The 142,863-nt window shown below is 40.5% G+C and overlaps 8 protein-coding genes across 16 annotated transcripts in view; 3 read left to right on the plus strand and 5 right to left on the minus strand.

Annotated features, from left to right (window-relative positions):
* LOC139219929 (testican-2-like) overlaps positions 1-11,689 on the plus strand; it is a 19,464-nt gene extending 7,775 nt beyond the window's left edge. The window contains exons 3-9 of the mRNA XM_070851941.1: positions 4,714-4,822; positions 5,326-5,444; positions 6,150-6,265; positions 6,389-6,607; positions 9,210-9,272; positions 10,210-10,347; positions 11,067-11,689. Coding sequence (XP_070708042.1) covers positions 4,714-4,822; positions 5,326-5,444; positions 6,150-6,265; positions 6,389-6,607; positions 9,210-9,272; positions 10,210-10,347; positions 11,067-11,212 — 910 coding nt within the window. The 3' untranslated portion in view covers positions 11,213-11,689. The remainder of the gene's footprint in view (positions 1-4,713; positions 4,823-5,325; positions 5,445-6,149; positions 6,266-6,388; positions 6,608-9,209; positions 9,273-10,209; positions 10,348-11,066) is intronic.
* Positions 11,690-14,856: 3,167 nt separating this feature from the next.
* Positions 14,857-20,616, minus strand: sar1aa (secretion associated, Ras related GTPase 1Aa). Its single transcript, XM_070851761.1, has 7 exons — positions 20,580-20,616; positions 19,596-19,668; positions 19,183-19,302; positions 18,335-18,400; positions 17,090-17,193; positions 16,858-16,989; positions 14,857-16,738 (listed from the first exon to the last, which is right to left on the minus strand). The coding sequence occupies exons 2-7, from the start codon at positions 19,651-19,653 to the stop codon at positions 16,622-16,624; spliced, it is 597 nt and encodes a 198-aa protein (XP_070707862.1). The 5' UTR covers positions 19,654-19,668; positions 20,580-20,616; the 3' UTR covers positions 14,857-16,621.
* A 1,622-nt stretch (positions 20,617-22,238) lies between these two features.
* On the minus strand, positions 22,239-25,710 carry ppa1a (inorganic pyrophosphatase 1a). The gene is made up of 11 exons (XM_070851923.1): positions 25,638-25,710; positions 25,373-25,437; positions 24,578-24,631; positions 24,208-24,327; positions 24,036-24,122; positions 23,820-23,946; positions 23,591-23,718; positions 23,251-23,336; positions 22,923-22,992; positions 22,511-22,550; positions 22,239-22,421 (listed from the first exon to the last, which is right to left on the minus strand). Exons 1-11 carry the CDS (start codon positions 25,696-25,698, stop codon positions 22,393-22,395), a joined length of 867 nt encoding a protein of 288 aa, XP_070708024.1. The 5' UTR covers positions 25,699-25,710; the 3' UTR covers positions 22,239-22,392.
* A 2,005-nt stretch (positions 25,711-27,715) lies between these two features.
* Positions 27,716-30,336, minus strand: lrrc20 (leucine rich repeat containing 20). Of its 5 annotated transcripts, none has more exons than XM_070852018.1 (5): positions 30,206-30,336; positions 29,053-29,141; positions 28,637-28,786; positions 28,284-28,451; positions 27,716-28,169 (listed from the first exon to the last, which is right to left on the minus strand). In XM_070852018.1, the coding sequence occupies exons 1-5, from the start codon at positions 30,241-30,243 to the stop codon at positions 28,033-28,035; spliced, it is 582 nt and encodes a 193-aa protein (XP_070708119.1). In that variant the 5' UTR covers positions 30,244-30,336; the 3' UTR covers positions 27,716-28,032. The 5 variants fall into 5 exon arrangements, with proteins under 5 accessions (XP_070708119.1, XP_070708124.1, XP_070708123.1 ...); XM_070852023.1 differs by having other exon boundaries at positions 29,053-29,135; positions 30,078-30,323; XM_070852022.1 differs by having other exon boundaries at positions 30,078-30,323.
* Positions 30,337-31,864: 1,528 nt separating this feature from the next.
* On the minus strand, positions 31,865-35,579 carry ndr2 (nodal-related 2). Its single transcript, XM_070852377.1, has 3 exons — positions 35,315-35,579; positions 32,861-33,645; positions 31,865-32,017 (listed from the first exon to the last, which is right to left on the minus strand). The coding sequence occupies exons 1-3, from the start codon at positions 35,577-35,579 to the stop codon at positions 31,865-31,867; spliced, it is 1,203 nt and encodes a 400-aa protein (XP_070708478.1).
* A 1,057-nt stretch (positions 35,580-36,636) lies between these two features.
* Positions 36,637-86,869, plus strand: pald1a (phosphatase domain containing paladin 1a). Of its 5 annotated transcripts, none has more exons than XM_070852149.1 (21): positions 36,637-36,702; positions 40,216-40,261; positions 46,396-46,593; positions 46,795-46,897; positions 48,561-48,740; positions 49,211-49,375; positions 49,482-49,642; positions 50,260-50,335; positions 51,320-51,474; positions 51,625-51,721; positions 52,088-52,192; positions 52,459-52,554; positions 52,638-52,772; positions 52,871-52,987; positions 53,441-53,620; positions 53,727-53,924; positions 54,356-54,496; positions 54,626-54,697; positions 57,591-57,731; positions 74,709-74,864; positions 84,685-86,869. In XM_070852149.1, the coding sequence occupies exons 3-21, from the start codon at positions 46,409-46,411 to the stop codon at positions 84,832-84,834; spliced, it is 2,613 nt and encodes an 870-aa protein (XP_070708250.1). In that variant the 5' UTR covers positions 36,637-36,702; positions 40,216-40,261; positions 46,396-46,408; the 3' UTR covers positions 84,835-86,869. The 5 variants fall into 5 exon arrangements, with proteins under 5 accessions (XP_070708250.1, XP_070708249.1, XP_070708247.1 ...); XM_070852148.1 differs by lacking the exon at positions 36,637-36,702 and adding an exon at positions 39,839-40,072; XM_070852146.1 differs by lacking the exon at positions 36,637-36,702 and having other exon boundaries at positions 40,152-40,261.
* A 6,426-nt stretch (positions 86,870-93,295) lies between these two features.
* Positions 93,296-134,560, plus strand: LOC139219574 (A disintegrin and metalloproteinase with thrombospondin motifs 14). Its single transcript, XM_070851486.1, has 23 exons — positions 93,296-93,374; positions 93,781-93,906; positions 93,937-94,217; positions 105,344-105,500; positions 109,172-109,368; positions 115,557-115,640; positions 117,956-118,112; positions 120,404-120,509; positions 123,931-124,074; positions 124,240-124,372; positions 124,710-124,823; positions 124,979-125,127; positions 126,555-126,727; positions 126,945-127,078; positions 128,345-128,468; positions 128,745-128,825; positions 130,757-130,920; positions 131,011-131,176; positions 131,611-131,743; positions 131,960-132,167; positions 132,802-132,931; positions 133,806-133,913; positions 133,998-134,560. The coding sequence occupies exons 1-23, from the start codon at positions 93,296-93,298 to the stop codon at positions 134,558-134,560; spliced, it is 3,711 nt and encodes a 1,236-aa protein (XP_070707587.1).
* A 2,380-nt stretch (positions 134,561-136,940) lies between these two features.
* star2 (steroidogenic acute regulatory protein 2) lies at positions 136,941-140,731 on the minus strand. Its single transcript, XM_070851487.1, has 7 exons — positions 140,668-140,731; positions 140,425-140,532; positions 140,211-140,347; positions 139,932-140,090; positions 139,177-139,361; positions 138,250-138,343; positions 136,941-137,045 (listed from the first exon to the last, which is right to left on the minus strand). The coding sequence occupies exons 1-7, from the start codon at positions 140,729-140,731 to the stop codon at positions 136,941-136,943; spliced, it is 852 nt and encodes a 283-aa protein (XP_070707588.1).
* Between the last annotated feature and the right edge of the window lie 2,132 nt (positions 140,732-142,863).

Raw genomic sequence — 142,863 nt, forward strand, 5'->3', positions numbered from 1 at the left:
CAGCTCAAGCACTCATGCTGAGCAATAGCTAATTAACTGTGTGGCTGCGAGGTGTTGAAATTCAACACAGACAGTTATGGAGGCAAATGATGACCATGAAGATTAGAATTTTATAAACTATTCAATAACCTAATTTTAATCCTAACTTTAATCGCTACTCAATACTTAATGATCAAATTTAGATTCCACAGAATTTATAGCAATGAAATATTTAGCTCAGTTTATATCTTGAGTTTTAGCCAATTTTAACCCATTTGAGTACCAGGATTGTTACTTGATTTGAATTTTTAGATCTGACTGGAGCTGACAGAATTTGAACAAATTAAATATTGAGTACCTGAAATAAGTTTTTTAAATTGCTTGATACTTATAAATCTCACAGCCACACTGATTCAGATAGATGGTTTTCAAAGTAAAATATTTTAGTGCTATAAATTCAGAGGCATTTAAATTTCAACATTAATTGATGAAACTTCAAAATTAGGTGTCTTAGTTGCTTATCAGATTACAGTGATTATGGCCATTATTTGCTCCCATAAACTGTCTGTACTTGGCTACATTTGAAATCATATCTGCTATCAGCTCCTTTGAGATACAGAAGGAAGAAATGCTTGTTTAATGGATAGCACTTAATGTCAAGGCTACATACCTTATAATTGATAAATGCTTAAGTAATACATGACTCATCATGATCTAATCCAATGAAGGATGTATCATGAACTGCCAAGGCTCAGTTTTAATTAATAATGAAGCCGCTATTACTTTGTATAATAACTTAAAACTACATGGACCATCAGTTTATATAGTTAAGTCAGACTAAAATGAGCATGTCATCAGATCAAATGTACTCCTATAAAGGTGGACAGTGTCCTCTCAGATCAGTGGATTTGATTATTGGTATGAAATGATTATTTGACCATCGGAAAGACATTTGTGCACAACATGCAGTAAGAAATTGGCTTAAGAGACTTTGATCAGCTTCTTCAGCTGAATTGTGATTGCTGTGTGCCCCAAACTCTGTGTTTTGGTCTGTATATGCATTCACATTGTGTGTTTGCAGTCTGACCTGAAACCTGAAATTAGTATTTGATCAAATCACAGTTTGTGTTCCCGTCATGTCGTATAGACTGTAAATATAAGCAGCTGAGAGGGAAACCTACTCATATCAGCCTTCTGTTTGAAATATGGGGAATTTTGAAGAGCTGTGATCTGTTCCACCCGACAAACAGAGCTGCAAAGGTGTCAACAAACTGGTGCCAAACTGGCTGCAAATCACCATCTTAGTTTAAGTAAATAAAATCTGTCATTAACACAAATGTAACTGATGCAGCTTATTAAAAAGAAGCATAATAACCTGTACAATTGGTTTGTAACTTGTAACTGCTACTGTAACACAACATATATTTAAAGATGCTATAATAAATGTTTTTATATTCACCAGTGGCTTAAATGACAATTGTGTGAAAGGGGCAATCAACTGACTCTGCCAACACCGTCGAGCTGAGGGGGACTGCAATGTTTTCTAATGTCTTAGTTCATTCTCACTGTTCTCATAGTGTTTTTTCCAGATGGGGGCAAACCCTTTCAGCAAAAAAGCTCAGATAAATCCGCTGCATACTATCTGCTCAGCACCAAACAGTTAGCAACTAGCTGGTGAACATAGTGGAGCATTTAGAAGCTAAAGAGCCAGATATCTCTCACAGGAGTTGGAGGAGACCAAAGATGGAGCTAAAAAGAGAGTGAATATTGCCAACAAGTTTGCCATATTAGCTTAAAAGGTGATTGTGTGTGCACTGTTGTGTTTACAGCTTGTTTTCACTGTCCTGAAGTGGCCAAAAGTTAAGTGATTGCAGGTTTAACTAGCTGAGATTTCTACATTTCCATTTATTTGCTGTGACTACAGAGCTAGCAGTGGGAGAACCATCTTGGAATAATGTCATAATAGCAAGATGTTCTTCCCATTCTGCCATCATGAGGTGGATGCAGGAATAGCTGGCTGTATTCTAAATGATGTCCCCTAATTATTACGTGTTACATAGTGTGTACTTCAGAATGCCTCCTTGCTGTTACAGTGCTGCCACGCAACTGTAACAGCTATGAAGTCTAAAGTCATTACTCAGGAGGCAGAACACATGAGGTAAAACTGTCTTCATTTGGTTTAAAGTCAGGATGTGAAGGCTGCAGATGAGGCGACTAAATCCAAGTGGTCAGAAAACAGCCAATGGGTTTCTGGGACAGGCACAGATGAGTGACAGCTACTGTAGCTGCAAGTGACAATAAGGGGATAACGCTAAATGGAGAAGCTGTAGTGTAACAGCAGGTCAAGGAAAATATCAAGTCCTCAAAATGACTCAATAATGTCATGCAGCAATAACTCTCTTTAGCTTTATTAGCTACCATAAGCTACTGGTCATACCAGTCTGAGTAAGGCTGAAGCAGCAAAACCTCCCTGTGTATTAGTGAGGAAGGGTGTGTTTTAAAGTGTATAAATTCAAGTTAATTATCAAGAATTTCATTTAATCCATTTAATACCCTTTTTGGCCAAATATTCACTAATTTAAAGGAGGAAACAAAACAATGTACATTTTCTTGTCTGCCACTTAGCAACACTGTTGTTACAGATCTCTTGAACATGCATACTGTGTACTCGACTCCCCATGTGGAAAATAACCTACTGAACAGAAAACATATTACTGAGTAATCAGTGGCAGCGGAAGCAGAGGTGGGAGAACAGGAGGTTGAAACCATGACAACTAAAGCATATAGGAAATACTTATTTTTCTGCACTAGCCATTGAATGCAGTGGGTACTAGTACTTAAAATACCCCTTCTTTTACAAAGACCGTTTTGGTTTCTGTGATATACCACTGAAAAGTATTTATCTACTCCCTCACCCATTCATTCCACTTTGACTGAAAAACAAATGAGCAGTGTTGCAGTCTGAAAGGAATTAATGGAGTGAATTATTACTACCTGCAAAGTCTATCTGCTCCGACAGGCATTTATCTTTTTCAATAAAGTGCTTCATTTACAGAGTCACTCCCGAGATGAGAGCGACTACGTCGAATAATGAGTAATAAGCACAAACGCAAGCATACTAAACCACCCTTGTGTCATTAAGTGGCAGCCTCAGAAGTCGTACTGCAGAGCATTATGCTTGTGCTCACTGAACATGCAGTCAGTCAGTGAGAGGAAAGCAAGCAAGGGGAGTTTTATGAAGCAGTGCATCCAAGTATTAAAAGGCAATCCAGACAAACTTTGGTTTTATTTACCCAAGACCTTAGATCTATCTCCTCTGAGGTTTTTGTTGCCTCCCCACCACATTGAGAGAGAACGGTGCTCACAGCATTCAAAAAGTACATTTAAAAGATTCATCAGTAGCGTGTCGTCTCCATCCTGTAGCATTCCATTTATTTATTTCTTTTGTCCAAAGCAACTTGCAATAAGTGCATTCAAACTTGACAAGAATGAGAAAGATGCCATCAAAAATTGGAAGTGCATGACTCTCAGACAAGCATCTAAAAGCATGTTCAGTGCTACAGTGAAACCGCTGTTTTTTTTTTTTGTTTGCTTTTAAAGAAATTAGATGTAAGTAAGTGTATTGTCAAGATGCAGCCTGAAAAGCTGAGTTTTCAGCCTGCAGCAGAAGAAGGGCAGTGACTCTGCTGTCTTGTTGTCTGTGGACAGTTCATTCGACCTCTGTTGAAGACAGGCAAGCATTATCTTTCACTGTGGAAAATCCACAGACCTCTGATTTCTCAGCTGTTTTCTCTGGAAACACCTTCCACAAAAGAAATAGTCGATGGAAACTGTTGACAGAGGGCAGCAAAGTCACTGACACTGAAAAGAGATGTTACTTTTTAGCCACACTAATGAACCAAGGGCAGACACTGTTGGCCAGTCGCTCCTCCACTAAGACTTAAAGTAATAAAAACTTTCATCTACATAGATATCTTTAAGTCACTATCACTGAATCGCTGAATGAAGAAACAATGTGGTGATTTTGCCTATGACCCACTGATGAAAGCATTTTCTTTTGCAGTATTACAAACTGGGTGTATTACAACACTATTTGGATTTACTTGTGATTTACTTGTGAAAGTGAGGTCCAAAAACACGCCTTCAATGACCGATTATCGACATAGGTGCTACCACAGAGAGCTAAATAGACATCTTTGCGGTTGTTACTCTAAATATCTTAACATCTATCGAATAGATAGCCATGAAATTTAGTACCGACATTCGTGGTCCCCAGAGGTTAAAGCCTCCTAATTTTGACTTTTTCCCTAGTGCCATAAGCAGGTTGCCATTTTTGTTTATTAGTGAAATGCCCTCTATTGGATGGATTGTCATGACAGTCATTAAAGTCTTTAATTGTATTAAGTTTGATGATCCCTGACTTTTCCTCTGGCGTCATCATCAGGTCAAAATTTCACCAACGTTTTGGTTGATACCTGCAAAACTAATCAGCCTGAACTTTATTATGTGTTGTTAATGCGCACATGTTAATGTGCTGTCATGCCAACTTGAATCGACTTGTAAACGTTAGACCTGCTGAACTCTTCGGCGGATATCGTAGACAAATATTCTAAAAACCTGAGAAAATGAATGTATCTGCATGGTTAGACTCCACTGAGGTAGGTGAGAAGTGTCTTTTATGTAATTCGGATGGACCGAGATTCTGACATTTCCTTTTTTTCCTTCCATGCTCAGAGTCAAACAGCCAGGGCAGCTGGAGGCTCATGAAAGCAGCTGCAAGCCTTGTCCAGTGGCTGCCTCCTCACCTGTATGTGGCTCTGATGGGCACAACTACGCCTCTGAGGTAAAAGAAAATATTCCGTACCAGCATATCTCTTTGAAAGCACTCACTTAGATAATTTTTCTTTCGCTTTATTACTGCATTCTGCCACCATAAAAACCCTGAAAAGAAATGGAAAGTGCTCGTGTCATCGTTTTAAATAATGAGAGGAGTCCAGTCAAGTGCTGTTTCCTGCTGCACTGACATATACGTGGGCGCAGCAGGGCAGCACAGTTCATCACTGCTCTTGGGAGGACAAGTGCACCGGCTCAACGTGGCCGTATGATTAATGACTGACGCTGTTTTGAGTGGCATCAGCGAACACCGGCCGCTGCCAGGACGCTTTATTGATTTATGTATAGTTTTTAATTTTGACCTTGCATGAGAAGGCAGCGGGAAATGACAGCTCATTCTTGCTGCCTTTCTCTAAGTGCAGTGTCTCATCTGAATGAGCAATCTCTTTTTCCTGCGGTCACCCCCATAAATATTTTAACTGCATCTCTCTCTCTCTCTCTCTCTCCTTACAGTGTAAGCTGGAGCAGCAGGCATGCCTCACAGGCAAAGACCTCAACGTCATGTGCTCTGGCTTTTGCCCCTGTGCCACAGCCTCCGTCACCATCACAAACACTGACACGAAACATGGCAAGTGCCTTTCCTTCATCTTCTATTTATTCATTTTAATTTCACTTTTCACACCTCCCTGTCTGCATCATTGCTTACATGAGTAAATATTTTAAAAACAAAGTCAGTGTTGGCTACACAGAGCATGATGTCAGTAGGATAAGACTCACAGAACCAATCAACCCAACGCTCGACATCTGGGATCAATATTCACCAATTTTAGTGATTACTGTTAGCCAAATATCCCCGTGTGGTTAAACTGCTCTTTGAATCATGCAGTAATTAATTATTTAGAGTGTACACTATCTATCATTGCAGCCAAACAGTATTGATTGTCCAGGCTCTCGGGCACGTGAAAATGCCAATTGATCAAAAGGATGAAATGTTACTCCTGTTTGTCATCTGTAGCCTGGAGTAAGTGCTTAGCCTGAAATGAAAAGTGTATTTCTACTGGATAACAGCAATTTGCAGCATCAGAGTTAATTGCGAAATAATGTTTTCTTTGATTAGCAGATCATACACTTACAAATGATAGCACGAAAGTCCGGCAGTACACCTCAACAGCTTTACAGCGAGAGAAGTCCGCACCTTTCATTCTGTTCACTGTATGTCAGTGAGAGCAATACGAAGCACCACTGAGTCCAAGGCTGTCTTTTGGAAAGTCAGATTGCTGTTAAGTGTCTGCCAGAGTTGTGAATCCTCAGATTCCCTTCTTTGCTCCCTCAGAGAGCTGCACTGGCCAGGACCTGGCAGACCTGGGTGACCGCCTGAGAGATTGGTTCCAACTCCTTCATGGAAATGCGAAGCAGAATAACTCTGGCAAGCTCAGCTCTGGCACCGCTTCAGGTTAGAAACTCACAAAGCGGCTTTATTGTCTGCTGCTTCCAAACTTACAACTCAATTGTCTGTGCAAAGAAATGTGGTGTAAACAGAGAGAAATTAAAGTACTGTGAAAATTATTTCTGGCAGCGCTGGACAAGAGCCTCGTGGCCAGCTGCAAGGACTCCATCGGCTGGATGTTCTCAAAGCTGGACACCAACAGTGACCTGTATCTGGACCAGGCTGAGCTGGCCGCTATTAACCTGGACAAGTACGAGGTCTGCATCCGACCCTTCTTCAACTCCTGCGACAGCTACAAGGACGGGAAGGTCTCTACAGCCGAGTGGTGCCTCTGCTTCTGGAGAGAAAGTGAGTGAAGGGACCTCCGCTGAACAAGCATCAAGAGCTGCTTGCTCTATTTTGGGTTTTTCTAAATGGACGATATAGCAAGGTTCATGGAAATAGAGGGGACGCAATGACTTCACTTTATTCCTCGCCGTCACTGAGCAGCAAAGCAAGTAACCGGACATTTGTCCTCACTCACATACTGTATTCATGAATTTGTACCTCGACACCAGGGAAGTAACGTTTGTAACGTAGTCTGATATTTTGGGGGAAGATGATTATTCACGTTCTCACTGAGAGTTGGAAGAGAAGATTGATACCACTGCAATTAGCTCAGCATAAAGGCCGGAGGCAGGGTGGGACAGCTTGCTTGGCTTTGTCTGAAGTTCAAAAATACACCTACCAGCACCTCTAAAGCTAAGAAACAGTTACAGCACTCCTCCTAAAACACAAATTGTCATCTTCACATTTGTGACTTAAACAAAGAAGATACATCATGTTCATTGGTGAAATTCAGAGATGCTGTTTTGGACTGAGCCAGGCTAGCTTCAGGCTAATTTCCCACTGCTTCTAGTCTTTACTCAAAGCTAATGGCCTCCGAGCCGTAGTTCCATATTTACTTACAGTTATTTTATAACAGGATTTGTCAGCCTAATCATCGTCTTCAAAGAAAATTCTGGTTGTCTTTTGCTTCTCTTCTCTTTAACCTTCGTACGAACTTTGAATTCTCCATCCATTCATCTATGTTTCCGCCGCCTATCCAGGCCCGACAGTATTCCCGGACATGATCAGCAGTTCTCCTCCCCTGCTGAGAACAGTCTGGGCAAGACCTCTTTTATCTGCCTAATCTGACAGTTTGCCAGATGCACTTTCTGGCAAATTGAAAATACGTCTTTATGGCCTCGCTGAACTCTGCCCACAGCTGAGTTTTTTTCTCTCCACCATGTTGCAGAAAATGCAGTCTTTACCTGAACTAGGCAAACAAAGCATGAAAAGACGGTTTGCCTCCCCACTGGTTTTCATCATTGGTGTCATTGGTTGCCGCCGCAGCAGGCACCAGTGACCTACTGGTGAGGACACTGAGGAGCGTTTTAAAATTCGATTCTGTGTCCTTTCTGTAGATGCAAGAAGAGTTTGGACACAGTCAGGCATCACCCTCACTGCAGGCTTGTTCAATCCACCACCTGATACCAAGTACACTTCTGAACTATGCCTGAGCACGGTGCTCCCTATGGATAGTCCACAGTTAGCACAGATGTCCAATAACAAAGCATCATTGTGCACTCTGTCATTGATCACATGGGTGCTGAGGCTCCACAGAAAACCATTGTTTTTCCTTTGTGCAACTTGCAGTCACATAGATCTCACTCTTTGGTAATTTAGTAAATGCTGATGAGCAATCACCTGCACAAATAGATTCAGAGCCTCTGTTCCAGTTTAATTGTGTCTTTACACATGAATACACAGTGGCATATGGTGTAAGGTAATATCAGGTGATTACCTTCTACACTTGTACTTTGTGAGCTCTCATGAGGTCATACAATATTCCCTCGTTTGAGTGATGCAGGTATTCTAAATGCAATCGAACAGTGAAACATGGTTCAAGGTTTGATTCAATGTTAACATCTTCACTTCACTTTACAGCAGAGTTCTCATTTTCAAGGAAAGCTTGTTTCATTTGTTAGATGCAGAGAGGTTGAAAGCAGATTACCAGAGTTAAACGGGGGGCCGCCATGAGTCGGGTTATAAGAGAGAAGTCAGGCACAACAGAATGAATCTAAAAGAAAAAACCCTGGTGTGCTTGAATATTCATTTAGAAAAAGAAGCTTATTTTTTAGGTTTGTTCCTGACATTTTATGTGACATTATCATGTTGTAAAATGTAAAATGCTCAGGCGTCTTTATGGATGTTAGCTCACCTGAATGCACAGTGTTATTACAGCTGAGCACATTCGCAACCTCTGCACCATTTGACCTTTACCAAACAAATACAGGATATTCCTGGCAGTAACCTCATTTGCATGCCGATTATCCCATTGATCAGGCATTTAACCTGCATGCAATAGATTACACTGACTCCTTAATCAATTTTTCATTACTTGCTGGTGATATTTATAAACTACTCCACAGCAAGCCATTAAGTAATAATGCATTTTATGATAATGATTTGGAACAAGAGGTCATGCTACATGTATAGAAATGATTACAAACTGTTTATTAACAAGCATTTCTCTTGTGACTTTATAATGAAGTATCTGAACTGGTAATAGTCTGAACACAGAAAAGCTTTGAAGACTTTAAAGAGAAATATTACTGTGAAAATCTACAAACACAAGGGAAGGTTTGTCGCCTTGGGGGTCAATACAAAGTGTCTTTCTCTTCTTTGTTTCTATTTCTATCTATTGCAGAGGCTCATTTCATTTCCTTGTCATTCTCAGGCTACATCCATATGTTCTTTCACCTAAGCTCTCGACAATCGATCAGGCTCTGAGGGAATGAAATATAAAGCTTCTTAAACAAATCAATGTGGCCAAAAGTGTAATTATGAAGAGCATTGATTGAGATAAAGTTTGGGGAGAGCAGTTTTCGGTATCGTTTGTCATCACTTTCTCGTTTGATTCTCACAGAGCCACCATGCCTCGCCGAGCTGGAGAGGATCCAAGTGCAGGAGGCGGCCAAGAAGAAGCCTGGTAAATACATTTTGCTATTTGATTGATTCAAGTTTTTTTTTTTTTTGGAATGCTAACCTTGCATAGAAACACCTTTAATACACCAAATCACCGCTGACTCACTTCAGATCCTTTCAGACCACCCCATATAGTTAGCCGGTAACTGCGCCGTCATCCTCACATGTGCCCCCGCACTCGCTCCGGGATTCTGGGTGCGCTTACGTAACAAGGTGCCTGGAACAGCAGGCGAGAAGCTGGAGGAGGCTCATTTAAGAGATCACAAGCGTACAGCCAGGATTAGGCCCTAATCAGGCTGGGGGGTGGGGGTGGGGGATTAGGGGGCAGTGCTGGCTTTAGGAAAGAGCAAGTCTAATGCACCTGTTTGGCTCCCAGAGAAACCTCATGCTCAACATGCTACACAGCTGCTTTTCAGTCTTCAGCTCCAAACCCAGGGATATGTTGCTCCATCCCTGAAGCCCACTTGTCTCATTGCTGGTGTTTTCTCTAGTTTTCACGGTAGGGGGGAGGACGGGGGGGGGAGGGGTTTCGGTGCTTGTTAGAGAACTCCACTTTGGGTTTGACAAGAGTGTCCTGAGGGAGGCTGAAACAGTGGAGCTCTGTCATGGTGGCTGTCACCACATTTTTACATGCCACTCTCACAGCATAAGGAAACACACTACGCCAACATACTGTATGAAATCACACCCGGCAGCATATGCATGCTTGTGTAAAACAAACAGGGAAGCTTCTTCTGTCTCCGAGTTATTCTCTGCCAAAAATCTGCCTCTCTATCCTGACTGATGGTCTTATCACAGGTTTACTAAGGCGTGCTGGCACTCTCATTTATGCTGCACTCATCTCAGGCATCAGCACGAGGAAGCTATGTGAGCCGTGGGTATAAATATTTAACAACTAGGTATATGTGTGTGTGTGTGTGTGTGTGTACGGGCTTTTGCAGGGCTGTACATTCCCAGCTGTGATGAGGATGGATACTACAGGAAAGTGCAGTGTGACCAGAGCCGAGGAGAGTGCTGGTGCGCCGACCAGCATGGTGGAGAGATGATGGGCACCAGAATCCATGGCAACCCTGACTGCGGTAAGAGGGGCAGCATCTGGCAAACAGATATTTCTCACACTGTACAACAGCAGGAACATCTCCTTCTCATGAAGCAACTGTTTGTAACTGAGATTTTCAAGTCGTATTTTCTCAAAACTCCAAACAGTTGAGAGCGCAAGATTTCATCTGGTTTCCAGTGCAGTTAAACCTGAATCAGATTTTTTTTTTTAAAAACAAGGTAGATTTTTCTTGATTTTAGTGCACTGCCTCAGTCTTCCACATTTGTTCCACACAGACTTACTTTGGGAAAATTCTAGAAACAAGATGATTTCTATAGGCAACTGGCACCCATTCAAAATCCCATGTTCAATCTCAGAGGTAGAAAATAAAGAAAAAAAATAGAGAATATATATATATACATATATATATAGGATTATAGAGAATAATAGAGCTGAAAGTAATGAAAGTCATTTTTGTTGCTCTCTCAATTATTCTCTTGATTAATGAATTAATCATTTTGTCTATAAAATGTCACAAAATGTTGTAAATACTCATCAAAAGTTCTCAGAGCCCAATGTGATGTGACAATATTCCATTTACAACAATGTACGCCATTAAAAACATTAAATCTTCACATTTTATTGGCTAAAACAAGCTAATGTTCGGCATTTTTTCTTAATAATTATGTCAGCCAACCAATTAACTAACTGTTTCAGCATCAATATCAAATCTTTCCTCATGTCTTTATCCTCTCCCAGATGAGGTGGCGGGATATTCTGGAGATTTTGGGAGTGGAGTGGGATGGGAGGATGAAGAGGAGAAGGAGGCAGAGGACAACGGAGAGGAGGTGGAAGAGGAGGAAGAAGAGGAGGGCGAGGCAGACGATGGAGGATACATCTGGTAGAACTGTCTGACCCCACAAGGAGAGCCGAGTCACAGCTGCTGGCCTGAGAATCTACAGGGACGGCTCTCTCCTCACAGCAAAAGATTTTGGGATCGGACCGGGGAGGCGTGGAGTGATGTGTCATCCTGGTGGGATATGTGGTGCTGGTCCGGGGATGAGACGATGACCAGTTTTTGTCTTAGATATGTGTAATTGCTTCATTCTCCTCTCTGTTTTTTGAGCAAGAGAGCTTTTTGTTTTGCCGTCCTGACAAGCAGGACCCACTGACTACTGCGCCATAGGTAGCTAAAGTCCATCAGAATTCCTATCTCGTCCGACCGCCATCTATGCATATAGAGATTACCAGTAATTTTGTATTGTGTGAAAAACTGCTTGAGTATTAGAGTTGCCGTCCCACTGGAATGACTAGAGATCTGAATTTAAAGGAATAGTTCGACATTTTGGGAAATATGCTCATTTTTGAGTTTTATGAGAAACTCAAAAACTGCTCGTGGTTTAAATATGGAGCTAGGATTAGAAATTGTTATCTTACCATTAGCATAAAGGAGGAAACGGTTGCTTGGCTCTGTCTAAAGGTTAAAAAAATCCACCCGCAAGTGTCCGAAGAAATCAGTTATTGCAGCTTTGAACTAAGCAAACCGTCTCCTCGCTGTAACTTCATATTTACAGAAAGAGAGTGGTATTGATCTTCTCATCTATCTTGGATCGATAGCAAATACGCTCATTTCCCACAATGTCAAACTATTCCTTAAAACAGTTCAGTGCATTGTGGTTACGTATTTCCAAACTGATTCTGTATATAAATCCAGTGTAAATGATCTGTGAAGCAAGCTTAGAGGATTTCAGGTTACTATGGTTTCAAGCTACCTTTATGATGAAGGTTCACCACAGCTCGTAGCAATTTTTAAATCTTACATGCTTTACGAATTAAGCGGATACACACAACTGTACAGGACCTACATTTCCAGGTGGATTACTTTTATTGAAAACCTGTAGAATGTACTTTAATGACCCAAGCTGCACATACAGTAGAAACCACCAGTCGCTCTCCTCTGCTAACTCTGAAATCATGTCAAAGAATGTGCCACAACTATGTTTTACTCTGAGTTTGCAACTTGAAAAACTGTATTTTGTGTTTATGAAAAAAAAATGTGTGCATTACTTGAAGTTCTGTGTGTATACTTGAATTCACATTGTAATTTTTTTTTTCTATGAGAATATTGTTGCCATGTCTTCATTCATGCTATTGGTAGGCCAGACATTTTGTTGTTTTTAGTATTGCATGTTAGTAAATAAGAATGTACTTCTAGGCTGAGCACTTTACTAATAAAGGCACGGGAGCCAAACTGTATGTTGAATTTAATCTCTTTCTAACTATTTCAGGGATGAAAATTATCATCCAGGGAGAAAGTAGGTTGAGTTTGTGGCCACCGAGTCGCTCTCCGTCCTCCTCTATATTTGATGATGGCCATTTTTTTTTCAATTGTCCTGCCAGATAAACAAGGGAATACTGAGCTTAAGTGCCTGCGGGGAAATTAAACGAGTCCGCAATTTAAAGGCAGGTTGATTGTCCTCACAGCAGATCCATATTTACGTATGTAGCTTCTGCGCGAAAACTGAGCACAAATGAATTGACTCTATTTTCAGTAACACCCCAGCCCATGTTACATGAAGAAGTTCCCATATAAAACATAAGCTGGATGCATAAGTATGAATATTTTAAAGTACAGAGCTACTTTCTGACGACCTTTTGGTCCCATGTCTGGTGTGTGAAACACTGATTACTGGCACTCATTACAGCTTATAGCAACAGCAATTACATCTAATTACTTTAAACAAGGCATTAACAAAATACAGTTTCATTATCATCTACTAGTGTAGAGCATGCTGTGGGATAAAAACGAGGAAGTTGAAAGCTGCAGAGACTCCTTTCAGTTGAGTCTCTGATAAGCAGGTGGGGGTATTTATTGGGGAGATTTTGGCGCTCAGCTGCCACCTCATGCTAGAAGAACAAATTACAGCCAAATAGCATTCCTACTAAATGACCACTATGTGAAAAACATTATCAAAGGGATTATGAATGATCAAATCTGCAATGAATGGATCTGTACCATTTTACTGTACTTATGTGCTATTGGCAATCCCATAGTCACAAGTAAAAGTCCAGGATTAGAATTCTTAAATGAAAATTAATGTAAAGCTCTGCCATGTACTTGCATTCTCTCCAAATATCTAAAGAAAGATTAGGCCCTTACAATAATAATTTTTCTATCTAAAATGCATTGTGCCGCTGAACAGAAACAAGCATGCTCCCTGTTTTGAGGTATAACATTTTCACCAATTAGCATAAATAGTAGCGATCCTTTATTAGTAGTGGACCAAAAAAGTACATTATTTCCTTCTGAGATGTAATGTAGGAAAACTAGCATATTTCCCAAAACAGACCTCAACATTATTTTAAATACATCAGCTGACAATACTACAATACTAAATTTCATGTATACACCAATTCGGGAACAATGCTCTTGATTTTGGTTTAACAAGGCAAGACAAGAGTCTTCAGCCATGCCGGTAGCTGTGAGGGTACACAGGTCTTTGAGCTAAATGCTAATATGTTGATGCTAAGCTGGTATATTTACCATGCTCAACATTTTAGTTTAGCTTGTTAGACAGATTTGACCTTATCATGGTGTTAGATGTAACGTCAGAGCATCACCAAAGTGATTGCAATCCATCCTGACAGGAACACGAATGTGTGTGCGAAATTGCATGGCAGTCCATCCAGTAGTTGTTGCCCTAGAGGAAAAGTTAGCTTCTTTAGCTGGGCACCACGATGGTCTGTGTTCAAATGGATGTTCAGATAATTTAAGCAGTAAGATGATTTTTAATGCTGCCAAACAGACGGTGAAGGGCAGCAAGGATTAGGGGAAACATGGTCTCTTCTCTTGGAGTGTGTTAAAAGCTTAGAAGCAGCACTCTTCAGTAACTGCAGTTGGTTGATATGACAATAAGAACAATCAAAATAAATAAACCCGGAAATAAAAGCATCAGAGACTGTGAACAGACGGAGAACAAAAAGAAAACCTGAGTGATGTGCCAAAATGATTGCACCAATTGAACTACTTGAACATGTAATGATGGATCTGAACTAAAATTGACATATGATGACATAAATGATGAAAGATTACAGCCCGCTGGCTTCACATTGGTCGATAGATTAAAGAGCACGCACACAAAGTAAGCACACAAATCTAAAATTTGATTGCAATACAAGTTCTGACCCCCTAAGTTCAAAAAGCGTATTTGACAAATGTTATCTTTGAGTCTTCCAATTGCTCATCGCCTTATTCCTAATTCTCCTCATTGAATGAATCATGAGTTAACTTGTGAAAGAACTGGAACATGAAAAAGTGCAATGAGGGTGAATTATCTTTAAAGCTTGTTTGATTAATAGTGTCAGTGTTGAAGAGAGACTAATAAGTGACCCAAGCTAGAGCCCTGGGGAACGCCACAACAAAATGGGGCACTAGAGGACGAGGAGTGCGTGAAGAAGGCTTTTATTGAAGTTAAAAATAAAAATGACACACGGCCAGTTGAGTCCAAAAAAAGCTGTTGTTTTTATTCCAACTTTTGAACCACTCATGACATCGATCAATTTTAATGTGAATGCTGTCATTAAAACTATTTGCACAGATTATTTCAAGCTATAGTCAGTTATAAATAACTCCACTACTTTTTAGTGCCAGCTAGAGGGAGGTTACTGTACAAACATTTACATTTGTATTATACATAATTTACAGGAGTTCAGCAACTGGTACAGAACACTGTTCAAAGGAAAAGCAGTTTGTTTACATGCATACTTTATCTAAGTAAACACTCTAGACTCCCTGTATAAAAATCTGTTTTGTACTTTTTCAAATCAGTCACAAATATCCCTGCATATATTATTAAACAGAAGATTCTAAATGATACCCTGTAAACATGGGACACAGGAAACACTTACAATGGTTACAATGATCGCGTGTCTCTGTTCCCCTGATCTATTTCCGGCTTCTCATAATGAGGATACGAATGCGAACAGGTCATTGTAAAAACCTATCCAGGTTTACATGCATGGACTCAAAGAACAAAAGTACTTCAGTATCCAGAATAACATTAGAATAATAATTTAGATTAGCATGTTGATGTTTGTAAGTGCACTCTCATATCTTTTCAGATAGTCAAAAAGTACATTACCACTTCATCCCTGTTACATGCTGATTACATACCTATATATTGCTCAGGCTCTAGAATAAATTAATAAATAATTAAGAATAAGTTCATTTTAATAAACAGGCTCAGAACCACATATTCTTTCCTACTCTCAAATACAGTGGAGTAAGATTGTCTCTGCTACAGCACAGTTGGTCATTCTACTTTATTGCTTCATGACATTTTATGGGCGATGCATTATTACAGCCTTCATGATACAATAAAGCAAGGGCTGCCACTGAAAGTCATAAAGTTCTGTACTGAACACTCCAAAGCCAACGATAATGAAGACTTTATTTCAGTCCAACTAACATACTTCAGATTAGCTGCCTTCATCATGACGTGTAACATCACTTTGGGTCAACACATTTAGGAAAAGATGTTAGAGGAAAAATAAACAAGAAAGTGAGAAGCACATTATTCACAGCACGTTCATCAGCGTTCATGAGCGCTTCAATTTGACTCAGTTCACTCAATCATCTTTGCCTTTATTCAAGGGACGTGCTGTCTTTTCTCCTTTTTGGGTTTCTAAAGGGGATTTGACGTTATTTTGGCTCAGAGCTCAGAGTGAACGATGTCTTTTGTTAAGTCCAAATCTCTCTCACTGCTAGTTCCAAAGTCATTAGCATTCGTCTTTGGCTATATGCTTTGAAGGCAGTGGCTTGCGTAGTATCAGATTAAATGAGCTAAAATTGATCTGTGTTCGGTTATTTGTCTAATTCTAAAATCTAAACTGCCATTTTAATCTGATGTCAGACAAGCATTAAACTACCAACCACAATCATCATAATTTCCATCCTTCCCTATTAAATTCCAACTAGAGCAGTTAGTCTATTTCATAATAAATAATGCAACGCTGATGTGTACATATCTACATTCTTGCATAATGTATGACTGCTCATGTTACAACTTGGTTAACGCTCACATTAATAACGCAGGAAGGACAGTTCACCATGAACCACTTTTAAAAGTTTGCATAGAAACCTTTAAATCCTGAATAAATGCTTTAAGTACTAAAAAGAATATGCTCTCAATATATGCTTTTAATAACACCGTTTGAAATTTGGGCTGATTGACGCTGGCAAACAGAGAGAATTTGTCACGCTTCATAAAAATGTGTCAAGAAAGTCCCTCCTGGTTAAGCTTCAGTCCTGCATGTCAGTCAATGTACTGCGATAACCATCTGAAACCTTCCCCATAGCCTTGTTTTTTCAACACGCTGCACATGAAAATCTCCAGCGGTCGGACGTTCAGCTCCTTCAAAGAGACATTACCCTGTCGATAACAATATGGAAAAATGAGGACAGCGGTCATCGGCACAAGGACATGTGCCCACACACACAGTGATCATATTATTTCTGTGTATTAAAAGACAGGGTCTCTGACACTCCTACCTTTCCGGTAACTTGACCATCAAGAGCAAAAGCTCCTCTCAATCCTCCTTCACTGATGGCCTCAGGACGGTCAATTTTATTACCCAACACCAGCACCGGCACATTGACTATGGTCTCGTCTCCTAGGAGAGCCTAGAAACACAAGAGCAGCCCAATCATCATCCATCCATCTACCGTTAACAGACAGTCGTGTCTGCTGGGAACAGCTTGTAAGAGTGATGTTTTATCTTACGTCGAGTTCAGTCTTGGATTCTGTGAGTCTGTCATGATCTGCACAGTCTACAAGAAAGACGACTCCGTTCACAGCAGGCAGGTAGTTCTTCCACACTCTTCGAGCTATCGACACAGAAAACAACAGCTTGTGAATCAGCTGTCCTTGCAGCTATTCAATAAGATAGTAAATGCCGTCCACAGCTTGTAATGCAGCTGTTTTAACTGGTGAAATCAAATTGTAACTTTTGTTGTCTCTCTCTTGTGTACAATAACAAAGTGACACCATCTTCAGATAGTGTTTCATAGATCCTAATGCACACCTGCACAGGTTTTCAATTCCTTTGGCTAATTAGAGAGATTCACCTAAGTAGGAACTAATAACAACGATGACGTGCAAATTGTTCTGCCTTGTCAAAGCTAACAGGAGAGTGACCGTCAATCAAACGTGTGCACGAACACACAAGCTCTCATCAAGCAACATAAGTGAAAAGACCTGTGTAGGAGCCATAACTTTTTTTTTTATTTTTTTAAGTAAAGCATTTCACTCTAAAAAGGCAAATTAACAATTTCACCAGGAGATTGATTTAATATTGTGAAGATTAGTACAAAATGAAGTTATCCATCTATATCATAATCCAGTACGGAACGGCTGTCTTCCTTCATGTATATTTCCTGCAGCACAGGCACAATATTTAAATGTCGTTCAGTAACCACTCACTATTTTAGGCTCAGTGGTTCCATCAAAGCTGATCTGAATTACACATCTGCGCTGCGGGAGCTACAGAGACACCATGTGGCAGTCTTCAGAACTGTGATTGATCAACTTGCTTCTTTTTTTCACGGGCATGTTTCTGACAGCAGTAGAGACTACTGATAGTGAAGGCAGCATAGAGCAAGTTGACAGAAAAGCTCAGTAATCTTAAGCTTTTCAACAGACAATTGAGAACAGTTGTAACAATTTTATATTTTGCTATCAAGTAAATCTATTTTCAGTGCTCACCTGCTCCTCCCTGTATTTCTTTAAAGACAAAATGTATAAAATAATTTGAACTATTTATACTGTTTTACTGTAGGTGAATTAAACAGCCTGATAATGTGCAACACATCCATTTTGATGTCGAACTATGTCAACGTATTGTTGATCCTGTGCTGAAGCCTAAGTTAATTCCATTAATAATATCGATGTGATATTTCACCTAAATATGTTGTGGCAGCACAAGCAGTACATTGTGTAATTGGTGGAAAAACTGGATGGCGATTTCACCTTGTACGTGTCCTCCCAGATCAAACGTGGTAAATGTCATCCCACCGATTGTCAGCTCTTCAGAAGCTTTGAGAAAAAAACAGAAATTTTAACAAGGCTGCAAATTACAGCACATCTGAGATATCTAGAAGACCAAACATGCTGCAACATCTATTTTTTTCTTACTGCCTGATAACAGCAAAGAAATTAATTCTCATGGTATGGAAGACCACACCTGCCACTACGAAGATGTGGCTACCAGATGAGACTAATACCATCCATCTGGAGAGAAGATATGTTCTGGAAAACAAACTTCTACAATTCAATAAGATGTGGAAACCACTCATATCATATTATATCTTTTTTCCAATTTGCAAAGTGAAGTCTCTGAGCGAGGGAGGGGGAGGGGAGGCGTCTCCCTTTTCCTTTATTTATTATTTATCTTCATTTATTTTTTCTATTATGGTCCAACTTTTCAGTTGTTTTTTGTTTATTTGGTTGTTCTGTTCTTGTATTTGGATGTTTTCTGCTTTGTTTGTTCATTGTCTATTTATTGTCTTATCTTGGTATCAACCTTGTGCCTGTCACTTTACATGACTTTCTTTTGATTTCATTACAGTATGCACAATTGTATCATCCCAAAAATTGAGCTTTGAATATTTTAGAGGAACATATGTGGAATATATTTGCTCACTAAAGGATAATTGACACAAAAAAAAAGGCTTCAAATTACAGAGTAACTCACGATACTATCACAATACTTTGCCCAGATTAAAGTAATTCCGCAATATGGCTCATGTTGCAAGACAGTCATCTACAATAAATGAGTATCTCTGTGCAGCTGAGCTACTATTTGAGTCCCTCCTTACTTGGATGCAGCGTTGGCACGTGTTGGCCAAGTCGGTCATCTTTCAGCATGTGTAGGAGTGTTGTTTTACCAGCGTTGTCCAGGCCCAGGAAGACCAGCTTCCCAGTCTTTTTGTACAGACCTGGAGGAAATGTTTCACAAATGCATCACAAATGACCCACATATCTCATGGATGAAAGCCAAATCCTGCTTCATGCCAGAGATGGAACATGACCGATAACATTCACTTGAGTACTGCTCATGAGTTCACCTGTGAGGAACTTAACAGTTGTATGACCTTGGCTACATTTCAGAAGGAATGCTTCATGGTTATACATTACTTTACACTCTGTTTCACATACACAGCTTACTCTTTTTTACTTAATAGTTCTCTGTTGCTTTTAAAACCACTGCAGAACTGCACCCAATACTTACCCAAGAACTGTAAAACACTACTAAACCCATTGTAGATCCAGTCGAATATAAATGACATCTTGACGGTCTTTGACTGAAACAAGAAAGAGGTCAGATATTACGATTACATAATACATACACTTTGACCAGAAAAATAGTCTTCCCTGCCTTGATACTGTATCACTGAAGTGGTCATCACAAACTATTTCCTCAACAATTACTAAAATGAATGGTGGAATTGGATCTCATCATATTGTGATTAGCTTCTAATATTTTTGCTCCTCCTTGAATGTAACTAAGGTGGACCAAATATGAGAAACACACATCAACATAACGCAGAGGGAGAATGCCATAGCATTGGGTCAACTAACATCCAGTACTACATTAGTAGTTTGTACGAAAACGGAACATTTTTTAAATAGCGTAGCATTTATTTGCAGTACATAAGACCTTTTCTGTCATGGCTAACTGGGGCACTTGATTGACCTGAGCAATCGTCAACTAAATTTGTTTCACCTGTGCTTTTCCTACTTTAACAAGTCACACGTTTGAAGAAGAAGGTCTATTATTGTATTACATTACATCACTCAGGTGTTTAAATATCCTTGACGTGACACTACAGCTGCACCAACACGTGTAGCAGATGGCTAGTTAGCGGTAACGTTACCTTTGGATGAGCAAAATTTGATGATCACAGAACTCAGCTACTGCGACCAAAACACCTGTTTTCACCATCACCGCTTCCGGCTGTGATAACGAATCCACGATGGGCTGACATAACGGTAGCATTAAGCAGGTAACTAGCTAGATAATGCCTCCTAGCTAGTTAGCATTAGCATGTTAGCTGCCGCAAAACCTCTAGTACTTTCTAGATTCTGATCTCAGGTGCGTCAAAGCGACGTTTAACGGACTACCAACACATTACTGAATGAGTCAACGCCACAACATGCTTTATTTTGTCTTTATATAGCATTATTTTTCTGATTTAAGCATTAGCTGACTTACCTCTCCTCGGTACTGACCAGCAGCCCAGCGCTCAGTAGTATCGGTGGTCTCCTTGGAAACAGTCAATCAGAGCGCCGCTTCTTCTTCTTCGTGTTTTTAAAATTCGGCGTTTGGCATCCAGTGTGTTGCATTAGCGCCCCCATCTTGGCGACCAGCAGGTGCAACGGGCTATAAAGTAGTCCCCCAATTACTCATTGCACTCAGTTGCCTGTTTATTAGGTACATTTAGCGAAAACTAATAAACGAATGCAGTCTAATTCCGCCCTACAATAACTCCTCCATGTGTGAAGCCTAAAATGATTAGCTTTTTGTTTAAACTGGTTCAGAGAGGTGAAGTTTTATCTGAATGGTAATTTGGGAGGATGTAGTTTATGGGGTCGTTGAGTTGTACTGGCAAGTGTAGGCTACAAAAGAGAGGTACCTCTCTTTATAATGCAATACAGTTCAAAACCACTTCAAACTAAATCCTTCAAAATAACCATGCTGTTGAATCCACACCAATCTAAAACAGTTTCAAAAAAACATGAGCATTGTAACCTTCATAAAAGTAGGATTTGTTGCAGGGCTGTTGTACTAGACTACATTAGTTTTACATTAGTCAACATCTTATTCTAATTCTACAGCTGCAAGAAAAAGCCAATCTAAGATTTTTTCTTGATGATGTGGAAACTTACCTTCCCCCTGCAAAAACAACAACATAAATGAAATATAATCTCAAAGCAAAAAGCCCTGAAATAATGTGATATTTATCAGAATGTAGGATTTTACACTGGGACCATTAACATTCTTCTAGATAGTATTTGAAATATATATTCTATAATATATATGAGATAATTTTTTAAACATATGTCTGCAATATTGCACGTAGGTTAACATTGCATTGTGTTTGCATGTTTTCAGTTTATTCCATTATAGAGAAAAAGATGACGTGTGTAACTCTGTTTATAGGGAATATCTAACAAAAATGTTACAAAATACATGTAAATGTGCTTGAAATAACTTAGTTTTGTTGTAGCATACATTTGTTATCAGGCAGCAAGTTAAATAGGCTGTCGTGTAATCACAGCAGATACAGTATGATATCATCAGGAAAACAGATAATGTTTTTATCTGAATAACTGCACACCTTTTAGCTGTTGTTACCATGGTTTCTAACCACACTGTAATGGCCCCTAGTGCTTTTTGAAGCTTATTGTTCCTTTGCAGCCAACAGAAGCATCCATCGGGATTAACCATTTACAGCCTCACTTTAATAGTCATTTGTACTGTTAAGTAGCTTTTACATTTTAGGAAAGCTAAATACATAATTTATTAGAATTGCCCACAGGCAGTAAAGCAATTAGTAACATTTCCATATGAATTATTGGATGGAGAACTGTACAGAAATGTACAAAAATGGGTGTACGCGTTTTACTTCAAATATCACAGGCAGAGCATCTTTATCCACTTAAGATCCATATTCTGTAGATTCTGTAGAATAAGAACATGTGATGATGATAGCAATACATGATAGTGGCAATAAAATCAATACAACACACAATACCCAAGGATTTAGAGTGGTTTATTGTAATGTTTTGCAGAGCCTGAAATTAAAGGCTACTTCCCATTAACAAGTGTCACAGTCAAACAGTGGGGCAGGTTTGACAGCAAAAGCATCAGACATCCAAGTGTGAACAAAGAAGCAGGTAAATGTGACATGAAATCTAATCTAGTTCATGTGCTGCTCTGATGCATTGAAGTCACATGAAGGAAGAAAGAAGAGAAGGAAGGTTTGAAGGTTTGAAGGTTTTCGCCCATGATTTTCCTTCCTTCCTTACTTCTCATAGTAGAACCATTTGTCGACTGAAAGACACACATCAAGCATTTGTGATTTTCATGTGACAACGACATAGAATCGCTGGAATAAAACAAATAAATGTGCAAACACCCACCTGAACTTGGAACGGGCTCTTCAGCTCCAAAAGCACATGCCTGTAAGATCATCAAATGCTGTTATTTTTGCTCAACAAATGCCCTACATATGTAGCTCATTAAATGCCACAAAGAATCATCTTTCATGTCAGAGGTCTGGTTGTTATTTTGTGAAAGCCATGAAACGCTGGTTTCTGTTTGAACTGAAAACCAACAGCCTCATATTGCCAAACGAGCCAGTTGAAGTGAAGTGAAAGATATCGCCTTTAGCCTTCCTCTGTCCTCCGCCTCTTCACTAATGATCCTCTCCTTTTGTCTGAGGGCTTGTGTGTTACCAGGTTATACCCCACGCTGTTATGTTTATCATCTCTAGTCTCATTAGGGAAGGGATGCACGTGGACTGACATGAATTTGGAAATAAAAGGGACTCACAGACTTAACCACGGCCTCTGCATCCCCAGCGGAGCAGCAGAACGGACTGTCGGAGACGCTGGTGTTCATGCTGGTTCAAGAAAGCCAAAAAAACAAACAAACAAAGGAAACAATTTCATCTTTAAAACAGCAAGAAGCAGCTACAGAATATGTTCTATTATCCAACAGGATTATAATTTAGTTGATTCACATCCCTGTCAGTGTCCTGTCTATTATTTCAGGATGAAACTGCGCTATTATCACTAACAGCATTTGTCACATATACCATCATACAGCCTGGTTTGCATGATGAAGCTTAAGTTGAATTGTGATTATAAATTGAACTCACCAATTTAACTCGCCAGCATTGGTCTTCGTAGAAATCAATGCCTTCCAAAACTCATGGGTGCTCTTGACTGTTTTAATAGCAAAATCCTGGAAGACACCATTTTTTATTCGCAATAACCAAAAACAGAAAGCAAGAAAGCATCAATATAAAAAAAACCCAATAAAAAGTGAATATTCTTAATGGAAGAGATTAAGCAGTTTAACATTTTATATCCCATCTTTCCTCCCTGAAAAGGATACTGATAGAAAAACTGTTAAGTAAGCATGAAACTACTATGTTCCAATGGACATCTAACATTTTCTACACATTAATACTTTTAATACAAGTTTAAAACATGTACCCTGTCCTTGAACTCTCCGTTGAAAGCAAACTGGTTTTCAGGTTTCCCATCTGGGACTTTATATCTTCTGAACCAATCAACAGTTGCCTCCAGGTATCCTGGCTTAAGTCGTCTAACATCATCAATATCTGCAACAAGTCAACAACAGCTTTAGAATGCATAAGACCATATTTAACTGATGACTTATCTTCCAGCTGGGCCGGCAGCTTCTATTGCAGGTCATTCATACCGTTAAAGTCGGCGGCTTCAGGGTCCTCTGTATTGATCACAATGACCTTCCAGTCTGTTTCTCCCTCATCGATCAGAGCCAGAGTTCCCAGCACCTTCACTTTGATTATTTCTCCTCGAGAGCACACCTGAGAATCGAAGACACATTTTTTTTTTTTTGAAAAAGCTTATTTTAAATGAGCCTCTTCAAAGCCCAGAGTCAGTATTGTTCCAGTACCTTATTCCCTATGTCACATATATCAATAGGATCGTTGTCTCCACAGCATCCTGTGTCGCCGTCCTTGTGGTTGGGGTCTTCCCATGTCTGGGACGGGAGAAAGCACATGTTTGATGGAGCAAATACATGGTCTGGTTTCCTGTTGGGCCAATATCCTCTGAGCAGGACTTGCCTGTGGAATCGCTCCATAATTCCAGATATAGCCTTTGTGAGGAAACACATTCGCCACATAGCGAAGGTTCCCCTTCTTCACATCTTGTATCAGTGGATTCAGAGGATCTTTGGTGGCAATCTGATAAGCATGTGGAAAAAACACAGTTCCATCAACTTGATAAAACAGAAGGAAGCACTAACCCCCACAGTGCTCAACTGTGTTAATAAAAAAAAACATTATTCATTGAAAGAAAAAAACATATGAGCTGAAGTGCAATCGGCTGGCTATTTTATGTGTCTATATAGAGTATTTGGGTGGAATAAGCGCTAACATTATCAATGAAGACACTGATCATTTGCAAAAACAAAACATGTACATATACACATACCTCCATCTTTGCATTTGTCCATCTTGGAACCTCCACAACAGCATGAAAAATATTCTGCAAGATGATCAGAAATACAGTTTTGCATGGGTTCTCTTTCCTGTTCTTCATTCACTTCTATGAAAAAGACAACACAATGATAACAGACAGCTTTGCAGCACTAACTTGCAGGATGCTGAAAGGAATGGCTGATGTATAAAAAAAAAAATAGACACTAATATATTGGCAATAACTGCAAAAGTTAGCGTGCCACAGATAAATGATTCATATAACACTAAAAATGGAGAGAACAGTAGCACATTTTTCACATGTGACCTGTAACAGACACAGAAAGGACTCTTGAACCTGCGATGTGAACCTTTTTTCCCCTATAAATTCTCAGTGTATTAGTTAGCACCAAGTTCTGCCTGAACTAAAGGCACAGCTAGTGAAGTCAGTTAAGGTAGCACACGGACTACGGCCCCCGGGTGGTACAGGGAAACACATTTGTCTACCACAGCAGACAAATTGGCAATTGGCAACAATCATTCACGTTGTCCTGAAGCCAAAACAGCAACAAGGGCTGGGGAATACAAAAAGCAAATGGGAAAAAAAGTAGCACAGATTTCCTCAATATTGCCTGATGTGACTCATTTTGGTTAACTGGAGAACATAATTGTGTTTTTGAAAATGCAAATGATAGGTGTGGAACAACTGACTCGAAAGAACGACCTGTTGTGGTTCAAAAGGTGCAAATATAGGTCTACTTTTTAAAAGTCGCAAAAACCTGCAACATCAGGAGTGGCACATGATGCTCACCTCTGCTTCGTTCGCGTAGATGGGGATGTCGTGGAATGGAGAGATGTATTTGCCCTCAGAGTTTTCTATGGAAAGGAGTAATGAATTTTTAGCTAAAAAAGTGTCCAATCCCTTCATAAAGCTCTACCATTACTTACAATACAGCTATGACAGTAGTTACTGCTTGTCACACGTTAATCAAACAACTTTTACACCATGTACAATCCAGGAAGGGTAAAAATCCCCTCTAACACATAAACTAGTTTATTCAAAGAGCTGTGCTTACTGAAAAATACCCTGTACTCCTGGGTGTTTGGCCTGCCCCTCTCCTCGATGGTAACGCTCATGTCTGTTGTTGGTCTCTAACTGTCCCTCTGTGGTCTGTGCACTAATTCAGGAGGGCTAAGAAGCTCCTGACTGACAGGCTGTCATTGAGACAGAGGGAGCAGGCATGCGCACTGTTTAAGCCAAGGTTTAGAGACCTGACAGCTACAAGCATGTGACAACATGGCTGCTTTATGATGAGTGTAAAAGCCAGATGGCAGAGCCACGCCGGCTTCTGTACGGCTCCTGTGTGGTTACAGTGATGACATCTGTATCCAACAAGCACGGGCAGACCTGTGAGAGATGAACGGATATGAAGTTTCTACCTTCTTTGCATGTGAAGTGTTTTTTTTTTTTTTTTTATTTCCCTCTTGTAAGCTGTGGCTCTAGAGAGCAAAAACAGATGGAGCTGACAGGCGTTAGCTGTAAACCAATTAACCAGACAGGATTAAGTGGCATGTCCGTGTTGTGACTTCTTGCCTCTCCAGTTTCACCGTAACTATTTGATAACATACTTATGCGCCTATTTTTAGAAACATTGTGTGTAAAAATATTGGCTTTTCTCTAAAATCCATCACTTGTATTTTATGGTCATAAATACACATAATGTTCTTGCCATGGTACAAATGATGAATGATACTGCAACAAAGTACCATTTACAAATCTATGCCTGCTAGCTTTAAATTTGAACTTTGGCACTAATGGTTTGTGTTTGTTTTATGTCAAAATAAGTTGTATAATTGCATTTATTGTAAAAGAGAGTAAGTTATCAATTCAATTAATTATCGTAATATAAAAAAATAATAAAATAATCGTTTTATTGTCACAGATGAAAACAAGTTTCAAGATAAAAACAAGTTTTCAGTTTTTATGCTATTGTGCATTCATGTCAATCAACAATTCAGTTAAAGCCAGTGAAACAGAGTGCAATTAACTTTAATATGTTTAACAAATGTTTATTATGTGGTTTACACACAACACCTACGATGAATATAACCTGTACATTTAGTGTTTATTACATTAACAAGGAGGTGACTGTTTGGAGAAATTGTTCCCTATTTGTGTGACTAAAACACACACAGTCTAATTCACAGAAATGCCAATAGAGAGCCAAATATCTAGAACTGGCACTGAGATGGAAATAAAATGAAAATGAATGTATTTCCTCTGGTATGTGTTATCAAAGCACAGCGAGCCAGAGAGGAGCATGATGCACAATACAAGGTCACAGACTGGGCAGGAGAGGCCTGCCGCCTTTCTAAACATTTCTCTTGGCCAGAAGACATTCCTCTTTGTCTGACTTGTAGGTTGTAAGAGTCTGTCTACTCTCGTATAAAATAGGCATTATAAAAGGTAAGAGATATGAAATTAATCAGGTCATTAGTGAATACCTCAGATATCACAATGCTACTTTACTCCTCTGTGTCAACATGCCACAAAGGCTCAAGTCAGAGAGCCCAAACACCAGCTTAGGTGATCCAGACTCGTTGCTATTTAAAGAATTCTTGAAAAGCGCGAGCAGAATACTTTGAATACCTCTACTGTGGAGCAGCCTCGATTACAGAAGGAGGGTTAAAGAGCTTTATCAGTGTTTATGCTGCTATCCGTCTATCTATCGACTCATTGGTGCCTGCAACTTACAGCTGATGATCAGATCGTTTTCTAGAGCGTTGTACTCGTCTCTCCAGGGGATTTGGTTGCCTGTTATAAGCGTGAGCCAAGCGTAAACCTGTAGGAGAGTGAGTTCCTAATGTTTCAAGTCTCTTAAACCATTATTTTAGGCCTTGTAGGTTTTATATTATTTTATATTATTGTAAACATTACAATAGACATAGTATAGTATAAAGACATTTTTATACTATAAGTAATCATTTATCATCAAGAAAGTAATTGTCAGGCTGATAAAAAATGAAAAAAATTGAAAAACACATGCCTGAACCTTACTGCAAATAAAATGAATAATGAAATAATAAATAATAAAGTAGTCTCAGCAGTGAACTTGTCACTCTGTGAAAAATAATGACACAAGGCTGCATAATGTCAAGTGCATGATCTTTTAATTGAAAAACTTCTTTATACTATCAAAAGTAATAAATAAGTTCCTACAAATATCTCAGCTGAGACAAAAACATGTCAAAACGGTGTATGAAGATGGCTTGATTACATCTCCGATGAAGGAGGACGCCATCCTTACACAGCTCTGCTTTCTTGTCTCTTGTAAACCCACTGCGGTGTCTTCAGTTCGATGTCTTCAAGTATTCGTTGTCTCATTTCACAGGCACACGAAAGCATCCAACTGAAGCAGTTAAAGGCACACAGCATGCAGTCAATAGGTTGGTAAACACGACTCCTCTATTTTAGGAGTCTGTTGTTGACAAAATGTCAAAACTGTGGGAAGATTGGAGAGCAGACTGAGTGTTTGAGTCCAAAGGGTTTGACTTCACGTTTATCCACTTCAGCGCTGGCATGTCAGACAACTTCTCCACTGGTATTTCTGTGGGGCAAATTAAACAATAAACATTAAGTTAACTTAAACACAAACCAAGCCATGTAAGAATGTACAACCCATCTCCTTACTTAATATATCTGTATATCTATATCTTATTACCTGTGATGCTATTTCCCTCCAGGTTAATCCTCTCCAGCGTGGCTATTTCAGTGAGTTTATCAGGGAAGCTGGAGAAGCTGTTATTAGCCAGATTGATGCAGGTCAAATGCTTCATTTCCCCAATGGCGTCGGGTAGTTTGGTGAGAACATTGCCTTGCAGGTCCAGTTCTGCAAGGTATTTCAAGACACAAGTAAATCGAGGGGTCGCTTATCTGTTCTTCCCTCACAGCATGAAGACTTCCTGTCTGCATTTGTGAGGCAAACAGCTTTTAAGATCAACAGCAGCCAACAACACAATCTTTTCTTGAATGTTGAGTCAGTGAATCAAATAGCTGTGGCGTATTATCCACTACCTTCCAGCTGAGTGAACGTTGTAAACAACTTGCTGGAAATGGCCTTCATCTCATTGTCTGCCAATGTGATAACGCGGATGTTTTCCGTGACACTCCTCAGGACCTTGAACACACCGTCTGGGAAGGAAATGAGCTTGCAGTTCGACAGGTCTGCAGAGAAGAAGACCACGATTATGAGATTATCAAGCACTGACACATTAGCAGGGGAATGTTGCATATCTATAATTAACAAACTCCTTTGGATTTAAGGTTACGGATATTTGAGCAAACAAATGTAAGCTTCTGTCACCACCTGCTGGCGAAACCCGAAATAGCATCGACCAGAATATTCAATCAGGACCATTCATTCATTTTCTGGGAAGCTGCAGAAAGAGCGAGTGGGGGACAGGGAGAAAGATGTGTGAAGGGAGTCTTACCCAAATTATCTTTCCCCTCCTCTACAGTTGCATTAATCCTCCTGGCCACATTTGCGACTGCCTCAGCCATTTTTCTGCTGTAACTGTTCCTACGGGAGATCATGCAACATTACACTTTCACATACTTTTATTTTCTCTACGTCAGATGTAGAACAGCCAAATAATAATGCCAGCAACTAATAATGACAGTATATTGTTACAAATGTATATTCATGCAGTTAAGACACTTGCTAAATCGAATCGATATTGAGTTAGTTTTATACATATTCTTAAGCTTTGGTTACATTATACACATCATATGTGACATAATCAAATATGTATTGTATGTCAGTTTATCACTGCTTCTGTCCAGCTAGTAGCCTCAGGAATAATAGGATCCTACTGACAACAAGAAGGAATAAATCAAGTTAAATATTTCCTGTAAAGTGACATAAATATTTCCTCTGGAAGAGTTACTGGCATCATTCATGTGTATAATTAGCATTACAACAATGCAAAAAAAATAGTGATCCATTACAAGCCTTCATGCTACTTTTAAGGTCAAGTAAAAGTAATAAAAGTAAACAAACGTATGCAGGACTCACGTATCAAAAGTGAAAGTACTAAAAGTCTTCATCTTAAAGAATTACATCTGGAGATAATGAAATAATGAAGTGAAAAATGATTTTTAAGTTTTTATATTAGTTGAAGAATCACATAGCAGCCCTCTAATACTTCAACACAAGCTAATTCCCTGAATTTGACTGAAAAATCACACTCTGCCAGTCAGTGCACTATACAAGGTATAAAGTCGTGCCACAAACATGAACATGCTCCTGTGTCCCTACCTAAAAGCTGCACTCATGTCAGTCACTTCTGGAGACTGATCAGTGAACCAGCATAGCAATTGAAGAGGAAATACTGCGAGGTAGCTACAAGCCCATTTAAAATAAGCTACCACAGCCCTACCCTACATGTGTAGCTATGTATATACCTTGCTATTATTTCATTACGGTTTGATTTAACCACGCCGTGAAGCCACTTACCCAAACTAGAAGCTACTGTGTCAGAGCCTAGCAGCTGCCACAGTTAGCAGGCTAACGTTAGCTACAGCAGCGCAGACACAGTCAAATTTGGTGAGTGTGTATTTTTAGCCCCGGAGAGGGCAGTTCACCTGAATGTTCCTCTATTCATCAGAAAAGAAAGGCTCATCAGCAACACATCGCATAGTAACCTTACGCAAACTATATTAAAGTCGCTGCTTTTTAGCGACAGTTAGTAAACTAAGGCACATGCTAGGCTACTAGCTAACAGCCGGCTGAATAGGAAATAACCAATTCACGGATGTCAGTGCTGCGCTTTAAAGTTGCAGGCGATTTATTGACAAAGTAAGCACAATAAGTAGTAAGAATAGCAATAACTTCTTTAATTAATCGGTGATACGTGTTAATACTAAAGTAGTACGTTTCATTCTGCTAATATTGGGGGACAACATAGTAATTAAGTCACCACATTGAGACGTTTCATGTCTGAATCCTGCTCTTTAAAACTGGAATATTTTGCATTGAGTCTGGGCCAACTGAACAATATGAAGGATACTTACAGATATACTTATTTCAAGCAACTTCTCTCTACTTTAAATATCTAAATTTTAGACTTTTTCCATAGGAATATTTATCTTGGAGCGACAATAGGAAGTTAAATGTTGTCTTACCTGTGAGTCCTGGTCAACTATTCCCAGCTTGACCACTGTCATGGTCGTGACTCTGGTGAATTCCTGGTTAGTCAGTGTATTTTCAAAGGATTTGAATACAATGAGCTCTATGGCTTCAGAAGAATAGAGTTTACCATTGTTTCAACTAACTGCAACTTTACAGTATTTGCTGGATATCTCTTTACTGTACAATGCTGTGTTTTTATTGTGAGTGGATTTTGGCCATCACTCGCAGTGGAAACGCTCTAAAACTAGAAAAATCCACCTGTTTTGGTGTGTCGGTACTTCTGTTATCACGCAGAGTAGTTCCAGGCAAATGTGCCTCTGATCTGAGTGACGACATGCATTGTGTTTTGTGAATATGTTTGCAAGTATGTTGTGTTTATATTGTTTTATGACAGCAAACCAAATCAGACCAACAAGAGCTGCAGATTAAAATACCCTAAAATTTGATTTAAATCAGGAAATATTTTTGCTGGATTTCAGTACTGACTGTTTTCAATACTGGCTGCTGCAGACATATTTTGATTGGTACCAAAAAAGTAGGTTACGGTTTGATGCCCAGCTCCAGTGCTTAAAATAACCTTGTCTAGTACTGGTGTAATTAAACAGGGGAAGTTGCCTCAAGTACAGGCCAGCTATTATATACATTTCCTATGCTCGCAGTAATAAAACAAAATACATAATCCATGTGCAAAATGTACATAAATACAATTATTTTAATATTTACAATAAATATACATTAATTTACAGCTCCACAAATGGTAGTTTACAATAAAAACAGTGCTGGAATAGTAAACAACATTGCCATTTCATGTTTACATTGATGAAATTGATAAAGGCAATAAAGTTGTACATTACATTGTGACACACAGCTGGAAGGCTGGATGCTGTTGTTGAGTTTGTATTTCAGCACATCCTAAAATAACAATGTTCTCCTTACAAACCAGAGGTCGCATCACAAATTAAAATCCCATCTCTGCACATAGATCAGCTCCAATCTTACAGTGCACAGTGGCAATCATCAAAGAGCTTTTTCCCCCTTCTAGCTAAGTGTTTTCTTTTGTTTTTCAGAAACTGGTTGCTTCTGCACAGCATGGTTGGAGGTGATTGTAGCTGTCACTGGCAGCCACACTCATCCACAATCATGTCTTCGTGATGTCGCAGGAGCATTTCTCCGTTCTCGTAGTACAGCATGCTTAATGGGCTCATTTTGGTTGGGGCACAGCAGGGTGATGCCACTCTGTCCGGGTGGTAATGTTTCAGTAAACTCTGGAAAAGAAAGAAAGAAACAAAACAGAGGATTCAGATAGATAATTCCAGTTTTAAAATACTCAATTTCTGTTAACAAAGACACTAAAACAGGCAAATGCTTATTCTTCAGTTCAATTATTCAGGTTTATGCCAGTGAAGGTTTTGTGAAAGCAGCTTTCATTGTTTAAATCTCTTTTATATGGCTGCAACTAACCATTATTCCCATTGTTGATGTTGTTCCCATTCCCAATCTGCTGATTATTTTCTCGATTCATCGTTTTGCATATAAAATATATATAGAAAAATGTGCTTTAATGTTCCACAGCCTAAGGTGATGATCATAAGTAACACCTGAAGATATTCAGTTCATTATTTTTGTCAGATATAAAAAAGAAAAGTATTAAATCCTTACATGTGAGAGGTTGCAGCCAGTGGATGTTGGCATTTTTGCTTGAAATATGACTAAAATGATTGATTATCAAAATCCTTGCTGATTAATTTCTCTTTCAATATTGTGGGTTTTACAGCTGCATCTTTTATTTGAAAGTTTTGCCTCTTCCTGTGGTCTCATGCATTGTGCTGCATTCATGTCATGTCAGATTTACTGTGAATTGGACCTTCCGAACGGCAAAACCAGTCCACCTTAGTGATGATTACAGATACTGTTGGTCATGTAGAGACATGTTTCGTGTACTCAAGTGTCTCGCATTTCATGTCCCAAAAGGAGGAAAAGTCGTCAACACAGGCAGATATGACTCTACTAAGTAGATAGATAGATAGATAGATAGATAGATAGATAGATAGATAGATAGATAGATAGATAGATAGATAGATAGATAGATAGATAGATAAACCACTGACCTGCATGTAAGCGTGATTAGTTGGATTTAGGTCTTCCCCCAGAGGACCAGGGCAGGAACCCTCACAGCGGTAGGCGTTGTATCGTTTTGGAAAGATGATCCAGGACCCCCAGCCAATTTTATTAAAGTCCACATGCAGGTCGACTCTGCGACAGAGAGATTTTTCACCCCCTCTTTTGGACGCCTGCGGGCTTCTCGCTGTTTGTTCTCTCTGGCCCCGTTTGCTCCTGCGCCTCTTGGGCCAGCGGCCCTTTTTGATTTCAGCAGGGGACAAGAACTTGGATTGTTCAGCTGTATGGAGTAAGCTCGCCTTGGCCTTTGAGTTTTCATCAGAGCCAGTGTGTGAGAAGACGACCAACAAGGCCCGATCACTCACGTCCTGCTCTCTTCTCGGGCTCGCCACATAGACAGACTGATCAGGAAGCGACAGGCCTCTCTTTGTCTTTATTGCTTTCCTTCTTCTTGACACTCTTCTGTGTCGAATTCTCATAGTCGAAGCATGTCGGAGCCAGTTCAACAGAGGACTTGTCATGTTGAACACTTTCCAGCTCTGTGATGAAGTGACCAGTGATGATTCAGTGAGCAGACCCACCAGCTGCTGCTCCTGGCAGCTCTTGTGCATATGGCACCCCTGGCCTTGCTGGTGATAGACCTCCACAGTGATGTTGGAAGCACTCTGTGTCCGAGGAAGCCTGATTCTCAACTCCGCTGCCTGGATCTGTTTGTCAGCCAGCAGGGCGTGGAGGTCAAAGGTCACAATCCAGCTCCTCTGGCTGTACATCAAACCTAATGTAGTGAAAAGAGACAGATTAGCATCGTTGGGGAGCGACCTGTGTCAGACAGTGAACATTATGTTAAAATCAGGATAAAGATCAAACTCATGACTGGCAGATAGGACAGCACACAATTTAATGTACCAGCAAGCTTTCCAGGGAAAGCAACATCCACCTGCTGTAAATTGAGGTACTTTGTCCTCTGTCAGTGACTTAAGACTTCCCCTTGGAAACAGTATTAATCAGGAGAGGTGTCTTTACATTTCTCTATTTATACCAAGCATTAACCATGTAAACTACACTTGTGGAAAGTAGACACAGATTGGGTGAATATAAAAGGGACTTATCAAAGATTTTCTGCTAATCTCTTTTTAATTGTGGGCAGTGAGCAGGACTGCTGTGGCAATTTTGACTTCCAGGATTTTTTCATTAGTGTGAGAAACTATTTCACTACATTTGGCAAAAACAGAAATGCACATCTGTTTTTTTTTTTTTCTTTCTTCCCATAATCAGTTTCTAGATTAAAGCAAAATGTGGCCCACTGAACCACAACAAATATGAATATTATCATATAAAATTATACCTTCTATACCGTGAGTCCACCAATACATGGTGGTTTTACAGTGAAACGAAGATATTCATGTATTGTAATAATTTAAATTGGTCCATCTAAATCTCAGCCAACAGGTATCAGCAAATTACCCATTATTGTGCATCCTACTCCAGAACTATGTGGTTATTATTCGGGTTATTTCTACATCCAGCCATCACATTTTTATGCATGTAAGCAGCATGACTCCATGATCAATGCATGTGCTGATGGCAAATCAAAGCAGGCATGTTAGTCTCCTAAGAAAAAAAAAAAAAAAAAAAGATGATTCATTGTTCAACAACATGTGCTGCGCCCACATCTGTAATGGGCGTCATTGTGATTCAATGAACAGGTGTGGTTCAAATTCATCTAAAGGATTAAAGCGTCTTTAAACGTCGTCCAGTGCATTGGCCCATCGAGCTGGACTGTTGATCAAAAGTGCAAAAGCATCCTCGCTATTAATCCACTCAAACCCAAACCCCGAGCCGAAACCAATCGTTTAACACGTCCCTGCCTCTCCTGGCTTCTGCATATCCTCAGTCAAACAACAAGGTAATAACTCTAACACCTAGCAGCGATGTGAAATTGGATTCAGCAGCAGGAAGGGCTGTCCTCTGTTGGCTGCTTGTGCCATTAAATCCCGAGCTCTAATCTAATCAAGCCAAGTGTGAAGAAAGAACTGAGGGAAGTTGTTGATTTGACTTAACAAGAGATTTGTATAGGGGGGGGTGTCTGGCGAGATGTCTAATCAACATCACCTATTTAAGAAAAAAGAGGTTTGCTTTGAGAATTAGACAGAAAACCGGCCTTTTCACACGCTGATCCCTGCGTGGTTATCCACCCACTGAGCGGGATGTGGATTGAAACCCTCTGAGGTCGTCTGGGCCGCAGCTTTGACAGGACAACACTTGAGCCAGGAAAAAAAAAAAACAACTAACATTTCAGAGGGTCTTAATGTGGCAGAGGAGAGATCTGCTGTAGCCTGAAGTAATAAAGGCGTTTTCTCCCCGTGGTTCATCCACTATCCACGATCTCGCCCTCTGATTATTTAGTGCATGCACTTTAGAGAAACAATGGACAGAACTCTTACTTTTAGCCATCACACTCTTCACGGTGTCCGCTTGCTTTGCTGCCTCTTGCTCCATAGTATCCAAGGGCCTGGAGAAGTTTGACCTGAAATTCCTGTAGAGGTGCATCATGTAGGTCGGCAGGTGGTAGCCGGTCGATCGGTCCATTGCAGAAAAACGCTGCAGCGACCTCATGTAAACTCCATCTCTGGTCTTTTGAAGCCCCTGAGCCAGCAGCACCAGCAGAGATGCGTGCAGCGCGACGGCCAGAGGTCCCAATGAGCGCATGTTTTGGGCCGGTTAATGACAAATTCCTCTACTGGGAGATTAGGGGTGTCTTATATACCCTCACCCACCCCCTTTCATGTTTAACAAGTAGCTGAGAACATTAAAGGAAATTGACATGCGTCCTCAAGACGTGTTACCTGACAGCTCATCACCCATTCCCTTGGTAATGAGGCGCCTGCGTGCGTGTTTACAAGGAGCGCAACTCTTTGTTTGCGCCATGTTCTTTGGGCTTCTGCGGCCTCATTCCCCATCCTCGGATTAATTGTTCCAGCTATTTGGCTAACACTAATTGTTAGGCTTTCCCATGGTGTAATGCAGTCTACTAAATACCGTCTGGAAGGAATAGACAACGACTGGGCTGCTGGGCTCACAAGGCACTAATGAAACATTACAAACATTAACATAAAACAGACACTGGTGTGAAAGCATCACTTCATTTTTAATATTAGCAGGGTTATAAATAACATTTATAGCACAGCACGGCCTCCTGGGCCATGTATCTTTTATTCTAAACATGGTGTGTAATTATAGGCTCATAGAACTAAACAGGAAACAGCCACCTTATCTCTCTTTATCTTATTTTAACTTCCTTAGGTTCACTTATAATAGTCCTACATGTTCAGATGGGGCTTTAGATCTTATATATGGTCAAAACTAAACATTTAAAGTGACACTACCATACTTTTTATTTTCACATTATTATTCCTGTAGTGCCAATATTCCTATAATATAAGTTGAGAGTGGTTTCCTATTGATGTTTGCACAATAACATAAAATACACGAGAAGATGTATTTTCCAAAGAGGATTCACTCTCAGCTCACGCCACAGTGTCACAAAGCTCAACAATCAATGTTTCAGTCAAACTTTGCAAATAATTATGGTCAGCGCGTCCAAGGACTGCGCATGCGCCGTCCGTCTTTATTCACATAGCCAAATCCTTTTCCTCGTAAATTTCCAGAGAAAGGACCCCAAAAAAAAACTATCAATGGATGTATTTTGTCCAGCGACGTAAACGGAAAGCGGCGCACCTCGGCTCCATCCTCCCCACCGGACAAACCGAGCTCTGAAAACATGTCTCCCTAAAAAGCCAGTCGCTTTTTTCGCCCACCGTGTGCCGAAATGGTGAGTAGCCTTTAAAGTTTACGGCTCTTGTTGGACGACCCGCGGCAGCCTTTAACTCAACATTCACACCGTTCTGGATGCTCAAGACGCTCGAACAGCTTCTGGAAATCTGAATCATTTGTGCATCGTGATTGTTTGCAGCGGGGCACTTTGACAAGGCGGTGAAGAGTGAGGGTTATTTTCATGAAGTGTTTGTGTGGCTGATGGGGCATACATGTGCTTGGCACCCCCCACTCTCCATGCCTGCACTGTATTGTGCACTGCATCCAGCCACTGATGATTGATTAAGAAGTTGAGGAAACTATGAGCTTCAGTTGTTGCTCATTATTAAGAAAATACATACAGAGAAGCACATTTTTTTGACTAATGTCAAGTTATGATTAAAGCATTTTTCATGAAAAGATACATTAAACAATAAAATGTTTAATCTAAATCATCAAAGTCATCAAAGCACATGTTCAACATCATTTCTGCCAACTTCCCTAAAGAAATGTATTGGCTTTAATGCATTTTCTGTGTAATCATGTTAAACACAATATGCTCTAAGTTCAAAGGTCCACTCACTTGTCTTTTCACTTAGGAAGACTGAGAGATGCAACTGAAAGCTCTGTAAAGTTAGTAAGTGGATCTTTGAACTTTCTTTGTCACACAACAGAGGTAAAAAATGATCTTTAATATTCAAATATACTATGTTATAGCTAACATAAGCAAAAAAGCACTTTTAGTCTTTTAGGGATATTTTTAGATATGTTTTGTGCATTTTTTAATCATGAAAGCACACTGAATGTGTTCTATTTGTGCAAAACGCCCACAGATGTGATCAACATCCATGAAATGTACAAAGACATGTTCATTCCTCCCATTAGGTGTAATGTAAAGTATGAAGAGCGTATAGCGCCGGGTCAGCCAAAGCACATGATCCCCTTTGATGTACTGCAGTCCCGGCCTTTGTTTGATTCAGCCGTGCAGCTGGGACCAGTCTCCCCCTGTTCATATCACTTTACCTCACATCCTGGGGGAAGACAGAAACCGGCTCCTGACAACCGAGAGCGGAGATCAAACCGCGAACATCACAATTAATCAAGAATGAGAGCTTGAAACTCAGCGATGAATTGACACCTGGATCATAAATGATTGAGCTGTTTATTCTTGGTTTATCTTGATAAGAGGAATAAGAACGGAACTTAACTCCTCCCAGGCTTAACTTGAAAAGTGGCTGATTTTTCTGTTGTCATAGCTTTTGTTTGATTATAACCCACATCTGGATAACAGGGATGTTGTGTGGAACCAAATTTAAAACAAGGATTCAGTTAGGCTTGGTTGGTTAGGTTACTTTAGGCAAGTTTACCCCCCTACAAACCCAGCGTTGCTTCATAAAACATAAAAAGTAGTTGATTTGTCACTATTATTTTGAGTCTGGTTGTTCTGATCCAAAGTTTCTGTTGAAATGTGCCAATTCACTGCATAAACACCTCTTAAATATAGTTGTTGTAGGATAATGAACATCTGTGTCCCAGTGACTAGAAATCTTGTGCGTGCACTACAGTGCAGTAGATATCTTTTACCACAAGGTGTCATATTTGATCACTGGAATAAAGTGAATATTTGACATCACTCTAGACTTTTCCCTTTGGGTGACTTTGTTTTCATGTCATCTTCCCAGGAGAATTTTATTTATGGCTTGATGGCATTTTTAAGCAGAAGGAAAAAAATAGTTATATCAGTGATGTCCCCGTATTACGAGACAATATGAAGACATTTTTAAAAGAAAGTTAATATTGTATCCAAATATCATTTTACTCTCATCATACATCAGATGAAATGTTTTCCTTTATTATTTCCTCCCTTCCTGTTGCTGTTACAAGGCTTTTAGCAAACTGGCCTTCTGGAGGTGAGACAGAGACCAGACCTGAGAGAGGATTTGGCCGAGACAGGTGATGTTATCCGTGTGCTGCTTTTTCCATTGGGGACATTTTGCAGAGAGGAAGTTTTACTTAATCTGTCACAGAACATCCTCTTACTCCAAACTGTGCTGTTGTATCACCATTTATAGGAAACGTGGAAGGAAATGAAGGGTTTGAACCTGTCAGAGTGACTATATGTGTCATTTTGCAGCTTTTTGTTGGTGCTTCGCGTCATTTAATTTCTGTATCTGCCAGTGGCGTCTAGATGACGACTTCTTGGTTCTTGATATTCGGTTTTGATCTTTCAAAATCACCCCCAGGAAATGAAATCATGTTTGCGATTGCTCACTCACTGGATTGATTCATTCATGTTCTGAGGCTTTTTGGGCAAGGGGAGGGTTTTGTTTCACATTCAATGTGTCGCAAGAACATCAGAGTCTTTGCCTCCACTGCTGCAGGAAGGAAGGAACAGGTGTGGCAACACTACATTTTGCATCCATATCTCAAAAAAAAAAAAAATGCTCACTACTTTTGTAAATAAGCTTAATTTGGACATAATCTTGTAACTGATCACATAAAAATATTCTCACAGGCAGCCACTCAGAAGATAAGATAGGTTTTGAGTCATAGCTGTCGTCAGGTATGTGTACCTTTAGTAGAAGTACTGATTTTTTTGTTTTGTGCCTGCACAAGTATAATATCAGTGGACATGGTTGGCTTTGTTCTTGCGTTACACAGCCCGTAGGATGAAATAGGACACTGAGTGTGTGATGAGTTGGTCTGACCTCGGGGTTACGACTACAAGAGGTAGAGCACACAGCCCTTTGCAGCTGAACCTCAAGCTTAAATCTAAGTATTTACCCAGCTGTAAGCCTGTTTACCCTCAACATAGCACGTGTTAACCGCTAATGAATGGAGTAATTAGAGCATCATAGTGAATTAGGCTTACGTGATGTCATCTGTGTGCAATTGTTACTGATTGTCAACCTCCCGGCAGGTTGACATTATATCATGTCGGCGTGGACTGATTTTAATAAGTTTAATAAGTTTGATTTATGTGTTTGAGATGGCTGTTAAAAGGTCTGCCATGTGTGGGAGGCATTCTGCAGCCACAAGGCTCTGGTAGTGATTGGACAGTGAACTGGGTGATGAGTAAGCCTCTCTGGGGCCGCCTCCGCATCCTCTTTACACATCTCCGCACACAACACACACACACACACACAAAGCCCGGCATGCACAAGCAGCCCTGTTTTCATGCACAGGGTATGCATACAAAAAAAGTAACGAAAAACTAACAAGGGAGCCCGCGTCACCCGACTAAACCTCAGACGGAGAGCTGTTACCCCCCCAGCCCTCTCCTGCTGAGTACCCATCTAGGATCTGTCCTCACTGAAGGACGCATTCATTGACTCGCTTTATAAGGACGCCTAAATGATGCGAGACCGCCGCCTGCAGTACTGTGATCAGTGGGTAGAGACAGATTGCCTCACAGATCAGAGAGAGAGAGAGATGGCAGCGAGGATGTCTGACTGAGACCGCTGCCTGCCGGAGAGCTGTCATTTTGTTATTTTTAACACACTATTTTCTGCTCTTTCATTGTGTTCCTCAGAAACCCGTGCACCTCTTGGATGGCGGAGTGACGAGCTGAATGTCAGGTATAGTTGTGATACTTTACATTCTCTGTGTCCTCTGCAGTCCTGCTGCAGGTTTGTAGTAGCCAGACATGTCATCAGTATGTTTGTGAGGGATATAAAAGAAAACATAGTGTTGTCTTGATATCACTTTAGATGCCTGGTGGTGATTTTTGTATCAGATTTTAGACTAAACTATGAAATAATGTCAAATTAAATAAAAAATGAGCTGTCATGGAATGTAAAAGCTACTTTCCCTTTTACAGACACAGATTCATAGGTTTAGCACATTCCTTTCTAATACCACTCTTGTTTGATATTCACATGGCTACATGGATTACATTCCTCTTGGCATGTGATGCCTAGTCTCTCCTGTGAAGTGTTTATCAGCTCTCATTCCTTCACCAGAGGACCAGCGCCTGTTTGACAGGATTCTGGCTTCCCACGCCAACTTAGAAAATGCAGCTGCTAAGTCAGGATGTGTTTGCGCATACACAAATTTACCGCTTCAGCCTGAGTGGCAAGCGAAATGAAACATGTTAACAAAATGGTGTAAGATCTGCCCGCGCCCGTGATCTGCAAGGCTTTGACATGTAAAAATGCTGTCAGTTGGCGTAGTGGCGCTGACAGAATATTGTGGTCAGACGAAAAAATGAAAGCCACATTACTGCAGCCTCGAAATCATAGGGGGATAAAATTGCCATCTTGAAATGAAATAAATTACAGGCAGGGTTTTAAAAATAGATTTGCACACCCTTTTTAGCAGCTCAGTGTCAAGCTGTGATGAAAGCAAGAATGTAGAAGGTTAAAGGTTGTTCGTGTGATTTATGTCATATTCACTGCAGTAGCATAATTTGTTTTTGTCTCACTCATGGAGTCCCAGTAGATTCTCTGCTTTAACTGGGAAAAAAGTGCTTTTCAGTCACTCGGGTCTGTTAATCTAGACTGTGTTGCAGCGAGAAAGCTATTTGGGGTTTTATCAGGTTTTTAAATTGCGTCCCTGAACAATGCTTTGATTTATTTTGCACAAACATCAGAGCTGTAAGCTGACACAATCTCACAATGAGGGCTTTGGAACAGTTGAGTTGAAAACAAAAACGAGTTTCTGCCGAGGAAGTGCTGACCTCATTTCCGTGCTGCACTGATATTTAGCGCAGGAACTAGCAATGTCCTGTGGAATCACGCCTGTATGTAACCCTTAACCTCATTGGTGAAATATGTGTACAGCTGCAGGGAGGAAGTTTCAGAGAGTACAACTAAGCATTTCCTGTCAAGGTGTGCTTACACTTCCTCTAGCTGGTGGTTGTGACTGGGTCATATTGAATGGTTTGAGGGTCTAGTATCCTGTGATGAGTGAGAGACTGCGGGACATTGTTACCAATAAGACAAGGATTGGATAACACCAAACCATACATTACACCATACATTAAATTAGGTGTTCGAGCTAATCTTTTGCACATTCTTGCTATGATATGTAGGCTTCAGATTTCCTCTAAAACAGGCAAAATATATCAGTAAATGTGGCCTTGCCTTAGAAATGAAAACCTCACTGCGTCATACATCAGCTTATGTTGCCTTCGTATAATTTCGTTTTTTATGTGGTTTTGTGCAGCCTGCAGGCTTTCCGACTTCACATTGCCAGACTGAATGAGTGGCCTCCTTGGAGACTGAAAATACCCAGGATCGTTGAATAAGATTGAGCAACGTTGCCAGCAAGTTGCATCTTTTTTTTTTTGTAGGTCTCGCAGCCACACTTGCGGCTCTTCTCCATCTTGATATGGGAAGTTGCGTTGAAAGATCTCCTAAGCGCTACGAAGTGATACCCATCTCTCTTGAACCCCTGCCTCTCTTGTGAATGAGGAGTGCTCTGCATCCTTCCTCGGGGCCAGCAACAGATGCATCCTGCAGCTGCACGCTCCTTCCTGTCTGCTCTCAGACCCTTTTGTCTGAAGACGTTGCTACAGCAAAGTTGGGACACCGGCTGAATTTAAATGGGGCAGCCCTGAATGGAGCAATGCTGGTAGGCTGGCAGGAGGCTCCGGTTTCCATGGCCTTATTCTTACGGTGCAATCAGTCAATTTAAATATTGGTGACTAACTTGCTCCAGCTGCTCACGGCCTGGCTGGCAGCACTGTAGAGGAACACCTAAAGGGGACATAAAGATCATAATGTTTTTGTTTGTTTCATTTACTTTTTATATTGTTCTAAGTTGTCAGAGGAAATCCGAGTTTGTCTTGTCGCTTTATTGGCCTCACGAGCAGTGCGACACTACTGTGGTTGACATGTGGGATAAACAGCCTCTCTGATGAGTTGCCTTGATTGGATCTCCAGGAGGATGTTTATGACTGAGGGCTATTTCTACTCAGGCCTCCGCCCCAACTACCCGCCCGCTAGACCAGGCCTGCCGGTGCTGAAATCAGTGCGGCTTACGAGCTGATTTTGTGTGTGTGTGTGTGTAGCAGGAAGTTTTGTATCTAAGCGTGTGTGCACCATGGTCTCGCAGCAGAGGTGATAGCCTGTAAGGTAAGACAGAGGACGGTTTTCGAAGAACCAGTTTCGGTGAGCGAGCTACTGTATGTGTTTTCTTTAGAGGCCTCTTAAACTGAAGCCTCTGTCAGGAAGTCTCAGTTAGTCTCACTTAACGCTCAGACATTTTACAAATAACAACAACACACACACGGGATACGATAGAGGAAGTTCACGTGTGGATGAGGATAATAGGAGAATCTGTTGTTAAGAGTGTTTTATAGCCTGCAACTGAGCCACATGGGAACATGCATATTATCATGCATGACTGTGGTGGTGGTTGAAGGAAACCTACTGATTAAATGTCCTTAAAGTGACAGAGATTGGAAAGGGTTCGCTATGTAAATGCTCTTTACAGTGAGGAATGCATTGTAAGGAATGACTTTAAGCTCTGTTTTCAGGCCAAGTAGGAGGTCAAAGGAGACATAGAAGACATCTTATGTCTATCATTTTTCATTTTATACCTTGGCTCTTTTTACTATAAAAAGTTCATATAGCCCAAAATCACACTTTACAAATTTGCTTCATAGGGTTTTATAATCTGCACAGCATACGACACCCTATTTGCATCAGACTCTCCCAAAATACACATTTAATTGGGGAAAAAAATGGAAGAAACCTCAGGTAGAGCAATAGTTCTTCCAGAACAGACATACGTCATTCATTAGATGTTGTGTCTAGAGTTTAAAAAAAAAAAAAGAATTTGAAATGCTGGACATTTAAAAAAATCCAACTCAAATTATTACAAAAAAAGATGGCTGTTGATCTCTATTGATAAATGCAGCTAAAGGGAGAGGTTTGAGGTTTGATTGGAGCTCATTTTAATGACGTCACCTCGTTGTGCAGTCTTCTTTTGCAATGGTTTAAAGGCTATCGATTGGAGAGTCGGCGCCACCAATCTGTTATCTTGATGCAGCCAACTCCTAATATTAGCGTATCGGTAGTGGGTGGAAATGCACATTCAATCACATTTTCTTATGTCAATTTTGCGGATTTGGTTAAAATTTGGGCTTAATGTGGATGGAAACCTCACTCTTAATTACAATGATAAAATTACAATATGGAGAAACAGAATGATAACCTTTTGTTCAGTCTATTAAATGTTTAAAAAAATAGTCAAAAACGATCATCATACGTTCCCAGAACTCAAGCTGATGTCTTCAAATTGTGTTGTTTTTTTTTTTGACAGACAGCCCAAAACCCAAATATTAAACTTTATAGTTTTATAAAACACAGAAAGGTAGTACATCCAGTACATCCTCACATTTGAGAAGCTGTAACCAGTGAATGTTTGTCATTTTTACCTAATAGATTACTTGGATACATTTTCTGTTGATCGATTAATGGAGTAATCATTCCAACGTGTTCCTTTGTACTGCTCGCTGTACAGTACAAGAGTCAACTGTGTCGTCTTTGTGCACAGCCTGTCCCTGTGAAAGGGAGCTGAACTTTAGCCATCTGGCTGCCAGATGTACCACTACTTCCCCCGGTCCCCTCCGTAGAGACTTGAGTCTCTTGCATGAATCTACTCCCCTACATCAGTCAGGAGATAGGACTAGGTCGAGTAGGACGCTGTCTGAAAGCTCCTGAAGTTTTCGCCCTGTGCCAAGTAGCCGGGCACTTTGAGCTCCCTTGAGGGGTGTTTCCCACCGACTGGGGTGGGCGAGATCTGAAAGAGGAAGATTTCTTTTTGGATGTGATGCCAAGTTCTCACACTCCTTTGGACCATGGCAGAAAACAAGCAGCAAAGAAAAGGATCTCGAAGTACAGATCGCCCCTCATCTCACACGTAAGATGTCAAATTTTGGTGGATTGTTGCAGCGTGAAGGGTTGTCATTGTTTTTCTTGTGGTAGTCACAAAGTTATGGCAACAGCAATGCTTTTGGTATGTGGTGAGGACTCAAATAGATTTGGGCAGCCGGAGCACAGTTTTCTTAAAACTTAGCTTCCTTTTATGGACCTTGGATAGAGATTCTGCATCTTTTTACTCTTAGGTACACGTATTTCATGGTAGTACATACTAGAACCATACAATTGGTCGAGTTAAGCTGTAAAAACATTTTAGACTCGGTTCCTGTATTTTTGACAATGCCTGCAGTCAAAGTAACAAGCAAATCAATATGTTGCTGTCTTTCCCATTGTGCCTGTGAGAAGAGAATCTCCCTAGCAAATCAATAGGTCTCGGAGTACAAGGTTGACCTGCCCACTCAGCTCCAGACGCAACAAAGAGGAGAGTAGCGGTGACTCACCTGGCACTTCTCTCTCCACTGAGCCTCTGTGCACAATGAGAGTCCACTCTTTTCAGAGCTGGAGATCACAGAGGTGCTTTGAGCTCAGGCGGCAACAGGCAACCCTGCCATACCGCTCAGCCGTGTCACATCAAGTGAATTTTGATGTCGGATTAATTGCGTGCTTTGGGTCTACACTTTGCATCTCAGGTGTTACAGTATGTGTATCTGTGAGTTTGTGTTGGGTGACAGTCTGTGCTTTTCCGTGCATTGTTTAAGGCTTTATGCGGGATCTGTGTATTTACATGCCTGTCTGTGTTTGTGTGCTCTGGGTGCCGAAGGTTCCTGACCAGCTACGTGTTAAAAATGATGCTGAGGAGCAGTGTTGTTACTGACTGCTAGCTTGTCGGAGGAGTCGTTTGTTTATCTGCAGAGCTCCCTGCAAAGCTCACTGTTTATTCAGAGGGGAGGAGGTTTGCTTGAAACCTGTGGCTGGCTCGCGTGGGGGTCTGAGTGCTCTGTATCAAGTTGTATGACTAAAATATAAATACTTTCACACTCATCTCTAATACCATGCCACCATAATTAAATTGTAGAGATATGTAATTAATGATGATCATGCTTTTAATGCTGACTGCACCTTAAAGGGGGCTTTTATGAGCCATTGGTTAAACCTCTGCTTGTTCCAGCTCTCTCAAAAAACTCACAAAACTGCTCCCATTACATGACTAACATTTGACATGATTTATCACATAGCCTAAACTGGCTCCATGTCAGATACAGAGACATCAAACAGGTTCAATCTTTTCTGGTTTGGCTCATGAAACCAATAAATTTAGAACAATAGTGGGAGCACTTCAACAGTATCTCAGTTGTAGAGAATAATCACTCATATTTACAGTTTTTGGATTCAGCAGCTGGATGAAATAAACACATGCACGAAGCCCTGCATGAATGTGGAAATGCACATTGTGAATGCAAAAATTCATGATCCCAAGACTTGAGTGGGAAGACTGAGCGGATACAGGGATAGCATCAACGTTATCACAGTCCATCCTCTGGAGACTATAAATGTCTTTATGGCAGTCCCTCTAATAGTTGCTGAGGTCAGGCTTGACCAAAATAATGGCCAATCCCAAGAGCTATGTCTCGAAATGTCTTAAAAATGTGACAAACCGTTCTGTATGTTACCTCAAAAATGAATTCACATGCTATGCAGATGATAAGGTTTTTTTTCAATCACTTCAGTGTGAAGGTGTGAGACACTTACCGAATATTTTCACACTTGAAATATGTCTGTTAAGCGTTGTCACCCTCCAATTATACTGTAGTTGTTGCCACTGTGTGTATGTGTGTGAGGTCGCTTGCTTCCTGTTTCTGAGTCCACTGCGATTTCATTCACAGCTGCTTGTGGAGCATGGGTACGACTGCCAGTGCCGCGCCACAGCCTGTTTCCGTAGCGTCTCCGCTTGAGTGTGTCCATGGCAACGGGATGGCCGACAGCAGGCAGTCTCTTAGCATGAGCCCCTTTCAGACAGTCAACATCCACAACAACAAGGCCAAGTCCATTATCACCAACAAAGTCGCACCTGTCGTCATCACGTAAGTCCCTCCCCGAATCCGCGTTCTCACAATTGGGTGTTAATCCTCTTTGATCACTGTGGTGACATCCCCCGCCCTCTAGCCGAAGTGTTTGCCCCTGTTATCATCTCATTTGTCAATCCTGGCCTGGCAAATAGTAGCTGATAATTGAATTGACCTCTGTTTACCATCCAGACCTACTGTTGTGCTCTGTTTTTACAGGTATAATTGCAGACAGGAATTTCAGATTCACGATGACATCCTCAAGACCAACTACAAGGTCGGTCGGATATCAGATGCTATGCCCGAGCACTACCTGGTGCAGGTGAGGTCAACATGCAGGACAAACCTCTGTCGCACTCTCATGGAAAGACATGGAATCATCTCACCTACCTTTATGCCTGCTCTTTTCACATTCGTATGTCCAAATTGCAGAGAGACATAGGAACATTGTCATGCGCTGTTTTATGATCTGGGACAACCATTGAAACAGGAATGTTGTCACCTTTCTATCGGGGCTTTGATCTGCTCCGGCACCTCTGCTGTGTCTGTTCAAGCATGCAGTGTTTTGTCAGTGTTTACCCGCAGCCACTTTATTTTGTAGTTTTGCCTACAGTAAGATCAGGGCAGATACATTTGAAACCACATCTTTGCCTTCCATCCACACTAAGTGGGCGGCTTTCACAACCAAAAACGGTGCTTTGTTTCTCACTCTGCACAGAGGAGAAATCTGAGAATGCCAGCTTCACGTTGGAGTGCAGAAAGAAAAGATGCTGAAATATGACAATATATGATGATATATATCACTATGCTCACACTAGTTTGTAACATTTCTGATACACAAGTATTTTGTGTTTTTGATACAATCGCACAACACAGGTTTTTAAACAAAAAATCTGAATCCACTAATTGCTTTCGTACCATTTCTGATCCCTTATTAAATCTTTGTTTGTTTGGTGGGGAATTAAGACATTTTGTAAGTCCTGTTTTTATTTCGGTATCATAACTAAACCAGTAAAGTTTTAGAAATTCACAGATTCTTTTCTGCTGACAGGGTGTTGGGCTTTCACCACATACTTTGTCACTGCTCTGTGATGTTCATTAACCCTCTCCTGACTCCTGCCACCTTTTTGCTGAGAGGAAAAACTTGCTACAGCTGCAGAATGAATGGCAATACAGTAGAAACTTAATAATTAATCTAATATTTTTCTATTAATTCTTCTTTTATGTTGCTACTAACTCTTAGTTTGATATAATGATGGGTAGGTGACGAGGGTCCTGTCGTTCCCCCTCCTTTGTTGTAAGTGCCCTCTCGCAAGTATTGCTTTTCAGAAAGATGCAAAAGATATTGGAAATGAAAGAATCATTAGCGTATTTGTTTGCCAGAGGGCCTTACAGGTGTGGGTATCTTACCGACCTGGAACTGGATCAAAATTTGAACCCATCCCAGTTTTCAATTATCTGTATTTATATTTGTGCATCCAAGAACTTCAAAGAATTGATGATGAGAAGTGATTAGATTCATAGTACAGTGAATTAATGTTATCAATTGACACTAACAATGGAAACTTAAATTTTGACAGACTCAGCTCTATTGAAACACAGTATAAGTAATCCTAGAATAGATTGAGGCGACAGAGAAGAGATTTAGCCTGTTGAGACAACAGAGTAACCAGACTGTGTCGTTTCTGTTGTTTGCCGACAGAAAGAGGAGGAAGAAGGCGAGATTTTAGCCATTTTTCCATTGTTTTGCTGTTTCTGTGTGGGTGAAGAAGTAAAAACTTAACCAAAAGGCTTCAAAAGCCAGTGAGGATGCAAGTCGTTCACGTGTAAACACCATTTTCAGATTTATCCAACAACTGAAGTGTTGACATATTTGCTCTGCAGAATTTACAAATGCAAATGCATCCTCAAGTGGAAGCTGGAGAGATACTGCATTAGAGTCATGGTGTCAGATAAAGTCAGATAAAAGTTGCATTGCTTTCCAGGGTGAGTACTTCATGGTCCAGGATGTGTACAGCAAAGCAGATGTCCTCAATACCACGGGCAGCTATGGCGCGCCCAACTTCCGCCAAGTCAAGGGGTCCTACCCGCTGTATGGGATGGGCCAGCCGAGCCTGAATGGCTTCAAACAGGTTCTGCAGAGGCTCCAGGCGCAAGGACACGAGGTTATTTTCTTTTCTACACATGTAGCCAACATGAATTTCTTAGCAACCCACATAAGCTTGCATACGTTGTTCATTTGTTGACCTGTAGATTTTATGACCTTAATTCTCTTTGGTTGGTGCCTGTGTATCTCTGCCTGGCCTCTTTCTAGCCATGTTGTCAGTAAATATTTGAGGAGTCAAGTGCTCAGTGGAGGCTGTGGCTGAATTGTAGAACTGAGCAAACAGAAAGTTGCGGTCATGTGTACCAGTGGAAAATGAATCTCTCTGCTTACAGCAGCTAGAAACTGACCGTAATTGAAATGAAATTGACAAAATTATACGTCGGGCCTCTCCAAACTCCTTACTCATGTGCTGCATGTTATATGACAACAGATTGTTTCCAGTTGCTTTTGGAAGTGGTAGAAGGCAACAATCATTTACTTTAAAAAAGCGATTATTTGCTGCCTGTCTTTCTGTACTTTTGCAAACAGGAGGTTATATTCTTCTGTGTAAGAGAGGAGCCGGTGGTTTTCCTGCACAAGGATGACGACTTTGTGCCGTACACCCCCAGGAGGAAGGAAAACCTACACGAGAACCTTCATGGCCTGGAAAAGGAGGAGTTGGTGGAGAGCTTGGAGCTCACTGTCAGGAAAGAGGTGACCAACAGGCACTTACTCAGCATCTGCATGTTACAAAGCAGAGTTTTTGGGGCGCATAAAAGTTTACATGTTTTAAAACACTCCTTTTTTCCTTCCGCCGCAGCTCCACGATTTTGCCAAGCTAAATGAAAATATCTTCTACGTCTACAACGACATCGAGTACTTTAAAGACGAGCCGCAGAAGATGTCTATCACGTGTGAGGAGGACATCCATGTGACAGAGGAGGTCTATAAGAGGCCCATCTTCACCATGCCGGCCTACAGGTTGTTTACATTGTTCCTTTATTAGCTCTTAGCTCCTCAGTTCGCACGTCAGTTTACGTGTGGCTGCCTGCTGTAGAATATGCAGGACAGGTTATAAATAGTGGCGTTTGTTTGTGCAAAGGCTGGTTGCCCTGCTTTTTCTGAAGGGGGCGGGGTGTAAAAATTCTAAAGATTGCAGCTTCCTGTTTGCAATCAGATCAGCGGAGTCGGCTTTATTGAGATGTCATGAGCTGCTTGCAACATTTCCAGGGCAAGAGAATATATTATTCCCAGAGGAGAGCGCCGAGGCCTCGTCTCTGACTCTCTTGAAGTTTATTTTGGTCAAAAGAAAGCAGTAGGATGTTTTATTATAGATGCTCAAAAATTCCAGGTGGTGGAATTTTAAAGGAACATTAAAGATCCCACGATTATGATCCCTCCCATCATCCCTTGTGGATTGCAGAGGGATTTTCTATACGAGACTCATGAGATTAGTAAACACAACATGAGGGAGCTCAGCTGTCGAATCTTACTTTAGGTCAGATGTGTATGTGCAGTGTGTTATGATCTACATAAGGGCATTATTGCCACAACACAGGTGCAGGCTCTAATCTCAGTAACAATCTGTTGCATTGCAGGTACTACAGATTACCACTACCTATGGAGGGAGCACCAATGGAAGAAGACTTTGATGCATTTATTAACATACTCAGGGTAAGCCCGTGTAAAAAACGTCAATCACAGAAGCAGTCGACCAATTTGATAGACCTTGTTTGGTTGTGCTCTGCTTGATGGGATCTTGTTTTGATGTGCCATTAAAGTTATTAATGGCTGGAATATTGCAGAGCATCTGGACTTTCTCACTCAGGTAGCAAAAGGTCACAGGGGCTTTGTTTTTAATCCGCATGTACCCTTTTGAATCGGTCTCCAAGAGACGGCTGTGCTATCAATCACTAATAAGTCTGATATAAAGAAATGGCAGAAAACCTGCAGTCTGTACTCACTTCATGTCCCTTCTGTGGTCGTCCGCTCTGTCTGGTTTCCGTCCTGCCCTTCACTCACACAGGATGTTCTTTTTGTCTAGTTTTGTCCTTTTTTGGACTGACTTGCAGCAGCCGGTCTTGTTCCCTGCGGTTGGAAAGTGGCTCAGTTTTTTTTTAAAACTGTGTTTGGATCAGAGCTTTACTGGGTCCTGCCGCGCTCTTTCTCTCACTCTTCCCTTTTGTGGTTCTCACTCATGGCATTATCCTTGAGTTTGTGTTTGTTGAAAGATCTCAAGGTTTAAACAGGTCTTTTAATCCAGTTTCCTCCTCTCAACTCACATGTTTTCAAAATGACATTAGGAACCAGTAAGTAGTGATTTGATTTTAATTCATATTGATTTTAATTCGCAGGCAGAAAAACATTTAGGCCTCAAGATTAAAACTGTGCAAAATTTTGCTGAAGTGCTCTTCGGTGACTGCATGAAGCAGGTTATATCAATATTGATGTCCAAAAAGCTTTTATTTTTCAACCACTGGAAGCCAGTTTTAACATCTTTTGATCCACATATCACCAAAACCAAGCTCACTCGGGAACATTTTCATCTTAAGCACAGATTATAAAATGTCATTGTCACCCTAATGACACAACACCGTTCATCTCTGTGAGGTGTGCCATCTCCAAGAGACGCTTCTCTATATGTGCTCTGTTTTTCAGGAGAGCACCAGCTTGTCTCGGGGCCCCGATGCTTCGCAGAGGCTGCCCGCTCTACTCTTCAGCTGCCAGGTGGGCGTCGGCCGCACCAACCTAGCCATGATCCTGGGCACGCTGGTCATGAATCGCCTGAGGGGTGATTCACACCCGCCGCCTCAGTAAGAACTGCATCTGGAATGACTCAACATAAAACTTCATCGCATGTTTAATGATACTTTGTAATGACTTAGCTGTGACATTTGTTTCATTTAGCCTCTTTTGGGGCCAAGGCCACACCAGGACTTGACCTTGTTTGCCTTGTTTTGCAGAGCTGAGGAGGCAGCAGCTTCAGAGCCCAAACCACTGTTCAAGGTCATCCAGTCCCTGATCAACAAGCTGCCTAATGGACAGCAGGTTATGGAGGAGGTAAAGCAGATAACCTCCACCATCTCAGCAGCTGGTTTAAGAAAAGAAATATAGGGCTATAGGTTAAACAAGAATTTTTTTGTTCATGTTTGTTGTAATTCTTGTTGTTTAATCCTCTCCACTCAAAAATATGTAAGAATATTCCTGGACTCTGGATTTTCTGAAGAGTGAATTTGGGAGGGAGTTTGTTTTCAAGTATTTTAATATATCTTCAAATATTCTTAGAATAAATCTTTGCATTCTAGTGTTTAGATCAAGGTCTTAAAATGTCAAATTGATTTTATGTTTCATTCTAATGAACCAAAAATTGTATCTTGACAACACTAAAAATGTTGAAGTTGAGATTTGCTTGTTTTTATCTGACAGGTTGATCAGGCTATCACCCTGTGTTCAGAGATGCACAACATAAAAGAAGCAATATATGAGAACAAGAGTAAGCTTGAGGGGATTGGAGAAGACTATCAAATTCAGGTTAGTGACAATCCATTTTGTTTACAGTTGGGATTTTGCAGCGCTGTCAGCGATCTGGAATTTCTTTTTCTGCTCAGTTTACATTCTGCTAAAAAAAAGCAAGAGTGAGATAGAAATCAAAGGATGATGATGATGCAGAGAAAGTCTTTATCACTGTGGGCCCCTGAGCTGATGGAGGAGTTATGTAATGGATAATATTAGAGTGTATAAATAAAGAAATATGAGCTACTACTATGAAGACATTGAAGCTGTTGTTTGTGTCTTAGGGAAGCAGTACCAAAGACTACTTTCTCAGCAGAACCATGCAGAGCTTGGAGCGCTACTACTACTTGATTGTATTTAACGCATACCTTCACGAACAGGTAGTTTTTCTTTCCCAGTGTAAAGTTCTTTGTCAATGTAAGTAAAATAATCTTGAGTTGTAACCATATGTTGCATTTTGCAGTATCCTCTTGCCTTTGTGTCCAACTTCAGCCAGTGGATGTGCTGCCACGCGTGGCTGTACAGGTTACTGGCCTGCATGGACCTATCAGAGCTCTCAGCCCCGGCCGATCTGGTCACCAGAGGAGCTCGCGTCCTGGTGAGGAAATCGGGCACACACACAGACGACTGATGCTGTGGTTGATGCACTCTATATGATGTGTTATGAGTAATATATAAGTGCATGTGTCATCACAGGTTGCTGATGAGTGCTTGGCTCCGGACGTCCTCAGCACAATGAAGGAGATGAAGGCGGTTAATTTCAGACGAGTGCCCAAGATGCCCGTTTATGGAGTGGCTCAGCCAACATCAGAGGTGCAGCAAATTCCCTCATGCTTTAGTATCTGATACTGTTTGATTTAATCACAGAAATCCTAAACATCTTCTTGAAGGATTGAAGAAGGGATCATTTGTTTTATGAACTACCACTTCCATCTAGACAGGATTATTTGTAATGCACTTCTCTGTAAGTAGTCATTTTTGGAGCTTATTAGACGTTACGAATCAAGAGAAAGAGCAGAAGATATAATACTTTTTTTAGTACAATTTGTAAAAGACTGATTTTGCGCATCCCCATTGTCACAGACAATGCTATTTCAAATCAAACTGACATTTTTGCAATCATCACCAAAGTACATCCTTGCAGTCATGAGTACGTATGAGAGCAGAAATAGATTCAGAGGAATGACTCAGGTTCACGCCCACCTCAGGATGCTCGAGCCGCTCTCCCAGCTCCCCTCAGTTTAATCGTGAACTTGCTGTGTGCAGGCCACCGGAGCAGTTCTGGCCCATCTGACAGATGAGAAGAGGAAGCACAGCCACGTGTTGTGGGTCAACTTGCAGGAGGAGCTGGTGCTGGAAGGGAATGGTCAGATTTTTATGCCAAGGGAGCCCTCGTGCCTGGACCAGCACATTTCTATCCCGTCCTCTGACCCACAGCTAATAGAGGTGGAGTGAAATTGCAGCTTTTCACGGGTGTTACAATCATACAAACAATTTGAAAGCTTTGAACAGTTGAAGTGAAATTGCTCCCATGCCCCCTCCCCACCTGTAGAAACTGGAGATGTCTCTGAAAGAGGAGATCCTGCAAGCGCAGAAATGGCTCGAGGTGACGCTCGAGCAGGAGAAACAGATGAAGATGTTTAAAAGCTGCCTGTCGGTCCAGGAGATCTTCAACCAGCACAAGGCCTCCCACCAGGGCCTCGTCTACAAACGCATTCCTCTGCCGGACTGCGGCGCGCCCAGAGAGGAGGTAAGGATGTGAATACACTCACAAACAAGTAGGCATGAGGTGCAGAAACAGCTTAAAAGTTCATTCTGTAGCTGCCTGTGATTAAGAGATGTGACAATTAGCAAACCGTGTGCTCCCTCTAGTGGCTAAGAATGTTACTGCTGTACAGAGCCTTTCACCCTGCAGCAATAAAACTCAAATTGCATGTGTTTGCGTTTTCTTTTGTCTAAATGTGAAGCAAAAATGTAAAGTTACAGTTATAAATGAGTTTGAATAATTGATTTTAGCCCTAATTCATATTTTGATATATTTGATGTAAAGATATGTACATCACAACAAAGTAGTTTGATTGAATTCCTTATGATACATATAGGCCAGATAAAGAGATATTGAGGTACAGTTTGTGTGTGTGTGTTTTTGTATGAAAACTGTGTGTGTGTTGTTGTTCTCAGGATTTTGATAAGCTGTTGGAGGCCATGAAGAGCGCCTTGGCTGAGGACTCTCACTCAGCCTTCGTTTTTAACTGCTCTAACGGCAGAGGCAGGACCACGACCGCCATGGTCGTGTCTGTTCTGACTCTCTGGCACTTTAATGTAAGACGCCTCCTTGTGTTTTCTGCATTTTCATTGAGGCCTTCTGTGTTATACCTTGAAATGATCAAATGTGGCTGCAGTATTTTCATCATCCAAATTAATGTAAAAACCGGTGTCTTCCCCCTGCAGGGTTTTCCAGAGTTTGGTGATGATGAGATTGTGAGTGTTCCTGACGCCAAGTACACAAAAGGAGAATTTGAGGTATTTACACTTTTAAAAAACCAGAGCTGTCTCTAGCTTGTGATAACAGTTAATACTTTCTGTCATTTTAAGGAAACTTAGAGTCAGATTCTACTGAGATCAGAACTACTGAACTGGAGCTGCAGATAAATCAAGTTTTTTAATTAACAGTTTATTCATACTGAGAAGGGTTTAGAGCCACAGTGATTAGTCAATAAATTAATTAGTCAATCAACATGAAATTTGTAATTTTGAAGCAAGAATGACATATTTGCTACCTCCAGACATCACCTGGGACTGTAGGAAATCATGCAGGACATTCTTCACTAGTGTCTGATATTTTATGGGCAAAACAATTAACTGCTAATAAAAAGAATTATTAGTTACAACCATCCAAACGTTACTGATTGGATTTCCTTTTCAGCTCCATCACAGGTTTATCAACCATTTTCATATCAACGTTAATACTAAGACAGGATCTTTGGTTGCTCTTCCTCAGCAGACAATGTAGAAAATAAACAGTGTGGGGTTGATAACTCATTCATTCATCATGATTGAAACAAATCTATGACTATACACGTAACAAATCCGCATCTTGCTACTTTAGTCAAACAAGAAAAAGATGAGGGTTTTTTGGAATATTGCATGAGTAAAACATTATAATGCGTGTGTGCACTACAACATATAGATTCAAACCACAGTGTAATTTGCTGCTTCCTGTCCGCGTCAGCCCACTGTTTGCATTTTGATGATCTCTTAACAGTTGTTTATTGCTGTTGTATTGCCGTGCTGCATTTACCAGATGTCAGATAACGATCAAAACAGCACAATACCGGAACCTTTTAAAGCCTTCGATTTATCTGTTGGTGAATCGTGGAATTTCTGTATGTGGCACTCATTTCTTTGTTTGTTCAGCTCTAATGCTGCTGCTGAACAAACAAAGAAATAATACATGCCTGAACCTTTTGTGCGCGTGTGTATGAGTCCTTAGAACACCAACAAAGATTTCACTACCTTAGAGTATAATCAGTAAAAGCAATAGATGCTAGAAAAACCTTTTTGAATTGTAAACACCATAACGTCAGCTTGGTTGTAACCAGTCATCAATAACCACTTTCCCCAAACAAACCAAGCATGTCACACAACTGTTTATTACAGGGATTATGTAGAGACCCATTAAGCTTTCTAAATTCAAACTCTGCTGATTGAAAGCTTTGGCCAAACAAAGCCAGAAGCTAAAGCCTTTCTCCCCTGCTCTGAATAATGGCCGTGAATTAGAGCTCCTGGGTTCCCTCCTTGATTCAGAGTTGTGACATTGAATCAGTGAATTGAACCTGCTGGTCGTGTCCTCAGCACTGTAAACATGGGCACACAGAAAGAGACTGTGCTCTGCAGGCACACAATGCCGTGTGCCAATCACAACAGCTCAGCCACCAGAGTTTCTAAGATACACCGAGTGGTCGCCACGGAAACCCCGTCTGCCTCCAATTCAACTTGTGAAGGATGTGTGATGTTGCCATCCCCATTGCCTTATCTGCCAAAAAGTGTTGCTATGGCTGTGAGGTCCAAAGCAATACGTGATGGAGGAACTCATGTTGTGTTAGATAATCCTCTCCTACTGTGATATAGTGATATAGTGGTAATCCGCCTTAGCAGCTATATTAAGATTTCCCTAGAGCACTCAAATCTAATTTTTTTTCAATATCAATGTATCAGATGTCCTTGTGAATACTATGTGACAATGTGAAAGGGGTCGCATGTAGTGATTAACCAATAGAGAGTTCTCATATGAATCTGCAGCACCAAATCAATTTAAAAGGTGTGAATATGTGGATGTGTTGTTAATGACTTATTTTTACTGCCCCCATGTGGCCAAATGAGTCAATCAACTTCAGCTAAACTCACTTAAGCCCTTGAATAAATTGTTTTCAAACCCTTTTTAATCTTCAAGAAACTGCTTAAATTTAGTTTTTCATCACTGAAATGTCATGCTATGCCCAAATCAGTATTTTTTTAACCATGTCAAACTTAAGCAGCACAAAACACTACAGGCCTACTTTACTTCACTGTTTAAATAGTTTTCTATTCCATTAATATGTTTAGTGTGTGTGTGTGTGTGTGTGTGTGTGTGTATTAAAAGGTGTGTCATGGATTACAGCTTTCAGTAGAATACAAAAGAAAAAATTGCACCTCAAGAGAAACCTTAAGGAGAAAATTGAAAATGCTTCCTGTGACTAGACTCAGATGTGTGTGTGTGTGTGTGTGTGTGTGTGTGTGTGTGTGTGTGTTTGTCCTAAGGACAGTGGTCAGGTTGCGTGCTGATGCTGCTGGTGTGACACACACAGTGAATGAGAAAATAGAGAGAGTTTGCCCACAGGCTTGTTCTATTCTCTGATCCTGCTCTTTGGTTTTCCTCCCCCTCTGCCTCCTGCCTCCTCCTCTTCTTCTTATCGGTGTTATCGTTCGTATCTGAGGTAAACCAGCTACAGAGGGGCCACCAACAAGGTCTAGCTTGCCGCTGACTGCCACACAGTGCTAAGGCAACATTCGCCATCTCAATTAGGTCAAGACTGTAGATGAACATGATGACAGCAGAATTTCAATTAGTCCAGGACTGACAGGTGGTGCTCCTCTTATCAACTGACCTTACAGGATTGACAGTTGGAAAGGATAAAAACATTTTAAACGATGAGATTTGAAGTCCATTCTTGACCTCGGAAACAGTAGTAGAAACCTTAGTTTAATGACATTTAGATTCATTTGTTTTAATGTGCATTTTGCTCAAAGAAATAGTGAGTTGAAATGCCAGAGTTTATACACTTGCCGCATCGCCACACTGCCTCATTCATTAAAAGAACATAAAGCCATGTGGAAGGAAACGCTCCTCCTAAGTGTTGTTGTTTTGCGTGTGCAGGTCGTGATGCAGCTGGTGCGTCTGCTCCCCGACGGCCACAGGATGAAGAAGGAGGTGGACATGGCCCTGGACTCTGTCAGCGAGACCATGACCCCCATGCACTACCATATGAGAGAGATCATCATCTGCACATACAGACAGGTACCACACATCTCCATCTCCATCTCCATTCCTGGATGATGTCTGAATTGTGAAGTAAATCCTGACATGTTTCTCTCCAGAGGGTTAATCAAATTCAGAAAAATACCACTTGAATGTCCTCCTGAATGCTGAGACACAATCAGCATGTTATTAAGGATTTAGGTGCAGTTTCTCATGAGCCCCATAGATGGCGTCAAGAACTTGTTTAGATGTCGTTTTACAGCCACAGCAGCTTGGATCCCAGAGACATGAATGATCCACTACTCTGTAGGCATGAGCTGCAGAGCGTGGAAAATGATTGTGGTGCTATATAACTTATCTCTAAAAGTCAATGGAATTCCTTTGGGTTTAAATGGAAAAGAGTGAGTGGCCAGAAGGCAGGAAAAGAAGTGAACTCTCATGGGACTTTCAGGCTTGACCACTAGAAGATTCATTTAGTGTGCCTGCCGCGCAAAGCACAAGGGCCGTCTGTTCACTCTGATAGATGTAGTTATTTTGTGCTGTCTGTGGTCCAAGTGGTATTAAATAGCATGTCAGATCAGAGTCAGCTGTTTTGTTTGCTACATGCTTTTAGTGTCTTTTAATGTCTGAAGCTGAGCTGAATTTATGAGATTTCCTTTATTGAATATGCACAATGAGGAAATGCAGGTAAAGAGAAACAGATGAGGTAGAGAAATATTTTAAATCTTTGCACAGTGAAAAAAAAAAAAGGATGAAAAGCAGCTGCAAGTCCATCTCTGAAAGACATTCTGTGTAATAAACAAAGCAAAAAGAGAACAACACTAGCCCGAAGTGGGGTTTAAAAAAGACCAATCTGGACAAGGTCTCTCCTGATGCTGTGGCCTCTGCAGGACCACGGCTCTGTTTTAGCCATTTGTAATGCAGACTGCAATCATTGTGCCTCTGTGCACCGTCAGCCGTTCTCGGCGCGCTGGAGGCACCCGGTCCTGTCTCCACCGTATCAATGGGCCTCATTGTCCTGTGAACCTTGTCTTCCGCCTATATTCTCTCTCCGTCTGTCACTCTCTGGTGCCAGGCTCCAGGAAAAGACACGCTATCGGCTCACTTTCAGATCAATTAGGTTATTTGCATGATAATTACATGTGCAGCAATGCAAGCTTAATACACGTATGTACACATATTTGTGAGGTAAAACTGGGATAATTCTGGTTAAAAAATTTTTCTTATTTTGGTACTTCTGGCTGTCAATTAGTAATAATTGCATTGAACCCTGTTGAGTTTTTTTTTTTTTTTTACCACTAGTAGTGCTTTGGATTCATGTTTTTATGAAGGGGTCCCTGTTTTGCTCTCATGGTGATGCAAGCAATACAATACGCCTTCCCATCACCAGTTCCACACTGCTGTACTGATGGACAGTTGGCAGTTGTAATAAGCAACAGAGTGTAGCAACGCATCAGCAGAGGTAGTAACACTGAGGATGGCAAGCTAGCTGACATGACCGTAAACAATGCACGATTTATAACATCAAAAAAATAAGCTTTGGAAGGAAATGCCCACGATATCTTTACATACATACATACACGTGTTTTGGTGAGAAATTCTGGATGTGAACAGAACTTTTGCTTGTTTTAAAGAAACATTTAGATTATCACATGTAAACAAACTCCCAAGTTAGCCAATTATTATTATTATGAACAGAGAAGGAACATTTGTACCCAAACTTTATGTTGTAAACATTCATTAAAGTTTACAGATGAACTCTCCAATTAATCTTTGACTTTTTACAATTTTTTGCTACCATACATATTATAACCAATAGAAATGATGGCTGAAACAAAAGAAATGGGACCCAAATTGTAATAAATCAGAATTATCTGTTAATCCTGCTGTAGCAGAGCTCAGATTGGCACTATGTCCCCCCTTTCAGCCTTTCCCTTCCTGCCTGAACCAACAGGCCAGGTGATAAACAGTGCCAGATGTTGCTCGAACTCAGCAGGCAGCGGCAGACAAGAGAAGGGGGAGAAAAAGGGGGGAAGAAGAGGGGAAAATTTCACCCCCACTCTCTCTCCCTCTCCTCTCGTAGCCCTCCCCTCCTCCCCTTTGACAGTGGTTGGAAAATGTGTCTTTGATAGAGAAAAAATATATTTACACTGGGCCCCGAACCGTCCGCCAGCTCCCAGAGGGGCCTGGGAAGGGTGGGGGGGGTTGGAGGTGCAGTGTGGGTGGGGTTTTTGGGGGGACAGGGGCGGGTTCCTCTTGAAGGGCCTGTAAATCCCTGCTGCTGACCAGGCATGACCTCGCATTGCAGATGCATCCTCCAACACCAGGGCCAATGCAGTGGAGAGGTTACTTCCTCTCCTTTGCTACCACCACCGCCATCTCCTCCTCCTCTCCTCCTCCTCCTCCTCCCTCTCCCTCCTCCACAGGAATCAGCTGCAGGGCCCTTTCTTTCATCATCAGGCCAGTTAGAGGTAGAAAATTGCCTTGAGCAATCTGTGCACACTCGTGTTTACTTTGATATTGCTCCCATTCTCTGTGGAGCTTTGTGTGTTTATAGGTGTGCTATCTTTAGTCTGACACACAGGCTGAATTTATTGGATATTAGAAATAATTTGGGAGGTGAGCTGAGAATCTGATTATGAATATCAAAACATATTTATTAGCTGACCCTGATCTGTTTAGTTTCCTACTATGGCAGCTTTCCCATTTTATTATTCGTCTACATCATCCTAATTTCTTATCAGGATATTCCTTGTTCACAAAATGCGTTTATATATTATATTATATTATATTGTGCTTGCATACAGTATATTTTAGTGTTTCTCTGTGCAGTACCAGTATCATTTAGCTCTAGTATACTTAGTGCTGTCAGACCAGATTGTTAAATCTCACAATCTAAGTCGTGAGCGAGAGTTTCAGCGATTTTCCTGTATCACCTTTTTTCAAAAAATGTAAAGTTTTTTCAGCCAGATGACGAGAAACTATGTGAAAATCAGAAAGCGAGTGAGTTGGAGTGAATGAGCGGCAAACCGTGTGTGTGTGTGTGTGTGTGTGTGTGTGTGCGTGCGTCCATAGAAAGGCCCTCATGGTTTGGACGGGGCAGTGGAAAAATATTTTCAGAAAGGGGAGAATGCTGTGAGCAGGTTTTCTTAAAGAAAGGTAGTGGACGTCTTTGGGAAAGAAGGGGGGGTTGAAGGGACCACTGCAGCACTGACAGCCAGATTAGTTTTACTAAGAAAGAAGAGCAAGTGATTAGAAGAAAAAAAAAAAAGAATGGGGGAGAAGTGGTGAGGTGGGAAAGTAAGTCATGTTCTCGGTTAATGAACCACTTTGGTATTTTGCAGCTCTATACTTGCATACTATATGTGCTCGGTCATCTTTAATACTCTTTGGCTCAAGAATCTTTGTGTTAACAGTTTTCTTCTCAATTAGGATGACCACTTGACCTAAGTGGGCCAATTACAAGGTGAAGTCGGTAACAGCCAAAGGAAATATTGGCAGGAAAATGAGCCCACCTGAAGCAGAGACAGGTTCTTCAACTTGCCTGAAGTGCACGTCGACTCGCAGCTCCTGAAAAGAGGCTCTTATTTAGATCCTGCACAGTGTGGGAGGGAGGAAAGTGGGAGAGCTAGAGTTTGTTGTTTTTATTCATAATTTCCAGCCTCTCACATGCCAGTGCCAATAGCAGCATTTGCTGCGGCTGTCTTCAAAATGACTTTTTTTGATCGAATCGCATTTGAGCAGGTGCAACCAGCTGAGCTGTTTGGACGTGGATAACACGTCTCTCTGTGCACGGTTAGTCCAGTGAGTAGTGAGCTGTGATGCAGTTGTACATACGTGTGTATGTGTTTATGTGTGGAAACCCACATAGAGGTAAATAAAGTATCTCAAGGGACTTTCCAGAGGAGTTTGGGTAGCCGGGGGGTGGTGGGGTGGGGTGGGGTGTTATACGCAGCTGCTACAAGTCAGTTGCTATTCAGGAGCTCATTTATTTTAAGCGAGTTTCCATTGCTGTAAATGACTTAAAATGATACTCTAATACATCTAGTGAGTATTTAATTTGCCCACTGATGTCTAACATGACATGATGCATTAGACGGCTGCTGAATTCCCTTGTAACATTGATGCTAACCTTGTAATTTTCTGCCATTGATGATTTACTAGCTTTTTTTTCCCAAAACTGTCAACAGTAGATTTAGTTGTACAGTTGCAGCAGATACCTCAGATGAGTGAAATACAAACTCTATGAGAAAAGATCCTTCCTGACAATACTCAGTGGGCTCAGCACACATTTAGATGATCTGTTTGTAGGATTCCGTCAGTGACAATCACATTCCCTTTAAATTATGATCTGCATGAAACAGATTGCATGCATTCCAAGCCATACACTGCACCATGTGATTTCACTGATTAGCACATTTCCAACCAAATCAGAGGAAATAATCAGCGAAAACACCTGATGCACTTTGTTATCAGGAGAAATGCACCCAAATAGGATCAGGTTTCACCGCGAGCAATTCGAAACCCTCAAATTATAATCACTATAATGGCACTGCTTATTATTCTAACTTTTACCACCACAATGGCAGCTTGCAAAGAACCTAGTCGCTTTGTACTGTATGACTCCACTGCACCTGCTTTGCATGTTCTCCAGCAGGTGGTTTAAAATGTTTTTTCGATAGAATAGCACTCTACAATCAGTACTTGTGAACTGCATCCACCCAGTTTGTGACTTTCCATCCACTTACCATCTGTTGTTTTTAAGTTCAAAATTCAGTGGCGTTTAGGTCCAGCTCCGACCCATCTATCCCTGAGAAAATAAGAATAAGAATAAGACCGCCTTTATTTATCCCGGAGGAAATTGTTGTGCCAGAGTGCGATACAGATACATTAAATAGTCTGTCCCTTTTTTAAAACAAAAAGTACAGATTGAAAAGTACAAATTTGTGAGAAAATTATCATCTCTTTGTATAGTCAGACCTTTTTAATGTTCTTACCAGCCAATTGTTATTCAGACTTTCCACTGGGCAAGTAATGTTGTGTTGTACTGCGGGAGATGTGTCAGACCTGGGAGCAGCCTCGCATGGTTTCACATGAATCAGCACTGTTTATGTTGTTGTCAGTCCAGCTAACAAAAAGCAATGAGCTGAAGGAGGCTGAAGGCTGAAAATACCTGGACGGAGTCGTTTGATTATAGACAGCATTGTGCATGATAAACCGTGAGCTAATTAGCAACCTTATTAACATACTTAGTTGTTGTGTAGATCCACCGCCCAACAGCAAGACAGTGTAACAGAGTTAAATCAGCCAAATGCATTGGGTGCTGGGTTGAATGCGCCCAGGTCACTTGCAGCTACAGCTTTACTTGGCCTCGTATGACCAGTAGTTAATGGTGGCTAATGCTAGCTCATGTTACAAACTTAAGATAGCAACATATTTCTACGAAAGAATCAAAAGTAAAGATCCTCATTAGCGGCAAATTCACCCTGTCACTGTTACAATAACACGGACATCATTATTGTTGATTCATTAAATGTAAAATCTTAACAAGCACTATATGACAGCATAGATCAAAAAATACATCCTCTATAGTTTTTCTGAATAAGTATATAATGGCTTTGTATAGTGTATTGTTCATTTATCAGACCTGACAGGCTAATCTCTGTTTTATGTTGCATTTGTGATGCCAAAGGCTTCTGCAGTGATTATAATGTCGTGTATTTCACACTTTTCACTCTCCACCTCACTCTCTACATGCTGACCACTTTAGAAATCGTTATGTTTTCCTCCTGGTCTTGTCCCCTTTTACCCTGAATAACTGAACTGCCCTGGCCTGCCCTTTGCCCTGACCTCCCTCATGTCCCCCACCCCCCTCTTAACCACTGGCCCCAGCACTGCACTACACAGAAAGGTTGCCATTTCCTGCCCCCACACACTAAACCTGTCATTACTCCAGGCCCACAGACCAGGAATAACTACCTCCAAAACCATGCATGAGTGTTTAAGCATGCCCCCAGTAGCTGTGGTCATGGTATCTGACGGATTCTGCTAAGCCCCAAATCATTTCACCAGGAAAAGGTCCACCTTTCACACAAGCTAGCTACTGGAGCTGAACAAATACCTACAGGAATACAATCCCAATGGTGAAGTCACTTAAATGCCAACCATGTCAAAAATGCAGCAGTCGTGACTGGGTTGGCTTGCTCCAGGAATTGCACTCTTACAATGCCCCAGTAGGGAGGCCGTCTTTCATACGTGAGGACAGTTGAGCAACAGATGAATCCCGTGTTAACGACACCATAATTTCTCCCAAAGTGCCAACAACTTACACAGTCAGCGAGGAACATTCAGACCTGCTTTTTCCTTCCTATAGAGATAGCTAACGATACGACACAATATAAAATCCAGTCTTTCCTTCTTGGAAATCATTATAATGACACAGATTGGATTCATGCAGGCTTTTGAACACTGGCGAAAACACATTGCATGAGCTATTTGTGAATATGAAGGTTTTCATCTCCTCAACTAGTTCAACATATTGACAGGAACAGGTGCTCACGTGGTGACAACCATGTGTTGGTCTTTCTTTGACTCCCCGTTAGGCTGGCATATTCAGAGATCAGACTGAGGGTAAACATGCACAACATTTCATATTATCATTCGTTAAAAGCCTATAGCCATGCCAGAAGCTATGTGAAGTTAGAAATATCTGCTACAGCAGAAAAAAAAAGTTCAATGCTGAAAAATAGAGTGAATGCTGAAGATCACAAGACTAATAAGGCATTTGATGTTTAGCTGGAGGGTGATGCAAGAGCAGCATGGTTTCATACCTTTGAGTTGCCACCCTCATCCTTTATTTGATTTAGTAATTCAAATGCATCTAGTTTGTTATCCTGGTTGGGAAAAGACAGCCCAGCCTTAAAGAACTTTGTAGGCATGAAAAATATGTTATTTTCCTTCTGTATTTTCTGTACCAGAGAATTTGAACAACAACAGCGACAAGTGTGGATGTGATGTACATACTGCTATAGCAGCTTCTGTGTCGAGTGCAGGGATTAAAAAGATTGGATAAATCACTGCTTATTGGCAGCATAAAATAATCCCTTCTCTCAAACATGAACATAATTTCAGACTGAATAATTAATTGAAAAACAATGTGACAATTCAGTGTGATTATTAGGCTAACAGCATGTTGTTGCTTAAATTGGCCGTAATGATGTTTTTATATAAACAATGGACCACATGAATGTGAAAGGTGTTATTTCAGTCATCACCAAACTCTGCAGTTCCCCTCAGCTTTACACTACATAATAACGATTCATTGTTTTTTTGAATAGTCAATTGTTTTCTAATTCATTCTCCATATCAGTTTTATAAGGTGAAAATATTATTTATCACCATTGTGTTCAAAGCTTGTTTTTCGCCACCTGCAAGTGGCCAAAAAATCTGTTATTGCAGGTTCATATTTAAAGTATTTACCCTATTTCATGATGGCTGTTTCAGGACATGTCTACATGGCTCCAGGTTTGTCCAAGTTGTTCTTCGTCTGTCTCAGGTGTCAGCTGTGCTTTGAGCATAGCATAATGATAATACATACATACATACATACATACATACATATTGTTAGTATGTTGAAATTTTGGTGTCTTCATGTCATTAGGTGGAATCATCATTCTTTAGGTTCACTGGGATCCTTGAATGTCTGTAACAAATTTAATGGCAATACATCAAAAAATTTCCCCCTGGACCAAAGTGTAGTGCGGCTAACAAACAACATGGACTCCACAGCAGCTCTGTGGCTTGCTCATGAGAAAAAAAAATCAATCATCCATCAATACATTTGCTTCCTATTACCACCACTACTAAAAGCCATCTATGGCCAAGAGTATGAATTTGATTAGAAGAACTCCAGTGGGTTTTGAAATATCGAATGCCTGATTATTTGTAGCATGCAGACATACCATTTTAATGCCCTAGTGTTGAGTTTGCATGCACAAGATATTATGATAGCTCAGTAAGTGATTGATTCACAATGGGAGTCTCCATGTGCTCTGTTGCCAGGCATGTGCATGTACAGAATGTACCATAATGCGTGTGGTTAATGTGGGCAGATATTCCAGTCTCTGTGTAGGCTAAGTTGATGAGCCCTGTCTCCTTCTGTGGCTTTTGTAATCTCTGCTCACTAGACACGTGATGTATTTCTGCTTGTCTTTCTGTCTGAGAAATGGGCCTTTTCTAGTCAAACGCCTTTTGACCATTGATTATACAGTACATTCCTTCTTTAGTTCCCCATTTTTTGGTGCTTTTTGACTCGAGCTGTTAAACACTCAGTTTAGATATGAAAGGGAGGTTAAATCTATATTGTGATAGAGATCAGAATCCACTAAAGACTTTGCTTGTGACGTCATAAGAAAGTAGCTTAACTTTTCACAATTTTCAAGCCCTTTGCTGGATGTACAGAGTGGTTAATGGCAGATCTGCATATACAATATGCGGATTGACACAGCTTGCCCCTAAAATCCACCTCAACTCAACTCGACTTCATGATTTAATCAGCATAATATGGCTGAGCGACTGGAAAAAGACAGACAGAGGATTGGAATCTGTAGAAACCATTAACATAAAGGCATCTTTTCTGCCCCTCCTCTCACTGGCTGCTACATGGCTTCACTGCTACTTTAAAAAAGGCATTTTGGGCACCATCTTGATCCATAAAGATCAGCTCTGCAGCTTGAAGCCAGATGATATATAACTTGCTGGCCAACCTGGCAGTCGGCAGACTGGATGGATGGGCGGGTTTTCAGAAAAATGGCATTGCATGTATAACAACATGCATAAGCTGGCTAGGTTCATGAAACCTGGAGGAATATATAAGAAATATGTCCACATTTGAACGTGCAATTTTATAGAAGTAGACACAATGAAAAGAGAGACTGCTGATAGGATCTTTCACCAGTAAATTGAAGATGGAGAGTTAAACAAGAGAACTAAGATTCGATGATGCAAGTCCATAATGAAATATTGCGAGATAACATCTGGAGAATTTCTAAGCTGAGGGTAAACAATGTTTTGCCTCAGCAGGGTATTGCAACACAAACATTGGCCAATATGTTTGAAGAAATGTAGAGTAAAATTACATTTTTCATGTCGGCCCCGCTGTTGAGTGTGTTACTTTGGTGTTTTATAGAGTTACTTAGGATCCAGCACACAATTTCTGTTATGCACAATAACACAAGCTAGCTGACTGTGGCAGTGGTAGACCAGCAACACGAGGTTTTGCGACGTTTTGCTAGTGAAGTCATGGAATGGCTTTGAAGAGAGCGATGCTACGGCTGTTTTCGGTGAAACAAAAAGGACCTTAGGTCCATCTCTGTAAGGATCCTTTCTATTTTGTTGACAGACAAGAAACAATCTGAGCCTGTCAAGGTAAAAAGCATTTTTAGTGGAACGTATTTGCCCCAAAGGATTACATTGCAACCACTGTCCACCAGCTGTTTGCGCCTGCTGGCTGAAGTGATCTACTGTACCAATTCCAAAATGATCGAGCAGTAATTTTGAACACAAAAAAAAAAATATATATATATATATATATATAAACATCTTTAACCTTTTGGAAAGGCCAGAGTAATGCATCTTAGTGAAGATGAGTGAGATTCATTGCAAGTCTTATGTGCACATGCATACTGATGTACAGACTGGCAGAGGAAAAAATGGTGCAGTGTTATTTTTAAGCATTCTTTAATTTAAATATCTTGCACACTGTCCCATTATCATTCAAGTTATAAATATAACATCTGTTAGCTTTAGCAACAAAAAGTCAGCCTAGATAGAAAATAGTTCCATAACTTGCAGTTGGGCCCTGGTTTGGATCCACTTAATGAACCTGCCTGAAAATCAGCATGTATACTTGACTTTGAGTTGTCTGTACATTGAGTCAAAGAGCCATGTGTAGGCTGCCTGTCCACTCTAGACAGGTTGGGGTTTGGTTTAGGATTTGGGTGGGAGGTGTTCTTGCAGGATCTGATGAATGGCTGCTTGTGCAGACCTGGGTGGGAAGGCCAATATGGATTGGCCTTTTTACCTCAGCAACCCCATCAGCTGGTAATTGGCACCATATGTCAAGCAGACGGACCTCCTCATAATGTGCCCTTCTCACTTCAGTTCTCTCCCATATGAGCCCACAGAACGGTCAGCCTCCAACACTTGTCTGCTGTGATCCTGGGATTAAACTGTAGCGCTCCCCCAAATAGCCCTATGCTACTTTTTTTTTTATAGATGAGATATACTAAATTTTATTTTTGAATAATATCAGTATGGTAAATTTAAATGACTAGAATTACAAAAAACATATAGTTTATAGAGATACCAGAGAGACATTTGGTTTTAAGGCTCAATATTTTCGCTTTTATAAATATTTACATTAGGATATCAAGATCCTCTTAAAATTATTTTCATTGACATTTCATGTCCTCAGACACTAAAAAAATTTTGTTTCCTGCCATAAAATATCCCCATGACCATGAATTTACATTAACAAATGTCCACCCACAGCTTAGAAATCTTCCCAAGCTTAGATATAGTTGACAATAAACCAAGAAATGGCTGAACATCTCTTGTTAACATGCAAATTGTAGTTTTAAAATGTAGTTTCTTGAGTTGGCAGTAATCTGTCATCCAGAAACCAAAAACAAGAAACCCCAGCTGTGAGTAAAGACAACAAACTAGCTTTTTTGTTTTCACACCAGTTGACGTCTTCATGTACTGAATCAGCTGAATGAACTTCTAATTGGAGAGCTCTCTCTTAGTGACTGCCTCAGCTGCTCATTCAACACGCTCAGCTGGCTCAATGGTTGTCAGTAAGAGTAGATTAGTGCCCGACACCCCACAAAAACTACGAGCAGTGGGCCATCCCAATAGCAGTGCCGCAGAAGATGATAGATGAGCGGGCTTGGTGTGTACAGGGCTGTAACTGGGCACTCACTGTATGATAATAACAGCTGATTGAGGCATTCCAGACAAATGTCAGGGGGAAAAAAGCAGCTGACATACCCAATAGTTGCTTTCCTAATCCTCCAGTCTGGGGCGTCCAGATCATATTAAATGTATTTTACATACATACATATCTGATGTACCTTGTCACTGCCTTTTTGGTGTGAGAGGCCTATGAGATGTCAGTGCTGTCATTGCTTGTTCCACACATCTGAGAGATTCAGTGGCAGAGCTTGACATGAATTGCGAGCGCCCTCAAACACACTGGTGAGCAAAATGCCAGTGCATTGATAAAATAGTAGCAGTTGCTAACTAGCGATTGACTGAAATCCTTGTTAGTGTGTGTGTGGACGGAGAGGGGTCGGGGTTCACATCCCCATGGTGAGTTCAGGCTGTAGATAAACGTGATTGTGTAAATTATGAGCACTCATCATCGTCACCTGGTCTTTGGTTGTATGCAGTCAGGACAACAGGATGAGATTTTCACATTGACCTGTTAACCTTTTTACATCTAGAACATCTGGAACCTTGTGAAACACAGTAACCCTGTTTACACAAGACATGGGCACGGGTTAGGCGGTATGTCTCATAAGTGGGTGGTGTTTATCTTTAATACACCTACACCTGCAAGCTGCAGGCTGTGACGCTTATCCGGGGGTTATTGCGAACTTTTGTCTGAACCTCGTCTGACGTGTTTGAATTAGGCAGAGATAGTAGAAACAGTTGCCCGGAGCAGTTTTAAATCGCACACAAACAGATACCAACTGCATTTATTTTCTTTCTGCAAAATATTTTGTTCCCTCTAAAATCAGTTTAGGTTGAATGGAAATAGATTTTTACATTGGAACTAAGTTTTTGATTACCTGAAGCAAGTTTACCAGGGAAAAAGACTCGAGCTTAAATCTAATGTAGTTCAAATCAGCCCTTTTATACAAGCCTGATTAGTTCCACATTGGTGTGACTCACAAAAAATATGCACTGTATAGTTCTGGGATTCTTTTCATGAACAACTAAACCCAGTTTTGAAATTTAAGAATCTCTATCACTCAAACAAATTGAAAACTTGAACATGGCTCTCAAACTAGGCAGATCATCCCAAATCTTAACTGCATGTGGCTGCATTGCATTTTAGAAACAAAGTGTCTTCTCCCCAGCAGCCACATGTAGATTTGCCAAAGTGTTCAGTGTCATGCAGCATATTGAATTCCAGTTTGCAAGATTTTTTTGTATACTAAGGAAATACACTCATAAGCTTTCTTGCCGAAAACTGGCAACTAATATCTGGGCACTTTGTATGAAGCTAGAGACAGAAGGCAATTAGCTTAGCTTAGCATAAAGACTGTTAGCAGGGGGAAACAGCTGGAGATGTAGTCTGTTAAATATTGAGCTTCAGAGGTTCATAGACATATTTTTTACCTTTTAGACGGATCCAGGCGAGTTGCTTCCTACTGCTTTTCACCTTTTTGCCAAGCTAAGCTAGCCAGCTTTTTTATTGAACAGATTGATATTAGTGGTATCCATCTTCTCATAGAACCGCGAGTAAGAACCTAATTATGTGTATTTCCTGAAACGTAGCACTATTCTTTTATATACTTTGACGAGTGAATTTCACACTTCAGAGATGTGAGCATCTCTGGCTGAAATAAACTATATAAACCAATAAAACATTTCCAATCTGAAGTGCTTGTATTATGGAGGGATAGTTAACGTTTTTCCAGCTCTCTCGTTTGCATTTGTGCAGTGATAACATGCTTCCACCTTTCCTCGCTTAGAGTTCTGCTCAGCCATCCAGCATTCCTGTATTTTCTCAACAATTATATGTGTTCTGTGTTTGGCCTGCCTCTCGTCTCACTCAGGGCCGAGCAGAGCTGAGGACCTTCATCATCACACCTCTGCGGTTGGCTGAATTATGGCTTTTATCTTTGATAACAAGTGAGGACTGACCAGACATCTCATCCTTTTGTTCTGAAAGGCCAGGCGAGATGAGAGGATGCTGCTTTTTCCCCTCTCTTCTGTTTTGCCAGCTCAGCAGAAAAAATTCTTCTCCATCTTTAAAAAAAAGATTATGAAAAGATTTTCATTTATTCTCTAGACTTTTTTTTTTTTTAGCTTGTCAAAACAAAATGCTGAAAAGGTTTCAAACTTTCAAGGGGATTTTACATGGAATGGAAGAAATAAACTCTGTGTCTTCACCACATTTTTCCCAACATTGTTTTCTGAAGGAATTTCTGCAGGAGAGGCTGCTCAACCACACATACAGCTCAGTCGATACACAGATGGCAGGCAGGCACAGAATTAGGGCCCCTGTAGATTGTAGAGGTGTGAATTATGTAATCTTTGCAAACTGATCTGACTGCGTGTGTGTATGTGTGTGTGTGTGTGTGTGTGTGTGTTACGAGCTCGATATTTGGCCGTGGTTTGTGCACAGGTAGCTGCTAGGCTTTCCACTGTGAACCTTCAGTCTAAGAGATGAAAATGCTGAAAGCCCCCAGGGGTAGCAGGGCGCACAGGGTGAACAGGTCCACCATCGCTCACCTGCTCTGCCACAGTGGTCGATGTTAACCGAGAGAGATTAGACAAAGTGGCATGTGTGTATGCTTTCTTTCTTCCTCTGTGTCTTGGGAGAGTTGATAGACAACAGACAGCACATCCATTGTTTGCCTAGGTGTAGTTTCTCCTCTGCTCTGCTGCAGATGCTTGGAAAACTAGGATCCAACCACGGCTGTTTGGGAATGGACAGGAAACCCTGCTCATTCCCCCTCGCTCTCTGTTGCGTCATTCAACCCTGGAATGATCGTATTATGGTGCACTGTGCACATTTCAAATCACCCTGAGTGCTAGCCCACCCACTTGGTAAACTTTTATTATTCTTTGTGTAGCCCCCTCAGTGTCGTATACTACCCTTTTATGGTGCAAATTGTGAGCCGATAACATTTTAAGCCTATTTTATCCATCAGAAACACAGACTGTGACAGTAGGTTGTTGTGTGCATCATAACAAGATTCTGTGTTTGCCAGAGTGTCTGAAGAACTGCTATTATGCTATACTTCGTCCCTGCTTGTTACTCTCTCTTAAGCCCAATTGACACGATATGCAGTCCAGCATGCACATCGCACCCCGCCACACAAACACACAGCTGGATGGCAGACCTTTTCACTTGATGCCTGGAAGTGCTCACAGCTCTAAGCAATCAGAGGAAAAGAAAAAAAAAAAAGAAGTAGGGGAAAAGAAGGGAAAACATCTCAACACTCCACACACTGATGAAAGCCCGTCTGCATGCACCTCAGTGCTGATCACAGCCTGTAATTGAGAGCAACCAATTACCAACCTTACTTTGTGTGCAGTGCCATGTCATAGTGCTGTTGCAGAGCTGCCGTACTGTTACTGCTTTGCTAGGCTGCATCATAGAATGTATATAAAGGTCTTTACAAACAGTATATGAGGTACAAACTTGGACATTTTTCATTTATGCATCTAATATTTATTTGAAGTGACATTTTATATGGATTTTTTAAGATCTCTCTCTCCTGCAGACAGTGAACTAGTTGTGTGAGAGTACTTTATTCTTGCCTCTTTTTTCATTTTAAGTGAATCATAGGATGATAGCACACTGAAGATAATTGCACTTTTCTAGTGTTTCTAACCATAGGGCTTCCCTTGTAATTTTAGATTATTCAGTAATTACCCCAGAAGAACCATGTAAATATAGTGCTGATTGATAGAACAGTGGAGATAAAGGGTATTTGTAAGCACAGGCAGTAAATACCAGGGTGCACTGTGGGTGAAATTGTACGATGAGTGTCAGTTTTGGTAGATGGTTTACCAACTGAACTCCTAAATATCAGAACTGCAATCTTCCACCATGTTTGTTCGAAAATAAAAGAGGAGAGGAGATGAAAGAAAATAATGAGTGGATGGTCAGCCTGTGGAGCCAGTAATTCATTTTTTTTTATCTATATCAAGTATATGACGCACAACTTGAATTTCTTTAGACACGAGGTAAGAGCACGAGTAAATGAGCAGGATGGATGTAATTCATCACAACATAATGTGTTGTCAACAAGTGTTACTGTTGAAGTTTATATTTTCCTACACTTCTATTTGAGTGCTCAGTCTGTGGGGACTCGGCTTGGGAACCAGAAGGTCGCCGATTCAAGTCCAGCATACACCAAAGTGCAAAGCATTGGTTGCTGGAGAGGTGACGGTTCACCTCCTCCCTAGAGCAAGACACCGAACACACACATGCACATACAATAATAGAGTTTTATTATTATTTTATAATTATTTAAGTAATAATTCTTCTGTATTGCCACATGTAACCCTGTATTTAGCTAAATGTTTTTATCGTTAATACTGAATCACGTTTAGCACATAGCTGTCATAGTTGGCACATAGCTCAAATCAGAGCTAAAAGGAGAGGGAATATTACACTTACTTTCAATACGTGGACAGAAGCACAACTCTTATGAATAGTAATGTTGCTTTGTATCATTGGATATGTAAATAAGGAAGTGTTTATCTGCACATCATCCGTAAAAACTGTATAAGCTCTACGTGTAAGTGTGTATGTGATTTTGTTTGTTGTGAAATAAGCGACACTAGAGGCTTGGCGACATAATGACTACTTTCAAGACGGTTCATCCAAACTAGCTTTCTCTTAGCTTGCTCGGTAATTTGGTTGCTAACGGGACACATGGTTAAATGAAAAGATATATTTATACCACTGGCTGCCTCTTCAACTCTTAAAATCATTCTGTTGTGGAGCATTTCAGACTCCAACAGACAAGAGTGGGTTAAAAGTAGTCTCCATTCCCTCAAAGGTCAGCACTGTTAAGGCGGAGGATTATTGGTGTGCAGTGTGCATTCATGTCTGAAAGTTTACCAAAACTGACACAGATTTAAATTGAAATGATTAGATATTCGTTTTTTTTTTTATTGTGTACTTCCAATCCATCTTGTTTTTACTCACTGAGTTTCATTATATTTCTTGTTTCATAAATGTTTTTATGAAATCCCATTGAGTCAGGTGCATTGAAAAAGCAACACCCTGCAACTTTATCATCAGACTGAAATATGAGTTTTTGGGAGCGTATAACCACCAAGGTTATCACTAAATTACTGTGGCCGTTGCTTTTTAATATTTTTTTTCCTAACGTGATTGGAGGAAAGAGCGTATTGATGTGACTTAGTTAATAGTTTCTGTCTTTTGTTTTTTTGTGTATTGTAATAGATAAATCAAAGCTGTTGATGGGTGACTGATAATTTGTGTTTGCTACTGTGCCTGCACTTTAGAGGACAGAGACCCTCTGTTGGTGGGGCTGGTGGCCTGAGGGAGACTAAGATAAACAATATTATGTTGGCGCTGAGCGGAAATAGTGTCCATGTATGCACGAGTGGTGGGGGTGTTGAGGGGCTATAGGTGAAATGCAGTGCAGGAATGAGGATGTTATATAAGCTGAAAACACAGCTGGTTTCAGTAATAAGAGTAATATGAAAAACTAGAGTGATTCGTTGGGTCACACAAGAAGATATAAACTGCGTGGGTGCGCTTTATCAATTTCTTTTTTGCTCTTAAATGCAATGGAACAGCTTTGGCTCCTGCCACTCTTGGTTGCCCACAGTCATCTTTTTTTAACGCTGTTAAAATGTTCAAAACAGTTTCCATTATTCCAGATAACTTTTGATTGAGTTCAATATATCGGGCATCCTTGGTGAAAATCTGTGTTCTCTGAGTGCTTTCAACTTCAAAAACAAGTGACAAGATATTAAACACAAGCGCATGTAATACACCTTCAAACTCTGTTCCTCCATCAAAGCATTTTAAATGTCAAGGAAGACCCACATTGCCAAACACATATAGGAGGCAATTAGTGACACTGAACTAGCTACAGTACAGGAGAGACATCCTGCCCAGCTTTTGATACTCAACACAGTTAATGTAAAAAAAAAAACATGTACGCTACTGATAAACTGCCTGTTTGTTATGCCCTTTGATGCCAGAGTAGCTTTGTTTACCTTCTTTCTCAGATCAAAAGTGGTAAGACGGAGAAGGAATGTCAGCAACTGCTGCTGAGGAGCCTGCAGTGCCTGGAGCGCTACATTTACCTCATCCTCTTCAACACATACCTGCATCTAGAGAAAAAAAACTCGTGGCAGCGCTCCTTCGCTCTCTGGATGGAACAGGTACACTTCTATTGTTTTCTACTCTTCTCTGTCTCACTGTGATATTCATATACATATGCATTTTATATATAGTATTTTCACTTGATTTCCTTGATGCAGATAAAATACAGATGGCAATGACAGGTAATATGATGAAGTTAGACTCAACCACAAGAACAAATGCTTGTTTTATATTACGCCACTGAATTAATTGGCTTGTTCCATGGCTGTAGACTCATTCCAAATCCAGAGTTGGAAATGTCAAGTCAGTCAATGTCATGAGCTTTAAGCTGAATTGTCCTAAATATTAAAAAACCTGCGCAACCTGAGCCATCTGCACATCAAATATTAGCTGTATTAAATAAGTCTTAGGTTGCCTTCGGGCCCTATGCTAGTGGCCTTTGAGACTAATTTGCACTTTGTCAATTGCCTCTCCATACATGTAAGTTTTTGCTGGTTATTGCATTGTTGTTAAAATCGTGGCGAGGGAGCAAGTCTTTAGTTTCCCACAATGCTATGTGTCAATAGCTTGGCAGAAGAAAAACATAAACAGGAGATCGGAGACTATATTCTTTTTCTTTTTTTTTTTTTTTTCACACTCCGGTTACCAGAGTTTCATTTGGTTTTGCGTCCAGGAATTTACAAGCTGGTTCTGGTTCTATTGTGGTCTGGTTCTTCACACACTGAACTTCATAATGTCTCGACTCTGTGTTTTTGTTGGTACATTAATCGTTTGGCCAGCTGCTCCCCTACAGTAAAGCCGAGAATTTATGTGCATTCCAAACAAATGAGTAGTCTGTAAGTGGTACCCAACACGCACACACCAACACACACACACACACACACACACACACTGCAATTAAAATGTATGTTGCAAAATGTTGAAATCACATGGTGGTAAAAAAAACAAGCAGTTTGGAGGGTTGACAAAACAAATTCAGTGTGATCAGTCAAAGCTGCAGCGCACAGAGCAGATTTTAAATGTAAATAAATAATAAATCTGCATTATATCATTCAAATTTCATTTTTTTTGCATTTGGTTTCAGTTAAAAGGTGTTAGCTGTCTTGTTTTTATCCCAGCTTTAGCACTGAGGCTCAGCAAAACCTCTTAAATCTGATCTGATTTTTATAGAAGTAGCATATTTCCACCACATGGCAAGCATCTGCAGCAATTTAACTATGTTTTTTCCTTTAGGCTGAATGTTGAAAGCTTTATGTTTGTAGCCTCAACGTGTCAGAATGGAGTGTCTAAAACTTATGCTAATAGCAAACAAACAAGCCTCGATGATCACTTGGACCTCAGTCTGAAACTTTGCAGCCATTTTCTATTCTTATTTGCAAGCAGACGGCCTAGAGAGACACGGCTAAGAGCCTGGAATGTTTGAAAATCATTGAATCCTTCTTTGTCTTTATTGAGGTGGAATAAACTCAAAGAAAAAAACGCGGAATTCCAAAATAGACTGGAACAAAAGCTGTGAAAACAATTGTCACAGAAATATGCGCAGTCAATCGGGGCAGATTCTTCCTGTTATGAATAGCAAATATATGTGGTGCATCAGAGTGACTCTAATGGCCCAGTTATGCCATGAGAAAATACAGGCGTGCACACGAGGAAAAGGAACGCTTTGCTGTAAATCGGGCAGCAGAAAACATACATAACATTATAACGAAATATTAAAACGTCATTGCCAGGATACAGTCTTCCACATAGTGGTGTGATTCAGTCAGTAAGTAAGTCAGTAAAGGTATTTTTTTCGAAAATTGATATTTCGCTCAAAAACAATGACATATCGACTTATTTGTTTTTGGAGTATTTGTTTTTGGCTTTCTTGGACATAGACAGTGAAGGTAGAAACGAAACAGGGGAGAGAGAGAGAGACGGCGGTATAACTTGAAACAAAGGTTGCTTCCTGAAATCGAACCGGCGACGTTTGCAACCATGCGGTCATGTAGCACGTGCTGTAATTACTCGGCTACCAAGGCGCTCCGACATATCAAACTTATCAGTTAACAGTTGCTTATTTACACATCCAGCATTTATGAAGCCCAATTATCATTCATTTGGCGTGGTGTTTGTGGACACCTGATGAATCTAAGTCCAATATTCACTTTCTTTTAGCTCTGTTTTTGGTCTCTACCTACTCCTTAGGGAAATTTCTGGCTGTTTAGCTGCTGAATGCTCAACTAAGTTCCCCAGCTAGTAGCTCCACTTGTCTGTCTGCCATTTGGCACAGAGCAGGTCGTGTACAGTGGTGTAAAAAGCAGTGAGATTCTTCACATTGTCAGTTGAAAATTTGACTGTAAATGTTGCTGTTAACATTTCTTTATATGTGTAAGACGGTATTTAGTCTGGTGTTAATACAAATTGTATACAAATTATACTCTTGACCGTCTTCCAGAAATTGCTTTTTAACGAGGGAACAATTTCACCTACACTTTTTTGGAACTTAATGGTACACTGTGAAGGAAAGGGAAAAGTTTTGGCTATTACTCAGCCACCACTTGAAAGCAGCTCACTAAAGTAATTTACATGGAAGTGATTTTAGTTGAGATCTACTAAAACTATTTCAAGTGCTAAATTGTGCTTTTTCTGCCTTTTCAAACATGAGTCATCCACTCAGTGTGTGGCCAACTGCAACTGCTGAAAATCCTAACCCCACACACTAAAGCTTGTCCTCTGATTAACACAAAGTACTACACTACTACACTTTTTGAACAGTTTGTACAGTCATAGTTCACCACATTTGACTGGCAAGTTCTCCTGCAGTTCTAATGCATTTCTAAGCCTAAATGACCATAATAGCTGATAGCTGTGTGTGAGTGTGAGTGTGTGTGTGTGTGTGTGTCTATATATATATATTGTATACACATGTCTTATGATACACTTTCAACTCACAATTTTCTGGCAATTCTCCTGCATATCCTGTAACTCTCTGGGCCATGTCTGTGGTGGAATGACAAAAATGACCCAGCGTGTCCCTTTAGTGCTGTTTGCTGTGTGCTGTGCTGTCTGCTCTCACCTCCCTGGTCACTGGGAAAGTCTGGAGGGAAACCAGGCCAGTATATTACAGTCATCCATCAGCTGCACAGAGAGCGATTCAGGTGGCACCACAATATATCAAATGAGCCCTTTTCACTTGGGATGCCTGACATGACTCTTGTTGTACTGATGGAATTAGTGCCATGGAATTGTATTGAATTCATCAAGTCAGCAGGTTATCATGCTGGCAGTTTTAAGTTTGTTTTGTTCTCTCTGCCACTGAGGTGAGTAACAGCCGCAGTACAGTAAATTACAGTAATTACAGTAAACACCAGACAAAAAGTTCTCCGTGGCCAGCAGAGTTTGAGAGAGTTTGGTTGTGGAGACTTGAGCATGGAGCTGGAGATGTGTGACAAGCCCTAAAGTCTCTACTCACTTTAATTAAACTACTGACTGAAGTTTAATTAACATCTAACTAGTCTGCTGACTATAGCACAGTTTGCCCAGGCCACATACTGTAGCTGATGACACTTCAGATGATCACATCTCTGTCATCGGCCACAGAGTGCAGTGTTAATGTGCTGGAAACCTGCTGGGGGTGCTCGGCCACTGTGGGCTGAAACTCCTGTGAACTCATCAAATTCACAGTAGCTCACTTTGGACTGAGCTGCTACTTAAAATCCAGTTTCCTCAGTGACTGGTCATCTAACAGCATAATTTACTCTAACTTTATTTCAGTTTTTTAAAGCTTTTTATAACAATTTGCAGTGAAAGATATCTGAACTTGTAGCACACAAACCATCAATAATTTCTTAATTTTCACTTTTTCTTGGTAACTTTCTCTCCGCCGCTTACATTTTTATGCTTCATATCTGCTCTGAACATGGTCACAGTGTCAGAGCAAGTGTAAAATCAACTTTGTACAGGGAAGGTCCTGCATTAATTTCTTTTCTCCTTTGTGTTTTCAATAGAATCTTTAAATTTATTTTCATTTTCTGAAGCAGCAAGAGCAGCTCGTCTTCACAGACCAGTCACGGCAGGTCTAGACACTGATTGACAGGAGATCTCTGGGAAGTGCAGTGCAAATGCAACACAGAACTGTTGAGTGCAAAATGCTTCCAAACATACCATTAAGATAAATTGAATTTCTTCTTTGGGCCAAAATGTCCAGCAGATGCATTGTACCCACAAACCGTAGCAATTGACTTATACCAGTCAGGCCCAGTGAGGTTGCTGTGGAAACCGCCCTTTGACAGTAGGTTTAGAATTAGGTGTCGTCTTAAAGAGAGCTTTATTCTGATTGATGAGCCCATGAGAGACTCGCAGGAAGAACATTGAGAGCTGTGAAAGGAACGCATGTAGACATTCAAGTATCCAAATGTCTTGTCTCCTCACTCTGTCTTCATTGATCATGTGGTGTGCTCTCTTTATTGTGTGAGAATGCAGGGATGTGGATCTCACACAAACCATCCCCACTTTTTTCTAAAAGTGAAACTACTGTCTGCTGATTTCAGTTTCAACTGCCGACAGTCTCGCTAAATTATTAGTACAATAGAATTAAAACTCGCTGAATGTTCCTGCTAAAACCGTTCAGACTTTTAAGCACCTTTTCCACGACCAACTTGCTGTTTAAGGAACATTTAATTAAAGGGAGCAATCTCTAAAAGTAATAGTCAAATGCAAATATAGTGCAGGAAAGTCTTGTGACATATAATAGAATTTGCCCCCACCACCATCAGTATTGTAATGTGTTCACTCGCCCGGTTGCAGCAGAAACTGGCAGCAGCCCAACCAATCTGACCCAATCAACCTGAGGGCACAATCATTAGCCTATCATCAGTGACCGTGGCAGGATCATTAATGACAAACTGTGATGCCAGAGGCAGCAGTTGGGGGTCATCGTCCATCCCTGGTCATGCATTTGGAGCCATGGTTATACAACCTGCCAGATCTGAGCATTACATTCTGTCCTGCATCCTGTACTAGGTGCACTAGTATGCGTGGATGTGTGCGTGCATGTGTGTCTATGGACTATTTTGATCTGAACAGTAGCTGAAAACAGGAGCACAGTGTTCCAGTCGTGCAGGACAGCCTCTGTCAGCTGATATGGAGACTTCAGTCGCATAAAAAAATACATATATATATATATATATATATATATATATATATATATATATATATATATATATATATATATATATATATATATATATATATATATATATATATATACACACACACATATACGTTAAGTATATTGTGTTTGAACTAATGGTGTTCACTGCCATTATGTGCACACTGGAGAAATATTGTTCTTAGTGTCATTAGTCCATGTAGTGAGATCAGAGCAGAAACATCAGAGGAGTTATTGGAATTGAAATCCATGTTTGCTAATCCAAAACATGGCCCTTTACACAATGGCAGGACTTGTGTACAGTGCATACCATGGATGCCTGCAGGAGAGGTACCCTATCAGTCACTCCAGCTGTTTTGATGTGTGGCACAGAGGCCTCCCTGTCCGCCTGCACAGGCCTGGTATGTACAGCCTTTGAGATAGCCGACTGTGGGAAAGACCAGCGCCTCCTTGCTACCCTGCTCCTCCCTCCCGCCTAATGAGTATTGGCGTTTATGATTTCTTCAATGCAGCATGAAAAACATCTCTCTGACAGCTCTGCTAAGTGTCACCCAGAAATCTTGTCACCACACACCAACATTTTTTGCAAATAGGTGTGCAACAAAGGGGGCAAGATGCATTGGTGTGCTCTCAAAGATCTACCCCCATAGATCAGATCTGCTCTGATTTGTTGTTTACAGCATACAGATATAAAGATTTATAATGCTTGTCCACATCTCACGCATTTATATTTAGCGACCATTTCCACCACAGCACTACACTGGGGAGCCATGAGAACTTGAAGAATTCAAGAATTAAATGAAGAAGAAATAGCCAATTAACATTAAAATCACTCTTATTAAAGTTTGTTAGGTAAAATATAGATGTGATGATTGCTAACATGATAGCTATTAGCTGGTTGTTAGGGCCAGAACAAATGACATGCATGCAAATGTCAGCATGCTTAGCTAAGACGGTGAACCTAGTAAACATTATCCCTGGTAAAAATCTGCATGTTATCATTGTCGTTGTGAGAATGTTAGCATGCTGACATTGGCATTCAGCTCAAAGCACCAGTACCTAAATACAGCCTCACAGAGCTGCCAAGCATGGCTGTAGACTCATAGTCTTATTTTATGGAGAGCGGAGGCTGAGTATCCCACACTGGAATGCCTCATCTGCAAAGAAAAAGCTTCAAGTATGTGTGGTTGGTGGTTGTTGCTGTGAAAAAAAATGAAATTCACTAAGAAGTGATAACAGAAGGAGATTAAGGAGAAGTGGGTGTTGTTGCAGGAGTGGTGTGGGAAGTTTCTTTGGAAGTTCTGATGCCGTTTTTCACCATGTGAGCATTGAAATCCATTCCATTGTAAGCGCTGTTAATCCTACCTGACTTCTGCTGGCGTCCTGTGTGAAAGAGCAAAGTTTTCGGACGGAATCAGTATCTGATAAACACAAGATAGATTTTGGTGGAATATTGTTTTTTCATAGTGTGAGAGTAAAGAAGACAATAAAATGTAAAAACTCTCAGCTCTTACTCACGCAGATTGCATGCAGTCATTCTTGATCCTCCAATTTAGCACCCCCAACATCCTCTTCTGTGAAATTTCGAAACCCTTGATTTCACCACGAGCAGATGGGCCTCTAACACGAATTTTCACTGTTTCACATTCAATCATTGCCTATTTAGACAGCTGGGCTGTGGAGTACATGAGTCAGGTTAAGTACCCTGGTTAACAGCACAAATCCAGAGTTTCTCCTGGGAGTCCCATCCATTGACTAATTGTTCCGCTGCACCCACTCATTTGTTCCCACCAAAGTGCTCATACAGCAGTCAGCCTGGCAGCCATCCAGGAAAGCTTCAAACACACACATGGTTGAACTGAAAGGTCCATCAGTGCATGTATTTTCTATAAAACGCAGACCTAAGACAGGACAATAGAAGCTGCATGTAGAACTGTGACGGTACACATTTTGTCCTCCTGTGGTGAAAAAGCATCCTCAAAGTTTAGCAGTTTATCACTAATGCCCTCCTCGAAAAAAAAAAAGTAATAATTGTTAGGCTTTTTTATTGGACTATACAGTCTAATTTTGCAGTTGCAAAAATTATGCACCAAAGCTGTTGATAATCAGACACACAAAAAAGGAGTCCCTTAATGCCCTCAATTCGGAAAAACAGCAGATAGTAGCACCGGCACAGAAGCAAAGCAATTTAACGTTAGTGCTGCAGATGTGAGCAAAATGTATTTTAGCCTCCAAGGTATTATAGGTAATTTAACATACACTTAAACTGATACTGAATTTTTTTGAACAGCCCTTTCCTTTGGCACTACATTTTCTCATTCATAGAACTATTGTGTTCCTACGCACTGTATTATGCCACACATTATGCGTAGGAATGAAAGTTGTAAGCGTGAGAGAAGGTTTGTTCCTCCTGAAGCCCTTCAGCATAGTGTTTTTTATATTCATTTTACATTAAGTTGCTCTTTAGCAAAGACCTAAATCCTGGCTACAGGAGGGTGGAAGAAGTCCGTGATGATAACAGTGATTATTGTGTTGATATTTCATAGCACACACCATATGCAATTCTGTATATGCATTCCTCTACCTTTCACCAGCAAAAAGAATGTAATACAAATACGGTGTTGAGTTCAACCCTGCGGTAGGCATCACATGACTGCAGTAATGGGGTTATCGTCACAGCCCAAGCCGCATGATCATTTGTTGATAATGAGACAGCTCCCAGGATCGAGGAAAGGTTTTTTAAGCTTGAACCAGTGTCAACTCTACAAAGCAAAGGTTTTAGCGTTACATGATATCTATTGTAAAGTTTGATTTTGCATGGTCAGCAAGTAGGTAATCAAGACCACACTTTGCGGTGCCCTGTGTTTATTTCTGCACAAAGCTGGCCAGCGAAGCTATAATCATTGTTAGTGAAAGGAAATCTTGATACTATTATTCCTCTTCATTGTTCCATTATGTCCTCCACGGTATTCAATCTGACAGTGCATTTTTTAAAAGAAGCCCAGCAGCATTTCGTACAGGATTACCTCACCGCCTCAAGAACATAACCGCAGTCATATTCCCCAGTTTTGTACAGTTTAAAAGTATGCCTCCACAAATGGTGCCCTTATTCACCCGGTTGTTCAAACCTCATTCCCCCTGCACATTCCTCTCCACTCCAGCGTTTTAGGCCGTGTCCCTTGAACGACTTGCTAACAGCTGGCGGTTCAGCTGTATCCTGTATCGATTCCAAGCTGAGAGTGTAAGCTTTAAGAAACAACTTATATCAGATGTTGTGGCTGAACGTCACAGTCCAGCACAGTTTCCTGGAGCTTCTCCTGCAGAGTAAACTGGGCAAGCTGTGGCACTTCTAATGAGGTATTCAATCTTAAAAGTTTTTGCAGGGAAGTTGGTGTCTGCTGGGCTTGTTTGTATTTGTTTGTATTGTTTGGCTTTATGGGCAGATGTTTCTGGTTGTCCATGGTGCTTCCCATGAGTCCCTTTGGTGTTCAGCCACGGCAGACCATGAGTCACCACGACCTGCCGCTTAACATGAACGCTGAACTCTCTAAAAGCAAGTCCTTGCATGTGTTTCTCTGTTCATCCAGGAATGACTCAGACTGAGGAAAAACTGGACAACATATACTGTTTCCACGGTCCACCTCTGTTACTATACTTGAGTACAATAGTTAAATGGTTGTTTTCAATTCTATGTTCATTTGTAGTTCTAGTCCACTATGTTTTAGCAGTAAATGGTTTACAACAAACTCAAAAGTGGGTCATAGCACAAGAGAATACTCTTATAAATATTCTTCAAAGGCAAATGGAATGGATTTATATTGCACATTTATCCAGTTATTCACACAGTCACTCACACACTGATGGTAGCAACCATGCAAGGAACTGGGCTCCCTGCGATTAATGGACGTCATTAGTGTCGTCCCTTCAACAGCTCATGATTATTGTAGAGTGAGAACAACACTGATTTACCAGACTGATAAGTCTGTGATGAAAATAGTTTTTAGTTGCAGCCCTAATGATGTGTACATGTACTTTTGATACTTCCGTGTACTACACACTACAGTATTTCATTAAGAATAGTTTTTTAAAGGGGCACTCCTGCTAATATTATTTTCCTACCATAACATTTGGGGATTTACAAGAGCTAGATTAAAGAAAGAATAATCAAAATTGAAACAGCAGAGCCGCATATATCCTGAATTTCAGCCTCAATTATATGTCGAGCCCCCAAAACACTGAATCGAACATTTCCCACAATGCAACTCAACAGCATCTTTCATTAGACGCTCCCTGCCTGGTTCATGTCCATGTCATTCAAACCCCCACTCCTCCAGTTTGTAATGCGTATGCTTATAAGGTTTAAGCCCAACCTGAGATGTTCATCATTATTCCAACCTTTTCACAGGCTGAGCAGCACTCAAATAAACTACAGTGGATGTGTAAAATCAGTGGAGTGCCCCTTTAAGTAAACCTTTTTAGTATTTTTACATTGTGGTGTGGAGATTTTTCTTTATGTGAAGGATCTGAATACTTCTACCACTTCCTGTTGTTTCCAAACCCACAGCAGATACCGATTGTTCCAGTGTAACAGCTGCACATGCAGGAAACCGTCAGATAACATGCTTTAAAAGTGGCGGTCAGAGCATTTGTGTGGTCATGGCTGACAAAAAAAAAAAGGAGCCTGGCGGGCTAGGTTGCCATTAACATTTTGTGTCTTTCTGTGGTAGGTGGCTGCCAGAGCCGGAGTTTATGACATCCTCAACCAGCTGGGCTTCTCCGAGTTTGAAAACCCGAGGGACACGCCGCTGGCCAGGCTGCGCTGCCGCTGGCAACAGCAAAACATTCGGTCACTTCCTTTCCGAGGGGAGTTCATCTGAGCGAGGATCACTGTGAACGCACCAAAACAGTACTGTGCTTTTCAGAATAAAAGACATTTACATTAACATTGTTATGCCTTCTATATTTTACCCCTGTATTATGCATATCTTTACTTCACTTATTGTTTGTGTTATTGCTTTTGTCTTTTTTACACACTGGCAATATTAACATTTTGTTGGTGGTTTCAATGTTCAGTCCTAGCAGAATGTTGCTCCTATATTAGAAGTTGATATTTGTGCCTTTTTGCCTTTTTTTGTATCAATGGTAGAGCATAGAATTACGATGTACTAATATTTGTTGCTTTTTTCAACTTTATTCTTTGATTCCTCACTTTTGAAGCTGAGACAACCTTTTAACACTTCTGTTGGAACAAGACACAAATGTTGTTGTGGAGGAGAGAAGCAAATTCCACTGTGTTGTCAGCCAACAATTTTAGTTGTATGTCACGACTGTTTGCTGTTGTGAGACCTGATATTTTTCTTGAGCCCTGTCCTTTTCTTCCTAGCACAGCTGTCATCAGTGGCCATGCATTTGTTCAACTTGAGGTTTTCATTTTTGAGAGGGCTCACTTGTGTACATATGAAAACTGTTATTATTTAAATGTTCCTGTGTCAGACTTTCTTTTGCTACACTTTTAACGGCAGTTATGTGTCCATCTGTTGTACCTGTCCCTTTACATTCATTCACGTGGGTTGATACAGGTACTAACAGTATAGCATGTCAGGATTTTTTATGCTCATTTGATTTTACTTAAAAACTGTAAATGCGTTTTTGTATTTGCAGTTGCTTAAAAATATAATGTAATATAAGTCCATTGAAATGTTAACATCACTTCACTTCCTTGTTGAGATGTAAAGAACCAGAGATATCATTCCTCTTCCTTGTCAAAACCTGGTGCCTACATTACCCATAATGCAACCCGAAAGCCATGAAGTTCAGTCAGAGGATTGAGTTATGCTAGTAACAGCTAATGTTGTCTTGCAAGCCTCAAGCAGAGATGAGGAGCAGGGTACAAAGGTCTAGCAACTTCTTATTAACTTCACACCCTTGGATTTCTCTCATTTTCAGACTTTTAGTCTTAAGCCCCAACTGACTCAAGTGACATCACTTGAGGCAATTTATCAGGCTTTGCCGCTCCCTCTGGAGCCACAAGAGGTTTTGTACAACTTTTTCCATTTATTTACTAGTACTCCCCAAGACCTGTGAACAGACTTTGATATGTGAATTAGTGTAGTTTCCCTTTAATCAGCTCCGCTCTCACAGACTTCGTCAGTAAACAGTTACAATTTCTGTGACCAATCACCAGTCCATCAGCAGAAATCAAATTATACGTCTGTAAAATATATGGTTGCAAAGAGCCAGGCCTGCAGATCCCTGGTGTAACTTGGTATAGATTGATGAAGGATAAATATACCCTTTAACAGCTTCAGCTCATGTTGGTGGTATCAATGGTAGGAGACAAAAGCTGAATGAATCACTATTCTAGACAATAATTTCTAATTGCTAAACAGCAGTAAGACCTTTGCTTTTGTTCAGTACATGCCAATTACTGTTTAGTGTGCCTACATGTTAGGTCATTTTTGTGTTTGATTGTCATACAGTGAATATACAGTGAATCCTGCCTTAAAACCAGAAAGATAAGCCAGAAAAAAACTAAACTCCTTCCTATAGATGCCTCTCAGTACTATTTTTTTCTTTCAATGTATCAAAACACATGCATTGTATATAATTGATTCATAACTATTGTGATGATTGATATTGAAATGGAAGTTTTTTTTTTTATGTTTGAAAGGATCCATTACAAACCCATCTTCATGTCACTGGACAAGGCAAGAACATACATGTGCAGGTTGTAATAACCCTATTTGCTTAGCTATAATTTAATGTTTTTTTGTTTGTATTTTAGTTTTTTATAATCAGGCACTCTTTACAGAGATTCATTACCCTTTACTCACTGTATGTGCCATTCATTGTCTTTTTTGGGGGCTAAAATAAATAATTCAAATAGATTTAACAGCCTGTGTCTGCTTTTGGTATCATTTTATTACTGGCTTCTCTAAGGAGAAAAATAAAACTAATCCATCTTTGCCAGGATTTGGATTTAAAAGTGTGGGAGGATTTCAATAAAACAACGCTGTGCGGCGGAGCCAAATAATTGTCTCTTCCCTCCTCGGCTTCCTGTCTTTTTCCTCCTTATCTCGGCATCATCTTTTGCTCTAGATACGCACCGCTAAGACTCCACTCGTATATCCGGATGGCCTCTTTGTCTTGTGTCAATGCCAACCTCGTGGGGCAGGACAGGTTATGAGCATCAAGCAGCATGCATTTACACAAAACAGATGATTCATTGTAGGGCTGAAATCTTAACATATTCCATATACAGTAATAAAGAGCTTAGGCAGATCAAAAGACTAATCTCAGTTGCCTTTTGATGTAGACAGGTAAGGTCTTAATTAAAAAAAAATATGGTCACTCTCCCAAGAATGGAGGGCTGTGTGGGGATTAAAAGCCACCAGCCGGCACATCAGTGAAGCTCACTTGGCTTTGCTGGCCTGCTTTGAAAGGCTGATATCCCAGATCACTTCCCATCTTGTAAGTGCATAGCAGGCTTATCTTTGGGAGTACGGAAGTTGTTAGGATTTTATCACACCACGGCCTATCCTGGATTATTGTAAATGGAAACCAAGTGGTCCAGATTGAAACGCTCCTTTTATAGTTTGTTACACTTGTTTCCTTCCCACATCATCTCAGTTTATGAGCTGCGTTATCCCTCTTTGTTAGGGGGCTGGCGGCGTCTGGGAGATAAATTAGATTAATGCACAGTAACATAAACACACACTTTTATAGAGCACAGTGTCTGTCTCTAAATTTCTCTTAACTCTACCAACAGAGACAAATTGGTTAAAACAACATTCGGATATGGAGAGGGGCTATTCAGTTGCAGCATGTGGCCAACTTGACTCCAGGTCAAGATAAGCCCAGGACATGAAGACCATGCTTGGATGATATAGCGGCCCCTCGCCTTTGAAATCCTTTCCAGACTCATTGAGATACTCCCCAATGTGAAACTCAAGCTAGCGGTTCTGAAGGATCCCGAGATTACGGCGGACAAAGAGCGGCTTTGAGAGGTGAGCGGCGAGAGGGGATGTAATGAACTTCATGTGAAAAGCTTCCCTCTGCAGATGAGAGAGCTGTTCAGGAGAGGAGGCATGGTGCCGGTGCAAAGGGTGCATGGGTGCACCGCCGTCCGCTTTGATTGCTCTTGTGTGGATAAAGGCAGCAGTACAAACACCTCGGAGACTCAACATGACTATAAAAAAATCTTTGAAGGGATGTTCTCAAATCAACATTGAGAAATACTCATCTAGACCTTCATTTACCATGGGCAATAATGCACAATCCCCAATAGGCTAGGTATTACACACCCCACTGAGCAAGGTAATGAAAAGTCTCAGCTGGCGGGATAAAAAATACTGATTGAATTGACAGAAAGCTCTTAAATGTTTTTTCCCCTCCATTCGATCTTTTGGCATACAGCCCATCGACTAAGGTTTTGTTATTTAGAGGCCTTGCTTCCAAGTATAAGTGGTTTGTTATCTTGTTGTGTGAGCTCCAGTGGATTTAGCTACATAACAAGATAGCAAAGTCCTAAAGTGGAGCCACTAATGACAATGCCTGACAAGGAGAAAACCCCCCAATAATTCTGCAGTATGAGTGTGTTGGTATGACGTTATGAAGTCAGATATCAGATGAGTGTCAAGTGGGACTCATTTGCTGTCAACTGTGACACTCCAGTCACTCCAGAAGAAGATTTCTGTGTGCCGGTTATTTGTGAGAACAATATAAACTAAAATGAAAATTTCAAAAGTACAATCTCACCATAAAACACCCGCCTCTAAAGAAGATTGTGTGAAAAAGCAGAATTTGACATATAGCTCATCTACAAGTAACAACACTAGTTTTTGTTTTTCAGATTCTTCAATTTTCTTTCTTTCTTTCAAATAATCTAATTACCAAAAGCCATTGTGTACTACTTTCTAGTGCACAACGTGTTTTTACTGTTCTTTATGAACTCACAGAAGAAAAACAACAATTCCTCTGCGTTCCAAATCACATAGTTTTTCTCTTTTACTTGTACGTACAGTCGCTGCCCTTACAAAGTATGCACATTTGCATGCAGTATGCATTCAACTGGGTCATACTAGCCTACTATGTCCCAGCATTGTACCCTGAACTTTGACCCCCCTGCTCATACATCTGCCAAAGTCCTATCATGTCCAGTCATCTGTCTGTGCTCTGTCCGTGTGCTGTCGATGTGACCAATCTTCCACTGTGCAGATGAATGTGGGTCAGAACAGCCAGAAAAGCATGCTAGCTTCAATACTGCAAAATACCAATAGCAAATATACAAACACTGTCTCCCCCAAAGGGGCAGCATATAGGCTACACAATGATGTGCAGTAAACCCTTTTGTCTTGTCAGTGATTCAAGAACTAAAGGAAAAGTTCGACATTTTGGGAAATGCGTCTTTCTTTCTTGAGTTAGATGCGAGCATCAACACTACTCTCATGCCTGTCCATTAAATATAAAACTACTGCCAGGAGATAGTTAGCTTAGCCAAGATTAGCATAAAGCAGGGAACCGGGAGGGAACAGCCAGACTCCAAAAAATAAATCCACACAAATTCCAAGTCAGAAGCGGTCAGAGTGCATGAACTGGTCAATAAAACATCGGCGTATAACAATGAGACAGCTGTTTGTTTCCTGCTTCAAACCAACAGTCAATGGAGTTTTTTAAAAGCATGACTGGGATTGTTCCCTAAACTTAACTAAGAGTTTATTATTGTAACCATGACCATGAACGTCCCCTATACTTAACAAAGTACTTATTTTAAACCAAACCATGATCTCTCCCTAAACTTAACTAACTTGTTTCTGTGCCTAAACCATAAACATTGCATTGACAGTGATTTGTGATGAAGATTTGGAAGACACAGAGAATCCACGTCGTCCTGCCGACAGCGGTGTCGAATCAGAAAGCGCTTCTATGTCGTTCCAGAGGACATTGACGAACAATGATTTTTGCTGTATAAATTAGAGGGCTTGTTGAACAAGACTAATGTCTAACTCTTTGCAAGAAAGTAGGTAAGTGCGTTTCCAAAAAATGTACAACTATTCCTTTAACTTTCAACAAATTTAATTTGAAACTGTTACGTTTATGCTTTTAATATGAAGACACAAACAGGAAATATAACATAAACCCCTTTGGTGGAAGTAATGAAGTTCAAACCTTTGACAACAAAGAAGCCCACACTCATTACAGACTAATCACATTTTCTTAAGGAAGGTCAAGTGAAACTCATGGAGTTTGACCCGGGTCATAACTCAGCCCTCATTCTGAACTCCTCCATCCCGAATCCCCACGTCCCCACCATTATAACAACTTTTTCAAGGCGCTGGTTTGTAACTTGCCAAACGCAGGCGCTCCTCTTCCCTCAAGCTGCCGGGCAGACTAGCAGCTGCTTTGCATCTCGCTGCATCTCGGAGATGAAAAGTCACATATTTTCTCAGCACGCTGGCATGGCTAGACCACATTACAGCACACACTGAGGCATCCACTGCTCCACACACTGTACTGTAACTTCTCTCCCCTGGAGACACAGTGGAAGAAGTTTGATTCTTTGCCGCTCCACCCTCAAAGACTTGACTAACTTCTGCTCAGCAGATTACAACGTGTCTGTCTGATTCAGACTGAGCAGGAATTCAGTCTTTATTTTTGAAGCACTTCTCAGTGAAGTATTAGAGGGAAAATAACAAAGTCTGTTATATTTCTAAGTGTTTATACCTCAATAAATTCTATTACTGGAGAGGACTGGTTCTTTTACATGGATATCTGCAGCTTATTGTCGAAATACTAAAGAGTTGGGTTCGATTTAAGACAAGTATGTATTAAAGTCTAGCTCCGTTGTGAAGGACAGAGTGTTCTAATGCGAGTGCTGTAGTAGAAAATTGTTCTGGTGTGTGCACTTAACCACAGACTGTGAGTGGAACGATTCATTTCAGAGGGGAAAAAACAAGGCTCCTAATTGAATACTATGCTATATTGTGGAATGTCATCCTGGCTTTTTAGACGCAAATGAAAAAACAAACAAAGAAAAAAAAACACTCCAAACAGTATGGATGGAAAAACAGCATAAAACGTCTTACAAGGCAGTTAATGGTTTCCATCTCTTAATGCTGCGGTTAGTTTCCATCGTTTATTAATGCACAACTCTGGATCACCATCCAATCCTCTCAGTGGTGCCCTGGGGGAGATGACTGTGTAAAACCCACACCTGCTCTACATTGACCATCATGGCAGCATGGAGGTAATTAGCCACAGAGCGAGCGTGTAGGCATCGCATGGGGGGAGGTCGCCTGGGCCAACAGAGCCCAGACACAGTGACTGTGGAGGGAAAAGAATGTCAAGTCTAGATACCTTTTCCCTCAAAAAGTACCTGAAAGTCAAAACTAATTTCAACCCAACCCCCTCCTCTTCCTCTGAGAAGGATTCCAGAGTTGTTGCTTCAGTCTCCGCGCGGTCACGTCTGCCTACGTCTGGACTCCAGCAGGGTGAGCAGGGCCAAAAAAAATCCTGTTTGCTTGAGCAGTCATCCAAAGTTTTAACAGGCTGTCATTCCCCTGATGAAACCTACTGTACAGTTTTCACACCTTCTAAGCCTCAAATGATGGTGTTGGATTTGTTCCCTTTCTGCAAATGGAACATGCTCACAGTGACATCTGCAGGATTAGCTCAGATTATGAATATTTGATATACAAACTGCGTGAGGTCATTAAATCAGATAATGCAAAGTGTGCTTTGTTGGTACTAGAACTGTACTCAAAAGAAAATAACTTACTTTGACGTGCTTGTTAGCGGCACACTAGCACTACAATTTTCTATTCATAAATTCAGATTTTTCCAAATTAATCTTAAGACATCATGTTCTTTGACACAGGTTGTGGCTGCTGTAAGTGGTCCTACTGTTCATACTGGCTCTGAAGAAATAGAAAGCACAATTTCAATTGAAGTGTGAGTTTAGTCTTTTTACGAGTCCACAGACAGTTCCCTCGCTGAGCTGTGACAGAGGACACAGTTAGTAACACAAAGAGGGAAGTTTGTACTAAAAAGACTGTAATTTTGACAGATATCCTGACACAACGTGATATATCTACCTCCAAATGCTGAGGCCTTGTGTTAGCTGTGGCTGAATTTTATAATGCATCTTTGCACAGAATCAATAGAAGGAACAAAAACTGTTTCAGTTCAAGAAGACTTGGAAAAAAAAAATTCTCATTCAATCTTTGACTTTCCTCAGAAGATGGTAGAAGTGTAACATATCTTTTATGTTCTTAATATCCATTTCTTTTTGTATTCTATATTTCTTAGATGCTTGTGGCTATGGGCTGTTGGTATTCGATGGCACGGGCGCATTTCTGTGACCTATAATATGTTAATATCATTTCTAATTCACATATCAGTGAAGTTAATGTTGATTTCTCTCTAAATGACCCAAAGTCCCACATTTCTTCAGGCGTGCGCATTTAAACTTTTTGACCTCTGCCACCCCTGATTTACTGGCACCTTATCACTGACATGTGTTTGTGGACTAATGTAAACATAAATGAGTTATTACCTCGCATCTGGAAAAGTTTTTCACCCTCTCTAAGAAAGAAAAATAGACTTTAAGACCGAATATTAGCTGTGGAGGTGGACTTCTTTTTTTTTTTTTTTGCAGGGTGTGATGATATAACGCTTTTTTTTTTTTATGAGATGAAAAAAAAAAAAACCATCTCTTGACTAAATATGTGGTTGTCTAGTGGGGAGAAGGCGCTCCCACTGTTGGCTGGTAGTGGCTCTAAGTGGAGCAGCCGTAATGGTGCACGACTGGACGGCAGATGTTTCACCACCGGGACACTCTGTCTCTGCACACTTTATCTGAACTCTTCCGACTTTTTTTTTCTCCGCGTAGGCGTGCGTTAACTTGCTCTCCTGCCCCCCCCCCCCTTTAAAAAAAAAAAAGTTATCTGAGGAAGGAAAAGGACGAAGAGGAGGAAAAAAAAAAAAAAAATTGGGCTACCTCTTCAAACCGTCCCGGCTTTCACCGGGGAGTTGTCGTCATCAGCACCCCAGATATCCCCCCCTTAGCTCCCTAAATGGATGGGCCAGTCTTGGTCTATGCAGTTCAGCGCAGGCCAAAAGATTGGAAACAACTTGTGAATATCCGTCAGTTTGGCGTCTAGAGAGGGAAACGCTCAGAAATGCCCGGCTGCTCCGCTGCAGCTCAACTCTGAGGACTTTTCTCCAACATTTGTGCTTTTTTTTTTTTTTTTTTGTCAGGAGGAAGGACTCTGCTCAGAGTTTACAACAGACAGCAAAACTCACCGCTGAAGTGGCAGCTCTCACACTAAAGCCCTCGCTATGGATTGTATGTATTTATTGATGTGCTTTTCACTCAGTCAAGTCTTTTTGGATCATATTTTCGCTGCAGAATCACATGGTGAGTTATCCATTTATGTTCCTTTTTTTTTTTTTTTTTTCCCCTGCTGTGCTCTATAGGAGTGCACTCCAAAGTCTAAATGTCAAGACATAATGATAAAAAATGATGGTCTATATTTATAGATAGGTCCACATTATGCATATAAGTGTGAAAGCCTCACAGAGCTGGATCAAACAAGTCAGTAAAGTGTGTGGAACTGCTGGATTTCCATCCATGTCCACAGAAATGTTACTTACAATAGAGAGCATTCATTCCCAGTTACCTTTTATTGTTTTACATAGTTCACTTCTTTCCCCTGTGGTGTTTGAAATCATTCAGCTTGCTTTGCTTTAAAGTCTTTTTTTCCATCAGCGCTTGTCATAGGTCTGTGAATGTGATTCTCATTTGACACTATCTGTCCCATCAGAAAAACTCTCTGGAAAGTTAAGTGAATATGGTCTTATCGTGCCATTCAGCACAGACTCCCGTGGCCGGTACATTTCTCACGTGGTCTCTGCTGGAAGTGGAAGTAAAGGTGCTGCTGCTGCTGCTGGTGCTGGTGCTGCTGCTGCTGCCGCCTCAGCCTTTGGCAGCAGAAGAAGGGTGGCCCGCGGTGCCCCCGAGATGCCCTCGGTCACCTCTGCCTCGGCTCAGCACTTGTTTTTCAATGTCACTGTGTTTGGGAAAGAACTGCACCTCCGCCTGAGGGCCAACAGGAGGCTGGTGGCCCCGGGGGCTTTTGTGGAATGGCAGGAGGACTTTGTGGAAAAGGCCAAGGAGCGTATCCACGGGGACTGTGTTTTCACTGGAGATGTGAGTGACATGCCGGAGGCCTCTGTGGCTATCAGCAATTGTGATGGACTGGTAAGTCACCAATGCACATTTATTAGAGATATTAGAGATGGAGGGAGATGTAGCTGGTAGAAAAGATGTTTTCTCCTTCTTTGGCAAACTGTCAGACATAGTGTGGGGTGTTAAGGGTTGGCATGTATGTATTCATCTTCAAAAAGTCCTTCACAGTGGCCCGTTAACGTATTTCTGTGTCCTTTCATTAGATAAATACTAAAGCAATATGTCATCTTAAATCTACAGTGTGTTTTAAGTGTCACCCTGTGTACGCGTGTAAGTTTGTAGTTTGGTTTACTCACAAGCTGCTGTCATGTCGGTTATCATGGACTCTAAATGTGTCCGGTTTTCACTCTGTTAACAAATGTAAAAGCTTCCATAGAGATGCTGTGTGCTGTCTACCTATATCCTCAGTATCCTCCAAAAACTCATATTTTTGCCAAAATATTCCTCTTCGTGCTAGCAGACTTGTGCGTGTCCTGCTCTTCATTGTTCAGGAGTTCGTCAGGCAGCCAGCAATTGGACTAGAACCGTTTCGATCTTTTGCCTGAAGGCAGATGCAGCTACGTCTGAAAACCAAAACAATGAAATAAAATGCTAAAGTGCTCTGTGAAGCTGAGAGAAACTGCAGATTGATCATTCTCTGTGGGTTCATCATCAGGAGCAACATGTCACACATTATACAGCGTAATTTCATCCATTGTTGATATTAAATATTGACTAAAGAGGCTTTAAGGAATTAATGCTCTATGTGACAGTCAGCTGTGGTAGAAAATCAGGAACCTGCTACCTGAATGTTTTGTACATTTCTCTTTTCTAAAGAGTGGGCAGAGCATCTGATTGGAGCTCAGCAATCTAAGTTGTTTTTTTGCCAACCTGGACTGGGATCCAAAAGGCAAACCCTGTAAAGGCACTTTATTTAGCCAAAATATGAGTGTTTGGAACATATGAGCATATGGATGGAGATTAGGGACGAGGATTATGCTACAGGCACCGACTCAGTCAAAACTGACTATGTAACTATTGGAAACTGACTTGAGTCCAAGTTGATGTAAAGTGAAAAAGCAACCTACAAACTTTTTACAGCCGTCTTTCAAGCCAAGGAGTCGAGTGTTTGATTTTAAAGAGACAAATTTTATGTGGAATGTCATTTTAAACAGCTGTATAATCATCCTTAGTTATGGCTCGGCTTCACTGATGGTATTTTAGGTCTATCAAAATCATTTCACAACGAAAGCCCACAATCTCAGCAGAGCTGTTCTTTGTCCAGTGCATTGTGCGTCTCCTCCTCTACCACCAGTCTATTCATCATATTGCACCAACACAGTCACTTGGGGTCATTGTGGACCTTAAAACTGCATTGTGACAGAGCAGAGCAATGGGAGGTGAGCTGAGCCACTAATGGATGCTTGCAGTCGAGAAAATTAGAGTGAATTTTCCAACGTGTGTGTATGTCACATTTGAATTGGCAGGTTGACCAAAGCTAGGGCTACACCTTAGCTTGTCTGTGTCAGCTCTCTGGATTGTTCTGACAGAAATAACGTGTGGAATGGGAGTGAAGATAACCTTCTGACCCAGGAGCTTTTGAAACCCTCCAAATGTGACAGAAACACTCTCACTTTTCAAAATTATAAAAATTCACATTAGACTAATGGCACCAATCAACACGGTCTGTAGATAAAGTTTTCTCAAGCCCACAATCTCATCTGTCAGTGTTTTTAATGACAGCACAAGGCAAAGAAACAATGGTTGAGTCTAAACGTTTGTATTGTTTGTTATTTCCCCCCTCATAGTTTTTCTGTTTTAACACAAGAAACTGTGCTGAAGCTGAGAAAACTAGGTCAGAGAGATGTCATAGAGTTATTTCTTCTTTCTTAATGTAATAACAGTGAGGGGTGTGTGGACAATAGCATGCTGTGTTCTCTAATCACAAAGTAATTTCCTGAAAGGCGACTGTGTGCCCTTCACTGGCTAAAAGCTAAAAGTGACACAGTGGTCCTATGCAGCACAATGCAGCACAGTGTGAAATTCACCTATAACTACCCAAACGTATGAAAGGGTTATATACGTCGTCTGTTACAAAGCACTTTCACCAAAGATAATCTTCATCTGTGTAACAAGATGTAAATAACGGGAAGTTCAGATTTTTCTGAAACGTCTCTTTTATCCCAATAACTTGGCTTAACATAATGGACGTGCCTGAAAAGCCTAAAACTAATATGGATGCATTACTTCAGCGACAAAGTTTGTCGTTCAAGGTTATGAGAGATGAATTTAATGAAGACAGTATGATACCGTCAATGCACAGCATTTTAACCCTCACAACTGCAGCAGCTTTCTATCTGTACGATCCATCCCATATGATGTGAACACTGTGTGGTGTGTTGTTGTTGAGAGCTAATGCAATAAGTGCTGTTTCATCTTTATTAAAAGGCGACATCTTTAAACTTTACTAGCTAGTGAATCCTTAGCATAGAATCTGGCGGGTGCCATTACGGCTTTTTAGAAACACCGATGATAGAGGAGGAGAGTCCTCACGCTCTGTTCATGTCATTGGGGATGGGAAAGATCATGTGGAGAACACAAAATGGTCGTATGATCGCACATTCAAATTGGTTTTCAGGCGCCTTCAAATGTTGGATATACAGTATTGGAGTTGAAGTCAGAAACGGGTGATCATGGTAATTCTGATTTGACATGAGTGCAGCATTGTTTATACTTCTATGGCTGCTTGTAAACACTGTTAGAATTTACAGCGAGCCACACTGGAAAAACTGTTTTCTCTGAAAGATAACAAAGTCCTCGTGTATTGTTAAATGACCAAAAATGCAGGTAAAATTTACAGTTAAATGTGGAATCCCTCTGGAACCTTTCAGCCTTTGGGACCTTTGTTTTGACAGAAATTCACCAATCTTCAACCACGTTTCCCTCTGCACGATGAGATACCAAAAGTAACGGGTCACGCTGGGTTCAGCTCAGTACCTCAATTTGTATTGAAATAAAGGCTATAAAGACAGTATTGATGGGATGAGACAGTAGATCATTACAACATCTGAGAACAGGCAACAAATTGATTTTGTCCAGCAACCTCTTATAGAGTATAGATCCCAGAATTAGCCTAAATGTTTCTCCTTTGCCTTTAACATGTTCTGTTGGTAGGTTCGGGAACCAACGTGGCAAAATCATTTCTCTTGTAGGCAAGACCGAAGTCTGAGATCCTTCTCTTTACGTTTATAGATAGTACTTGGGTACTTTCTTCCTCTGAAATACAGGCAATCTGACATTTCTTGAGGTTTGTTTCCTCTTTTGGCGCCCAGAAAATGGTTTCCATGTAAAACTGCTAACACTGAGGTCAGTGTATTATGCCGTGTTTCTGGGATATTGGGTCTGGAAATATAGGCTGCTATTGACTATCTCAAATGTCAAATTCAAAGCTTTGAGCATCTCAAACAACATTGCATTCATCTCTATCGTGGTGTGGTAGCAGCATGTATTTTTCTACCCTTTAAAGGCGTCAGTCAGATACTCTGAGATGTTGTCCATGCGTTTCCTTGCATCAAAGCCAAGGTAAACACAGACCTGTCTGAACATGTAGATTTTTTCGTTGCGCATTTGAAGGTCCACAGACAGCTTGTAGGCAAATTATTTAGTCTGAAGTGTCTGTTTGATGTGGAAGGACACAGAGAGGATCATGCATGATGAAAAGACGATGTTTGAAAGGAGGAAAAAACCACAAGAGCCACGCGCAGATGTCATCGCGTGCGGGCAACTTCTGTGTGTCTTTGCTTCATCTTCAAAAGTGTCTTGGATGGGTTCCCTTCTAGAGAACAGGTACACATAGATGTGTATCACAGTTGCGGAGTTATTTTTTGTCTTTGTAGTCCCCTAGCATGGTCTCTTCTGCAAACAAAGTGCTCAGACTTGATGAGCCCACCTGCAGCCTCCACACCTCCTGACCTTGCAGCTTTTCAATTACTTCAAAACGCTGTCAGCGCGTCCTCTGCAGCGAGGCCTCTCCATCTGAGATGACTCTCCCATAGCGAGGAATGACATCACCAGTAACACATTACGTTAACTTGGTCTCCTGCCGTGTGCCTGGAGGAGCATGATTTATAGCATTCCAAGCTCATGGCAGATAAGACATGCGTGCAGTAAAGCTGCAAATTAATCTGATATCTTTTGGGTATATTTGGCCTTGGAGCACTTCCAGACTGCCAGCTGAGGTTGCAAAGAAAGTGAATGCAAAATTGAATGTAGGTTATGCTTGATTGACCAACATGTCATTCTCTGCAATATCTTCCTCTCTGACTGGAACTCCTGCTAGATGGCAACAGCTGTGCGCTCCAGACGAGCATGAACTATTGTTGTGGAGCGATGAGTGATGGCTATGGTTATACTGGTGCTGCTCATGTGTTGGGAATTAGCACAGATGACGGGCTGATTGAATTACATATGTGATGGAAACACGAGTGCCGGATAACTGCAGTCGGAAGAGCGCTATTTCTGTGTCCATCAGTTAAAAAGAGAGAGAGCCACCTAGCAACAGTCTGCAGTCAGTTGGCTTTTATTTTGGGGGGGGGGGGGGGGGTGACTGGAGGTGGAGGTGCAGTTTTCCATCCATTGGAGATGGAAAATGCTTGCATAAATTGTTCTATTCATGAAAGTTTGCAGGAATTCTGTACAGGGCTGGTCCCAGTCCAGTATTCCAGTATCCTCTGGTGTTCCAGTACTCTGCTGGCAAGGAGGGAAAGTCACTAAATTAAGAGCTCCATCGGTGGAAGCCCAACATCTCAGCCAATAATGTGATTTATTTCCTCGCAGTCTAATCTTTATTTGTAGCGGCTACAGCATGTCTGTCTAAACATGTGCTCATTCAGACACACACGGTGATACAAGACACACATTCCTACATGTGCACACACACACACTCACACACACACAGATACACACACAGATACAAGGGAAAGTCAAAATGAGAATTACATCACTACATTACAACTTAGCTTTTAGAGTTTTAAAACCGACTGCACACACATCAGTTCCATTTAATATATCACGTTACACTACGTACTACTTCTACTGCACCTACCACTTCTAAAACTCTTTATTCTTCTCCTGCTATCACTACTACTAACACCTCTACTACAACTACTACTTTTTTTCTCCATGCACCTTTGGTTCTTCTTCTGCTGCTACTGCTACTATTCCACTACTGCTACAACTCATACTGCTACTACACTGATACTACTTCAATCACTACTACTTCTACTGCCACTACTACTTGATCCACTTTTTCACTACTACAACTATTTTTCTGCTGCTAATACTACTTCTACTACAGCTACTCCCTCTACTAGTACTACTACCACTACTACAACATACATACCATTGATACTGCCAGTATTACTACTACTTCTTATTACTACAACTGCTCCTATCATTACCTTTACTGTTACTTCTATTACTACTACTACTACTACTACTACTACCATAGTAGCACTACTGCTATTTTCTATGAAAACCAATTAGCTGCTATAAACAACTTCATGATCATCTTTAATATAGTGCTCTACATAATGGCTAAATTAATATAAATTTTCCCCCCTTTGATATCGGTCCCATTCCGATGATTATAAGTCCAATTTTCTCTTTATAATCCTCGTCTTGATCACTAGCTATGCTTGCCCTTTGTTGCCCTGCACAGCGAGATGTGAAAGCTGATAAAAAGGAATCAAGTCATAATCCCCTGCTCTCACATGCTGTCTCATACGATTATTTCAGACCTGCGAATCCAGCACCACTCAGCCATGATTTTCTCCCTGGCTTATTGATCTTCCTGGTTTAAGGCCTTCATCCAGCATCACCCTCATGCCTGATGCTGCCATTGGCTCTCAAATATTACATCAGAAGTGTTCTTTCTTCGGCATGACCCTGCTAAAGCTAGGGTGCATGCCGAGATCTCAGCGGCTGATTGTGGGTCACCGATTTACTCTCTCCCTCTCTGTCTCTTGTTTGTGGATTACAAAGAGCACGTCTGGAACCTAAATTACATGTCTCTAATCAATCTGCCACAAATTACAGGTTAAGCCCCTGGAATGACAGCTAGACTTTGAGTTCCTTGCACGTTGCAGCTCTAACATCTGCGGCCTCCAGCATTTGTTTTATTTTTAGACTGTGTGTCTCATTCATGCACCTTAAAGGCTGTCTTTATTATGTTACGTCAGTAGATGATGTGAAAAGGCCTCCATGATTGAGGCGTGTTATAACAGTTTAACACCAGCTGTATATTGTGACATTGTCTGTCTGCCACTTGCATGTCTTTATTCTGGCCTGTGATCTCCGTAAGTAAGGGCGTAATTTCCATGTAACATGTTCCATATTACAAAATCCTTCAGTTTCTGTCAGCCACTACAGTGCAGATGAGAGTAGAGAAGACATGAGTTGCTAAAAAATTTTGGTGGCTCACTCATCTGAGATGCCTTCAATTATTATGGTGCATTGGTGCATGTTTTATTTTCCTCCCTGGGTCTTTTCTCTCAGGCTGCATGCAGACTGCCTGACCTTCCTGTCGTACTGCAGGAGGTTGTTGGGGGGGAGTATGCAGCATGAAATTACTACCTACAGACACTCAGGGCTGAAAAGATTCCTGCAAACTACATTTTTCAGGTTAAAACAATGTATGATCTATATTTTAATTTACATCTAATATTGTCATAACAAAGACATCAGTCAAAATACAGATAGTAAAGCACAGTTGTTTTTGTAGTAAAAATCTGAAAGTATCAGATATTTATAATGGAAACTAAAGGTCATTTTAAGTATGGTTACAACAAAGGGTTATGGACCATTCTACTTTTTTTTACTTCACTGTTTCTCCAGTACCTGTAATTAATTTACAGTATGGGTGTGTCTAGGCTCAGTTAATGCACTTTTTGTTGTAGTTATTTTCGTATGTGCGTGTGTATTTAGTTTTTACTTCATTGTGTCATTGTGTGTGATTTTACCAGCTTTCACATCCTGAGTTCGCCATGTATGCTTCACTGAGCAGGTGACTTCAGCTGCTAGTTTGCTGAACAGAAAGAAGTCTCTCTGAAAATTACATACAGTAAATATCCAGCTTCAAAGTTGCTCTTACCAATGTGTGGAATTTAGTGCACTGGTGAGCTTAAGGTTTAGCTATATTTGCCTTTTTGTTAAGATGTCAGTGGCAACGCTGGATGCCTCACTGCCTGGGCTTCACAGTATTTTTCAGTGCAGAGGCAGGAAACGCTGACTGAACTGATATAAATTAGACGTGTGAACAGTCACATCATATGAAGCAACCTGACAATCACTACGTCACTTAACATCGATAGACCTAGATAAGCAAATCTCTCTGGATTTTAGTGTGAAATCTGAAAAGCAACAAATATAACAATTGCAAAAAAAACCAACCCAAAACTCACAATTCAATTTGTCTGGTGATGGGCGATAATGATGTGTTATTTGCACATGCTATTTACCAACACTGAATTCAATTATTTTGCTGCATCGAATACACTCAATAGCTCAGTGGGATTGGAAGATTCCAAAACAGTGAGATTTTGGATTCGACGTTTTCTATTCATGACTCTGCGAAAGGAGATTCAAGCCATTTCATCGTTTTCAGGTCTTAATTAATTAATTTGAATGTAATTGTCAGTGGGATGAAGTAATTAAAAACACAGACTTTATGGTAGAACTTTTGAAAATCCAATAACTTTTTGTCATTTCTTCACTTCTGACAACAAACGGGAATCCTTGCCTAGCCCCGACTTTACCATGCAGTGTACATATGTTTACATTTGGTTCCTCTGTAGGCCCTTCCAGATGCTGCTGCTCTCTCCCCTCACGGACCCGGCTTCACTTTCCACCCACTGCTGAAATAAGAGACCACAGAGGAAGTATTCGAGCATGTCTTACTTGGCATTTCCTGGTCAGGAGCTGGACAGATTCCTTTACTCCTCTTTGCCCTCACTGTCACATGTTCACCACTTCAGTTCACGACATTTGCGTCGTTTGTCATGAGAGACAGCATGCAGAGGGTTTTCAGATGAGGCTTTTCTAAGCACAATGTTCTCTTTGCTGCACTGTATTTAAATTTCTTTTTGCAGCTGTAAATACACACATTCTTGCCAAAATCTTGTTGGTGTGCCTTCTTCATGAGTATAATGATAGGCTGGATTTCTTTTTTCTTAGTGAGGAGTAGGAAAATGAGAAATGTCATTTGCACTGTGCAGTGTGTTCAGAAAGCACAGTTTGTGCTTATTAAACTTAATAGAAAAAAGATGGCAACACAAAGAAAAAAATGTGTCAACTTCAGACTTCCAACATTTTATTAGCAGAGTATGCAGCTTTCGCCTTTACTCGCCACAGCTGATGGTAGAGTGTGACAGGAAACATGCGGGAACAATGTACCCTAGATGGATTTGAACAAATTATGTTACAGTGTCACACCACTTGTCCACCAATATGCCCCATAACTCTTTTTTTTTTACAGAAAAATCTTAAATAGCAGAAAAAAGTTAATCACACAGGGCCTGTCTTTATGACTGTGCAGTTTTCCTTCCGCATGGCTTTAGACTGTCCTCCCACACATGAGCTGGGATCGTTCAACAAAGGCTAAACGGTGATATATCATGAATTAATGTAGAAGCTTTGTACAAATGGTGATATTGGTAAATGGTCTGTATTTTAGAGCACAATTAATATACAGGCTGTAGCAGCGAGATAAGAAAGATGTTAAATAAGAACTCACAGCTTGGTGGCATCTGTGATTTTCCATTGACGCAGCAGATAAAGTAGAGAGATGCGTTAAAACCAGTGAGCAGTACATTTCTTTAAAAATTTCCTCTCAGCATTCACAATAACATGAGCACCTGCGTAACTGGAGGCAAGAGTTGCAGCTGCAAAAATGTATACGACAACTATTTTTGCCATCTGGAGCAGCAGAAATAAGCTTGGATATAAAATCACCATATAAAGTTGTTGTAGGATAGCAGCTGATAAGGTAATCGACCTGCTAAAATGCACCGCAGGCATTTTTTGGATCTGTAAATGTGTTTGCAGATGTGCAGAAAATAACAGCAGTGACTTCATGCCAAAAATGTGTGTGAGGTAATATAAGCAAAATGGCCCTGACATAATTTGTCTCAGTGAAACTCTACTAAACTTAATAACTTCATTACTCTTGTAATAATTGTATCAGGCTCTAAAACTAAAGACAGACCGCAAACACTTTGCACACACAAAGTTCTCATAATAGTGGGGAAAAAATGATGCCTGTACTGAATCACTGCACATGGGTGTTTTGTGGTAACTGCACAGAATTACATGATATTTTGACAAAAGAATAATTTTAACTTGAATCTGTAACACTTGTAATGATTATGTCAGTGTAAGACTGAACCACCTGGATGTTACTTCCCTATACAGTCCATCTAAATATTTGCATTCAGTCACATTAAATATACAACAAAGAGTGCTGCAGAGGATGTTTACTTTATGGAAATCAGTGTTTACAAATGTTTGTGTTCTCCTATGTGTTGTGCCAATACCAGATATGCTGCATTGTCCCTCCATCTCTTTGGTTCTTTGTTGTCCGCAGTCACATGCAGTTTAACACTGAAGCTCATGTTTTCTCAATGTTTTGCAAAACATTTTAACTGCACATTGTTGGATTTCTTTTGACATTTTAGTCAATTGTGGCGTATTTTCGTGTTGCTGATGAAATACAATTTCAGAATACGTGCAGTGCTGCTGTCAGAATTACTGTAATTTCACTAGCAGCCAATTTTCAAATGTCAGGTACAAGTGATGGGATTCTGAGAATTGTCAGAAATCACCAATTGATGTAGAATTTGCCAGGCAGGTTGCGAGAAGGTGAGAATCTTCAACACTGGCTTTGAATCCTTTAAAGGGTACATATTATTCAAAATACACTTTTAATGTCTTATAAAATATGTGTTGCTGATGTCTCTACACATCCTCAAACTATAAGAAAAGACCATCTTCTCTCCATTTATCCTGTTTCATCTCTTAGCAAATGTGCGTCTGGTTTTAGATTTGGTTTGGCCGTCACACCACATGCAGGGATCTGTTGATCATGTGACTTCCTCCAGTTCTTCGGCTTCCCACACACTGAAAACATGAATCCATTTTGCTTTACCCATTACTATGTGGCGAATGCTAGCTGTAGTAATAGGATGCAAGGCTTTGAGCACGCAAATTGTTTTGTTGTTGGCTCCTAAAAACCCACACAACAGTCTGTATGTCCTCAGCGGATTTATCTTTTTGTTGATGCAAATGTGACGGACTCACAGCAACAACAAAACATATCTGCTGTGTGTGTGTGTGTGTGTGTAACATTATCTTACTGGGAACTGCTTTCTTAACGCGGGCTATCAAAAACACAAGCTCAAGGATGGATCGATACGGACTGTCTATGACCCCACTTCAGGCAATGTTGTTTTGCTGTTTATTTGGCAGGTTAGTCTGTCAAACTCTATGTTAGCCGTTGCTCGGCTGCTCGGCTGCTCGGCTGCTCGGCTCCCCTTTGGAGTGGCAACTGTAGTTTGGAGAAAGCAGAGCTAATTCTAGAGTTTATAGGCGGTGCGTGCTCCAGTTTATGGGAGCTGACCAATCAGAACACACTGATCTTTTCCAGGAGGGGGTCGTAAAGAGACACGAGCTAACATTCAGAAAGAGCTTGGACAGTATGAGAAACATAATGTATTTTTTTGAACATGTAACTATATTTAGTAGGAACCCCAAATGCAAGAATGAACCTGAAAATGAACATAATATGTCTCCTAGGTATTAGAGCCTATAGCCTATATCCAAAAGATTTACTTTGAATTCATTAAAAGACAACGCGAATGGAAATGTGCAGTTAGATTGAGACATTGCTATACATCATTTCATTCGGTATGAAATTATGGTGGCACTCAATAAATCTTGGTGAAGGGCATGAAGGGCCCCAAATTGTGTCTACCTGCGTCATTCCCCATATCCAGCCGTATTTCAAATCTTCCAATTGATCAAGCACACTATAATTACTGGCTCCAGTGGAATTACCGTCCTTTGAAGGAGGAGGGGTGCACTAATTTGAAGCCCTCTTTTTCCAGGCAGGTCTGATCCGGACTGATAATGGGGAGTTTTTCATCGAGCCCCTTGAGAAGGGCCAACAGGACGTGGAAGTGAAGGGGCGTGTCCACGTGGTGTACCGCAGGTCAGCCATCAAGCGGGAGACAGACCAGCAGAGGGAGGACCTCCAAAATGAAGGTAGGAGAGGAGAAGCAGTGTGACGTCAGTGGAAACATAAAGCACTGTGTGCGCTTGTGTGTGTGTGTGTGTGTGTGTGTTTTGACTGTGTGTGAGTACGTGGGTGTGCACATGTGAGTTAGTGTATATGTGTAAGTTTAGTGGATAATAATAGCGAGGACGGTATGACAATATATAAACAAAATGCAGCATCATTGTTCACCTGGAGGCAAAATTGTATGTAGGTCACCAAAACATGAAATAGACACAAAAGCATACAACAAATATAACAACAGAGAATCACTTCAGATCATAAATAAATGGCAGCAATTCAACTGCAAATTTGAGAGATCAGTGGTATATCATTACAACTCATACATATTTAACAACACTGCTCGCCGTTCAGTTTTCAAATGTAATTTTCCAGCTGTTTGAGGCAGCGATTAATGTCCATTCATTTTTGTACTGAATGTACATGTACTATTAGCAGATTAGTAGAACCACCACAGTGGTGAAACCGTGAACAAAAAGATATGAGGTTCGACTCTGGATACGGAACTGAAACTGGATATTTTCTACTAACCTGTCGTCAGTGATAGAGCTTGCAATATGGTACACCGACACAGTTATCGACAAACTGGTGAACATATTATTAGTATTTAGCAGCGGCATGTGTGCCAGTTGTGTCTGCCATAACAACATTATAAGGCAACGATATGTCAAATATGTCAAAATGACAAAAACATTGATGACAAGACTTGATAATCACTTACATGTCTCATGCAAGTAGAACATGTTGAACTGAAATGAGTGGAAGCCACTGTGTGCATGAATATGTTCAAAAATCAATGTTCTTAAATCAAAAATGCAACTATACATTTATTGCAAGTTGTATATATATAGCAGAGCCAGTGCTCTTTAAACCAGTTGGTAGAAGTGAGGAATGCTGGGTTTCAGTGGCAGCACTGGGGACGGAGGGTGTGAAGGGGTTGACCTTTCCTTCACAGTGAAACGACCCGCCTCCATCATGAATTCCTGGTAAAACTAGGTAAAACACTAGCTTGAACATCTGGTGCAAGACCCTCGCTTTACTCACTAATTCATTCCATCTCCTAGGGTCTGTAATTGTAAAACTAATTTGTGGGTCTTTTCATTTTACTCTAGCTCATACGTCTTCAGGAACAATTTTAATCAATTCAGTCATTCATATTTTATGATCCTTTTTTTGTTTTTACCGCCCTCGTGAAATGCATTCCGTTCATTGTTATTATTACAGGCTACATTTTTCTATGAAGTGGTGCAGCTGTCTCTTTTCAATCCAGCTTTTCTATTCGAATTCCATTTCTATACCTACGGAAACTTCAATCATCAAGGAAGATGTAACACACATTTGTGGTCATGTTCAGGCTAATCTTACACTTCTCTGGCATGCAATGTATCATGTCTCCATTTGTATCTGGTTGGCTTGAATCGGCACCATGTCAAATGTGAAATTATTAGCCATTTTACAGAAAATTGCAGTAATTCATACAGCAGCTTTGAGCAAAACATGGCATTAATGTTTCAACAAGATAAGGCAAGAGATAAGTCATCCATCTGTATGCAGCACAGTAAAGTAGAGGACATACAGGTATAATATTGTGCTTGTGCATGTGTGTGTTTGTAAAAGGGGTGTGAGGGGTCCATAGGTCTTTGCTCATTATGTTGACCTTGGGGCAGTAGGGTGTTGAAGAGTCTGACAGCCTGGGGGAAGAAGCTGTTGCTGTGTCTGTAGGATCTTGCTCCAATACCTTTTTCCAGACGCCAGCTGGGTGAATTGTCTGTGAGAGGGATGGGAGGGGTCTTTTATGATTCTGGAGGCCCTGTTTGTGTAAAAATGTCATGGATGGAGGGGAGAGAGGTCAAATAGATGGACTCAGCTGACTTCACTAACCCCTGGAAGGTCTTGCAGCATGAGTTGTTGAGGTTCTCATACCAGACAGTGAGGCAGTTGGTCAGGACATCCTCTGTGGCTCCTCTGTAGAAGGTGGACTGGATGGGTGGGGGTAGACTGGCAGATTGGTGGAGACGCTGTTATGCCTTCTTGCTCAGGGAGTTGCAGTTGCGCGACCTGAAGTCATTTGTCGTCTCTTTTGTCTTATCAACGTTGAAACACATCATCTCAGCACCAGAGAGCCAACAACTCCACTCTGCCTCTGTACGCTGTCTCATCACTGTTGCTGATGGCGACCGGTGTTGTGTCGTCCACAAACTTGATAATACGTACATCTGTAATATGAATAGCAGTGAGCAGAGCACACATCCCTGGGGTGCTGAGTGTGGAGGCTGCAGACGTGATGAACCCCATGCATACTGTCTGGGGTCTCCCTGTGAGAAGGCCAAGAATCAAGTCACAAAGGGAGGTGTTCAGGCCAAAGAGGCCCTACTTCCATAACAGCTTCAGGGGAAGATTGTGTTGGATGCAGCACTGAGGTCAATAAACGACATTCTCTTATGAGTGTTCTTGTTATAAAGGTGTGACAGGACAAGGTGGAGGGCAGAGGAAATGGCAGCGCCTGTGGATCTGTTGGACCAATATACAAACTGGAGGAAGTCAAGTGAGGTGGGGAGACAATATTTGATGTGACCCTTGTGACCAGATAGTCATTAAGGCAGATCGCTATTGTCTTTTTGGGTCCAGCAGCCATGCACAGGTTCACTCTAGTTAGGGTTCGCCTGGTGTTGGATGTGGACAGACGGCGTCCCGGTGGGTGTGTCGTTCATGGTTTCAAACCAAGCCCAAAAGACATAAAGTGCCTCGGAGAGGAAGTCATCGCTGTCGCAGGCGTGTGGCATGGTGGTGTTGTCAGTGATGGCCTGCAAACCCTGTTACATATGTTGCACTACCTCCATCAAGTGGAGGTATAGTTTTGTCCATTTGTTTGCTTGTTTAGATAGCAGAATGTCAGAAAACATAATTAAATTTGGTGAAAACACAAGACATTTTAATGTCAACATTTAAATGAAACACTGCTAAAATGATTGGTGCATGTTTCTTGTAATGTTCTATTACTATCTGCGATTCATGCAGTCCCAGGTGCAGATTAAAAATGACTTCTGTGGTGTTTGTCTCACGTAATAGCAATTTGATTTGCAATTCATTTTGTCAACTCAATTCAGTTTGTCAGTGGATCACAGCACTGACATTACATCTCATCTCAAAAGATCTCTCCCATCACGCAGTTTTCTGCTGTGTCCTGAATCTGTAACTCTCAAAAATAACACAGTGTATGTCTTTCAGCGAGTGTTGTGGCAGCTTTAGAAATTCATACTGTACACGAATATCACACAGAAAAAAAGTACTTTATGACATGAATTAATGTTGTTTGTAATTGGTATGACTGAGCGGGGATTTAGGCACTGAATGCACACATTATAGTTAGGCTGAATATGGGCCAGACAGGAAATACATTTCTGACTCGAACGATATATGGGTCTATTTTGACCAGAGATTAAGAGGCTTAGAAAATATGGAGTCCACAGGCCTGTCAATAATCCCAAAGGATTCCTCCTGCGGACCCTGAGATATTTTTATGTCAGGTCTGAAACAGACATGTGTCACTTCACAGACACTGTAATAAGAAATAGCATACATGCATCAGATTCCCACAGTCCATTCATTGACTTGTTTATGTGCTGGTCATATTTTGCAGTGGCAGACTTCGGTATCGCAAACCTCCCCGCGGCTCTGGATCTCGTCGAACACAAACTGTCCGAGTCTGAGCGCAAGAGGAGGCACGCGAAGAAAGACGACTACAACATCGAGGTGCTGCTGGCTGTGGACGACTCGGTGGTGCGCTTCCATGGCAAGGAACATGTGCAGAATTACGTTCTCACGCTCATGAATATAGTAAGTCTATTCTGGTTTTTTGAATAAAATGCTCATCAGATTCTCACCACTCGTTAATGTTTATGCAAATTTCCAACATGAAATATCTAGGACTGACACCAACCATTATATTCATTAGAAAATAATGGAATTCATTGATTAACGTTTAGTCTATAAAATTATAAAATTGTTGTTTAAATGTAAAGAAATAATAAAAAATTCCCACGACAGTTTCCTGTGGGAACATCATGACATTGTTTGATTTATCTGACCAAGAGTCCAAAGTCCAAGGCTATATAGATCACTTTTATTATATAAAATGAGAAAAGCAGCAAAAATTAACATTTAGAAGGTTGAATTTGTGAATTTTGTAGCATTTTTGCTTGAAAAATCAGTTAAACAGTGAATCTGTAGTCAAAATAGTCATTGCAAATATTGCAGGTCTAGAAATATCCTTTGTTAACATGAAAATGCTGCTGGTTTGGTGAACTTTTTCTGCTTTTATCTACCCATGGAGATATTTTTTACTCTTTCCCCTCTGGTATCAGACCTTGCCACACTTCTCCGCAGATCCTTACTTTCTCTCGCTGTTTATGGATTACCGATGAGAGGGAAAAAAGAAACTCTCAGCTCATTCATTACGGGTTCCACCAGCTCCTACCACCATAATCTACTTACTGGGCCCAAATCCCCCAAGTCAGATTTTCACAGGGTGCTGGTTTCACTCTGTAACAGTTACCATTTGGACCCTGCATGGTGGTCTGATTAGCTGCACTAGACCAATTAGAAAGTTGAGTGGGAGCTGTGCAGGGCAGTCATGGAAACCCGCGCCAGAAGTCCGCTTGCACAGCCAAGCTCTTCTTACATGGAATGATGTGTTTATTTAATTAGGATATTATATTCACATTCCATCCCCAAATGTCTTCGGCAGGGAGAAAAATCTGATTTTTAATGACCTTGGCTGATTATACTGTGAAGTTCTGCTAGAGCGTGCTCTGTACTCGTCTGTCCTCTGTGTCCAGTGCTCTCTGATAAGGTGAATTTGAATAAGTAAGAAAGAATAAAACTGACTGAGCTATAAAGTGAAATCAGATATATTTCTTATAAGGTATTCTTATTGTACCCTTCATGTTTAGTAGAATCTGACAAAAGAAATTTCCAGAGAGAAAGGTTAAGTTCAAACAAGCAAGGGTCTAAAGTCTTCCAATCGTAAGCCACAGGCTTGCTGTGTCTGAAAGAGCTCTGCCCACTCAAATCCCTCTGAATCCCTGCTCCGTGGCTCCAGAATGTGTAGTACCACCTGGAGAAACTCTCCCTGAGGGATTGATTACTGAACATCCTGTCTGCGTGAAGCCAAGGTGACTGCCGAGGTGCCTGCTGCACAATGGCTGTGTTGTTTGAGCAAGGACCAAGTTTTGTCCACGTCAATGTGATGCTGTACACAAGCCAGGGACACCTAGCGCCTGCAGCCCACAGCTGCTGCTCTCATTTTCAGCCACAACAGTCCGATTCCAGCCCTCTGCGTGCTCCTCCTGGCTTTGTAATTATCCCAGTATACAAGGGGTTGGCCCATCCCTCAGCAAGACTCACCAAAAAGTGTTGTAAAGGTTGAATTCATAGACCTCAGTCCTGTCAGGAGAAATATGCAAACTTCAGTGTTTACAAAAGTCGTCATGGAACTTTTATGATGCTATTTTTGATGCTGTCCTCATTTTTCAACAGCTTCTCTGTTTCGGGTCCAATATAAACACACGTATATAGGTCAGTATAAACCAGTCTAGGAATTTGAGCTCGTAACAAATCTGGGAGAACTTGGGGTCACCAGAGTGTTCTTTACAGCATTTATTGACCTGAATAGGCTTCTGTGAATGGAATATTTGCTTAAATGCCTTGGGCGTAACCCTGCGTCCCAGAGCAAATTTGGACTTAAGCCAAGAAAGCCTTTCTTCAGTGACAGAGCTTTTGTTCTGCGTGGTCATAATTTCTACCCAGAGAAAGCAAAGTGACACACACTTGTTGGTGTTTTAGCAAAGAGAGACACTCAGACACTGTTTGCCAGGTATGAACCTCCTGGACTTTTCTGCCTTTCATAAACCTGCACAAGGGCAGATACTGAAGAGCCTGAAAGACACATGATGAATATGACTGTTTTCATTTATGAAAGGCAACTCAATACTAAAAATTTCACTTTCACACGCATATATTAGGATCACAAATAGCAGAGATTTCATACAATAAAAAAAAGCAGCGGCTTTGGCAATGAAAACGGCCTTGTGGAGGTCTGCGTATCTGAATGGCTCCTAGTTTTTTTCTTGTTTAAATATGAAGGTCAAGTTGTCTCACTATAATTTATGTGAACAGAGAGACAATCCGTGTGTAAATGAGTAATCAGTAAATATGAAACACCTTCCAAAAATGCAAAAGTAAAGATTTGTCACAGAACCATGTTTTGCAAATATAAACCAGATCTGCAAATACACAATTTCCACGAATAAAACAAAGCTGTGAATACATTAAATTGATTTACAAGGAAATGAAAGACATTTGCAAATATCTTCCTAACATTTACAACTGAGACAAACACTTTTGGGACAAACTTTGTACCGCTCTGCCATTTTTGGATAGCATGTGATCACCTGCTGGCCACGCCATTCCCACAGAAGTTGTGTGCATAATACTGGGACAAGTCTGCCTCCATATTTATACATCACGGTGGCTATATTGATGGCTGTCTGTCTCTTGCTTCAGGATTTTTTATCTTCATGAAGCTAAGCAATGCTTGTAGGATTCCTTTGCATTATGCTTTCATCATTAGCTGCTGGAGAGATTAAAGTTTGTGAGCAGAATTAACATCACAGCTTTTCACTGCCTCTGCTGTGACATTAATGAAAGCATCGGACTTCACCTCAGGGCAGCACTCAGTTACGCCAAGTAGTCCATGACCTTTGGCAGATCAGTGTTGCGTGTTATTGACAGGCCCAGGGGGGATCAATAGAAAAGTGTTATTGATCAATGTAGTTTTTCAACAGACCTCAGTAAAGCAAAGAGCCACAAATACACATAAAAATACAAAACAATTCAATAAATAGTATAAGAACATAATTGGAATATAAAAAGAAGTATATAAATGACATAATACAATTGGAGTAATAACCTCAATCAATGCCAGACTGTAAAGTTCTTTTAAAATGTGACAATCTGTGTCCTGTGTATTGAGGCCGGAGGAAATACATATTCATGTTTTCTCTCCAGATCTGAATACCGTTGGTGCAGAATTTAGGAATAAAAGATGAGAGGAGAGGCAGACAAACTATAGAAAGCAGCTCAAACTTGTTCTAACTAGGACATATAACTCAGATAGGACTGTAGAGGGAAAGATGTTGTCAGTGTTAAATGTTCGTCAGAAGCTGTACTGCTTCGGTGAAGAGAAGTCAATTATAAGTGCGATATTTATTGATGTTAATAACAGAAAGACTTACCACTGATATTATGCATCTTCAGTGAGTGTAGGCTCATATAACGCTCCTCCACAGTTTTACACTGGTGGTGATTGCTACATCTGAAGGACAGAATGACGTAATTTCAATAATATTTGAAATGATATATGATTGAGGTCAGGGGATCATTTCTGTACGCTAAATATGAAGCCACAGTCAGTCGGTTAGTTCGGGTAAGCATAAAGGCTGGAAGCTTGTGTAGCTCTAAAACCACAAACTGTAGTTTTATTTTTTGATTTTATAGACCTTAAACAAACTATTTTGATTAATGAACTCTGGATGGTTTGGTTGACGTTTGGGCTGGGCTGTTTACTTATCAGGCTTGTGCGAGTCTTTTTATCTGAGAATAGAGATAAAACAATAACCTTTGCCATAACCTAAACAGACGTAATGCTATTACCTCAGATGTAATGTATCTGATTAAACTTGCTTTTCCTGCTATGACATGTCAGACTCTCTGTTGTGATAAAAGTCTACTTCCCACATACTTCACTTTCTGACATTTATCCAAGCAGGTAGTTTTGGTTTTATGTGGCTGACATTTCTGATGCCATCCCAATGGCCCAATGGGTAAGAATGTGATTTTATTTGTGGTGCTTAAAGTATCAGAAAGTGAAAATTGAATTTTCCAGAGACAACATCTCTGGATGATCCGTAGACTTTACTTTTGTTTCATCACTGTCACTAAAGAAATACTCCTGACGAATACTGCTGACATTGAGGAGTAACCAGAACATTGTTCCTTTAAAGAGAAATTGGGTTTGAGTTGTTCAAATGTTGTTTTTCTCTGAGCACCACAAATATAATTGAACTCACTTCTATGTTTTGATTAGTGGCATAGTTTTTACAACTGGTTATCTCAAAATCACATTAGATAAAACTGTATCTATCTGCACAGTACGAATCATTTTTCCATGTCTATATGTTCTAACTTTTATATTAACAATATATAATATTATAATATCCCATTGCCACTAAACAGAGAAGCACAAGACTCTTGTGAATGAATCCCACATATTAATTTTTGCTAATTTTTGTAGCTAAAAGCTTTACTACAATACAATACAATACAATACAAGCCTTGGCCGCTCTCACTGAGGAAGAGAAGCAGTCAGATGTGCAAATCCAGAATTCAGAAGAATTCAGAAGTGAAATAACTGAAGCTGCAGACTGTATCATTAGTTTTCTGAAGCTTGTAATCTTTAGCTTCATTTTGCGGTTCTGAGCTTGTAACATAACATAATCAGGTTAAATTTATGACTCCGTCGCACCGTGTCAACCCACCAGCCTTAAAGTGGCAGTTGTGAAACACATGTTTCCGCTCAGTAACAAGTTCAGAAATCACGTGGAGAAACGTGAGGCTGCTCTGTGAACCTGAATGCCTCTGTGTTTACCAATTACAGAGTTGTTAATTACAGTCCACAACCAACATGTCCCAACGACCTGACTCGCTGATTTATGGAAGAAATATTCACCCCTTATTTTCTTCTGAGCCTTATTTATCAACCGCAAAGCGAAGCAGTTGATTGACTTTATGGGGCCCCGGAGGAGTGCAGACGTGTAGCAGCCATGATGAAAATAAAACACACCTCAGTGGAAATTGGACTTGGGATTTGAATTGGATCCTAGCTTGGTCCTGGGTTAAGCATCTACATACCACAGCATGATTTTAAAGCCAAATAACAGTGGACACACTTCTGGGTCAGGCTCTTTCGCCATTGCATAACAACGCTGGTTTTATTGGATGGTTGCCAATGTCCTCACAAAATAATTCATCACTATTCCAAGTTTGTTTTAAGCGAAAAAAAAAACTCTACTCCACTTTGGTCAGACGGCCTGCTGCTGCGACGCATCTCAGAAATGAAATCTATGGAAGCAGCACCACACAAACATGATGAAGTCTTCTTGTGCTAAACACTGTCAGAGCATTTTAAAACAAACGTTTGCTTCTTGCCTATGTAGATTTTAGATGTAGTAGTTTGATTTCAAGAGAGAGTTGAATTCGTGGGCTTGTCACTGTGTTACTGAAGACTTCAAGCAGCACAAACTACAAACTGTGTTTATCTCTGCTTAAAAACAACATGCAAGTAAAAATATTGGTCCCACAGCATAAATGCACTGATGAAATAAAGCTGTAGCCACCAGTTTATATCCGTTACTTCTTCTTCTGTGCAGTTATTGTACAGTGTCACCTTATATACACTGTTGCCCATAAAGTTGGAATAAAATGTTTTTTACCTCTTCTCATGAAATGATTGTGACAATGTGATTTATTCTTGATAAATAAAGTGTATATCTTCTAAACTTTATTAATTAAACTCTTCCAAACATATCACAGTGAAACTTAAACCACAATTAACCTTTGCAAACTGTGTATTCAGGCTTTAACAAATTATTGAACAATTATTCCGACTTTATGGGCAACAGTGTACTTCTGAGAACCAAGTTTCACTTTTTTTTTAACTTTTTGATACCAACTGAGGCCCCTGAGTATAGAGCTGAAATAATTAGATCCTTTTAGACTTTTTCAGTCCCGAGTTAATAACATTTCAGTCAGTATTGTATCACTTGGTAACCTCAGAAATTAGAGATGAGATCAAGGACGTCTGCTATTTATGAATAATAGTTGAAAATCTTGCCAGTTTAAGCCTTAGGTTTTTGACTTGAGTTGGAGGACAGTATTTTGACATAATGTGACTTATTTTCTTCCAGGTCGATGAAATCTACCACGATGAATCTTTGGGAACGAACATCAACATTGTCCTTGTCCGTATGATAATGGTCGGGTACAGACAGGTGAGCTTACATATAGATAGTTGTTTTTTTCTACTTGTGGAAATATATTTCTAAGCATCTTTTAAGGTAAAACATTCAACTCGATACATCTGATGCAGTACTGGATTTGAAACCAGGCATATTTCCATGTACAGTAATGTGTGTTGGCTGCGCTGGAGGAGAGACAGTGTATTTTACATTTTGTTTGGAAAAGAATAATAAAATGGTGCCAGACACTCCATTAACTTTCAACGAAAAAGATGTCAGAGCCAAAGTACTGATGTGACCCAAAAAACTCGATAACACTCAATGTGCAATTAAAATCGCTCCAAGAAATAATAATCATAATACAATAAACAGTGTGGTACTGATAAATCAATCAGGTATTTCTTAGAACTTTAAAAGAATAGCTTGAAATTTTGGCCATATGATTCTTTGTTTTCCTGCTGAGAGCTACAGAAGAAGATTGATACTCCTCAACAAATAGCTGGAGCCAACTGGCAGTTAGATTAGCTTAGCATAAAGACTGAAAACAGGGGAAAACAGCTAGCCTGGCTCTGTCCAAGGGCTAGTGTGGATTTAACAAAACATGATATAATGTGTTAATTGGTGAGCTTTTAGTGTGATTTGGTTACCTGTAGACAGACCTGTGCTACCCACATATTGGCTGTACAGACAAGTCTTCTCATCTCGCTCTTGGCAGGAAAATGTCAAACTGTTCGTCTAAGACTGACTCAGTTGTGTGTTTATATTAAAGTAACTAGGTTACCGTCAAACTGCTGCTTTCATCTGATTTCTTTAACATCACATATATGACAAATTTCCATAATTTGGGTAAGGGATTAGAGAAGCCTGAGCTAGACGCTCTTGGCCTTGTGTGTGTTTAATTGGGTTTCCAGTCAGCCTTTTACTTGTGAGAAAGTATCACTTTGACAGCAGAGTGTCTTCATTACATGAAGTGATGCATCGCCACATTCACAGTAATTTAGCTTATTTCCAAAATATGTTACAGCACTAGGGTGCTGCTATTAAGCTCTCTAACAGAACTAGGGAGTGTATTGTGTATCTTAAAGTTATAACACCAAAATAAAAGCGAGAAAGTTAACATTTTCAATGCATTTGGGGGCCTCCTGGCTGGTTAGGAGCTCTTAGCAGCGTGTGATTTGATTATGCCTCGGGCCGACTCAGTGCTGCACTCAGGTGCAATTTGGGAAATGCCACTGTTAAAAGCCGCGAAACAATCAGTATGACCAAAGGTGGTGCTAAAAATGTAAAAAATTACATTTAAACTCCCTGCCAAAGAGCAGTTCAATGACTCTGAAGTGAGAAGAGGACTGAAATGGGCCCATCTGGCTTACAGTCATTACCTTATTTAAATATTCCGAAGCAGAGTTTTAATAACCCATATGACATAGAAACGATAAAAGGTGCACGCAGAGTGTAAGGTGTAAGTAGAAACACAAACAAATGGATCCATGTATTCACATGTTGCTTTGGATAGTTGCAATACAATGAAGACATGAAACAGACTCCAGTGAGTCCTTTGCTGCACCCATATGCCTGTTCAAATGCAAATCTGGCCCTGTTGAAGACACACTGAATAGATGGGAAAACAATATCTGCTCTCTACATCTACATCAGGAGTTTAATTTATATACACACATATTTCCATTAAGTGAGATCCAAATTGAAATGTGGACTTAATTTAACTTAAATTAAGGCTGCCTATTACCAGCACATCTTCAAGGCACAAAGAAAGAAGAGTCTGAAATGAATTACAAATCATTGATTATGCTATGATGACTGGAGATTGTCAATAAAATGATATCCAAGTAAATTAAATGTGATGATGACTAATCAAACCGCACTGATGTCAATCATCACTATTATAGATTTAATTGGACTACCAGACATTTTTGAAAAAACGTATAAAGGCGCCGTGGTTATGGTCAAAACGAATAAAAGCTGTCATTCTCCCTGTGTTACAAATATCATATATATATATTCACTAAATTTCAAAGCTTTGAGTAAAGCTTATACCTATAATCCCAAAGGTTGCAGTAACAATGAAAGACCTACAATGTGTGGACTCCAAATGTCTCAGCTTTTATTCTCAGTCTAATCTTTTGTCAGCCATGTGTACCTGAGCAGGACTAGAGGCTTAGGTGAACTTGATGAAATAAGTCTAAGTCTATATAGATTTCAGCTTTACTGCTCCCATGTCGTCCCCAATCGGCAGCTTTTAGGAAATTAATGTTAACGTGACCACGTGTCGTGATTTACAAAGAGAAAATACATACACGCCTGAAGTCTCCCTGGCTTTTGTATTTCTGCAGTCCATAAGCCTGATCGAGCGTGGCAACCCATCCCGCAGCCTGGAGCAGGTGTGCCGATGGGCCAACACGCAACAACGCCGCGATCCCGACCACGCCGAGTACCACGACCACGCCATCTTCCTCACAAGGCAAGATTTTGGTCCCGCAGGTATGCAAGGTACTGTATTTTTCTCGATCGAGGCCTGTGCAGACTGAGTGCTGATATCTGCTTCCATTCACAAAGGGGTTGGCTTCAAGTCTTGCCCAGGTAAGGTCAGTGGAAACTTAAAAGTGGAGGCTGCAGCTGAGGTCACGAACCCAATTCTCTCGACCTCACAGGAAAATAATAACCGAGTAGCTTTCCAAAACCTTGCTGACTGGACATTGATGCCAACCTGGATATGAAACATTGAGATTGTTGAAGAGGGTTTTTGGCATGTAGAGAAAAACCAGAAATGTTTGTTAGTTTTTCATTTATGTCAACTAACATAAATTGTGTTTTAGTCTTTATTCAATTTTGTAACACCCATCGTGAACTTTTCTTCACTCATAAATAATGAGCCAGTGAACACATGTATGCAAGTTTTGTACCATACATGTTGTCAGTTTAGCATTTGTCTCACGCTGTATTTCTTCTTTTCAGCCCTTCAAAACATAATTTGAAGTGAGCAGCGAAACCGCCAGACAAACTGAGCCCAGAATGAACAAACATGCTCTGTGCTCAAGTTCAATATCTTGCATTGACCAGTGTATATTTTTAACTTTTAAAGCACAAGTGTCATGTTTAGAGGACGACCCGAGGCTACCTGGTTTGCTTGTCACACCTCCGGATGTTGCCATAGCTGCCGTTGTGTTGTGTTCATAACAACCCCAGTTTCTATGGCACCTTGCACTGTGTTGGGCTCTGTATCTCAGGTTTGCAAAGAGACATCACACTCTCTTGTAAAAGTTTAGCTGTGAGATGGCAGATTCTATATCCAAATACAGATATTAGGCTGGTGGATTGATAGAAGAAAATCTGTTCAGTTTATGGAGTAGCTGCAAAGCAAATGAAATAACTGTTTGAGTCACACATGACATTAGTCACCACATCCACAAATGTGCTGTAATTAAAGCATGTAATTTATTTCAAGTGATCTGCTCTCCTTGTCACTGACTTATTTCCCACGCAGTGTTTGAGTTTATCAACCAGATGACAGAGACCACCTCTCCTCTCAGTTATGACACCAACAGTGGAGAAACAGATTTTGAACCTAGCTGCTGCTGCTGCACCTTTTCGCTTCAATGTGCAAAGCTCCCTTCATGGGAATGTAATCTTCATTCTCCTGAAATCCTTTCATCTGACTGTCAGATAAAGGGTCACGCTCCACGACTGCTTTCATGTTTCACTATTTCACCCGCAGCACTTAGAGTGCTAATTTTGTTGTCATTTAAAAATTGAACTATCAACAGTGTATCTATCAACAAGACTGGTCATGTTAAAGCACCTTCATAAAAACCTCACTCTGCTATGACTGAAATAACTTGCTGCAGATGTTTCTCTTTCTCAACATCATCAGAATAACCTAATATACATGCTTTTCAAGAGTCTTTATCACCGGCTGTCTGTCTGCTGCAAATTTTCTGCTTTTTACCTGCATGCCAAAAAGGTCTTCTGATGGTCAGAAAGCATGAGAATTATCTAAAAGCCGCCAAAAGAAGGCCGAGCGAGTGTGCTTCTGAACCAAACCAAACGCGCTAAGCTGAATCGCTGCACACCTCTTGATCGAGTTATGTTTAATGTTTGTGCTTTGCTTAGAAAGTTGTTGTCCTGGTGAACTGTGTGAAATGTTGAGGTGCCAGGCGGATGTCTGCTGGGTAATGATGACAGGCTTTGCTTTTTACTTTGGGACTTTCTTTATGTATAGTGAGAAGAACGAGCCGTCTCACAGTAGCTTCAGGCTCATTCACACCCCCTGCACTTGTTAAAACTCCTCTCTATAGCATCTACTTATCTTTAGAGGTGATTTCACATTGACATAAAGGCTTTAGTATTTGAATTTAGCAATTGGTTCTATAGCTCAAAGATGTACAGTACATTAATTTTTTTTTAAATTTTACATTAATTACATTAATTTAATGGCATCTGGCTCTGAATGCACTCTTACAGCAAACGTCCCTGACTGTGCAATGCCCTTCATTGAACATTTTTATGTGGTACATGCGTCATACTAATAGATACAGTACATAATGTTGTGTGAGTTTATCATTAAAAGAGAGCAATCAAAAGGCTTTTAAAGTGGACCGATCTGTGCTCAAGGGTCATTCTGCCATCAAGAAAATATTCAGGCCTTTGCAATGACAGCAGTCACATCATATGCAGCTCTCTAAGTTTAGTAATGTTCCACTTCATTAGCGCTGCCTGAAAATGTCACATCCTTCATCCTGGTACTTGATTATTATGGCTGTGTGGTCTTTTCTGTTGTCCAGGTTACGCCCCAGTGACAGGGATGTGCCACCCACTGAGGAGCTGCACTTTGAACCATGAGGACGGCTTCTCCTCCGCCTTTGTGGTAGCTCATGAAACCGGCCATGTGTGAGTAATGGCATGATGATGAAAGCACCAGCAGACTCTTACAGGATCTTACGGCAACCAATTAAGCCGATAGTTCTGCACGGTAACTGTGGTCTGTAATCGGAGGCAAAAAGCATAGCGGTGAAGTGATAATCGAGCCACCGGAACTACTACAGAAAGTTCTCACTGTGATAGTGTGTATGCTAATGGGGGTAGTGCAAATGTAGGGTAATTAAGTAAAAACAGTACTAAAATTATGATTACTGTGGATTCCTGTGGATAATACTATACGGTGGATACTATGATATAATGCAAGATAAAACTTGTTACTGTTCAGCTTGTAACATGGTTTATATGTGCTGAATTGTCACAGCCAGGCTAGCAATTTTCAGTCTTTATGCTGAGCTAAGCCAACTGGCTGCTGGCTGTATAGCTTCATATTTACTGTAAAAACATATTTTTATTGTCTTTCTCAGCTACTGCTGGCAAGAAAACGAAGAACTGTGTTCCAGAAACGTTCACTTGCTTTAACTTGAGTAAACACATGTAGTGACTTTCCAAGGGCTCTATGGCTCATTATTTAAGGTTAGTGTTGCAACAGGCTGCATCCACTCAATCTGTGAACTTGTGGAGCTTTACTGTGACTTGTTAGCAGCTGTGGTCATAAATCACAGTTATCATTTGTAACTTCCAGTCCATGTCACACAGACTTTCTGTCCTCTAATGAGATTCGAAAGACTTATATAGTAACATCTGTGAAGTGCTCCCTCGCTGCGGCACGAACGTGGCAAAAACAGGGCAGCTAGACAAAAAAGACCTGCAGAAATGGGTCGCTCACCTCTTCATCCGCTGAAAGTGGAAGCGGGGCTCCATGCTCTGCCTGTCGTCGCATTGATTGAATGCATCACTTTCACAGAACTGGCATCAACTCTGTTAATGGCGTTTGTGTTTCAATGGTTTGAGTGCCTTGACCACGGGATGTAGAATTGAATACTTCCCTCAGCCTTCAAAACAGCTATGAAATCACCTGTAACGTCTCCGTCAATGACAGTATCAAGACCTACAATAATAAATATATAGAAAATACATTCAAATCTGAAAAAAATCAAAAGTCAGAGTGAAACTTTGATTATAAAAATACAATCAGCAGTATAATCAGCAGCATCTCCCTCCTTCCCCTTCACTTTCTATTGTCATCTACTGTGTTAAACCTGTGTTCCCTTGCAGTAACAAACTAGAACAACTTTTAAAATGCACATGAACAAAAATCAGGGAAAATGCCTTACCTCTTTCGCTTATTCATTCAGAAATCGTAATCGGCTTGCTGACTCTGATCCAATAGGTTATTCAAGAAAAAATTCTTAAATCCTGAATGAAATTGGTATTTTCAGTATTTTTTGACAGTTTTGCTAAGTACTTCCCTCAGCCTATTGAAGGTGCCAGGTGCGAGGCATATAATTAACCTCTGAATGCTGAATTATTAATGCAGTCAAAGGGAGTGGTGCAAGACTGAAATGCTCTGAGAGGGAGTTGAGGTGTGTGCCATAATTTACAAAAGCACCCTGCTATACTTAATACAAAAAACGACACCTGTGGAAAATCGCATGATTTTATGATTCCCCGAGATGCAGCCACATCTGAGCAAATGTTTATCTGAATCATCCAAGTTAACCTCAGATGTTTCCATGCCATATGTGCCATGAATTTCACTTCATGGATGATTTAATTACCGAAAGCCTTTTTGATGCCTTTTCTGAAATATGTTAGAAAAATATTCTGGGATTCAGCTGTGGCTGGTGGAAACCAATTTGCCTTGTTAACATGTTTCATTAGCTTTGTTTTTAATGTTAATGTTCAAAGCCTATTATTACTTATACATTAAAGTAGCGCAATGTTTCGACAATATGGACAGCCATCTCTCCCAACGTCCATCCCGGTTTTAAAGCAGGCCTGACCAGCTGGGTCCTGTCTGTCTCCTCGTGTCTGTGTGGGTGTCCTCTGGGTGCTCTGGTTTCCTCAGTCCATGTCCACATGAAGGTTAGGTGAAAAGAAAAGTATAAATTCCTAGTAGGTGTGAATGTGTTCCTCCACAGGTTGTAGCTCCATGATTAACTGGTAACCTCTTCATGGTATTCTCCGCCTCTCTGTGTGGTGCATGCTGGGATCAGATTAAGCACGATGTGTATATTATAGTAATTATATTGTCTACAAGAGAAGAAATCCCTCCCTGATGTTAAAAAGTCATTATTATTGTGGTTCTAAATGCACACACAGACAAGTGCATGAGCACAGGCTTCAGTGCCCAGACACTGTGACCTCGATCAATGAACACTGTATAATAGATAATAGCAATGAAAACATGTACGGATTTTCTTCAAACCATAGTAGTTTATTGACTTTGAGTAGCTATAATCAATATGTTTTATGTTAACAATGGACTTCTTCTGTGTGAAAGGTGTTCACAGTAATGAACCCTCCAAACTGCATTTCTCTTCTATTGAGCGTTTCAGCACTGCTCATTGTTTTGATTTTATGGCATATTCATTTTGGTTCACTCTCATCGCTCATCGTTTTCAGTTGCAGCAGGCTGCTGTTTACGGAGAAAAAACTTTGTAATTGATCGATTGTTTGTCATTGCAGTTAGCAGCTGAGAGCCAGATATTTTCCTGATTAGTAGTGTAGACTGAGACAGCTAAAAGGACAGTAAATATTAGACTGTGGCCTAGACGGCCACTAATACGACTATGATTGAAGCTATGATGCTGCTCTGTCACTGCAGGATGTGTAATTAGGCAACTGTTTGCTAACAAGTTTGTCCATATCAACTGAAAAGGTGATTCTCTGATATTTAGGCTCGATATGCTCTTTAAATGACGTTTCAGTTTATTGCTGGTGCAAAAAAGACAGATGCCAGCAGCACTATGGAGAGCCAAAGTCTTCCCTCTCCTGCTGCTCCATTAGCTTCTGTAATCCAGTATTTTTTCTCTCAGAGTATTTTTTTTTAATCAGTCTCTGAACAGCTAGAGAATATTCGCCAGGTTTTCTGTCCATATACCCAAAAACACCTACGGAGCACCTACTGCTGTGATGACACCTCATCATTTTAACAGAGGTCTCAGGAGGCTTTGTCAACGTGTCAGCGGATAATGGGATATGATGTTCTGAATTCAAACTGAATGATGGGTGTTTAGAGTGGTACAGCCAACAGAGCTATTAGTGGGTAAAGCTTTTTAGCTAATTCAGAGCTCATATCCGAGCCCCAAAAAAGCCCAAATCCTGTCCCCATATTGTTCCTATAAACTTGTTATATCTTGTTATAATCCACACAATAAGTGTAACTGTTAAAACACCAATTAGCTGTTATTTTCTACTTTCTACTGGGTATTATTTGCTTGCGTTCTTTGCACTTCCTCCTGTTCAATAAACCTTTTTTTGCCATTAGGTTAGGCATGGAGCACGATGGCCAGGGTAATCGTTGTGCTGATGAGACCAGTATGGGCAGCATCATGGCACCACTTGTACAAGCAGCTTTCCACCGCTATCACTGGTCACGTTGCAGCAAGCAGGAGCTCAATCGCTACATCCAGTACGTAGTCTTTGACTCAGTCCGTAGTTTCTCATTTTCTCTGGCCCCTATTTTGGTTTATTGCTGTACGTCTTGTATGTGAAGAGGCTCAATATGTTGTGAATTGTTTTCCTCTTCTCCAAAGAGCTCACATTTATGACTCGATTATTCTAATCTTTCCTCTAGCTCCTATGACTGCCTGCTGGATGATCCATTTGAGCACAAGTGGCCCAAGCTTCCAGAGCTTCCTGGAATTAATTATTCAATGGACGAGCAGTGCCGCTTTGATTTCGGAGTTGGTTATAAGATGTGCACTGCTGTAAGTCCTTCACACCTGTGTTATCCTCAAAATATGCACTTTTTTTATTTGAGTTATTTATTTATTCCCTTAAGGCAACAGATACACATTTAGTATATGATTGGCTATGGAAATATGGTAATCAAGTATTAATGCAGAATATATAAATACATAATAACGCTGTTTTTACACTGTCTGGAAGTAATACATCAAAGCTCTTTTAAGAGACATCATGTCACAGGCTCCGATAGAAAGTCAAGAATGAGGCTCTTAAATTGAACTGAAATAATGAGTTTATCTGCTTATCTCTATTCCACAAAGAATAACTGAGGCTTAACATTTCTCTTTCCTCCTGTAGTTTCGAACCTACGACCCCTGCAAGCAACTGTGGTGCAGTCACCCTGACAACCAGTACTTTTGTAAAACCAAAAAAGGTCCTCCGGTGGATGGAACAGAGTGTGCACCAGGAAAGGTGGGAAATGACTCTGAATTACCTTTGAATTATTTCTTTTAGTACTAAGTAAGATAGTAAGTAGAGAGAAGATCCTGAGATGGGTGTTAAAGGCACTTTAATTTTCCTCCTGTCCCTTAGTGCTGACTTTTCTCCGGTCTTTGTCATGTTTTTAGTGGTGCTTCAAGGGTCATTGCATCTGGAGATCCAGCCAGCAGCCTCAGGGCCACGACGGGAGTTGGGGCTCCTGGTCTAAGTTCGGCTCTTGCTCCAGAACATGTGGAGGTGGAGTTCGCTCCCGCAGCAGACAGTGCAACAACCCTCCGTGAGTGCTGGGGTAGTGAGGAAACTGATTCTGGGTGGAGAGTACACTGAAACAATATCAGCTACTTTTTCAGTGGCCAAATAGTTTATGTGATCTGTGTATTCTTCCAATAGAGGACATATGTATATATATCTCTGCCATCTGTCTTTGTTACTGTTTATTTACTTAATTTAACATATTTTTCAGTTTAATAGATAACTCCAACTGTACACAGTTGTACCGTACACAGGCACAAAATATAATAATAATAATAATACCACACAGGAAGTGGTGCATTTTGTACTATTAATGAGGATAAATGACAAGAATAATCATTATTTAGAATGGGATTCTCAGTCTACTGTGATCTGCAGGCACTGGGCTTGTTTAATAAGCATTCATCACACTTTGATTTGCCTTTGATGATCACATTAAGCATGCATCACCATCATGTTTTTCTATTCTGTACACTGATGCACATTATTTGGAAATGGAGAAGTCATTACTCAATTCACTGTTTACAGATTGTGATTGCTTCATCCAGTATTTATTTATTACCTATTCTGGACCTGTGACATCAGACAATGTTAAATTAGTTTGTCCTACCTTTAGTAGAAATGCTGCAGGTGTATTCATACACTATACCATATACCAAACTTCAAAGGTTTTCAGTATGTAGAGTAATAAAATAAAGGAACTCAAGAAAGTTAAGAAGCAGTTTAAAAACAGAGAAGAGTATCTGTGTCCCTAGATATTAATTCACACACTGTATGTACGTGACATACTAATGGTTGCATACTTATCATCAAAGTATACATTAGTAAACAAATAAAATCAATGTAACATTTGACACTAACAGGAAATGATAGAATATGTGTGACATTAGATGTCAGTCAAATTGCCAATTAAAGTTCACATCATTGTTTGTTTTTTTTCCAGCTGTGAGTCGCTGCTCCATTTCCTTTGTGCTTTGCATTGAGGGGGAATCGTTAAAGTCAACAGTAGGCTCAAAAACAAGCAAAAAAACAAATTTAGTTTGCATAATGTTGGGATTCATTATAGATTTTTTTGCTCCTTTTCCAATGTGAACACAAAAAAAAACACTGCTTAGAATCAGCATGTTCGGTCAGTCAGTTGCTCACAGCCGGAGGAATATAAAACCCTCAGGAAACATGAAATATGTATGAATTTTTGGGGAAAATATTTTGGTTTGTTTTTGTTTAAGTTTAAGTTGCGAAGCTGGTCGAGAGTTGCAGTATGTTTGGCGTCCGACAGCATGTGTATTGTATCATTTCCTGTTGTAAAATGTACATCGATTTCTTGCAATAAAAACAAAGAACAGCATATTATAAAGATTATGAATGCATAGCACATACCACATATATGTAGTGCATCCATGATGGAAAACATCTTTAAGTGCATCATTTTGTTTTCTTGTCACTGATCAGGCCTGCCTACGGTGGTCGAGATTGCCCCGGCTCTGCTTTTGACTACCAGATGTGCAACACAGAGGAGTGCGCTGGCCCTTACGAGGACTTCCGTGCTCAGCAGTGCATCCAGAGGAGCAACAAATACCACAACAACATCAAGCACACCTGGCTGCCATATGAGCACCCAGATGGTAAGTCTGTAAAGAGCGATGCAAAGGTGGTGCTCTCTTTTAGAGGCAAGCGTCAAGTTCCTAGTAAGTAATAAGTGGACAGGGGATATTTGCAGGATCAACTCTGTCTCATGGATGTTTAGATTCAGGTGGTCGTTATTACTCCTCTGTGTCCAGCTGATGTCTATCCGATTATGAAGATTCTAACTAATGTGTGTGCATGTTTTTGTGTTTTCAGAAGCCCGTAAGTGTGAGCTGAGCTGTAAGTCAAAGGAAACAGGAGAGGTGGTGTTCATGAACCAGGTGATGCATGATGGGACCCGCTGCAGCTACTCAGATCCCTTCAGTGTGTGCGCTCGAGGAGAGTGTCTGGTAAGTCTGTACTTAAACTATGTGCATATATAAAAATACTCTGAGAATGTTTTTCCACGAAAAACTAAATTAACCCGTTAAAAAAAAATTCTTTAAATTACACCCACTAACTCTCATTCATTGGACACTGAAAACTCCAGACTCTATGAATATGTAATTTTTTTCAAAAACGGAACAGTTACTTCACTGAAAAGTGTGTTTTTAGTGCCCGAGCACTGTACGTTTCAAGCTTCCACACACATTTTCTTAACCTCGGATTTAGGGTGAGCACCGAGAAACTGTCCTCTTTCAATGTTTGAATTTGGTAATAGCCCTTTAGTACAAACTCATAAACTGCATATACTTTGTCCTGCATAGGGAAGCTCAAACATACAACTGAAATGACAATAAGCAAAACGCATTTTGAGTGAAAGAGGTTGGGGGTTTGGGACGGTTTAAATATCACATATCTCTCTACAGACTTTCCATCATTTTTTTAAAGCGACATGAATTATCATCTCTGAGTAGACTGGTATTTTGTAAATGCCAATGAAAAAAAGATTTTTTTTTTATTACATTTTACATTTAATACACAACATTTGATCAATAGAAGTGCAATTGAAATACAAATGCACAGCTATATAAAATGAAATATTTTTATGTAAATAACATTCTATATAATACATTGCATATTTCTTTTAGATGAAATGAAAATACAACAAAAAAAGATAATTTGTTAAACACATGCTGTTGCCTTTTGCAGTACTTTCTTTTACACTAGAGACCAGCCTCCTCAGTGGAAAAGTGGAGCGCCAGGAGCAATATCTAATAAAAAATATCACCTGACAAAGAGCTGAGTTTGGAAATGCCATTTCCCCATCGTTCCTTGACCTTTACTAGCATGTATTTTGATGATGAAAATAGTGTCCTTCAGAAGAGTTATGCAGAATCTTGATGTCTAAATTGTAAAGAATTGTGAGGGAGATACTGCACACCTCTCTCCGTTCTAACAAAAACACATACAGGACTTATTTTGTCTCAATATTCACCTTGGACATAAAGTTGAGACTTTTATTGCTGCAGGCCAGCCACTCTGTGTTTTGGCTACACTCCTGTTATGTCTGGGTGTGTTTCCAATATGCATCATCTCAAACCAGGCTCTGAACCAGATGTGTGCAGCATTTTCCCATGGCATCATCTTCCCTGTGGAGTAATCTCAGTCTGTATAAAAGTCAGACGCAGCGTTGCCCTCATTTGATTGACTGTCTTCGCCTTTCACCTTCACAGCACGTAGGCTGCGACAAGGAGGTCGGCTCTTACAAACAGGAGGACAAATGTGGAGTGTGTGAGGGAGATAATTCCCACTGTCGCACCGTGAAGCTGACGCTCACCAAGACGCCCAAAAAGAATGGTAATTATCAACAGGCCGGTGCTGAAATCAGCAACTCTCCCTCAGATGAGTCATTATAAGAGATGCTGTCATCATGAATCTCATCCAGAGACCTTGAACACATCTTACCAATCATCTGTGTATCCCACATCTATAATTCTGTATCCCATCCTCTCATCAAGCAACAGACCAAACTTTCTCTCCGATGTCTTGACTCAGAAACAATTGGCGACTAGAATGGGTTCTCTCTGTTTAAGGCTCCCAGCTGTACTCTGTTGTTTCTCTTTGTCTTGGCAGGAATGCTGAAAATGTTCGACATCCCAATAGGAGCCCGCCACATTGTTATCGAAGAGAATGAGACCTCCCCTCATATAATTGGTGAGTGTGTCTCACATCTTTGCTATGAACCATGGAAACACAAGATTCTATTGGTGCTAAGTAACGGAATTGCTTTGTGAATGAAATTTAATAACATAAGGCCCAGGCCTGGGTGTGTACAGTGTGTGTGTGTGTGTGTGTGTGTGTGTGTGTGTGTGTGTGTGTCTGTGACCTCTGACGACCGCAGTTGCTGGGTTATTATCTTGTAAGAAAAGCTGTATAATGTCATTGACTGGTACATACCAGAGCAGAACAGTCACCAAGTTTAACTTCTTTAGTCAATAAAGAAGGAAACTAAAGGGTCAGTTCGTCCAATACACACACAGAAATATTAACAGCTTTGGCTTTGTTAGTCTGGGTTTTGAGTACAGGAATAAAAGAAGATATTATTAAAAAAAACGAACAACTTTGGGGTATTTAAGATTAGAAAACACGCAGCATTGTCAGAATGAGAGTTTGAGAGGTCACAGAAAACAATATGATAGGTTTAAGATATGGAAATGTGCTCGCATTAGGTCCAATGTCTTGCTAGTTTTACCACAGACTGCAATGTTAACGATTTTTAATAGAAAGTAACCTCTATATTTATGCTCCTCATTCAAGCTCCTTACATATAAAGTTCAAATTGAAACCTAATTACAAACGTGAATGGATAAGTGTAATAGCAGTGTAAAAATTATAGTTCTAACCCTTTACAATTTAGTAAATGCTGATTGAAATTCTGGAGAGCATATTGTTTTAGCAATGGCCATCACATAAATAATAAGGTGAAATCTCAAAATAAATATCATCAGCTACTGCTATGGTTTTTTCTGTGCACTGGCTCTGTATTGCAACAGCTGTGAATTCACACTGACTACGCAATTTATAAACTTCTCAGAGCCAGCTTTCAAGCATAAAGGGCATATTTGATACTCGGGGGATAGAGTTTCAGTGGAATCTTCCTATAAGAGATCTCTCTATCTAGATGCCTCTCATGTAGAGATATATAGATCAAATAGAATGCCAGAATACAAGCTTATACATAATTAACATACTGTCCGGTACTCATAGCTAGGAAGGATCCCCCCCGTGGTGTTTATTGTTACACAGAAATGCTGTCAATGTCAACTTGCTATCCAAAGTCTCACGTCATCTTGTCTGAATTTGATACTTATCACACTGTAGTTATGAAGTGAAGTTTCTTGTCCCTTGAGCTCAGCACAATAAAAGTATTTACAACAGCATTTCTACAGTAAAGGAGATAAGCATGGTGTGCCGTTTCTTATATTATATTATCTGCTTAATCATAATTAATTTTGAGAACCGTTTTTAACAGGGACCAATAGAAATTCACCATTTGTTTTTCAGATAAGCTAAAAAGGTACATTATTTCTCCCAAGAGAATATAACAGTAGTCAAATAAATTGAGAGAAATGTCAGTGGCTTTCAGTTTGAGCTGAATGAGTTTTTAGAACATGCTGCATTAATGAGGGTTTCATCTTTATATGTATTGTGTCAGACATAATCAGCGCTCTAAAGTGTCCTCAGGTATGAAAAAGAGTGACAGGCTCATATCTGTCAGCTTACAATATCTCTGTGTGTGACTGACGAGGATGAGTCAGGATTACTGTGGCATTCAGTCAAAGCCTCCTGCTCTTCTTTTCTTCACTCTTTTCCTCTGGCTTGTATTAGCTCATGGGAAGAAGAGATGACACACAACTTGGAGAAATAACTGTTGGCTAACCACACCGCCAAACATCTCAAAATACATACTGACACGTTCCCTGCTTAAAGGCAAACCTCCAAGTGGTTTGGCGTGAGAGGGCTGATCCCCAGTTTCTGTTCAATTTTTGGAGATTTTTAATGAATGAAACTGAAAACTACATAATGAGCACACATTCTTTCCCCCCCACACATGCTTAAAACGTTTTTTTTGTCACTACTGGCAGCTGTGAAGAATCAAGTTACCGGAAACTTCATTCTGAATGCAAAAAGTGAAGACGCTCAATCGAAAACCTTCATTGAAAATGGTTTACAGTGGGAGTATTCCATGGATGGTGAGAAGGAGACCCTCAAAACAAGCGGTCCTCTGCATGAAGGCATTGTAGTGCTGGTGAGTGGTACTGGATGATCACTTTTTACACGGCTTTTACCAGAACTTCTAAGCTCCTCTAAAGAACCTTCCTTCTTCACCTCGTTGCAGGTCATTCCCCAGGAAGAAGATGCAAAGATCAGCTTGACATACAAGTATATCATACATGAGGATCTGTTACCGCTCATTACCAATAACAACGTTCTTCTGGCTGAACTTGACACCTACGAGTGGGCACTGAAGAGCTGGTCTCAGTGCTCTAAACCTTGTGGGGGAGGTGAGTGAGTGTATCTAGTGAGTGTGAGTGAGTGTATAACTCATAGCTCAGAATGTGATCAGACAACAGCAAAGATGAGTCTATATACTGTATATGGTCAATTAATCTAGTAGTCGAGTCGTAGAAAATGAACTGACAATAGTTTCATAGTGAAGACTTGATTCTTTTCTTTTTTTAGTTGTTGTAAATGAAATATCTTTAGTGTTGGAGCAACAAATGAAACCATTTAAAAGTCCAAATTGAAATCACTTGGGATTTAGGAACTTTTATGATCCACTAAAGAATGAATCTATGACCTGAACAAATAATGAAGAGCTTAATCAGTAAAATGGAAATAAGCATTTTTTATATCTTGATGAAATTAGATGGCACTGGCACAAGTTCAAAAAAATTGGGATTTCAAATTTATGAATGTAAACTTTTCCATCCTTCAGGTATTCAGTACACAAAATATGGATGCAGGAGAAAGAGTGACAGCCGTTTGGTACATCGTAACTTTTGTGAAACCAGCAAAAAGCCCAAACCCATCCGCAAACGCTGCAATGTTCAAGAGTGCAGCCAGCCCACGTAAGTCACCTCCAGCTGTAGATGGTCCATTCACGCTATTTATATTTCAGCTAATGCAGCAACAACTGTGACAATAATGCTTTCACCTCCATATGTCTTTACTGATCCATGCCAATTTAGAGAAAGTCTAAGTGTTATTCTTGACTAGTGGAGGAAAAAGTGTAATTGCCATTCGATTGCATTGCAAGCTTTTCAAAGAGCCTGCTGTGCTGACAGGTGGGTGGTGGAAGATTGGAGTCCCTGCAGTAAGACCTGTGGGAAGCTGGGCTACCAGACTAGGGTGGTGCAGTGCATGCAGGCGCTTCACAACGGCACCAACAGGCCCGTCCACAGCAAGCACTGCACCGAAGATCGTCCGGAGATGAGGAAAGCCTGTAACCACACAGTATGCCCCGCCCAGTGGAGGACAGGGGCGTGGTCTCAGGTGAGAGAACGGGACGCCAGCTGCTCTCAAGTTCAAACTTAGCCTAGTTGTAATGTAAGAGTTTACAAAGTGAAGATTTAAAAACAGAGCATTTATCAGATACTTCACTTTCTGTGCCCACAGCCAACAGGACTTTGTTTTATGTAAACTACAGCGGCCATTGTCTATTTGCAAAGGGACATTTGGGTGCATGAAGTCAGAGTGAATAACAATTTAAACTGGCTTGTTTCCTATTAAAAAAAAATCAAGCTCCTTTTACATATAAACGAATAAGACCTGAAAGAAAAAAAATATAGAAGGATGGTAACGCTTGATTTGAAATGATGCGCATATTCAAGCAAAACAGGAGGAGTGACATTAATTAAATTAGTGTTACTGCTGCACTGTGAGGGCAAACCTGAGTCTGCTCACAGACTTGCTGTCAACGTTGACATATCCTGTTATAAATTTCATCATTGTTGAGATATTGTTGTAGAAAAGTTGTATGTGGAAGAGCCTGACTTTCAAGAGCTGTGACGTAATAAATATGTAAGTCAACAGGTTTCCTGTAACTTAACTTGTATGCGTCTGTGTATTTGTATGTGTGTGTTTGTGTGTGTGTGTGTGTGTGTGTGTGTTGGTGGTGGTGTGGCAGTGTTCGGTGTCCTGTGGCGAAGGGATTCAGCAAAGGCAGGTGGTTTGCAAGGCCAGTGACAACACCATCGGAGAATGTGAGGGCGAGAAGCCAGAAACAGTCCTCATTTGTAAACTAAGTTCTTGTCCAGGTGAGATACACGTACACACATACACGTAATATATAAGCAATATATATTATATTATATTATCCAATATTCACCGGTTGCCATCTGTCCTTCATCTGTCCTTCATAGTCTGTTAAAGACTGTCACTGCATAATAAAGTAATTCCCTTTTCGTGATGAATGCAGAAAGACTATAAAGAAGTTGAACAAAGATTTGTCTGCTACATCACGCACATTTAATCATAATCCTCTGGGAGAAGAAGCAAGGCCAAATAAGGATACTTCACAAAGCAGATACTCTTTAATGATGTTTTTTCTGACTTTGACATTGTCTCACAGCCCCCTCAAACTGAACATATGGTTTGGTTTTCTCACATGATAATTACCTCATGTAACCGAGCAGACTTCAGTCAGTAGAAATGCAAATGTAACATGTCTATGAACTTACCTATGTCAGCTATGTCAAGAAATTGGTGCAACAGTCCCAAAGCGTGGGCTCAAATCACCAAAAGTTATGTGACTGTCACATAGCAGCTGATCTCACTCGACTTGGTCCCTATTACACACCAAGGCCCGTCTGAATAGCTAAAGGAAACTGTCTAAAATTAAAGATATTTCAGCTTCTGTGTCAAAACATTTCTGCATCCTCCTGCAGCTTTTGTCATGTTGTTCATGTTGGGAGCCATCAAGTTTTTTCATTTCCCTGCACAGGCAGTGAGTGGAAAATTGAGTGTTTTTGTCGAAAATACGAAAAGGTCCAGGTTGTACCCTGCATTCTCTAATAGCATCAGGCTCTATCATAGCTTTCTAACAACACGGCTTACAGTAGCAAGAGGCTGTCAAGAGCTAATCATTGGTTTCATGGGTGCTTTTTTGCCTAATTTTGTCATCCACTCCAGGACAGCTAATGTCTTCTCTCACCATTGAAACGTTGGAAAACTCCACAATAAAAGACGAAGCTGTACACCAAAGGGCTCCTGAAAACCCTGTCCATAAAATCTCTTCAAGTAAGTCAATATGTAATTTGTTTCAGAGATTGAATGTTTTTTTCGTCATGCTTTTAGTGATGTCCTCTCTCCTGTTATTGCTAGATGAGCCATGTCTAGGGGACAAATCGATTTTCTGTCAAATGGAGGTTCTTGCACGTTATTGTTCCATCCCTGGATACAATAAACTTTGTTGTGAGTCTTGCAACAAGAAAGATCTTGAAACATACACTCATGACCTCCGAAACACCCCAGCAGTTTCAGCTGAACCACAGACCTCCTCACCCGCTCACCCCGCATCACCCAAGGCTCCTCCACCTGCTACGACCCAAAACCCGCCACAAACCACTAAAGCCATCGGCAGACGGCTTCGCTCCACTGCCCTGGTGCCAACCACCGCTGCCGCCGCCGAAGCCTCGCCATCCGTGGGTGCTGCTCTGCCCCAGGGTCCCACCAGCAACTCCTTCCTCTCAGCTGGGAAAGGAGACTCAGACCCGGGGCCTCTTCTACCTCCGGGGCCTCCACGGCCCACAGCAGACTCCAGTGGAGGTGCCGCTAAAGAGCACAGTCCAAACAGCACTTTAGGCCCAGTCGCTGCCAGGTCAAGAAGGGACAATTTAGGATCCGAGAGGGACTCGAGTCACAGAACCCTGTCAGCTCAGAAATGAAAAGTGAGCGATGTTGTGAACGTGCTGCTCAGTGAGACTGTCTCATACATCAGCTCACCCTTGCAGCATCTGATAGACTCGCAGTCTTGCTGCAGATATTTTCTTTCTTTTTTTTTTTTTTTTTTTTTTACAAAGATTTCTTTTTTCCATGCCAGTGAACTTAGACCAGACCAGAGATGGTTACCTCATCAAAACTCCAGAGTGATCCGTGTGCAGCATCGCTCTGCCCTCTGTGCTTCAAATATGAAACGGAAGAAAAAAAAATGTTGTCAGGTGCTGTAAACTAAAACGACTACAAGACGTGTTCAAAATGTGATGACTGCATTGCTACATTCATGTTTTTATCTGTGTACAGTTGTGTAAGCCTGTTTTTTCAAGTGCATTAGAACTACTATTGAACTTGTATTGTGAACATGTGAGGAGAGGTCAAAGGCCATGTTTCAGCTTTGGAGACTAGAGCGTGCCACCAGAAACGATTATGAATCTTACCAGTGCTCAATTGTAATCGATTATTATATCCATAATTAAAATATATACAATTTAATGATCCAAAGTACATTTGCGGATTAATAATCTTATTTTCTTATTCAGTTTTAAGAGTTAATATAATTTCAAAATGGAATTTCAAAGCAATTTTTAAAAAGCTTTCAAATTTGTTTAAATCCCATTTATTGTTGTCTCACAATTCATTGACTGCAACAGCTTCCATCTCGTGATTGCTCTCGTTTAAACACAGCTCTCACATTTAAAGATGTGTGAACAGTGTGCGGCTGAAAAATGACTCACTGCTCAAGCTAACTTCAAAAGCACGTTTAAAGCTTGTTGCGCTTCCTTGCTCAGAGTTAGATGAGGAGGTCGATGCCCCTCAGCTATGGAGGTAAAGCCAGAAGGCTGTTAGCTTAGCATAAAGACCTGAGGCAGGGAGAGGCCGTTAGTTAAAGCTCACTAATTATCACTAACAGTTTTTGGTTTTAGGGATTTCTGTGCTAGTAGCAATTTCTTCACAAACTGGATGCAGTGAATATTTTAGTGTTGGACATATTCCTTCACAGACATAAGAGTGGTAATGATCTCATCTTTTAATTTTGAGCAAGAAAGCGTTTATGCATATTTCCGAAAATGGCACTTAAATGCAAAAGTAATGAATCCCTTTGAAACTGATTCTCATGTAACACCTGTTGAGTCTGTAATTTTTCCAGTGGCACACTCCAGTCTCCATAGCCATCACTCCTGGCAGGGAGCTTCACAGCTTCTCTGTCCCCGGTGCTCTTTTGTTTTTGTTTGTTCCGTAATCCAACGTACTGGTGATCATCCTCACTGGTAAGAAATCATGACTGTTTGTAAGCCAACCCCACTGTAACGTGCCTCTGTCTGCCTTTGTGGAAGTCAGTCACTTACGCTTTAAAAACAAAAAGATTTAAGAAAAAAAAAACTCATTATGTTATTTTTTGTAACTGATATATTTTACAGATAATAATGTATATAGTGTAAATTTCAAGTTATGAAAAGAAATTAACAAACAGGAATAGAATGGAAAGTATGTTGCAATTGGAAAATACAGGCGATGCTGTAAGTCTGCAGACTGTGGTTGGTCAATACTGTTACACCATTCCTGCATTGCAGTTCATAACATCATTATGTTTATTGTATAGTTCTTGTATATACGTACGTGAATGAAAGCTTTAAATGTTAATATTTATTGAATTTTTAAGTGGTATGGAGAACAAAGTAAAACACATTTGAAAGAATTGAGATTCCTGTTACTGCTCTGTTCCATATTCAACCATTTAACCTCCATTCGCTGTTTTAGTTACGTACTTGGCTTTTTTATTTAGAGGAGGAGATGTGCGACTGCGTGAAGGAAAATTTGTAAAAGCTACTGTGATTACTGTAACCTTTAATTCGCAGACTAATTTAGTCATATTTAGAGGCACCTGTTATGTAGTCATGCTATTAATGTGATATTCAAAATATTTTTGCAGTGCGATGCATGAAAATGAATCAGGCAAAATAGGCACATTCAATCACTTTTTTATTTTTGTCCAGTCTTATGCAGGGACTCGTTTCAGTTCGTCATGTGTCAACGGACAAGTAATGACTCCTAATTGGGTAATCTTAATGAGGTTTGAGTGGCACACTGTGGCATTAATTCCTATTATAAGCCAACTTCCTCCTGCCAGTTTGACACTGGGCTGCCAACACTGGTCTCTGCCAGCTCTGCTCTGCATTGTTGGAGCTCAGCGTCTCCTCCAGGCAGCACTTCAGCTCTCGCTGAAAGGGCAGTCTGCTGAGCAGCTGGGCTGTACCGAGCCTCCGTCTCTCAGTCTTCCCCTGAGTGATGACAGGGTGCTGCTGTGATGTGGGTGTCACACAGACTCAGTCAGCCCAAGGTGGCGCTTGCTGTGAGACGTCTGCGGAGATGTCTGGTGAAATCCAGCTGTGCTCGGGGCAAAGCCTGATTGACAATGGACTTGGGCAGCCACCCCTGAGAAGAACATAATCTTTGTTAGATCCAGGCAGTCCTGGTAAGCAAAAGATGGTGAGTATCAGCTAGCTGGCCTGCTGCTGTACAATTAATATGTACTGTTGTTATGAAAATATAAGAAAGTATGCAGTACTACAAAAAAAAACCAGTTATATCCATCCACCCATCCATTGTCTATGCAGCTTATCCTTAAGGGTCACGGGGAGGCTGGAACCAAATGAAATTAAAAATCAAGAATGAAAATATAGAAAACAGTTTCACAAAATAATGTTAACTGAGACTCAATTTTTAGTTGCATTTTCCTTAGCTTTCAACCGCTTTATAGCCTTCAATAGCAAATGGAGTTTTGTCAGTCGTCACTCGTTAGTCCTTAGCTGAGAAAGACCAAGGGCTTCTGGCAGTGCCAGAAAAAGCTAGTAAGTGGATTTTGATTCAAAGGGGTTACTCCAATAATTTAATATTGCACTTCCATAAAGTTGAGGGACACAGAGACAGATTTTTGTTTTTAAATCAAAGCAGCAGAGGTAAAGATATCCTGATTTTTTTTTGTGCCAAGAATGGGTCCATTTCCAAAAATGCTGGATCCTATATTTCCCATAATGCAACTCAATAGTGCTTTTGATTTTAACCTCCCTATCCACTATGTGTCCACTTCCATTTTATGTTTTCACAGGATGATAGCTACTTATCATGACGAGTAAACTGAATTTTAATTTGTAAAATTGTGGACAACTATTTTGTAGGTCAAGAGTGAAATCTGTGGTAGTAGTGAGAGAAAGGAGCAGTCAGTGTGATCCCTGCCTGATTAGCATTGTGCTGTTGATCTTGGGACAATATTAACAAAGAGAATGAATATAATTGCAAACATTTCTACAGAGGTGAATCCACGATATTGGAACTCATTTTAATATACTGCTTCATTGACACAGATGGATTGGTTGTCGTATTGTTTTGTTTTTAAGTTGTTTATTTATTGCACACAGCAGAAAATGGCCAATCTAATTACTGAACAACTAATCTACTGATCTAATCACTGATGAAAGCTTAGCGGAGGTGCTGGAGCCACTGGAAATACACCTGCACACTCCCATCTGTGCAATATTAATTTATTACACATATTTATCACACTAAATGAATACTGCACACAGTGAAGTCTGGAGATGCTTTTCACTGTTCATAAAATGGAAAATACATATGAATTTACCTTTACGTCCATATTGAGAAGCCATGTGAAGTGACTTTTTCTTGTATCCTCATCCAGAGCCTGAATGATGATGCAGGTTGGTCCGTCCTCTGCTCTGTGTACGTGAAACCAAATAAATTAAATCATGATTATTCAACCAATATTCTTATTTCCAAATGAGAACATCCACAAACTGCTATCTGCTCTCTTGTGTTAACATATAGAAAGTAATTCAAATTTACTGGGGCCTATTATCACATTGCTTGCAGCATGACTCCAGGGATGATAATGTTGGTCCAGGTTTGTGAAGACTCAGATGTCTCAATAACTATTAGCTGATTGACGTGACATTTTGTAAAGCCATTTATGTGCCCCGCAGGATGAATTCAAATTGATGATCCCTGAACTTTTCGTGTAGCACTACCATCAGGTCAGCATTTAAACTTGTCCAATTACTTTGATCAAATGTCTGCTTGAGAACACGGTATGCATTGGTCTTGCTAAACATCACCATGGCAGCATTGTCATTGTGAGTTGAAGTTAGCATTTAGCTCAAAGCAGCGCTGTGCCCTCTGCAGACTGCAGGCGTTTGCAACATTTACTCTGGTATGTGTCAATTTAAATATGATGGCTTTTCCTCTAGCTTTTCTGCAAAATCCTCTAATCCGTCTAATAAAGCATTTTTATGTCACACATATGAGATATGACAGCAGCCATGTAAGGCCTCTGATATTAGCTGGTGCTGCATATTGCCACATTGATTGTCAGAGTAGAATAAAAAAAACTTTTTCTGTTTGTTAAGGCATCTTTCCACCTGGACCACTGATAATACTCTACTCGGACTTTGTATACAATGGGAGGAAGTTTATGAAGCTGTTATGCACGTTATGTTTGAACACATGAGGATTAATGTACAGTTGAAAGCCAGTTGTCATGATACCACTGTACCTCACAAAGCCTGCCTGAGGTGGGAAGGACTCCAGCTGAATTGTTGCTCCTCCAAGATAAACGCTGGACTTTTGTTTGCAACTGTGTCTGACACTCAGGAAATCCCTTTGGCCAATCAGATTTCCTGCTGTCTCGGCTGAAACCTCGTGAGTGACAATAGTTTCAAGTCCAACATGCTTCAGAACCTACAGGTCAAGAAACACAAACATCGCATTTGGTTTGCAAAGCAGTGCAGGGCTATGTGCAATGTGAGAATACATTTCTTGCTGCAAATAAATACCATGACATGAATGAATTATTGCGAGAAGCAGAAACGTGCAGACATGAAGTACCTTCATGAAGCAAAAAGAAGTCTTATATAGTTTGTAAACTAAAAAAAAAACAACTCTTAAACTCTCTGCATTTTCAGAACTGTTCCAAAAGTCTGAATGGAAATTGGAAATAGGTCATTTGTGTATTCTGTATTCACCTTTAGCATGGAATCTTTTGCAGAGCGACATGAAATTAATTCAAGAATCATTCTTGTGTAAAATCTGAGTTCACTATGCTGTATTTTGGTTTTTCTGTCCTTAACTATGATGTTTTATTTGTACTGCTGACTGTCTTTGCAAGGTATCCCTTGAAATGTCACTCCTGGTTAAACTAACATTATATAAAGTAGAATTAAAAGACAATATTTCTATAACCTGTTTCACAATTGATGAAATATCAAATTATGGAGCCATGTGTGAGTTGTTGAAAGGGCAGCAGCTCACTTTGATATGCTGTATGCTCGGGTTCCACTGGTGCATCTCCTCCACTCTGACAAACAGGATGTCATAGAGTTCATCTACGCTGCCATCTAAGACCGCATCCAGCCTGAAGACCCTCCGGGCCCCTGGTATCACTTTGCTACAGATCACATCCCCGTTGCTCTAAAAAGCAGCAACAAACATAGCAGAACAGTGGTCACTTTGGTTCAGCCTATTTCAGTGTTTGGAAATCACAGAATCAACCAGAAGTAAGGACTGGACTTTCTCTCAATCAAATGTTACCTCCGTGATCTCGACCTTCCACTCGTCTTTGTCATCCAACACGCTGAGAGCCTTCCTCATTGCTTCTTGGCCTTGTTGTACATAGAACAGCTGATCCTCTGGTGATGGCACAGGCTTTATATCTTCAGGTTTGGGCTCTAAAAAACATTTTTTCTTGTTATCTTTCAACAACTACACTCATAATGAAACCAACAGAATTATGTTTTTGTTTTACCATTGTACTTAAATCCAGCATGTGCTCTCATGTGATATTGGATCTGTCCCCATCTCTGCAGGTGTGTGATCTCCTGGCCTATCACTGCCACAGCTGTGCGTTGAAGTCCTACGTTATCAATCAAGTAAAAAACAAACAAACAAAAAAACAAAAAACTTAGTATTCTTACCCAAAAAGCAGAATTAGCATGAAATCTTTCCTTCAGATTATTTATAGTTCATCATAGAGTCAAATAGTTTTTACCTGCCATACTCCTCAGATGTGGGTAGGAGATTCCACAGCAGAGCTTTACAACAGCTGGCAGCATGTTGTCTGTCTTCAGCAGTGACAGCAAAGTGAGAGAATGTGTCTCTGGTCTTTATATGGGGTGTGAAGGACGCTCCATTGAGATAAGGGCCAGAGAAAAAGATAGGACCTCTTCTGAATCCTCTTCTGAAGGCCAAACCTGACAAGAATTTTATTAACTAAAACCTGACGTATATCCACACATTCTACCTTTTTAACTACGTGGTTAGATGCTAAACTGCGCTCTGTTGTACTATTACTTACTGTGTGCAATAAAGTTGAATCTAATCTAATCTAATCTAATCTAATCTGTCAATATCAAACCATATTAGATATTTGTTTGGGCACATGCAAGACTTATGGCATGGAAGAAATAAATCATTCTAAATCAGTGGCACATAACCTCCATAACAGGAAATTATTATTTTAAAGATCCCTGAAATGTGACCCTGAATAACAGAAACATTAACCACTGAATGTCACACTGATAAACCATCAGTTGATAATGTGAAAAGATGCAAATGCTCTAATATTTGCACTGCTTTATAAGGATTTAATCAAATACTGGAGTCATAGGTTGTGCGGTAGAATAAAATAATTTCCATTCTAATGATAATTACAGTTGACATGTCAGAGGGTTTGTAGATAGAGATCATTAATGTCATGCAGGCTGCACCATTAGCTCAGTTCTGTTCAATTGACCCTGAGGAAATAAGATGGTGGTCAGGGGAGGGGGTATGATCTGATCATTTCCTTCATCCTTTCTTCCCCAGTGCTAATGAGGACTATTTGCCAACAAGATATGCATGAGTGGCTCAGAGAGATCAGAGAACACGTGTTTGCTGGTTACCATGTCTGTGTGAATAATGATAAACCACATTCATTTTATTTTATCACTTACATTTATTTGTTTGTTTATGCATTCTGAACAGAATCCTCCTCAGAATAAAGGCTAGTTACAATATTTATGAAAGTATGATCTTAAAACACAATAATAGTGTTCATTTAATTTAATTCATTCATTCTGTCATTCATTCATCTGTACTGTTTTCTTTTCATAGCAGTGGCTCAGGTTCAACTGACCCCCAGACAAGGTATAGGTTCACATCTCCAGTCATTCGTTAATTCTTTAATTCATTTACTTTGAGCTGACCTCTTTTCAGGTCACTAGCTAGTAATGATGTCTGTGTAAAGAACATTCCCTAGGCACAATAATTGTTTATGATTTCATATATTCAATTATTCATTCATTCATCTCATCTCATGCTCTGCGAATACTTTTAAGGGTATTGGCTAGTGACCATATCTGTGTGAAGTATGAGCCCTGGAGAAAATGGTTCTAATTTAATCTAATTGAATCCTTATACACTAATTTGTGTTTTCATGCATCCATCCACTCATTCATCTATGCATGGATCTCTAAAGTGACTCTTTTTTCCCCTCTGGAGATCATTGTCTTAGTTGCTAGTTACAACTGTGTAAATGGATTCAATCATTCTTCACTAAGCTTACACATTCCCATTGTGGTCTATCTTTGGGAATTATTATTTCAAAATGCTTTATGATTTCATTAAATCATTCACTTATTCATGTGTGCATTCATTCATTTACTCAACTCCTTTTTGTGATAGTTATTATGTTTACATGAATTATGACTCCAGTTACAATAGTTCATGTTTTCCTTATGATTTAAATGATTCATTCATTCATTCATTCACCAAGCTCTATCAGGGTGAACCAAGAATCTGTCATCCACCTGACTTGTACGTCTTTGGAATGTGGAACAGAAACTGACCTTCATCTCTGTCCTCTCACTTTGCAGGGGCTCCACCTCTTTGACCTGGTATGGTACGAGGTATTATAGGGATCTCTGTGTTTGTGTGTGTGTGTGTGTGTGTGTGTGTGTGTGTGTGTGCCTGCATGTGTGTGCAAAGGGGGCTTACTGTCATATCTGTAAAATATTTGGTAGAGGGCCAAGTGCCGCCCTCTCTTCTCAATGCTGAAGTCCTGCTGATAGGGCACCAGAAAACAGCTGCCTCTTATCGCCCAGAGCCAACAGGTGTCCTTGTGGGAAGGATTTGTGACGCGAATGCTGAACTTCACCTGCTGACCAGGGCAGCAAACCTCAAACTGAGGTCACGCCACTGGGGATAG

This window comes from Pempheris klunzingeri, chromosome 20 (genome assembly GCF_042242105.1).
Source record: "Pempheris klunzingeri isolate RE-2024b chromosome 20, fPemKlu1.hap1, whole genome shotgun sequence".
Classification (NCBI taxonomy): domain Eukaryota; kingdom Metazoa; phylum Chordata; class Actinopteri; order Acropomatiformes; family Pempheridae; genus Pempheris; species Pempheris klunzingeri.

Excerpts from the sequence above, each read along its gene's own strand:
- sar1aa (XM_070851761.1), bottom strand. The coding sequence starts at position 19,653 with ATGTCATTTATATTCGACTGGATCTACAATGGGTTTAGTAGTGTTTTA. Across the intron at positions 18,401-19,182 it reads CGTGCCAACGCTGCATCCAA|CTTCTGAAGAGCTGACAATC; the intron begins GTAAGGAGGGAC and ends TTTTTCTCAAAG. Across the intron at positions 17,194-18,334 it reads TCTGGGAGGACACGTACAAG|CTCGAAGAGTGTGGAAGAAC; the intron begins GTGAAATCGCCA and ends CTGTGTCGATAG.
- ppa1a (XM_070851923.1), bottom strand. The coding sequence starts at position 25,698 with ATGAGCGTTACCATCGAGGAGAGGGGCAGGCCAAACACCCAGGAGTAC. Across the intron at positions 23,719-23,819 it reads TGAAGCCGCCGACTTTAACG|ATATTGATGATGTTAGACGA; the intron begins GTATGAATGACC and ends GACTTGTTGCAG. Across the intron at positions 22,993-23,250 it reads AATGCTGGCGAGTTAAATTG|CATGAACACCAGCGTCTCCG; the intron begins GTGAGTTCAATT and ends TTCTTGAACCAG.
- lrrc20 (XM_070852018.1), bottom strand. The coding sequence starts at position 30,243 with ATGAGCCTTTCTTTTCTGATGAATAGAGGAACATTCAG. Across the intron at positions 28,787-29,052 it reads GGAGGGGAAAGATAATTTGG|ACCTGTCGAACTGCAAGCTC; the intron begins GTAAGACTCCCT and ends TCTTCTCTGCAG. Across the intron at positions 28,452-28,636 it reads AACGTTCACTCAGCTGGAAG|AACTGGACCTGCAAGGCAAT; the intron begins GTAGTGGATAAT and ends AATACCTTGCAG.
- ndr2 (XM_070852377.1), bottom strand. The coding sequence starts at position 35,579 with ATGCGCTCATTGGGACCTCTGGCCGTCGCGCTGCACGCATCTCTGCTG. Across the intron at positions 33,646-35,314 it reads GAAGAGTGTGATGGCTAAAA|GTTTGATGTACAGCCAGAGG; the intron begins GTAAGAGTTCTG and ends TCACTACATTAG. Across the intron at positions 32,018-32,860 it reads CTAATCACGCTTACATGCAG|AGTTTACTGAAACATTACCA; the intron begins GTCAGTGGTTTA and ends TTTCTTTTCCAG.
- pald1a (XM_070852145.1), top strand. The coding sequence starts at position 44,491 with ATGGCAGAAAACAAGCAGCAAAGAAAAGGATCTCGAAGTACAGATCGC. Across the intron at positions 51,722-52,087 it reads GACAGCAGGTTATGGAGGAG|GTTGATCAGGCTATCACCCT; the intron begins GTAAAGCAGATA and ends TTTATCTGACAG. Across the intron at positions 52,555-52,637 it reads ACGCATACCTTCACGAACAG|TATCCTCTTGCCTTTGTGTC; the intron begins GTAGTTTTTCTT and ends TGCATTTTGCAG.
- LOC139219574 (XM_070851486.1), top strand. The coding sequence starts at position 93,296 with ATGGATTGTATGTATTTATTGATGTGCTTTTCACTCAGTCAAGTCTTT. Across the intron at positions 124,824-124,978 it reads CAGAGTGTGCACCAGGAAAG|TGGTGCTTCAAGGGTCATTG; the intron begins GTGGGAAATGAC and ends TCATGTTTTTAG. Across the intron at positions 126,728-126,944 it reads GCCATATGAGCACCCAGATG|AAGCCCGTAAGTGTGAGCTG; the intron begins GTAAGTCTGTAA and ends TTGTGTTTTCAG.
- star2 (XM_070851487.1), bottom strand. The coding sequence starts at position 140,731 with ATGCTGCCAGCTGTTGTAAAGCTCTGCTGTGGAATCTCCTACCCACAT. Across the intron at positions 140,091-140,210 it reads GGAAGGTCGAGATCACGGAG|AGCAACGGGGATGTGATCTG; the intron begins GTAACATTTGAT and ends GCTGCTTTTTAG. Across the intron at positions 139,362-139,931 it reads CGAGCATACAGCATATCAAA|GTTCTGAAGCATGTTGGACT; the intron begins GTGAGCTGCTGC and ends CTTGACCTGTAG.